General features: G+C 38.4%; 4 protein-coding genes and 3 pseudogenes across 6 annotated transcripts; 2 read left to right on the top strand and 5 right to left on the bottom strand.

Moving 5' to 3' along the window:
- Positions 1 to 4,004: 4,004 nt before the first annotated feature.
- On the bottom strand, positions 4,005 to 8,115 carry LOC18010102 (probable disease resistance protein At1g59620). The gene is made up of 5 exons (XM_024159902.1): positions 8,002 to 8,115; positions 6,895 to 7,769; positions 6,602 to 6,748; positions 4,702 to 6,425; positions 4,005 to 4,429 (listed from the first exon to the last, which is right to left on the bottom strand). The coding sequence occupies exons 1-4, from the start codon at positions 8,094 to 8,096 to the stop codon at positions 4,726 to 4,728; spliced, it is 2,817 nt and encodes a 938-aa protein (XP_024015670.1). The 5' UTR covers positions 8,097 to 8,115; the 3' UTR covers positions 4,005 to 4,429; positions 4,702 to 4,725.
- A 20,411-nt stretch (positions 8,116 to 28,526) lies between these two features.
- On the top strand, positions 28,527 to 29,208 carry LOC18010236 (annotated as a pseudogene).
- Positions 29,209 to 33,812: 4,604 nt separating this feature from the next.
- LOC112088147 lies at positions 33,813 to 34,544 on the top strand. The gene has a single exon (XM_024158391.1). The coding sequence runs from the start codon at positions 33,813 to 33,815 to the stop codon at positions 34,542 to 34,544; it is 732 nt and encodes a 243-aa protein (XP_024014159.1).
- A 4,311-nt stretch (positions 34,545 to 38,855) lies between these two features.
- Positions 38,856 to 66,077, bottom strand: LOC112089588 (annotated as a pseudogene).
- Positions 66,078 to 70,767: 4,690 nt separating this feature from the next.
- On the bottom strand, positions 70,768 to 112,032 carry LOC112088150 (annotated as a pseudogene).
- Positions 89,516 to 102,138, bottom strand: LOC112089552. 3 transcript variants are annotated; one of them, XM_024160374.1, is made up of 12 exons: positions 102,108 to 102,138; positions 101,673 to 101,732; positions 101,514 to 101,581; positions 101,250 to 101,415; positions 91,472 to 92,224; positions 91,279 to 91,371; positions 91,129 to 91,191; positions 90,923 to 90,982; positions 90,750 to 90,827; positions 90,450 to 90,661; positions 90,297 to 90,381; positions 89,516 to 90,211 (listed from the first exon to the last, which is right to left on the bottom strand). In XM_024160374.1, the coding sequence occupies exons 5-12, from the start codon at positions 92,126 to 92,128 to the stop codon at positions 89,576 to 89,578; spliced, it is 1,884 nt and encodes a 627-aa protein (XP_024016142.1). In that variant the 5' UTR covers positions 92,129 to 92,224; positions 101,250 to 101,415; positions 101,514 to 101,581; positions 101,673 to 101,732; positions 102,108 to 102,138; the 3' UTR covers positions 89,516 to 89,575. The 3 variants fall into 3 exon arrangements, with proteins under 3 accessions (XP_024016142.1, XP_024016143.1, XP_024016141.1); XM_024160375.1 differs by lacking the exon at positions 102,108 to 102,138 and adding an exon at positions 101,930 to 102,031; XM_024160373.1 differs by lacking the exons at positions 101,250 to 101,415; positions 101,514 to 101,581; positions 101,673 to 101,732; positions 102,108 to 102,138 and adding an exon at positions 92,517 to 95,091.
- Positions 112,033 to 113,616: 1,584 nt separating the features above from the next.
- LOC18010199 (dynamin-2B) lies at positions 113,617 to 121,588 on the bottom strand. The gene is made up of 22 exons (XM_006392211.2): positions 121,214 to 121,588; positions 120,638 to 120,688; positions 120,405 to 120,525; positions 120,181 to 120,273; positions 119,791 to 119,852; positions 119,498 to 119,615; positions 119,018 to 119,354; positions 118,237 to 118,384; positions 117,818 to 117,919; positions 117,608 to 117,727; positions 117,243 to 117,326; positions 117,031 to 117,158; positions 116,598 to 116,682; positions 116,356 to 116,512; positions 115,924 to 116,000; positions 115,710 to 115,766; positions 115,280 to 115,424; positions 115,046 to 115,185; positions 114,586 to 114,699; positions 114,423 to 114,490; positions 114,162 to 114,331; positions 113,617 to 114,073 (listed from the first exon to the last, which is right to left on the bottom strand). Exons 1-22 carry the CDS (start codon positions 121,352 to 121,354, stop codon positions 113,841 to 113,843), a joined length of 2,751 nt encoding a protein of 916 aa, XP_006392273.1. The 5' UTR covers positions 121,355 to 121,588; the 3' UTR covers positions 113,617 to 113,840.
- Between the last annotated feature and the right edge of the window lie 411 nt (positions 121,589 to 121,999).

Below are 121,999 nucleotides of genomic sequence, written 5' to 3' on the forward strand. Positions count from 1 at the left end.
AACCAAAACCCAACTTTTATTAAGTAATAATAGATAAGTAACAAGAGTAAAACTCCCAAAGAGAATTATGTTCTCTCCCTCGGCCTAACCCGATAAACCCTCTAAAATTCTTTCTCTAGCTTGGATGATTCTTACAATAAACTTAACCCCTATATATATCATAAAACCCTAAACACCGTATCAAAACAATGTTAATACTCGAATAGAAATCATGTGTCCGATAAAACGTGTCAACTAATTTGTTTTTTTTAAATAGAAAATATATTCGTATTTCTCTGGATAGATTTGGGAAAGTAATATTTTACCTTGTATATAGTCTGAAATTGCTAAGAGCCCCATCACCAAACTTTCTTCCTAAATGCAACATAAGCTCTTTTAACTTCGTACAGTTAGTAATCTCCAGATATTGAAGAGGGGCATGAAGCCTTCTTCCACTATCCATTCTTCTAACTCATCTAATTGAAAAAACAAAGGCTCCTGCAATTGAGGAAGTTTTACTTCTCCCTAGAAAATGTCATAATAACTATGTCAATTCTTTTTTAAAAGAAATCCTTTTTGAAAGCAAACAGATAACATAGATTACTCTTTTCTGGATGGGTTTTGTACTTGATATTTAGATTTGGGGAAATAATAATATTTTACCTGGTACTGAGAGCCTCATCAACAATGGAAGCTTAAAGAAGGAAAGTGTCGGACTTTGTAATAATCTTGTCCTCCTTCCAACAACCTCTCCTCCCATTCCTTTGGATATTGTTGTTTAATTATAATTGACTAATTGATTTTGTGTGTTGATGTTGTTGGTGCCACCACACTGTCCACACATGCTACATTTTGCTTTTCTTCAGAAAACATATGGATTCCATTGTAACTTTTAGTAGGATTCACATTATATCTATGTGATTCTTAGCTACCTCAGTCTGTAGTTCTTAAAAGGAATTTTTGATGTTAAGTGTGTTTAGATCCGTTTTATTTACCTGATTCGAATGGAATCAAGGGAAATAACGATCTGCAATCCAAGAGACTCGTCGGGATTGGATGCGGTAAAACATTGAGGGAGGATTCAAAACAGATCTTCACAGAATCCCAATCAAATACGATGGGAAGGAATTCAATTACGGGAGAAAACAAATCAAGATTTAAACCCACAGAGATTAATGCAGGGAAGGTCGTACAAATATTAGCTTTCCCAAAAGTGATATCGGTATATCTAGATGGTGAGTCACAATTTCAAAAAAAAGATCTTCTTAGTATCAGAAAATTAAGAGAGACGAGAGGCTATATAAAGAAGCAAAGAGAGGTAGTCTTCTCCACCAAACACAGAATCATCAACCTTTACTCATATTATCTCTCTTTATCGAGATCTCTCTACGGTATCAAAAAATGGCTCAGAGCAATTTGGTGAGGCAGGATGCAACAGGAAAGAAGGTTGAGGTCTCTTTGAAGAGAATGAAGATTACTGTTCCACACTTTGACAACTCGGGGCTTATAGAAGAATACTCCAAGACTTTGATTGGTCGGTGTATGAACCCACCAATGCAAGATATGAAGATGCTTCTATACATGTTGCCACGAATTTGGAAGGTGGAGGAGAGGGTAGCTAGTGCGGATCTGGGACTTGGGAGATTTCAGTTTGATTTTGAAAGTGAAGAAGACATTAAGGAGGTCGTGAAGATGGAGCCTTTCCACTTCGACTTCTAGATGCTCTCGATTGTTCGGTGGACACCAATTGTCAATCCGTCGTATTCTTCAACGATCATGTTTTGGGTATGAGTCATCGGTGTACCACTTCACTTCTGGGCTGACCCGACGTTCCGAACCATCGGGAAAGCTCTAGGAGACGTCAAGGAGGTGAATTTGGACGATGGCAAAGTCCAAGTCGTGATTAACCATTTGCGGCCTCTATGCTTTGAAACAGTGGTTGAGTTTCATGGCGGAGAAGAAACTATGGTCTTTTTGATGTATGAGAAACTCTTTGGCTATTGTAGAATCTGCTACAGCCTCTGTCATGATCAGAAGATCTGCCCAAACCGAGCAGAGTATACGGAACGGAAGGTGCAAGAAGATCACTACGATGACTCCACACACAACTCAGGTGCTGTTACTTACAAAGCTGCGGTCAACTACGGTTCTAACGGGGCTAACGGAAACAATGGAAAACATGAAATGGGAAAGGTGAACTCCAATCACTTTCATGGCGGACAAAACAGAGGTAAAGGGAAGCTTTTTGGTCAAAAAGAGGAGGTGAAACAATCCCATATGGGAGAGAGTTACCGTTACCAAAGGAAGAACAGACCGTCGGTATGGTGAAGGTTCGTCTAGAAGTGGGAGACCAACAACCTATGCTCCTCCAAAGGATCTACAATACCGGGTAACAACAACGACGGCTGGTGTATCCAAGATCAGGAATGCAGAGATTGATGAGGAATTTCAAAACAATAAAACTGGTGGAAGTTTGGAGGATACTGCCGCAGATATGGCAGCAAAAGGGAAAGACGGTTCTTAATACAGGAAAACAGGTGAAGAAAAGCCTAGTTTTTGACGATGAAGGATTAACAGCTCCGGACGCACAAGAGGCGAAAGAGAAGGTTCATGAGGAATTGATGAGCACCATGGAGGAAAACAATTTGGAAAATAAAGAAAATATGGATCATGATTGGGATGATTTATGAGCTAATGATGACTCTCGAATGGATTTTGAGATTGAAGGTACGATGGTGGAGAATTTTCAAGAGGATGCAACAGGAAAAAGTGAATTGGTGGAGCAAGGTGCTACTCTATTCGAACCAGGGGAACTGCAGTTGGAATCAGATGCGGTGAAGGACTTATTGGAACAGGAAGAAGGTGAAATCCTGGTGAATTATGGGGAAACCGATGCTGAACGTGACGGAACGAATATCATTGGTGTGGGTTCTGAGACAAATAACGGTGAGATGGGGACAATAATGGCCACTGTAATGGAAGGAACGGTTGGAAATGAAGGGAACAAACCTGCAAATAGGAAGAAGATAATAAAAGGCTCATCTTTCGTTGGAGGCACTAGAAAAAGAGGATGGTTCAAGTTCTGATTTCTCCCCGTAAGAAGCAGTCTGGCAAGGGTTCATCAAACCCAAAACTGGGACTGACTGGAACAAAACCTGCATAATAAATGAGGATACTTAGTTGGAATTGGCAAGGTATTGGCAGCCGATGGACAATAAGCTATCTTCGGGAGATTTGGAAAAACTATAGATCAGAGTTTTTATTACTTCAAAAACTAAAAATGAATTTTTTTTATGCAACAATTTCAGATTCATTTCGGTTATAATAAAATGTACACGGTTGAACCATACGGGGCAAGTGGTGGACTTGCTTTATTTTATGATAATTATTTTGATGTCACTATTTTATTTTCAAATAATAAAATAATTGATGTTGAAGCAAAAATTCTTGGAAAAAGAGTATTTTTATCTTTTATTTATAGGAATCCGGTTCTAAAATTGCGGGATCAAGTTTGGGAACGTTTAACAAGGATAAGCATCACTCGTACAGAACCTTGGATAATAATTGGGGATTTGAATGAGATAACTGGGAATCATGAGAAACAAAGTTGCCTTTTAAGACATGCATCTAGTTTCGTGTCTTTTCATACGATGATACAGGATTGCGGTTTTCTAGAGTTTCCTTGCGTAGAAAATACAATGTCTTGGAAGGAAAGACGAAATGCAAAGATGGTTGGCAAATGAGAATTGGCATGACTTATTTACACAATCCTTTGTCGAATATTTAGCAATGATTGGGTCGGACCACCAACGAATTGTCGCAACAATTGCGGATAAAATTCCTCGCAAGAGGGCACAATTTAGAATTGACAAGAGATGGATAGGACAAGACGGTTTGAGGGATACTATTACTAAAGGTTGGGAAGTAAAGTATGGATTCATCTTAGTGGGATTCATAGCAAGATAGAAAATGATAATCAAATTGGTCCATCTTAGTGGGATTCATAGCAAGATAGAAAATGATAATCGCTTCTTTAATAACTTCCACAGAAACAAGATAAAATGAACAGAGATTGTTACTATCAGCGCCAACAAACAATCACTTGGTATATGACACTGATAGCACTAAGCCAAGAACGAACCTTACATCTCATTCTGATCAAATCCAATACATTGGAAAACGATATGAGACCTGATAGAAGTGTAGAGCTGATTCAGCATCTTTCTTTGATTTCTCCACTTGACAGAGAATAATAATTGTTGAAGCCACATGTTCAAGTAGTGTGATCGTGTAATAAAATGCGAGATGGACATGGGAAATTAGTGTTTTCACCTTTGGAACATTGGCACCTAGGCTGGTGAGTACAGTTTCGATGTAACCATGTACGTCTTAATTAGGACATCCACTGCAATTCCTCTTCCGGATCAACCGGTATTGTACCCATATTATCCTTGAAAAAACAAAAACAGGAAAGCAGATAACCAAAGCAGAACCATAATTTACAACCAAAGCTATCTTCAACGTTTAGTATAGCAAAATCTTAACTCTATTCAAGTACGACCCACAAAAACAATCAGTTTTTACTTTTTACTTGTTCTACTAAACTTTTTCTTACAAAGAGAAAACAAATTCCATTTACATTCTCAATTTGTTTTACATAATCCCTTTTCTTTATAAAATTTTTTCCCACATTATTGGACATGTGAAAGAATATAATATTACCTGTTTGCCTATTATTGGAGAGTCTTAGACAATATTCAAACGAGGAATGTGTTGGATTTTGTAGTATTCTTCTCCTCCTCTTGACAATTTCTTCCAAAATTCCAATGTATGTGTGTTCATATCCAGCTCTTCCAAGGAAGTGATGAACCTCAGCCCATCAGGAAGCTCTGTTAACTTTCGACAATTTAGAATAGTCAGAGAATGAAGAAGTTGCATGGAGCCTTCTTTTACTATCCACTCGTGCCACTCATATAATGTAGATAATATTAGCTTCTTCAATTGAGGAAACCCACCGGCCGAGCAAACCATTCTGCTTCCACAAAAAGATTTATTCAATAAACTGACATCATATAAGTGAAGAAGCTTCTCTAGAATTGGCATCGGATCCTCCTCTAGACAACAACCACTTAGAGTTATGCTTGTAAGGTGAGAAGGGAAGCGTTGCGCATCAGGTAACCTTCGCATATATATACTTAACTTGAGCTGTTTGAGATTCTTGCAATCCAAAAAGAAACCTTCATCATTCGTGGGAGCATACAACTTATAATCATCATATATCGTAAGATTTTCCAAGTGTTTCAATTCACTTAGAGATGAAGATAGAGTTTCCATAGTACACCCCTTGCCGTTGAATAAGATAGAGAGGACTTTGAGCCGTGTCATACCTTGGAAATCCTTCACACTCCCATGCTCTGTTGAGAAATTCTCCAACGTCTCCAGGTTGACTAGATTACCCAATTCCATCTTTACTTTATCATGTATCTTCACCGGAAGAAAAAGGTTTGTCAATTCTCGCATCTCTTTCAAGAAATTGGGCATGTAGATTGAATATCTCTTATGTACACATAGGTTTAAATAGAGCAGCAGCTTCAGTTTCCGCATAGAAGAAGGTAGATGAGTTATATGCGCCATATATAAACTCAAATATTTCAAGTGAATGAGATTCCCAATGCTCGAAGGTAACTTCCCGCCTTCAAACTGGACTCTAGAGAGATCTAAAACCCTCATCAACTTAAGCCTTGTAAAGCATAAATCTGGTGCCATCCAATCTGTTCTCTTGTCTTTCAAGATAACCAAGAGAGATCTAAGTTTTGGATTATTCATCTCCCTTTCCACATTAAATGTCCTATCAAGCTGATGTAAGGCGAGTCTGCGAGATTTACAAGAAGATTCAGAATTCGCAGTTGAGGTGCCGTTAATAATTTGTAGGAAGTTCTCTTCGTTGGCTTTAAGAAGACAAACTTCTCTCATCATGTCATGCAAGTGACATTTTTCATATCTCAAAGTCCTACCATCTCTTTCGGACACAACCATATTTCTTTTAACTAACTCTTCTATGTAGCCATCCGCAACATCTCGAATGCTTGTTCTTTCATAAGATTCTGCGTTTAGTATTCCTTCCGCAGCCCAGTAGTAAGACAATTTCTCCACATCTACGAGATAATCTTCTGGAAAATGGGCGAGGTAGAGGAAGCAATGCTTCAAACAACTAGGCAACTCTTCAAAGCTCAAAGATAATACATAATAAACCAAACTGTTATTGTCGCCATTTAAAGTAGTCCCTCCAACAATATGAGATCCAATATGCTCATATATCCTTTTCCACTGATGCAATGTGTATTGCGCAGCTAACAAACCTCCTAACACTTTTACCGCCAATGGTAGTCCTCCACAACGTTTTATCATCTTCTTACCCATCTCTTCCATTTCATCAACCTTCAAGTCTGTACAACGTTATCAAAGTATATATACATCCTGTCAAGGTATGGTTCAATAACAAGAATGTTCAAATGGATTATTTCTTAAAGATATTAATGTCAATTTATTTAAGGATAAAAACATCATTGTTTATGATTCACTTCAAAAATAAAATCCTCATAGATTGTCCTTGAAAACGTACCGTTGGTATCTTTTCTAGGAAATGCTATCCGTCGAAAAATTTTCCAACATTCTTCGAGAGTTAGACAATCTGGTTTAAAAGTGAAACATTTTGGATGTGCTCGTAATGCCACACCCTCGTTGCGAGTAGTAAGTAGTACCTTCCAACCTACAAAAAAGTATACTTTTTTTTACATAACTCCAAACGGTGAACCATATATTGCCTCGTTGTGACCTTTCTTTTCTTTTTTGTTTTCACCCAAACGGTGGATATTAAAAACAGAATTATCAAATGTATGTACCATAAGATGTCACCTTTTGCCTGTGGAAACATTGGTTTTATTATGTCCCAATCTCCTTCTCTCCATATATCATCAAGGACGATCAAAGTCTTTTGTGTTCCCAACAGTCGAACGAGTTCTTCTTGGACTTCATCTTCTGTCATTTCTAACACTTTATACTCTGGCCTGAGTTTCCGCAAGATCGTCTGCCACACATACTCCCTTGTAAACTGTTGAGAAACACATACCCACGCCAATCCTGCAAAATTATTTTTTACTGTCTCATGATTAAACACCTGTCTTGCGAGGGTGGTTTTACCGATACCACCCATCCCCGTTATAGAAACCACTTGGCTGCTATCTTCCTCTGCTAAATAGCCAACCAATTGCTCAACATTCTTCTCCAGCCCCACAAGATGGTCTCCATTATCACTTGAAAACGTTTGTCGCATTTCCCTTTCTCTCTTATATAGGGACTGCGTATACCTTTCATTGACAATGACTTGTTGTACGCCAAGACTCAGCATATCACGAATCACCTTTGAGATCCTCTTACTTATGGCTTTCATATCGAAAGCAAGCCCCCTGCGTTTCACAATATCATAAGAAAATCTCTGCACACTGTTCCTAATGCTACTTGTTTTTCCTAGTTCTTCCTTTAGAAGAAAGATTTCAACTATATCTTCGGCGTCATAAACAATTTCCTTGATCTCTTTCACAGTGTTTCTCACCATTGCACTTGTCTGTTTTTTGGCTTCTGCATCTTCCAAAAAGCACCTTAACATATTCAGATCAGTTTTTAATTCATTAAATTGCTCCTGAACTCCCTGAAATCGCTCAGATTCTCGGACAAGGAGGTTCCAGAGCTTCTCAACTCCAACTGACAAAAGTGTCTCAGCCATAAATCTCCTGCTTAACCAAGATATCAAAGTAGTAGTCAATAATCACTAGAATATGATTCATGAGTTCATACTTCAGATAATATATTTTGCACAACTAATTGTATAAATATACTATTTTGGGGGGATTTAAACCACAGATCTGTCGACAAAAAAAACCACAAATCTTTGTACAGAGACATGAACAACACTGAGATAAGAAAAAAACTGCAAATTACAAAAGATTAAAGCAAAATAGTCACCTCCTAGAAAAAGCTTTCGTCCAACTGATCTGTATAAAGAAATAGACGACGGGAATTTTTAAGTGTTTGGTTAGAAGAACTCGGCAAAAATCCATTATAAGAGTTGACTTTTCAAATGTGAATCCTTTGGCTAGAAAGTCTTGAAAGGCAATCTATATTGTATCTAATTGCTGCTACTTGTCACATGTCATTTTTCATGGGCTTAAATTTCATGGGCTTAAATTTCAATTAAATTGTTCCACTCTGTAACACTGTCATAAAAAGAAGAAAAGGACGACATGAAGCAAAACCAGAGATTAAACAATCGTCAATCACTTGGTGATAGGATGCTAAAACAAGTTAGCTACCATAACTCGACGAGATTAAACATTAAAGTTCGTTCCACTTCACTTCCAAATTGTCAAAACAATCAATAATTCAGAATATTGTGAAACAAAAATACAATTATCAATCAGTAAAAAAAAACTTAGTCATCAAACACGCGCTAAAGCTCCAAAATCTATACCACTTATTCCCTGGAGCCTCTAGCTCTGCATGTAAGAAAGGTATTTGAGAGTTAAGAGGAGTTTACCAAACCAAGATCGTCTAAAAACGCACTCTATGAACTAAACAGAAATTGAGCTATTTTAATTTCTATCATCAAACTTGCAAAGAATACGTAAATGACTAATGAATAAGTAAGTCTTTGCTACAAACTTCAACGAGATCAATAAATATGTCATCTCTTAGCAATCTCTGCCATTTCTTCTTCAACCTTATTCCAAGGTATGAGTCATGACTAACATTTACGTTATGTACATTACCTAGCTAGTATAGTCTTATTATATGACTTTCCTGAAAGGATTATACATTGTACTGGAGATAGTAAATGGAATATTCTAAGACTAACAAGATATATGACCATATTGATACCTTATTGATCCTAAATCTTACTCCCATAAGCTCTCCTACGAAAGGTTTATCCATCAAAATGGTAAACATTCTTTGGATGATGGATATGAATGTAAACAAGCACATTTGATTGCCAAAACCAAGTAATACCTCCAAACCTGCAAAATAGTTTCTTGCTTGATGATTCTAAACATAAAGAACATAGACAATTTTTGACCAAACATGAGACACCCCAAAACCTGAAAACCCCTATTGAATAACCTGACTTGTACTCCACGCCAAAATGAACTTTTAAACAACACCCGGAAGCGATCCTACCTGCCCACTTGATTTATATGAAGAATTAAACATAACTTTATATATGTCTACTTAACCTAAGATTAGACAAACAAAAATCATAAATATTTCAAAAGTTCACAGAAACCTAATGATATATTCATAAATTGCATCATTTAGTGTACATATTTTAGTCCAAATCATGTCTTATCTCATGCATTTTAGGTCTTTAGGCATTGTTTTAGGACTTAGAAGAATGCATTAGGTCCAAGAGAGTTTTGCATGGTTTGGAGTGTTAAACAGGTGCTTTTGGAGCCAATTTGGAGTGGAGGATGTGATTCAGATGAAGAAATGGAGTTGGAATGATCAAAAATGGTGAAAAGGAGCAATTTTGGGTTTCTCGGCAAAATGGTGTACTGAAGGTCGAAGGTTCTAGGCCAAAATCCTTCCCGCGGGTAGAACTCTCGGCCAAAAACACGTGCCGCGGTTAAGTTTCTCGGCCAAAAATCTCGAGTGCAGATACATCTCGGAAATCACGTTACCGGAAGGTCTTGCCGTCAGATTCAGCTGTCGGAGTCTTCTTAGAAGTTGGAGATAATTGAGTCAAGAGTTCATAACAGTTAGAATCAAAGCATTTGGACAACGGAGCTGAAAGATATGGTAATCGGAAGACAGACCTCTTTCGCATCCATTCCGGAGCAATCCGATACTCCTGAATGATCGCCTGTCCGAGGAACCTTACGGTCCGATTCAGCTGTCGGGGGCTTCATCAAAGTTGGAGACGATTGGATAATGGTTCCATATCAAGTGGAATAATGGAATTCGGACGCGTGAGCAGAAAGTTAAGCTCGTCGGAAGAAACCCCTGTCTCGCTGCCGTTTTGGACCGACCCGATGAGCTCCGAAGAATGCGAAGGACGGCGCACTTCCAGGCCGATTCAGTTTACAAGGCCTTCATGAGAATCAGAGATATTTGAGTCCTCGTTCCAGAACGTCCGAGATCATTCAATTCGGATCTATGAGCAAGAAGTTAACATTTCCGGAATGGACACATGTCTAGACGCCTCTCTCTGATCGTGTAAATGCACTGCAAAGATGAGCCCTCCAGGAAGCCTTCCACTTCCCAAGTTCCGATAGTTTCTTCACTAAGTATTGAGCTGAATGAGTTATCTTTCTCATGGAACTGGTTTTAGGTCATTTGGAGTTATGAGCTGAAAGTTACACTGAACAGAAGAGAAGCTGGTCAATTCGGGTTTTAAGAGATGCGACTGTAAGCTAAGTGTTGTGTCCTACCTCGGCGTGAATACCTCGGCATGTATGCCGAGGAGGCATGTTTACGAAGCCTTGAGACTATACCTCGAGGTAGGACTTCGGTCTTTCAACACCAAGACTCCCTTGATCACCAAAATGATCCCAAAACGACTAAGTGTTGAAGCAGACCTTGGTGTGAACCCTTCAGCATGCTATGCCGAGCTCCTATGTTATACAAACCTCGGGTACCAGGCCCCTCGGCATGTATGCCGAGGTCCTCATCTCTCCAACCCAGATTACAAACAAATCCTCTTCACGTTTCAAAGCTTTAACAGGATCAAATGCCAAGTCTCATGTATGTTCTTCAAGTGTTCATCAAAGTTTCAACCCAGCACATGACCCCCTGGTGTATGGCCCTCGGTGTGAGACTTCTTCAGATGGCGAGGGCTGGCTCCAGCAACCCAGAAAGGGCGGGTCAGTACCCAGTTTTTCCTGGGATGACCCGGCCCACACCCTTTTATATAAATAGTTTTTAGAGACTAAAACCCTAGTTATCTATTATCTTATCCTTTATCTTAGTTTCTCTTTGGTTTCTCTTTCCTTATCTGTGTAAAACCGACGTGATTAAGAGATATCTAAGAGATTTCATTATCTTAAAGCTGTTTCTTATCATTTCATCATCTGATCTCAACTTCTAATCATGATTAACATCACCTCTTGCAAAGGAAATGGTGTGTTAATCATGATTAGTGAGTAGTTATCTTTTAAGCTTCTAGGTGTGTAGATTAGGGTGCTTAGATGATCGGTTTATGATGTTTAGGTCTTTTCCTTAGTTAGCTGCTCTTAATGCTAGATCTTTGCACATCACTCTGATCTAGACCTTAGTCATTTCTCCACCCACAAGGTGTTTGATGAAATGTCTGAATAAGCTAAGCTAAGGGTTTATGCCTTTTTCATCATGGAAATGATTTGTTAAATGCATGAATGACATATTAGGACTGTTTCTTAATGCTCACTGATTCATATTTCACAAATGATGATTTGGTTTGAAAGTGGATTAGTGTAGAGATTAATGCCTTCATGAGAGGATTAGTCTAGATTTGAGTTCTAAGTTAATTGGTTTTGAGATCATGTGATTGCTTGTTGCTGCTTTCTGTGTAAGATTCAGTCTCTTTGAAATAGAAACCGTTTGGTCATTATTAGACTTGATACTTTATGCTTGTTGATTGCTTGATCTTGCTTAAGGTGAATTAATCTTGATTAAGTGATTTACAAAGAGATTATTGTCATGGGAATGAATTAATCTGCTTTTGAAGTCTAGACTAAAGAGTAACTTGCATTGCATTATTGTTCTTAGCATCATGAATAAATCTCTAAAGCACCCTAATCAATGATCACATCTAGAGGTTTAGCTTTCTCTTTGTTTTGAATCTGAGTCTTTGTTTTGTTGTCTTGTTGCTTGTTCTTAAATTACTGCTTGTTTTTGTTTGTTTTATGTTTTAGATCACCTTGTTACCAACTCATCTGCTTGTTAGACTTGAATTAAGATAGCTCCTCATAGTTCTAGTGTTTAGAATCTCTCCATTTGGATTGATACCTCAAGTGCTACAATGACATGAGTAGTTGAGGAATTGATCAAAGATTGAAAAATTCCTGCTATCACCTAATACACAAGTTCCCACTCACGAGAACGTCACACTGTTTAAATCTGGTGACTCGTCAGCCACAAATCTCACAAGCCTGTCAGCCCATGTACTTGCCATACTTCCTCTGTTTATGGTCTAGCCATGGTCCCACTTCGAAAAACATCCTTCGTGAAGACCAGCAAGAAATCCATCCATAGGCAGGGATCAATCATGTGCTTTAACGCGCCTAGACTAACACCAATCAAGAATACATACAACAATTCTCAAATAATCGTTCATTTTCGCTTTAATTATCAATCAATCTCTAATTATAGGTTCAGCACACACATATACAACTATGTCTAAGAAAACCTATAGATCCACAAGTCCCGCCTCACCTTTGCCACTTGATGATGAATAACGAATATGGTTCACCTTCGGCCAGATTTGACATTCAACAGAAAAACGATTATAAATTTCTTGTTAAAGCTTGGAATGAGTATCAAAAGATTGATATGGAAAGCTGGATTAAAGATTTTCACGATGGTATAAAGATCGTCTTCTGAAACTTCCTAGATTGCCAAAAAAACGCTTCACAAATCGGCTTCTCGCAGATCAAACCTTTGTAAATATGGCTCAAGAAAACACTCATAACTTTTAGAATAAAACTCCCAATTATTATCCGTTTGCGTCTATAGCTAGATATAAGGGTCTAGAATTACCTGACCAAGTTTCGTACCTATATAATCTGGTTTGACCATCCGATTATCTCTCACGCCAGCATATGTTGGATCAGCCTTCTAGGTTACTGCAATATCTTCTTCTTCAAGGTGTTTTGATGGTGGCTGCTTAAATGTGACTCCAGCGGGGCTTCGCTGCTCTGATCTCTTTGTTCCTTCTTTGCCATGAACTCACTTTATATATAGTGTAAAAGATGAGGCTTCCTAGGTATAGGGTTTCCATGCAAATGTTCTCTTTTGCCATTAATGAGATTTTAAGGATGTCACAAACTCTCCCACTTGAAATGAAATTCGTCCTCGAATTCGGAGTTGCCTCTCCCCCACTTGGTTATCGACCCCACCTTCGCATCCTTCAAAATTATTTCACCTTGACATCTCAACGGATATCTTGCACAGTAGATCTCCATACCTCTCTTGGATTCCATTCCATTTTATCAATGCTGAAGTCTTCAACTAATGAACTCGGACTTGGCCCATTCTTTTATCCTACAAGAAATTTAAAAATAATAAGGAAAACAAAATTTCAAAACATTTGAAAATCGAAGTTCAAAAATCCTTTTTTCTAATTCATAATTAATTATGAATCAGAAAAGAAGTCTATTTTTTATATAACCGATTCAAAATTTGAACAAGTCCCAAAACGCCTCCCGGGTCAGAACCGGTTTGGCTAACCTGCCATGATACCAAATTGAGACACCCCAAAACGGGGGAAACCCTATTGAATAACTTGACTTGTACTTCATACCAAAATGATGTTTTAAACAACACCCGAAAGGGAAAAAAAGGGATGAGCATTTTGAAGATACTCAGTGAGAACGATCTTACCTGCCCACTTGATCTATACGAAGAATTAAACATAACTTTATATATTTCTATTTAACCTAATATTAGACAAACAACAATCATTAATAATTCACAAGTGCATAGAAACCTAGCTACAAGTTCCCACTCACGAGAACGTCACACTGTTTAAATCTGGTGACTCGTCAGCCACAAATCTCACAGGCCTGTCAGCCCCTATACTGGCCATACTTCCTCTGTGTATGGTATAGTCATGATCCCACTTCGCGAAACGTCCTTCGTGAATACCAGAAAGAAATCCGTCCATAGGCAGGGATCAATCATGCGTTTTAACGCACCTAGACTAACACCAATCAACAATACATACAACAGTTCTCAAAGAATCATTCATGTTCGCTTTAATTATCAATCAATCTCTAATTCTAGGTTCAGCACACACAAATATAACTATGTCTAATACAACCTATAAATCCACAAGTCCAACCTCACCTTTGCCACTTGATGATGAATAACGAATATGGTTCACCTTCGGCCAGATTTGACATCCAACAGAAAAACAATCATAACTTTCGTTTTACAGCTTGGAATGGCTATCGAAAGATTGATATGGAAAGCTGGATTAAAGATCTTCACGATGGTATAAAGATCGTCTTCTGAAACTTCCTAGATCGCCGGAAAAACGCTTCACAAGTTGGCTGCTCGCGGATCAAACCTTTGCAAATATGGCTCGAGAAAATGCTCATAACTTTTAGAATAAAACTCCAAATAATTATCCGTTTGCGGCTATAGCTAGATATGTGGGTTCAGAATTAGCTTACCAAGTTTCGTACCGATATAATTTGGTTTGACCATCCGATTATCTCTCACGCCAGAACATCTTGGATCAGCTTTCAAGGTTGCTGCAATAGCTTCTTCTTCGAGGTGTTTTAATGGTGGCTGCTTAAATGTGAATCCAGCAGGGCTTCACTGCTCTGATCTCTTTGTTCCTTCTCTGCCACGAACTCACTTTATATATAGGGTAAAAGATGAGGCTTCTTAGGTTTAGGAATTCCAAGCAAATGTCCTCTTTTACCATTAATGAGATTCTTGGGATGTCACAAACTCCCACTTGAAATGAAATTCATCCTCGAATTTGGAGTTGCCTCTCATCCACTTGGTTATCGACCTCACCTTCACGTCCTTCAAAATTATTTCACCTTGACATCTCAACGGATATGTTGCACAGTAGATCTCCATACATCTTTTGGATTCCATTCCATTTTACCAATGTTGAAGTCTTCAACTAATGAACTTGGACTTGGCCCATTCTTTGATCCCAAAAGAAATTTGAAAATAATAAGGAAAACAAAATTTCAAAACATTTGAAAATCGAAAAATAAAATTAAATTCAAAAACCTTTTTTTCTAATTCATAATTTTGAATCAGAAAAGAACTCCATTTTTTTTTATAACCGATTCAAAATTTGAACAAGTCCCAAAACGCCTCTCAGGTCACAACCGGTTTGGCTAACCTGCTCTGATACCAAATTGAGACACCCCAATACCGGGGAAACCCTATTGAATAACTTGACTTGTACTCCACACTAAAATGATCTTTTTAAAAACACATAAAAGGGAAAAAAGGGATGAGCATTTTGAAGATACTTAGTGAGAACGATCTTACCTGCCCACTTGATCTATACAAAAAATTAAACATAATTTTATATATGTCTACTTAACCTAATATTATACAAACAACAATCATAAATATTTCATAAGTACATCGAAACCTAGCTACAAGTTCTCACTTACGAGAACGTCACACTATTTAAATCTGCTGACTTGCAGCCACAAATCTCACAGGCCCGTTAGCCCATGTACTGGCCATACTTTCTCTGTGTATGGTCCAACCATGGTCCTACTTTCCTTCGTGAAAACCAGCAAGCAATCTGTCCATAGGCCGGGATCAATCATGCGCTCTAACACGCCTAGATTAACACCAAGCAACAATACATACAACAGTTCTCAAAAAATTATTCATGTTCATTTTAATTATCAACCAATCTCTAGTTCTAGTTTCAGCACACACATATACAACTATGTCTAAGAAAACCTATAGATCCACAAGTCCCGCCTCAAATTTGCCACTTGATAATAAATAACGAATATAGTTCACCTTCGGCCAGATTTGACATCCAACAGAAAAACGATCATAACTTTCTTTTTACAGCTTGGAATGGGTATCGAAAGATTGATATGGATAGCTGGATTAAAGATCTTCACAATGGTATAAAGATCGTTTTCTGAAACTTCCAAGATCGCCGGAAAAACGCTACACAAGTTGGCTGTTCGGGGATCAAACCTTCGCAAATATGGCTTGCGAAAACACTCATAACTTTTAGAATACAACTCCATATAATTATCTGTTTGCGGCTATAGCTAGATATGAGGATCTAGAATCACCTTACCAATTTTCGTACAGATATAATCTGGTTTGACTATCCGATTATCTCTCACGCCAGAACATATCGGACCAGCCTTCTAGGTTGCTGCAATAGCTTCTTCTTTGAGGTGTTTTGATGGTGGCTGCTTAAATGTGACTCCAGCAGGGCTTCACTGCTCTGATCTCTCTGTTCTTCTCTGCCACGAACTCACTTTATATATAGGGTAAAAGATGAAGCTTCCTAGGTTTAGGGTTTCCAAGCAAATATCCTCTTTTGCCTTTAATGAGATTTTTGGGATGTCACAAAACAGGTGTCTTGTTTTCTCTCTTCTGTTTTAGACACTAGTGAAACATCAAGAAAATTACTATAAGAGATCACCAATTTTCTTTGTGCGTGGAAACAAAAGCTTTTTGAGATTCTAGTGTGATGCTGCGTATAAATCGTCTAGAACAAACAAAATTTTACTAGTTTTCAATAAGTGAGCATGTTTAGCTTCTGCCCTGTCCGAACTTTCACAAGCAAACATAAAAAACTGATATGTCTTAGTTTTTTAGTTAATTTTCCTATTATCATTAGTATTTTTATTTCTTTAATTTCTTTTTCGAAATTGCTGTATTTAGGGTTTTATGATATATATAGGAGTTAAGTCTATTGTAAGAATCATCCAAGTTAGAGAAAGCGCTTTAAAGGGTTTATCTGGTTAGGCCGAGGGGAGAGAACATAGTTCTCTTTGGGAGTTTTACTCTTGTTACTTATCTATTATTATCTTAATAAAAGTTGGGTTTTGGTTAATCGATTCTGTCTCTAACAATTGGTCTGACCTAAAGATGAACACCTAAAGAAGGATGAAAATTGAAGAACTCTTGGAGAAGTTAGAAAAGAATCATGAGATTCTGTCTACTAAAATCGATGGTTTAAACTCTAAGATGGATTACCTGCAGGAAATTCTTCAGAAATTGGTTTCTTCCACTCAGCAGAGTATTATCACACGCACACCATCAAGGTTGGGTTTTGGTTAATCGATTCTATCTCTAACAAATGATGGATGATATATATCATTATTAAGATGGAACACATATATTAAGATAATAAAGAGCTCTGAAGACTGTAGTGGGTTCTCCCAAAGATATCTTTAGGTCGCTGGTTCAATTCCGGCAGGTCAGACCAATTGTTAGAGATAGAATCGATTAACCAAAATCCAACCTTTATTAAGATAATAATAGATAAGTAACAAGAGTAAAACTCCCAAAGAGAACTATGTTCTCTCCCTCGTTCTAACCCGATAAACCATCCAAAGCTCTTTCCCTAGCTTGGATGATTCTTACAATATACTTAACCCCTATATATATCATAAACCCCTAAAATCCATATCAAAATAATGTTAATACTCAAATAGAAATCATGTATCCGATAAAACGTGTCAACTAATTCCTTTTTTTAAAAAATAGAAAATATATTCCTATTTTTCTAGATATTTAGATTTGGGAAAGTAATATTTTACCTTGTATATAGTCTGAAATTGCTAAGAGCCCCATCACCAAATTTTCTTCCTAAATGCAACATAAGCTCTTTTAACTTCTTACAGTTAGTAATCTCCAGATATTGAAGAGGGGCATGGAGCCTTCTTCCACTATCCAGTCTTCTAACTCATCTAATTGAAAAAACAAAGGCTCCTGCGATTGAGGAAGTTTTACTTCTCCCTAGAAAATGTCATAATAACTATGTGAATTCTTTTTTAAAATAAATCATTTTTGAAAACAAACAGATAACATAGATTATTCTTTTCTGGATGGGTTTTGTACTTGATATTTAGATTTGGGAAAATAATAATATTTTACCTGGTACTGAGAGCCTCATCAACCATGGAAGCTAAAAGAAGGAAAGTGTTGACTTTGTAATAATCTTGTCCTCCTTCCAACAATCTCTCCTCCCATTCCTTTGGATATTGTTGTTTAACTATCATTGACTAATTGATTTTGTGTGTTGATGTTGTTGGTGCGACCACACTGTCCACACATGCTACATTTTGCTTTTCTTCAGAAAACATATGGATTCCACTGTAACATTAGTAGGAATTAAGTTAATATTTGATGAAGATTCACATTATATCTATGTGATTCTTAGTCTATCTCAGTCTGTAGTTCTTAAAAGGAATTTTTGATATTAAGTGTGTTTTTTTATTTACCTAATTAACCACCATATATATATATATATGTGTGTGTGTGTGTGTGAATTGTATATATACGAAACACTTAGATATTGTAAAATCCTAAATAAGAACTTGTTTTTATGTATAGCAGCATATGACAGATTCTACAGTGAGTATCAGCTTTAGTTCTATACAGCTATTAAGAGAGAGGAGTCAGAAAAATTGATCAATCTTGTCATAAACTATATGATTAGCATAAACTGGATGGTGAAATTGTGCTGAAGTGAGAGTAAAATCGAAATACCATACTCAAAACTGAAAAAAAAACGAGTTTATGCAGCTGCACCGATGAATCAAGTGAAAGTAATGTGTATTTCAATATATCACAAATGAATGTACAGCAGCAGATTTATACACGGGAGAGAAGGATCTAGGAGACCTATTTACAGAAAGTCTATAAATCAGGGAAATCAAATATTGACTCATAAATGAGTATGAAGACTGTATCTCTAATACGCCCCCTCAAGATGGAGGGCTGATGACACTCCGATCTTGTCCCTTAAGTCGTTGTAACGAGCGCGAGATAAAGGCTTCATCAGTGCATCTGCTAGCTGGTCTTTCGTATTGACATGTGCTACTAGTAGAGCTCCTATTTGAATGTGTCCCCGAACAAAGTGGTAATCAAGGGCTATGTGTTTCATTCTTGAATGAAACACTGGATTTGCACACAGAAATGTAGCTCCCACGTTATCGCAGTAGACAACTGGTTGTGTGGGGAGAGCAAGGCCTAGTTCTGTGATGAGATTACATATCCAAATGAGTTCTGAGACGGTGTTGGCAACTGCTCGATATTCAGCTTCTGTCGAGGAACGGGCGACACCGCGTTGTTTCTTTGCTGACCAGGAGATGGGGTTGCTGCCAAGATATATGATGTATCCATTGGTGGAGACATAGTCGTCAGTATCGCCGGCCCAATCTGCATCCGAATACGCATGAAGAGAGAGGTTTGTTGAGGCCGAAAGAAAGATCCCATGTGTCGGTGTTCCCGCTAAGTATCGTAGTACCCGTTTAGCTGCTTGCCAGTGATCGGTGGTAGGTTGATGCATGAATTGCGACAACCGATTGACGGCATATGCAATGTCGAGACGTGTGAATACCATATATTGCAAACTGCCAACCAGAGTCCGAAATTCTTTGGGATCTGAGAGTGGCGAACCTGACTGAATGGTAAGTTTCGGAGAGGAGGCCTTGGGGGTAGTCACTGGCTTGGCGTTCGTCATATCGTACCGATGTAAGAGATCCAGTATGTATTTGCGTTGAGATAAGTGGAGGCCCTTTGGTGTTCTGTGTGCCTCAATACCAAGGAAGTAGTTGAGATCCTCCGGGTCTTTTACAGAAAACCGATCAGCAAGGAGATGGAGGATTTTCTGAATTCCAGTTTTGCAGCTTCCTGTCACTAAAATGTCATCGACGTATACGAGAAGATAGATAAAGTCTTTATTAAGCTTGAGAACGAACAGAGAAGTATCAGCAAGTGAGTTCGTGAAACCCAGGCTGAGGAGAAAGTTGCATAACTCTGTGTACCACGCCCGAGGGGCCTGTTTCAGTCCATAAATGGCTTTGTTCAACCGGCAAACATGTGTTGGATGATTGGTATCAATGAATCCTGGGGGCTGCTCCATATAGACTTCGTCCGTCAATGTGCCTTGCAGAAATGCATTGTTGACATCAAGTTGTTGGATTGGCCAGTTCCTTGTGACGGCGACATCATGAATGAGGCGGATGGTGGTTGACTTCATAACCGGGCTGAATGTTTCGGTGTAATCCTGTCCATACTCTTGGTTATAACCTTTTGCCACTAATCGGGCTTTGCACCTGTGAAGAGAGCCGTTAGGAAGAAATTTGTTCTTATATATCCACTTACAGCCAATGACGTTGAAGTGAGGCTGAAGTGGGACCAAGTCAAATGTCTGATTTCAAACAAAGGCGGTGTATTCCTCGGACATTGCTCCTCTCCATCGTTTGTCTTTTAACGCCTGTGTGACGGTCATGGGTTCGGCTGGGATAATGGCAGATAGGACGACAGAGTAGTTGTATTTGGGATTGGGTTTTGTAATTTGGTTTTTCCGGCGAGTTGCCATGGGATGGCGATTGACAGGTTCGGTATTTGGTTGAGGAGAGGAAGAAGGGGTTGTAATTGGAGTAGTTTGATGGGTCGGATGTTGGGCTTGGTGTTGGTTTGTGGGAGGGAATTTTGTTTGGGCCTGAGTTGATGTTGGGCTTTGAGTAGATTGGATTTCAGTGTGGGCTGTTGGTTGGTTGGTTTGAGTGGTTGAGGCAGATGGGCTTGTATGACCCGCATTTTATTGTTCCGGTGATGGTGATGTCGCGGGTACAGTCGCTGTCGCCGTTGGTGAAGTATCCGAGCTCGTGGGTCCCGTCGGAGTGGTATGTATGAGTGGAGGTGTTGAAATTGTGGTATTCGGAGGTGGGATTTGTGGGTTGTATGGGAGTATCGAGACTTCTGGTTGATTTGGGATGGTGGTGGGGCTTATGTGAGTGGTAGGGATTGTTTCCTTCGACCGTTGAAATATGAAGATGGTCTCGTCAAACCGAACATGCCGTGACACATAGATTCGTCCAGAATTTGGCTCGAGGCAGAGGTATGCACTCTGTGTTGGTGAGTAACCGATGAACACGCATGGGGTGGATCGATCTTCAAGTTTGTGTGTCTTGTAGGGCCTGAGCCACGGGAAGCAGAGACATCCATAGGTGCGTAGCTTCGTGTAATTGGGAGGAATACCAAACAATTTTTTGAACAGTGTCTCCATATCGAGAACTGGTGATGGAAGGCGGTTGATGAGATAAGCCGCTGTAGAAAAGGCATAAGACCAGTATGTTTTGGGCATGCTGGCATGAGTGAGCATCGTTAATCCAGTTTCGACGACATGTCTGTGCTTCCTCTCTGACACACCGTTGTGTTCGGGTGTGTGTGGTGGAGTGATAAGGTGAGAAATGCCAGACGCGGAGAGGAAAGAACGGAGAGCTATAAACTCTCCTCCATTGTCGCTGTATAGAGTTCCAATTCTGGTGTTGAAGTGATTTTCAACGAGAGCTTTGAAGGTGACAAAGACTTCACGTACTTGAGATTTTAGCTTCAGCGGATAGAGCCAGGTGTATCGGCTATAGTGATCAACAAGTACAAGGTAATATTTGTAGTTGTCGATCGAAGTGATTGGTGAGCTCCATAAGTCTGTGTAAATGTATTCCAATGGTCGAGAGGAAACAATAGTATTTTGGGAAAAAGGAAGTTTATGTGTTTTATTGATGGCTGATAACACCGTATTTTGACCACTTATATGGATCGTTTCGAAATACTTTTTCTATGTTTTTAATTGCTTTTAAGTACTTTTATTACGTTTTTCTAGTATTTGTAGTTCCAAGACTCTTTTCAGGTAACTTAGGGAAAAGCTTAACAAAATGGATAGAAAACTAGATTTCAGCTCAGAGTCAAACCGTCAGAAGTTCACCCCTGATTAAAGGCCTCCTCACCGTCTGATCCAGCTCAAATTTGGAGACCTTAAAGATGGAAGTATCAGCTTTCCAGTGCACTTTACAGCTTGGCAATCCAACGGTTCAATCAAAAGCTACGCGAAGAGCAAGATGTCCTGTAAACCAGCCAGCAAGCACTTCCACCCGCGGCCAAACACCAATTTCCCGCGGTCAGGAGCATCCCGACCGCGGCAAACCACTCATTCCCCACGGTCAGAGCCCTCCCGACCGCGGCCATCAACCTCCGATCCCAAAAAGCCCATTTCTGAAGCCCACATTTGGAGAAACCCTAAGTGACGTCCAGAGAGGTCTTAAACACTATAAATACATGTCTTAGGAGCCCTAATCGATAACAACCTCAGACCACCGAATTATTACTTTATATTTTTATTGTTTTTGCTTTAGCTTTTAGGGAGAGAGAGATTTGTTCTCTTGAACCCTTGTTCTTTCTTTTTCAATTTCGGTTTCTATTCTACTTATTAATACTATGTTTTTGATTTCGTTCATTATGTCTGAGTAGTTTTATTGTTGGGATTAAGAGATTTTCGATGGGGATTTATATGTTCGATGAGGATTCCATGAGCTTTTGAGCCGAATCTTAGAACTTTTTCTTCTGAATTCGTTTTTACTGCATGAGAGTAGCGTCATGAACTACAATCTGATCCAGATGCTTGGTGACACGAAAGTGTTCATCAGGTATCAGATCTAGTTTGGGAGAGCAAAACAAACATAGGAGTGGAAACCTACCTATGGGCGATTTGTGAATTAGGACGAGTCTTAAACATAATGCATCTCTTCTCTTCCAGGGCCAGAGTGGAAACCTACTGGTCAGGGTTGAGAGAGATAGTTGTCTATGATCACAACAATGGCTTATTCATACGTCCGTGACTCCAGTTCGAAAAGTTTAAGCTAAGATCTTATCAATTTTACTCTCTAGCAATGTTTTGAATCGTTCGTACCCCTGAGAAAACTTCCCTGAACCCCAACGCCTTCTTTCTCATTGATTTACACCGATATTTTTTCAAGCTTTAGTTCAATATTGTCTTTCCTTTTTAGTTCATTTTCATTTAAGCAATTAGATATCCGTTTTTTACATTTTTAGTCATTTTCGTTAAGTTTAGTTATTACGTCATTTAATTCTCGTATTCTCTTTTAATATTTCGTTTTTTCATTTTAAACACACTACCAAACCCCCACAAAACCGTTTTGGTTCTAGACTTCCTTACTTAATACTTATTTCAAAGGCTTTTTGCAGGAAAAGATCCTCCTTCCCTGTGGATTTGATCCCTAAGTACTACAATCGATCAGCTGTGCACTTGCGGCTATTGATTTCAATTAGGGTAAAACTTGACAACCCTCGACACAACCACATCAAGTCACCACACCCATCAATGGCACAATCTGAACATAGAGAGTTTTTGGTTACAGATTGAGAGTAAGGTAGGGAACAATGGGAAACAGCAGTTTTGAGGTTTGAAAAAGACGGATGACCTAGGCGGTAGTGCCAATCAGTCATGGTTGGTTTCGAGGTAGTTGATGCAAAGAAGGATTTGAGGGTGGTGGGTGAGGCTGGCCACTCATAGAGCTCATCCTTGGTCTTGCCATGGATTAATGGGACCCCCGAGCTGAGATCCTTCACCTGAAAATGAGCAGGAAAGAATTCAACAGATACTTTGTTAGTATTGCATAGGCGATATACTGATATAAGGTTCTTGTGAATATTAGGTACACAAAGAACACTGTTGAGATTCAAGTTACGAGATGAGGAGGGGAGAGAGAGGGAACCCGTGTGTGTGATGGACAGGCCTGATCCATCACCAATAAGAACTGAGTCATCGCCACTGTAAGGATGGTGTAGAGCCAGGTTATTGAGATCGCTTGTCATGTGATGAGTCGCCCCACTATCCATGAGTCAGGCGTTTGATGGGTGTGACGGAGCAGCGGCAAGGTTGGCCCTTGGTTGCCAGGGTCGAAAGGGTGAGGGAAGCAAGGCACTCTGGTTTCCAGATTGATGTTGCTGAAGCTGAGAGCATCTTTTGGCACTATGACCAAACACGCCACACAACTGACATTTGCCTTGATATCCTTTTGTGGCACGGTTATCAGGCCGCGGTTGGTATTGTTGTGTGTTACTGGAGCGCCAATTCTGATTGGTGTTGTTTTTGGTGTGCTTCCCTTGATACTGGCGAGTGTTGGATGTCGCGACATTGGCAGTGGCAGAGACGACCGTGGACACAGTTGTGGAAGCAGCCAATAACTTGGCTTCTTTGGTGAGAAGTTTTTCATGAACTTCAGTGATCGATGGTGAGGCATCTCTTCCCTCGATCTGTTCAACAACGGAGCGGTAATCTTCAGAGAGTCCGTCGAGAATGTATTGGATCTGGTCTTCATGCTCGATGGGTTTGCCGAGAAGAGAGAGTTGATCGAACCGAGTGACTAGATTTTGCAGGTACTCGTCGATGGATTTTTCACCTTTGGAGATATACTTGAGTTGGTGTCGAAGTTGTTGAGTATGTCCTCTGCTTGGATTGGCGTACGTCTTATTGAGTGTGGTCCACATCTCAGCCGCCGTCTTTGACTTCGAGACAAGGGGTTGAATGGTCGGAGATAGAGTACCAAGGAGGCCGCTGAAGACCAGTTTGTCTTGACGCTTCCATTTGGTATATGCAGGATTTGCAGAGGACTGACCATTGGTGACGAGAGTTTCGGTTGGTTTAGGTGTGGAGCCGTCAACGTAACCGGCAAGTTCGTAGCCGTCGAGTAAGGCATGGTCTTGGAGACTCCATGTCATGTAGTTTGTGGTGGTGAGTTTGATGATGTTGGACATGTTAATGTTGAGGATTGCTTGAGTGGCGTCAACGGCTTCAGCAGTGGTGGTCATGGCTGAGAATCGGCTGAGAGATATTAAGAGCAGAGAGGATGAATAAGAGAAGGAATGAAGAGAAGAGGGAGGCGGAGGCAGTCAGGAGAAAAAAAGATCAAGGTATCGCACAATGCTCTGATACCATGAAAGTAATGTGTATTTCAATATATCACAAATGAATGTACAGCAGCAGATTTATACACGGGAGAGAAGGATCTAGGAGACCTATTTACAGAAAGTCTATAAATCAGGGAAATCAAATATTGACTCATAAATGAGTATGAAGACTGTATCTCTAATATCAAGTGTTTGTTTATGATCATCAAAAGATAGAAGATACAAAAACTTTCCAGAAACAGAAACAAACCACTGTGCTATCTACATTTCTGATACAATATATTTTTGTTCTTCGACATGATACTCGAACCGAATATCGTATGTCTGATTAATTTATACAACAAAGGGCAAGAGTGCAGAGAGTTTATTTATTTGTTTGATACGTTAATGCCCAAGTTGACCAGCTTACCGTTTTCACATATATGACCGTTGGGTAGAAGAGCCCTCTGTGTCTGTATAAATAGTCGTCTTCTTGTTCTTGGTAGTTTTTGAAGAATCAAGAACTGTTCTTACAACAAAATCGACAAAGCTCTCATAAAGATGGTGTTTCAGGCGACAATGTATCATGTATAGAGAGACAGCCTAAACAGCACCGCCACCGCAATATATATCACCACCAGAGCCACCTCCTCACCACCAATACAAGACTATTCGACCCCACATCACAGAACTGTTCTAGACCGGTAGCTTGCAACATTGTTTTCGATGGTTGCTGTGTTTTGTTTTCTGTTTTGCTCTGTTTTTGATTTGTTTTTCAATCATTACAAACATCACCAGCTTTAAGCTTTACCGAACTATATTTTGATCATATTTAACATTTTAATAACAACAGAAATGCTTCAAATCTTCTCGAGATAAGTTTGGTTTTTATAGGTGTTGGCTGTCACAAATATTACTTCATTATTGAATCCTTTGTTTATTGTTTGTCTGTTTGATTTTGATGCTGGAGGTTTTAATTAAAAGGATAAACATTTTAAGTTAGTGTATGGATTTTACTTCGACGCAAATTGAAATGAAATGGCAGAAAGATACATACACAGCATGTGAGTTCTAAATATTGAGGAGACATACATGCAGAACAATTGGAAACATCAATATGAAGCAAGTCAAATATACACATGGAGAATTATGAGAGAAAGTAAAGTAAATGTTTTTGTATCAGATTTAGTTAGTGTTTGGATTTTTTTCTTGCTTAGGGGAGGTGCCATCTCATGGGCCTCTAAGAAACAAACTTGTATTACAAGTTCAACTATGGAGTCAGAATTCGTAGCATTAGCAGCAGCTGGTAGAGAAGCGGAATTGTAAGAAACTTAGTCTACAAGATCACCTATTTCTATCCATTGTGATAATCAGGCTACTTTGGCTATAGCTTATAGCCAAGTGTATAATGGTAAGTCGTGACACCTGGGCGTTAGACATAGAGCGGTACGTGAGTTGATCACTCATGGGATAATTACCATTGGATTTGGTCAGTCTCAACAAAATCTAGTGGATCACTTGACCAAAAGATTACCTAGGGACTTGGTGACCAATTCGGCTAAAGGGATGAGATTAAAGTCCATTTAAAATCTTTAATGATGGGATACCCAATTCCCCTTTAATACAAATTTAGAGGCGGAATTCAATGTAGAAAGCCTACATTCAAAGATTGAAACACTAGTTTATATCATTCCAAAGTAAGTGCTTAGACCTGCAAGAAAGGATTAGGATGAAGTTCTCTTCTTAATAGATAATTGATAAATTGCATGTGCATGTGCAAGATTAAAAGTATCTATCTACATGAGTGTGAAGTGTTGCCGCTTCAAGAAGCTAGGACTTGGCTTTGTATACGCTCATAAATGGATAGGGACACATGGCTAATAATAAATGGATAGGGACACATGGCTAAGTATAAGCACTTAGAGTAGTGTAGAAATTCGTGTGTGTATTATCTTCATGTGATCAAAATGAGTTGAAAGGATTCAATCCATAGGATATCCTGATTCTCGGGCATTTGGAATGTGTAATATCACTAAAATGAAAATTCAATCGTCACGACATTTTCATTTATGCATTAATTTGGTATATGTGTTGTTTATTTAGTGAATCTATTATTACACTTAAATGGAGGGAGGAATGTTGGAGATTTAAGTGTTACAATTGTTTTTAGTAAACCATTGCAACTCTTGAGAATATGGTTATTCTCCAAACATTGCAACTCTTGAGAATATGGTTATTCTCCAAACATTACAACTCTTGAGAATATGGTTATTCTCCTAAGATTGCAACTTTTGAGTTTTATGGTTATTTTAAACCATTGCAACTGTTGGGATTATGGTTATTGTGAACCATTGCAACTATTCCTTGGATCCCTAGAAACTCTATAAAAGGTTGAGAAATCTTTGGAGAGAAAGAAAAGAAAGTTTTTTTTTCAAACTACCACCAAAAAACAACATAATATCAAAGCACAAAAAAACTCTTTATGTATATCTTCTATCTTAGCCTAGAACAAGAGAGAAACTTTGATTGTCTTAACCTACAAGGGATTTTGTGTAACCCAAGGCTTTGATTAGGGTGGAAATACTCTTTAAAGAAAATGCTTCGTACACGATTCAATCATTTTCCAAGTTCACAGTTTATCAAATTCAGGGTTCAACCACAACAATGCCTACACGGAGCTATCTTCAACGTTTAGATATGACAAAACTTAACCCTTTAAAAGTACGAATCACAGATACATCAGTTTTACTTGAAAAGGAAAAAAAAAAGAACCAACGCAAACTTCAATAAGTTGCGAAGCTCTGTTTAAACAGAATGCTCTGTCTCACCTTTGAAAGCAAAAGAATACAAGATCCAACTAGCATCATTATCGCGGTTTCACTCAGACATAGACATCAAGTCTCACTCAGACATTTCATCATCGAACATCTTGTCCGCATTATCCACTTCCTTAAGAAACACATCAATCATAATATATACTCACTCTATGCACTCAGACAATCAATGAATCGTAATGTAAGATAATGAAATTAAAGAAAAAATTTAACAGTCAAAGAAATAAACAGTGAATAACTCAATAATTGAGGCATAACTAACTCAACTTAAGATAATTTACTACTAAAAGCATCATTATCGCGGTTTCCTACCACGGTTTCCTACTCAATTAATTTAAAAAATTGAACCAAAAATAATGAACAGCAGAAAAATCGGCTCTTAAGAAACACATCAATCATAATATATACTCACTCTATGCATTCAGACAATCAATGAATCGTAATGTAAGATAATGAAATTTTTTCTTTCTTCTCTTCGCATTCTCGTATTCGTCGACCAGATTTCTTTCGACGATTCTTCTCCTCCGACGACAAAGAACAAATCTCTTCTCCTCCAAAATCTCCGTGACATGCATGTCACATACTAAGCTTGCTTAGATTATTAACTGAATACAATAAAATAAAAAATAGAACTGGAAATCAATTTCACGGATTTAACAAACGCAATTAATAACGCAACAACAAGATCTTTGTGTCTAATGATCCTCTTCCTAATTGTTATGGTTGAAATATTTGTTCAGACACATTTACCATCGATTATAAAAAAGGAAATATTGGACTGGGATTTGTTTTGACTAGCATTGGTGAAATTTCTTGGGACCTAAGAAACTTCCTTTTTCTTTATTTTCAACTCTTTCTCTAATTTCGGATTCAGACTCAGTGCATCTCTCTCTATCTCTTTCCATATTTTATTTTCTAAGAGTTGAGATCAAAACCCTAATTGCCTCTTTCCAAAATCCAACCCATACGAAAGAAAAATCAACAGTGAAAAAAAACTAAACACCTGACGAAGAATCGAAGATAATGATGACGAACATTGTGACTGCAATGGAGACCCCTTCTCTTCACCGTTTGGGGCTGAATAAGACAAAAGATCAGAGATCTAGGCCTCATCAAGTGTGCGAGATTAAACAAAGTTTAAACTAGACTGGTCATTTCAAGTCTTTTGCATTGAAGCCTATACATTCGAAGAAGAAGCAATCTGCTCTACCAATTCAAGTCTGGTCATTTCAAGTCTTTCTGAAAACCCTAAGTCTCATCTGGCTCATGAAGTGGGAGAGATTAAGAAAAATCTGAACAAGCCTGACGTTTTCTGCAAGTCTGTTCCAGCAACATCGAAGAAGAAGCATCCGCCTCTGAAAGTAACTCAAAACGCTCCGTCCTTGAGGAAGAACGCAACAGAGACATTGGAGCTCTTCGAAATAGCAAAGAAATCTGCAGATGTAGCCAATGCAAAGGGACTTCTCTTGGCCAAAGAAGAGACTTCAATATGCATTAACACGCTCTCTTTCTCATCAGTTTCCCCATCAGCTCAACAGCTCCAGAAACAAGGCAGATCATGGAGAGGCTTTCGTATCTTACAACGCACAAAGACCACAAAATCTGCAATTTGGCATCAGCACTTCTTCATCATTGGAGGCAGAGCATCAGAGATCAACAACTCACAAAGACGCCTGTTAAACTCAAGGAAAAGAAATTAGGCTTATGACTTGACAACAACGTTGATTGCTTGGTTATTCTTATTATAATTTTAGTGTAGTGACCACTCAAAACCTAAACAGTGAGGAATGTTTTCACTTTGTGTTTTGATGTCAAGTTCGTCTTTTATACTTCTGTTTATGCATGTACCAATGAAATTGGAGGTCCTAATTAATTCGGATGATGTTTCTCAAAAACAAACCAATGAGCTATCTACATCTCTGATACAATATCAATATCAATATCAAGAAGGCTCTATGTCGATGATCGAATAAATTCATGAGTATGTTCACTCAAAGCAGCAAACATACATAAAATTCTGCAATTAACAAAATTCACCGCTTCATCGGCCTTGGTATTCTTTCTGCGGCTCAGTAATAGGACAATCTCTCCACATTTATTGCATAATGTTCTGAAAAATGAGCAAAGTAGAGGAAGCAATGCCTCAAATAAATAGGCAGCTCTTCATAGCTCATATGTAAAACATGGTAAACAGAACTCATACTTCTATCGTTGAAGCTAGTCCCTCCAACGATGTGAAATCTAATATTCTCATATATCCTTTCCCACTCGCATGTTGTGTATTGCACAGCTAACAACCCGCCTAACACCTTAATGGCCAACGGTAGACCTCCACAATGTTTGATATATCATCTCTTTACCCATTTCTTCCTTTTTTTTAGCAACCTTATATTCTACATAACATCATCAAGATATGGTGAAATTAAACGAATGTCCACAAGAATTAGACGTATTGGAGTTGTGATCATCCTAAGTACGAAGCCCTTGATTATGATCAACATGATAAAAAAAATAATTAAACTGCTTACCCGTAATGTTTTCTCTAGGAAACGCTATGCTCTGAAAAATTGCCCAACCCTCTTCGAAACTTAGACAATCTGGTTTAAATGTGAAACATTTTGGATCTGCTCGTAATGCAACACCCTTGTTGCGAGGCGTAGTTGGTACCTTCCAACCAAAACAAAATATCTCTTTAACTCTTTTTATATGACTACATAACACATAGGAATATAACGATTTAGGATAATTATATTTGCCTTCTCCAATTATTTTTCTCTTTATGTTTTACCCAAAGGATAAGAAAAAGAAAATTATAAGACCATCATCATCAATGGTAGAATTCGGATGAGGTTCTTAATAAAAAAAATTATGAAAATTATTTTATTTTAAGAAGGGTTTATTTTCTTGAATAAAATATAAAATATACTGCATTGAATAAATTTGAAATATACAAGAAATTTTTGAAGTAGCTTCTTTAAAATTAAAGATAAGAAGAAATTTTTTAATTTAAAAAAAAAGTAAAACAAAAGTAAAAAAAATGTAAAAAAAAGTAAAAAACAAATAAAAAACGGCGAATTAGACATCGACACGTGGCTAAAAACCTTCACTAACAACCTACTCTTAATGTTTTTAATAAGAACCGGTTATTAACAAAAAAAAAGAATTTTTTATTTAATTGTAATCCTTTTTACCTTAAAAACCCCACGAAATACTCTACATTAGTCATGCCCTAAAATGAATGTACCATAAGATGTCACCTTTTCCCTTTCGTTCCCAATCTTCTTCTCTCCATATATCATCAAGGACAATGAACACCTTTTGCGTTTCCAATACTTTAAGTATCTTTTCTAGAAGTTCATCTTTTGTCATCTCTAACAATGTTTCTCAATGTTGCATTTGTCTATTTCTTGGCATCTGCATCTTCCAGAAAGCACCTTAACATACTCAGATCACGTTTTAATTCGTCAAATTGCTCATCAACTCCCTGAAATCTCTCAGATTCTCGGACAAGGAGGTCCCAAAGCTTCACAACTCCAAATGACAGAAGTGTCTCAGCCATAAATCTCCTGCTTAACCAAGATATGAAAGTAGTAGTCAATAATCACTAGAATAGGATTCATGAGTTCATAACTCAGATAATATATTTTGCAATAATTTATTGTATAAATATACTGTTTTGGGGGGAGTTAAACCACAGATCTCTGTACAGAGACATGAACAAAACTGAGATAAGAAAAGAACTGAAAAATACAAAATATTAAAGCTAATGACCATTATTAAAGTCAACACTTACGAACACAAAAACAGATCAGTTGTCTAACAGTGTTGCTGAAAAATAAAACTGGTTTAAATCTACCGTCTAATGAAATAAAAGATAGGAAAATGATCTAAAAAATTTTCACATAAACAGAGCAAATGGCTTGTTCTTGAACAACAGAAAATGAAAGAAAAAATAATGCAGATAGTAAAGAGAAAATTGATAACTTGCAAAATTACAAACTGCCTTACCTCTCAGATGCAGTTTCTGGTCGTCGACCTTTGGAAGAAAGGATATTATTGTTCTTAGCTATGAACATCAACTTAATAAATGACTCACATAAATGAAAAATTCAAATAAAATCATTTTACAAAATAACAATAAACAAAACTGAAAAGTGCTGCATGCACGTTATCCATTTGGGTCAACTGAAGACAGAAAATTTTGTTACTGAATTTTTCCTTTGTTGATCTATCTATGCCTTTTGTGCCTACTATGTGTTTAATAACTAGACTAACCTTACTTGGTTTTATTCATATGGTGAATAGTCTAAAATAGTATAAAATAACGAACTAATTTCAAACGAAGTATCGTTCTATAATTTCAAACGGGTACCGTTCTATATAGTTTTTTCATAATTAAGATAATATATTTTGCAAAATTTATAGTATAAATATACTATTTGAGGGGGGGGGGGGATTAAACCACATATCTTTCTACAGAGACATGAAAAAAGTGAATCATAGTCACCTCCTGGGAAAAGCTTTCTGAGATATTTTGAGTTTTGTGTTGATTTCGTAACTGATGAAATTTGTGGGAGTAATATGATGTGTGATGATAATTTTTGTTTTGATTGTGTTTTGTTTTGTTGTCCAAGATCGTGCTAATGGTTGGTAAAAATTATGGTGGATAGAAATGGATATGTTGGAAAGTCTGCCTTATATAACTGGTTTGTTTATTTAGAGAGATCCCCTATATGTACAGATAGAAGAGATGTTTATGGTTCGTTGTATAATTTAAATTAATTTTGAGATATATATGTTACTGTAGATTATTCAATTGTGTTGCTGTTATTCAGATTGATTCGGAGGATATTGCTTCTCCACTCACAAGTAGAAGAAAATCAAACATGTGATGAAGTGAAAAACTGAAGATTTTTGGTGTTATATTTGTTTCAAGCTTGTCAAACAAATGTTTTAGTTTTTTTTGTTAGTTTGTGATGGTCAAACAAGTACATGTTTTAGTTTTCAATTCGTTTTTGGTTTGTAATAGTGAAAGGGTCTTCTTCCAACAAAGGCATGTGATCGTGTCGGAAGTCGTTGGTGATAATTACGTTTTATTACTTTGGTAAGATGTACTCTTATTAAATATAAAAACATAGATTTCATATTGCATCTGGGTGATAAGATTAGATTAGACTACAATCTGAAACTTCTTAGTAAAGTTTTTAAAACCAATTATCTACGTAGCCATAAACGGTTCAGGATAGGAGATGTTTACTCTGATGCATGATGTGAAACAAATAAATTAACCTTATTACACAAAAATAAAATAACAAGCATTTTACAGAAATAATAAGATTGGATGCTAAAAAGAAAAGAAACAAAACATTTTCTTTCCAAAAGAAAAAAAAAATATGACCAAAATGAGACGAAACTCAAAGATATGTGTCTCTATCAATATCTATCTACAAACACGCAAGTACATCATTCATCATATAAGCATATCATAATCGTTCCTTTTTTATAACTAGTAATGAAACAAGAAAACAGTAGTCCCAGAAATGAGGACCAATCCAAACAAAAAAGAATGTGTTAGATAGTAATTATCCATTTGAATTGTTTAATACTTGAAGTTTACTTTTACCGATATGAGTAAATCGGTAACTTTGTTACTATAAATATGTACTTCATGTTAAGGAGAGTGATCGATCAATTGAAGATAATCAAAAACTTCTTCTTCTCATTCCACTAAGCTCTCTCTCATATTATATAATATATTTAAAACGTTATCAGCACGAACGTCTCTTGATCCGCTCTTATACCTAAAGAGGTAAGATTTAAATTTATGTTTATTTCAAATTTTACGTATTATTTTTGGAATGATAGGCTCTGCCTTTCCCGAACCATTAATTAAATTTATATTAAAGTTTACGGGATGATAGGTTCTGCCTTTCCCGAACCGATCGTTGAGATAGACTATGCCTTCACGATCATATGATCATATGGTAGACTATATCTCCTCAGATCATATATATGGAGTAGAAGGTTAAACCTCCTCCTTCATATTATGTTTATGGAGTAAAAGGCTCTGCCTCCTCAAAATTATATGGTAGGCTATACCTCCTCAAAAATTATGGTAGGCTCTGCCTCCTCAAAATATGGTAGACTCTGCCTCCTCAAATTATATGGAAGGCTCTGCCTGTTGTATTATTTTAAATTTCATGTTTTTATTATGTGTGAGAATTAATTTTTTCTATCATGTTTTTTTGAAAAACAAATTTTTAAACCGAACGTTTGCTAAATTTATTTTTAATAAAATTATATACAGTTATAATGTCGAATTTGGCAAACCTCGAAATCCCTGCCCTTGATATGTCTGGGAAAAATTATATGTCATGGGCAGTAGGTGCAAAAATGCATCTAAGAGGAAACAGGCTTCTCGATACCATCGATAAGTCGGAAACGACATCGGATGAGTTAAAGGCGAAAGCCATGATATTTTTCCTCCACGACATCGATAATAGTTTAAAAGAGGAATACATCACGAAAGAAGATCCTGCAGATCTTTGGCAATCTCTCAAAGATAAGTTTGATCACCAGAAATATGTGATCTTACCAAAAGCCAAACATGAGTGGTTGAACCTCCGGTTTCAGGATTACAAAAGTGTTGGTGAATACAATTCCACTATGTTCGGAATTACTTCTAGGATGATGTTATGTGGACATGAGGTAAGTGATTTCAACATGATCGAAAAAACTCTCCAAACATTTCATCCTGGAAATGTAATCCTGCAACAACAATACCGGGCAAAAGGTTACACCACTTACTCGGAGTTGATGCAAATCCTCCTTGTAGCTGAACAAAATAATCAGCTCGTGATGTTGAACTATCAAACTCGTCCAACTGGATCATCGCCATTCCCAAAAGCGAATGTTGCGTCATCCAGTCAAAATAATAAAACCGTTACCGCGGTCGTGGACGAGGTCGTGGACGAGGAAGACAAAATGATGTTGGTCGGGAAGCAGGAAAGCAAAAGGAAGCTGCTTGTTACAGATGCGGCATGAAAAATCATTAGGCAAAAACATGTCGTACACCAAGACATTTAGCCGATCTGTATCGAGCATCACAAGGTGCCAAAGAAAAGGATAAAGGAAATAATTTTGAAACCAGTTTCATCTCTGATGAAGCTGGAACTTCCTTTGATGGCATAAGTGAATATACTCATCTTGATATCGCTGATTTCCTAGTTGATCCAGAAGAATCAACGGAAACAAAGCGATTAAGATCGACGTAATGTAAAGTCTTCTCAAAGAAGACAAGAAAAACCCTATGTAATTTTAAATAAGAATGTAATATGCTTTTATTAACAAGACAAGGTTTTTCTTAATAGAAATAATTTTTAAAATCATGTTTTGATTTATTAATGCATTTTCTTGCATATTTGATTCAGATTATGTCATCATTTGAGATTCAGGATGGAGATACATGTCTAGCCGATAGTGCTACGACACATACTATACTTAAAGATAAAAAGTATTTCTCCTGTCTCAAAATAAAAGACTCCGCCGGAAGCGTGGGTACCATATCTGGAAATGCAAATATTATAATTGGTTTCGGAAGAGCTAATTTTTCAATGCCAAGGGGGACAAATTTTGAAATAAATGATGCATTACATTCCCCCGAATCCAGTAGAAACTTGCTAAGTTTTAAAGATATCCGAGGAAATGGATATCATATAGCAAGTACAAATAAGAATGGCATTGAATATCTTTGCATTATATCTGAGAGGAAACACGTATTGGAAGAATTACCAATGATGTCTCTGGGTTATATTGCACAAAAATAAATATGACTAAATCCTATGTTACAGTAAACCCGGGGTTTACTAGTACATTTAGAGTATGGCATGAAAGACTTGGCCATCCTGGATCAGTCATGATGCGAAGGATTGTACAAAATTCGAATGGCCACCCATTGAAAAACCAAAAGATTTTTCAATCGGGAGAGTTTTCATGTCAGGCATGTTCTCAAGGAAAACTCATAACTAGGCCCTCACCAGTCAAAGTTGGGAATGAATCTCCTGTATTCTTAGAGAGAATACATGGTGATATATGTGGGCCGATTCACCCACCGTGCGGGCCATTTAGTTATTTCATGGTATTAATTGACGCATCTACCAGATGGTCACATGTGTGTTTATTGACCACAAGAAATATGGCTTTCGCAAAATTCATTGCCCAAATAATCAGGTTGAAAGCGCAATTCTCTGATTATGCCATAAAGAAAGTCAGGCTTGACAACGCTGGTGAATTCACTTCAGCAGCTTTTAATGACTATTGTATGTCATTAGGAATCGATGTTGAACATCCGGTTCCACATGTTCATACACAAAATAGCATGGCTGAGTCTTTAATAAAACGGTTGCAATTGATAGCAAGACCGTTAATATTGAGAACAAAACTCCCAATTACTGTATGGGGACATGCTATATTGCATGCTGGGGCATTGGTTTAGATGAGGCCAAGTGCATATAATGAATATTCCCCAATACAGTTAACATCTGGCAAGGAGCCAAATGTATCCCATCTCCGTATATTTGGATGTGCGGTCTATGTCCCAATAGCCCCACCGCAAAGAACAAAAATAGGGCCACAAAGGAGATTGGGAATATATATCGGTTATACGTCACCAAGTATAATTAGATATCTTGAACCGGTAACTGGAGATATGTTTACGGCACGTTTTGCCGATTGCCACTTTGATGAAAATGAATTCCCAGCATTGGGGGGAGGATAAAGAGAATCACCAAAAGATATCACATGGTGTACACAAACTTTGGCTTATCTCGATCCCACTACCCATCAACGCGAAATGGAAGTTCAGAAAATCATACATTTACAAAGGTTGGCAAACCAGTTACCTGATGCGTTCACAAATACGAGAAGAGTGACAAAATCATATATCCCCGCTGCTAATGCTCCATCAAAAATAAATGTTCCGGAACTAGTTATTGATGGGAATAAAGCAAATGAACCGCGGGCTCAATTAAAGCGCGGGAGACCGATGGGCTCGAAGGATAAAAATCCTCGAAAGAAAAAGAAATTGGGAGACAATGTTCCAGAAGAACCAAATAAAGGAAAATGTCTTGAAGACATTGGTTAAAAAGTTCGAGAAGAACCACATAGAGATATATGTCCTGAAGACATACATGAAGAGGTTCCAGAAGAACCAGTAAAAGAAGTTCGTCCAGAAGACGAACATGATACTGAAAAGTGTGAGATTTCCATTAACTTCGCCCAAAGTGGGACATTATGGGCTAGAAACGAGATAAATGATATAAATGGAATATTCTCCTTTTCGGTATCCAAAGAAATTGAAAATGAAAACGATGATCCAGACCCAAGGTCCGTGTCAGAATGCCAGAAAAGACCTGACTGGGAGAAATGGCAAATGGCCATGAGAAATGAATTAATCTCCCTGAATAAAAGAAATGTCTTTGGACCTAACTAAAGATGTAATGCCAGTCGGGTGCAAATGGGTCTTTGTGAGAAAAGGAAATGAGAAAAACGAGGTCACACGATATAAAGCCCGACTTGTGGCACAAGGTTTTTCTCAAAGACCGGGAATTGATTATGAAGATACATATTCCCCGGTCATGGATGCAATCACATTCAGGTACTTAATGAGCCTAACAGCATCTAAAAATCTAGACATATACCTTATGGATGTTGTGACTGCATATCTATATAGATCACTTGATAGTGAAATATACATGAAAATTCCAGAGGGAGTAAAGATCCCAGAAGGATCAAAGATGTCTGAAGCATCTAAAGACATATGTTCGGTCAAATTACAGCGATCACTTTACGGATTAAAACAGTCTGGACGCATGTGGTATAATCGCTTAAGTGAATATTTGTTGAGTAAAGGATACATCAACAATGCGATATGCCCTTGCGTATTTATTAAGAAATCCTCGTCTGGATTTGTGATCATTGCTGTATATATTGATGACCTGAACATAATTGGAACTCAAAAGGAGATTGATGATGCAAGAACTCACATGAAAGAAGAGTTCGAAATAAAAGATCTTGGAAAGACAAAATTTTGTCTAGGGCTCCAGATTGAGCATTTCCAAGACGGAATATTTGTGCATCAATCAAATTACAAGGTGTTAAAACGCTTTAAAATGGATAAAGCAACTCCTTTGAGTACTCCAATGGTCAATAGATCACTTGATATTAACAAGGATCCATTTCGACCTTGTGAAGATAGCGAAAATGTATTAGGTCCTGAAGTACCTTATATGAGCGCTATCAGTGGGCTTATGTATCTTGCAAATTGTACTCGACCAGATATAGCTTTTGCTACTAATCTACTTGCAAGATACAGCTCATCTCCTACGCGTAGACATTGGAATGGGATAAAACATATTTTTTGTTATCTCCAAGGTACGATTGATCTGGGTTTATTTTATCATAGAAACCCCAAAGTTGGTCTAGTTGGTTTTGCAGATGCAGGATATTTATCAGATCCGCTTAAAGCTCGATCGCAAACTGGATATGTTTTCACAATTGGTGGAACGGCGATCTCATGTCGTTCTCAAAAACAGACTTTGGTCGCCACTTCTTCAAATTATGCGGAAATCATTGCTCTTCATGAAGCATGTAGAGAATGCATATGGCTCAGATCCATGACTCAACATATACAAGGTGCAAGTGGAATAGTCATCGATACGGAACCAACAAAAATATTTGAAGATAATGCTGCATGTGTCACTCAACTAAAAGAAGGCTATATTAAGAGTGACAGAACGAAATATATTCCTCCAAGGTTTTTCTCTTATACGCAAGAGCTCGAGAAGAATCAAGAAGTCGATATCCAATATATTTTATGTGAAAATGCGGCGGACCTCTTTACAAAGGCGCTTCCTACTACAGTATTCAGAAAGCATATTCAAAATATCGCAATGCGTCATTTGCGAGATTTATGAAGAGAACGTTATTCCATCATTTTAGAGGAAGATTACGTTACTATACTCTTTTTCCCTTGTCATGGTTTTTATCCTATTGGGTTTTTTCATAATAAGGTTTTTAACAAGGTAGTACGTAATACATTAACGATGATGGATAATTAAAAGAAAGTGTTAGATAGTAATTATCCATTTGAATTGTTTAATAATTACTTCTACTTGAAGTTTACTTTTACCGACATGAGTAAGTCGGTAACTTTGTTACTATAAATATGTACTTCACGTTAAGGAGAGTGATCGATCAATTGAAGATAATCAAAAACTTCTTCTTCTCATTCCACTAAGCTCTCTCTCATATTATTATAATTCTCCAATAACAACCCTGAAAATCAAACAGGCTCTTCTAATACCTGTAAGATGATCCTGGCGGTGCCGATGGGAGCCAGTTTGGCGTGGTACGACAGTTGCTACCACCAGAACCAGAGGAATCCTCACCATTCTAAGATGGATCATTGTACTGCCGGCTATGACCACCAGATCCATACCTCCTCAACGAGTCCCCTCCACTAGCAGCAGCGTTAAACGCGTTCATCCAATCCTCACTAGAAGATCCTCCATTGGTTCTTGCGCTGCTGTGAGGATCTGGTTCATGATTTAGGTCGGTTCTATCGAATCTAGCTGGTTTGGTGTTAACCAGGTCTGAGTTAAGGTGGGCTTAGGTCCAAGTATCAGAGTCGCAGACTTGGAGAGCTATTGGGCTTCGGTGATTTGGTGTTGGCCCAGACTCATTAGACGAGGTCGTTTTAAGGTGAAAGAGGAAGCTCAACAAACTCTAACGTTCGAGTCTTCTTCTTCCTTTTGACTTTCTATGATCTTATCTGTTGTAACAAACTCTTCAAGAATTCTCTGTACAAGCTCAGATAGTGGATTATGCAGGTTCCGTTTCTGAAGAGTGATGTACCCAAGGTTTCTGGGGAACTCTATACTTGCCTCGTGTTGATCTAGTTTTTCTGCATTCACAAAGAGTGAGAGAGAGAGTACGAGAAGTGAAAGTGATTAGATCAAAGAGAGTTGCTATCATATCGGTAACGAGTGGTATCAGAGCGTTAGGTTTGGACACACTCAAGTCTCAAGGATACAAAGGCGACTCGAGGATCAAATCGGAGTTTCAAGGATCGAAGGAGGAGACGTTCGCGAGCTTCACTGACCAACAGTGAAGAAAAAGGTGATCTCATCGTGAGATTGAAATCTACGAGTTCAAACCAAGAACTCAGGGAAGTTTCTCAAAACCTTTTCTTCGTAGTTATCCCAACTATTGTTCTAAAGCCCATCGAAATCTTATACTGTGGAATCTATCTTGAATCGGTATTGCGTATCTGAAATATTGATTGCGAGAGATATTTTGCTTGGATCTGTTGCTGGTTTGGTCTGTTCTTGTATTGTAAACTTTTTTTGCAGGTGATACTTGGTCAATTCTTAAATCAACCATGGAACCAACACAGGGAAGATTCAAAATAGAGAAATTCGATGGTAAATGGGATTTCGGTATATGGAAATACAGAATGCTAGGACAACTAGAAATTTAAGGTTTGGGATCGGGGTTAGAAGAGCACTCTAAGTCAGCAATGGTTACGGATGAACAGGGAACTGTTGTTAACCCGAAAGTTGATCCGAAAGCAGCTGAGAAGGATCTGCGGGTGAGAAATCTTTTGGGAACTTGTTTGACGGATCAGATTCTGAGAAAGATAATGCATGAGTCTACAACTTTAGGCATGTGAAAGGATTTGGAAGCAGACTATCAGACTAAGTCATTACCAAATCGGATTTATCTTAAGCAAAGTTTTGCCAGTTTCAAGATGGATGAGAGCAAGTCTAAGGAAGAATATGACGACAAATTCTTGAAGCTGATTCAGGGCCTCTGAAGCTTTAAGATCACCATAAGTGATGATGATCAAGCAATACAACTTCTAACAAGCCTTCCCACAGCATATGAACCATTGGTTCATACTCTCAAATATGGAACGGGAAAGCAGTTCTTAACAGTTAAGGACGTAGTTGCTTTGGCTTATGAAAAAGAAGCTGTGCTAAGACAGAAGGGTCAGTTAACAAGGTCAAAGGGAAATGAAGAAGGGCTATATGTTGATTCAAAGAGGAAAGCAGAACCGAAGCAAGATCACAAGAACAGCAACAAGCAGAATAAGGGTAAAGGGAAAAAGAAGTCCAAAGGGAAAAGCAAGTTTGGACCCAAAGCCTGCTGGATTTGTGGTGATGAGAATCACTGGAAGAAAGATTGTCCCAAACGGAACAAGAACCCAAATTCCGCTAACCTTGCCACAAATCTGCAAGAACCGATAGCTTTGATGGCCAGTTTACATGACTCGAAGGATGAATGGGTTTAAGACTCAGGTTGCACATTCCACATCACTCCGAGAAGGAGTTACTATCATACTTTGTGGAATGTGAAGGAAGTAAGGTGCTTATGGGTAACAATACGCACTATATGGTTAAAGGTATGGGAAATGTAAAGAATTCAGATGGTACTGTTATTACGTTAAGCAAGGTGAGATACATGCCTCAGATGGGAAGAAATCTTATCTCGTATGGTCAACTAGAACAGTCAGGGTGTAAGTACTCAAGTGGAGACTTTGAGGTGGTATTCTACAAAGGGGATCAGAAGGTGTTAACGGGGCAGTATGAGCAAGGTCTATACTATCTTCAAGGAAGAATCAGGAGGCCAGAGACAAATATTGTTAAAGCCACAAAAGACTTAACAAAGAAATGGCATTCAAGATTGGCTCATATAGGACAGTCGTCTATGGATACTTTAGTGAGAAAGGGCTATCTGAAGAAGGAATAGGTATCGAAGTTGGGATTCTGTGAAGCATTTACGATGGGTAAATCCCACAAGCAAAGCTTCCCGAAGATCAAACCCACTACAAAGGAGATTCTGGACTATGTTCACTCGGATCTGTGGGGCTCATCGACAGTTACACCGATTCTATCTGGGAACTAATACTTCATGACGTTCATAGATGATTTCTCCAAGAAAGTCTGGATCTACTTTCTTAAGACAAAGAATGAGGCCTTTCAAAAGTTTGCTGATTGGAAGACTCTGGTAGAAAACCAAACAGGAAAGAAGCTAAAGTGTTTAAGGACCGACAATGGACTAAATTCTGCAATAGGCAGTTTGATGAGTTGTGCAGAGAAACCGGGGTTAAAAGACACAAGACTTGTCCCTACACGCTACAGCAAAATGGTATCTCCGAGAGAATGAACTGAACTATAATGGATAGAGTAAGAAGCATGCTCCAAGAGATGGGTTTAAAGGGCGAGTTTTTGGCTGAGGCAGCATCTACTGCAGTCTACATCATCAACATATCTCCAGCGGCGTCTATTGGGTTTGAGGTTCTGGAAGTGTTGTGGACTGGTGAAAAGCCGGAGTATGGTCACCTAAAATGTTTTGGCTGTATGGCGTATGTTCATACAGTGCAGGAGAAGATCAGTCCAAGAGCTCGCATAGGCATATTTGTTGGATATGTTCAGGGAACAAAAGGATATCGAGTTTGGTTACTAGAAGAACAAAAGATTACCATCAGTAAAGACGTGGTATTCCATGAAGAGAGGTTATTCAAAGATTTGAACTTAGAAAAGGGAAATCAGATGGAGCAAGAAGCTACTCATGTAGTGAGAGTCTCATCTTCGGAAAATAAATCGGCTGGAGAATCAACAGATGTTGTAACTTCAGGGGAGGTTTCAAATCAAAATGGAGCTGATCCAGACTATGAAGTGACAGGGTAAGAGTCAGGTACATCAGAAGATGATGATAACAATGGTTCTGAAGATACAGGAGCTGTTACTGCAGGAAATCTAGACAACTATGTGTTGGCTAGAGATCGGGTGAGAAAGGAAATAAAACCACCATCTAGATACGAAGGAGCTAACTTCGTGGTGTATGCTTTGACTGCATCAGACACAGTAAATATGAGTGATTTATGGGATTCAGCTATGGACGAGGAGATGGACTCGTTAAGCATAAATCACACTTGGGATTTTTCTGACAAACCAGAGAAACAGAAGGTTATAGGTTGCAAATGGATTTACAAGCTGAAACCAGGTATACCAGGAGTGGAGAAGCCTAGATACAAAGCAATACATATTGCAAAGGGCTATGCACAAGTCGAAGGTATAGATTACAATTAGGTTTTTGCTCCGTTTATGAAGCATGTCTCGATCAGGCTCATTTTGTCAATGGTGTCTCATCAAGACATGGAACTTGAGCAGCTTGACATAAAGACGGTTTTCCTACATGGTGTGCTGCAGGAGAAAATCTATATGAGTCAACCGGAGGGCTATGTTCAGAAAGGATTTGAGGACAGAGTCTGTTCGTTGAAGAAGTCGCTCTATGGTTTAAAACAGTCACCGAGAGAATGGAACTACAGGTTTGACACATTAATGATCAAGAATAAGTACAAGAAGAGTGAGTATGATCTATGTGTGTATCTTAGGGGCTCAACAGTTGAAGACATGGTCTATTTTCTGCTATATGTGGACGACATGTTAATAGCATCAAATGATGGAAGTGTTGTAAACAAACTAAAAGATTCTCTCAGCAAAGAGTTTGAGATGAAGGACTTGGGGCCAGCAAGAAGGATACTAGGGATGGTTATATTCAGAAACATATCCAAAGGAGTTTTGGTCTTATCTCAGAAAGGGTACTTGAATCAAGTGTTGAAGACGTTTGAAATGTGGGATTGTAAGCCATTGTCTACTCCAATGGGTCCACAGTTCAAACTCCAAAGTCTTACAGAGTAAGTGATGTTGGATCAAGCTGGTGAGATGGATCAGATTCCATACGCAAGCGCAGTTGGTAGTCTGATGTACACCATGGTGGGATCGAGACCTGATCTAGCTTACTCAGTGGGTTTGGTGAGCCAGTTCATGGGAAATCCAGGTAAAAGTCACTGGAGAGCAGTTCAGTGGATAATGAGGTACATCAAGGAGGCTCCAAATCTGTGTTTAACTTTCACAAAAAGGTCAGATTTCAAAGTTATAGGCTACTGCAACTCAAATTAGGCAGGGGACTTAGACAGATGCAGATCCATTTCCGGGTATGTTTTTACGGTTAGTGGAAATACTGCGAGTTGGAGATCGTGTTTGTAGAAGGTTGTTGCCTTTGTCAACCACCGAGGCAGAGTACATGTCATTGTCAGAGGCAGTTAAGGAGGCGTTGTGGCTAAAGGGAATTTGCGAGGAAATGGGTTTCATCCAGGGAGCTGTTGAGGTTCATTGTGACTTGCAAAGTACGATTTCTTTGGTGAAGAATCACATGTTTAGTCAGAGGACAAAGCATGTTGCGACAAAATATCACTTCATCAGTGATATTATTGCTCAAGGTGATGTAAGTGTTTTGAAGATTCATACATCGAAGAACCCAGCAGATATGTTAACCAAAATTCTGCCTGGTAGTTCTTTCGGAAGGTGTTTGGAAGCTCTGAATGTCACCGCCTGATCTTGGCGGTGAGTGCGTCATTTCCAGGAGGTCTGGAGATGACGAGAGTTCAAGTCCGGTGGAGACTTGAAGGTGATTCTGGTAATGCAGATTCAAGTTCATTCTATCTCTGGTGACCAGGAGATTGCAAAGTATGAGGTTTAGGTTTGAATGAAACTCGCGGTAAGATACAAATTGTCGAGGAAGTGAAGATTTGTACTGCCAGGAACGAAATTTTCTCAAGATTCGACCGTTAAAGACCAAAGGAAATCAGAACCAAGGTGTAGATTTGTGAGGATCTGGTTCGTGATTTAGGTCGGTTCGATCAAATCTAGCTGGTTTGGTGTTAACCAGGTTTGAGTTAAGGTGGGCTTAGGTCCAAGTATCAGAGTCGCAGACTTGGAGAGCTATTGGGCTTCAATGATTTGGTGTTGGCCCAGACTCATTAGACGAGGTCGTTTTAAGGAAAAAGAGGTAGCTCAACAAATTCTAACGTTCGAGTCTTCTTCTTCCTTTTGACTTTCTCTGATATTATCTGTTGTAACAAACTTTTCAAGAATTCTCTGTACATGAATTATCCAGGTTCCGTTCCTGAAGAGAGATGTACCCAAAGATTTTGGGGAACTCTATACTTGCCTCGTGTTGATCTAGTTTTTCCGCAAACACAAAGAGTGAGAGAGAGAGGAGGAGAAGTGAGAGCGATTAGATCAAAGAGAGTTGCGATCGTATCGGTAACAACTGTTTTCTGCAAATAACGCAACAAGAAAATGAAATCGGTTTTGCTTCTTACATATTATCACAATATCGACAGGGTAGATGTGTGTGTATACATACCAGTGCCACTGTCAGACCAGCTTGAAGCAGCAGCTGCTCAGTTATCGTGAATGCTAAGCTGTCTAGTGAGCTTTGAAAGAAGAGAGGACTGTTTCTGGTCAAGGTGTATTTGTCTTTTCACGTTCTGATCCTCTTGAATCAACGATTCAATCTTCTCAGTACCTATCGCACTGCAGATTAATCCAAGAGAGAGAGAGAGAGACAAATAAGCACCACGCCAGAGCCGTATTAATTAAATGAGTAACAAATATACATTAGAAAATGGATATGAGACCTGATAAAACTGTATAACTGATTCAGCATGTCTTCCTTTGATTTCTCCACTTGACAAAGAACAACGGCCTGTTGAAGCCACCACGAGGGTTAAGTAATAAAAAAGCTTGAATGAGATGGGAAACTAAAGAAACATTTACAAGAATGCTAAACAGTTTACCTTTGGAACTTTTGTTGCTAAGCTGTTGAGACATCCACCGCAATTCCTAACCATTTTATTCTAAAAAGAAAAAGAAAAGACAAGCAGACGATCAAAAGCAAAACCGTCAATTACCATGGAAACTAAACTGCATTACATGCATAAACAGAGCTATCTTCAACGTTTAGAAATAACAAATCTTAACCCTTTAAAAGTATGAGTACAAAGACAACAGTTTAACTTTTTGATCATTTAACAGCGAGTTTTTTAAATCATACTTTCTCCAATGGCCGTTTCAAGCCATATAGGAAATTCATAGTAAAGACTTTATCATCATGATATTAATATTAGATTAAGATCAGGTACGCAGGTTTAACTTTAAAGGAGAGTGGAAAAAATTACTGAACGAGCAGATAGTTTACTGTAAATGACTTTTAAATAAACGAAATGACTTACACTTTTTGCGCAGTATAAGAAGATAGTTTACTAGAGTGACTTCAATTAGTTGGGATGCTATGTTTAAACAGAATGCTTTGTTTCACCTTTGAAAGCAAAAGAATATAAAGATCCAACTTGCTTTGCAGCCAAAATAGAAGAAAAGAAGATAGACATTAAGTCTCCCTCAGACATTTCATTGAACATCTTGTCTGCATAATCCACTTCCTCAAGAACACATCAATCATAGTATATGTAATGTAATATAATGAAATTAAAGATAAAATTTTAACAGTCAAAGAAATTAAAGATACTCTATCAATCAATTATACTCTATGCACTCATACAATCGTAATGTAAGATAATGAAATTAAAGACAAATTTTTAACAGTAAAAGAAATACACAGCAAATAACTCAATAATTGAGGCATAACTAACTCCACTTAAGATGATTTACTACTAAGTTTGCTTAGATTATTAACGCAGTTAATGAAGCAACAACAAGATCTTTTGTGTGAGAAATAACCTGAAACACTCTTTTGAAGAATTATTTATTCAGATGTATATCTCTTCATTCTCTCGTACCCCTCGCAGGTCTCTCACTTTTTAATGAGTTTGGAAATGTCGAAGTACTTTTTGTAATTTTCTATGGAAGAAAATTAGAAATAGAAATTCAGCCAATGATAATTAAGCATTGATGAACCAATGAAAAGCGGTTTACTAAATTTCAACCAATAAGATATAAGCACAACTAGCCAATCAGGAGGGTGAAGACGAATATTAGGCGCCAAAAATTTATCCAATCAGGAAGAGATCAGGAACAGGGTTTTGTGGACCATCTTTGACCAGCTTCCTCTCCCAGCGATCCCGACAGAGAGAACGAGAGATCGTCGAGTCCTTCTTGACATTTTGCTGCACTGATCCGACATTGAAAGCTAATCGAGGTAATTGACATTTCTGTGGTTGAATTATATTACCTCGTTTTGATTTTGGGAAGTCGTTGCCATAGAACCACTATTGGGGATTAAATTCGATTATTGAATAGGGAATTGTAGACTATGGAAATGGCGATTGGTTGCTAATCGGATGGGTATTTAGTGGATTGTAGGTTTAGATGTTATACAGCAGTAAATGGGAGTTAGATTAGAGTATTTTCTGGGAGTGAGACGATGAGAGAGAGTAACAATTGGTATCACTTGCTTACAACTGGAAACAAGTGGAAACATGGTATCACTTGCGTACAACTGGAAAATCCAATTTTTATGCAGTTGATTATGGTGTATGTGTTCAGGTGATAATGATTACAAACTTTGAGAGGGTAAGTTCAATTGATATCAATTACGGGGGGTTGCGTTTAAGTAATGGTGGATTAAATAATGGTGTATTTGCTATTTACACAGGCAACTGTTCAGCAGAACAACATCAACAGAATGTCCCGGTGATAGAGGAAGCTGATGATGATAATGTTGACGAGAGAAAAGATGGTGATGATGTAACACGTGACAATGGAGAAAGTGGTGATGATGTATCACGTGACAATGGAGTAGATGATGATAAAGCAAAGTTGGATAACGAGGAGGGAGAATACAGACGGTTTGATTTTGATGATGGTCCCCGTGCTGAAGTAGAAACACAACATTTTGAATGGGATGATGGTATGAATCTGAGATAGGGCAACGATTTGCATGTAAACAAGATTTGATAGATTTATTGTATAGAGCTTCACATCAGAATTGTTTTGGTCTGAATATAAAAGAATTCAGATAAGAAGCGATACGTGGTGAAATGCGGTGAAACAGGGTGTAATTGGTATTTACGAGCTTGGAAGAATGCGAATACACCCTGTTTTTCTGATATAGTATACCGGAAGATGCATAGTTGTTCTCGGGCCAGTGCGAGTACAAACAGCAAACAAAGGAAAGGAACACCAGGATTAGTAGCATCTATTGTTAAGGAAACGTATCCAGGTCGATTAGATACACCAACTCCTCACGATGTCATGGTTATGGTTAAAGATAATGCTTCTATGAGTGTGTCATATTCTACCGCATGGAGAGGAATACAGAAAGCTAAATCTCTGATTCGTGGTTATTCTGAAGACAGCTATAGAGATCTGTACTCGTATTTGTACATGCTAGAGCAGGTGAATCCAGGTACAAAACACAATGTGTTACTGGACGGACAACGAAGATTCAAGTTCTTATTTGTCACTTTGGGAGCTTGCATTGACGGGTTTGCAGCAATGAGGAAAGTGGTAATTGTTGATGCAACTTTTTTGAAAGCCGGAATGGGTTGTCAGCTAGTCTTTTCTGCTTGTCAGGATGGTAATCGTCACCATTATCCGATTGCTTTTGGAGTAATTGATGCAGAAAAAAATGACAGTTATGGCTGGTTTTTCAGGGAGTTGAAAACTGTTATACCCGATAGTTCTGAATTGGTTATTGTTTTTGACAGAAATGTAAGCCTCATCAATGCAGTAGCTGAGGTTTACCCGGAGCTAAACATGCGTATTGCATCTGGCATCTGAGCCAGAATGTGAAATTGCAAGTTTCAAGGGATAGAGAAATAGTTGCAGAGACATTCATGGAGTGCCCAAGACAGTATACAAAGGTCGAGTTTCTTGATCATTATACGAGGATGGCATTAAAGTATCTAGAAAGGGGTGTAGAAATATGGAAATGGGCCAGGTGCTATTTTCCAGGAGATAGGTACAACCTAGAGACTAGTAACGTTGTGGAGTCCTTGAATAGTATATCTAAGGATGCAAGGAGGCTATGCTTATTACCTATGGTGGATAAGATTGTTGCGAAGTTGTGTGAGTGGTTTAACAAGCATAAGAACGAGGCTGCTTCTACGCCACCAGGACGTAAACTGGTGGCTTTTGTTGAGAATATATTTCACAGTAGATGTGTTGAAGGGAATAGGCTAAGTGTCACCGAGTTAAACATCAGTCAGATTGAATACAGTGTAATCGGAAGCGATGGGATGAATTACATGTTGAACTTGAAAAGTAAAACTTGCTCGTGCAAGTGGTTTGATATAGACAAGTATCCTTGTGTGCATGCCTTAGTCGCACTTGAGAATTACATGAAGCGGCCAGACAGAGAAGAGGATATATACGTAGAGGACTTGTGTTCAAAGTATTATTTAACCGAGCAGTGGCCTTTTGCTTATAACAGAACCATCTATCCAGTCTCACACAAGTCACACTGGGTTGTTCCCGATGATATAAAGAAATTTAGTGCTTTCCCCCGGAACATGAGAAAAAAAGGGGGGCAAAACAGCAGAAAAGGCATCCATCCGTTGGAGAGCGTCGACCGGAGTCTGAGAAAGTGAAGATGAGTAATAAGCGTCGCCCTGAATCTTTTGGAATTTATTCCTATTTTACTGCAGGTCAAAATACTGGAGCTGAAAATGCTGCAGATGCCTCTGAAAGTACTGCAGGTGCCTCTGAAAGTACTGCAGGTGATAACGTGGTTTAGTTACTCTGAACTCCTATAATTGGAGATGTGATGTTTTACTCGGGATTACTTGGTACAACTACAGTCGACTATTGTTTTCCTATAATTTGGAAATGCCCACTGTACTCCTCGGGATTACTCTGAACTCCTATAATTTGGAAATGTGATGTTTTACGATTTTTGAAAAAAAAAAGAAACAAAGAAATAAAAAAATGCAACAAAGAAATACAAATGACGTGTCGTTTCGTTTTCCAACAGCGACTGCAAGAGTTTTTAAGGAGTTGTGCCTTCTTTTATTTAACATAGACCCAAGAAGTATCAGAAACACATTTCATCTCCTATGGCAAAGCAAGTAGGGATTTATGATTTGCCCATCGAGATGAAAACCAAAATACTAAAGAAGATAATCAGTAATTGCATACGAGATTACTGTTCTGCTAAAGTGGCCCCTAAGGATTTTAACGAAATCTCCAAGGATCCAATCTTCTTATGGAGCATGGATCTGTTAAGCGTGCCCACACTTTGGGTCTTTGATATGGCATGGATGAGAATGTTGAAGGACAGATGTTTGGTAGCAAGTAATCCAACGACTTTATTTGAAAGAGGTCTTTCAATTATTTTCTGTGACCGTAATATCGAGGCAGGGATGGCTATGATTAAGGAATCAGCAGAAGCGGGATGCTCTATGGTTAAATACTGCCATAAAATGCTTGTCCTCATCATGTCCAGATGCGAAGTGAGCTTAACATCTGTGACAGATATTACCCGGGCGGAGGCAGTACAAATGCTTCAAACAATGGAACATTCAAGCTTGAGGGGTTTCAACGCTAACCCTCTACAAGTGTTTGAAGAAAATGTTACTTTGGTTTTTCACAAAGCTTGTAACTTGCACTGCGGAAACATGGACTTACCCCACAGTTGTCTTGTTATATACGGATCCATGGAGGAACCTACCAATATGTGCGATACTTGCTACTGGACAATGCAGACGGCAAAATTCAGTCAAATTATTACGAGGTTCGCAAAGGAGTGGCCAAATGATACTATCACTGTTCTTCGCGAATGAGTGGCATATCTATTGTTCTCTCTTTCAAATCGATGTTCTCAGAAGTTCAATAGAAAATCGAAGTGTTTGTTGTTACTTAGACTATTTATTTTCTATTAGACAATTTGTAAATAATGCTAAAAAATAAAATAAAATGATGTGTTGCTTTTAAGTGTATCAACAATGTAAATGTTTAGTTTTGGTCAGGAAAACTTGGTATAACTACGATCTAGTTATAATGTTTAGTATGGACATTTGTTGTTCTGTCGAACACAAATAATTGTGAGCTGGGAGGAGAAGCAAGAGCGAAAAAGTTGTGAAAAAAAAGAAAAGTGAAAGTAGTACTTTAAGGTCAGAGAATGCCGTGTAAAAGTTAAAACCCGATGGAATGTTCGTCAGAAGAAGAGAAAAGTGATCATGTGTCAGGTAAAATATTATTATAATAATAGAAAATAAGATTAAAAGAGACCCGTTTCCAGATGACATCGTTTTGAAGAAGTTAACCAACCATTAACCACCAATAGACCAATTTAAACGATTTCATAATTTGGAGATGGCAAAATACGACCACGATAATAATCAGTATTTTAAAATATGGTCGTTTTCATGCTAACACTTATCAGGGATTAGTAAACAAGGTTTTAATTACTAAAAATAATGAAGAAATAATACGAATCTCACCACACCCGACACTTAAGTGTCAATCTCCTTCTATAGTCACATTGTCAAGCTTAGGCCATCAATGATTAAAAGAATACGTATCATTCTTTTCGAGTTGATGAACAAGTTGATAATTTGATTTTATAACCAATTATGAAACGTATAACCAGAATATATTCTTTCCAATTCAGTATTACTGCGAATGCAGTATATCCAACAAAAGTACAACTATGTGGACAATGAGTATAACTGGAAAATAAGGCACAACTACTTTTTAAATTCCCAGTTACAATAAACGACATGTGTCCATAATAAAATAAATTATGTCAGCCACACGTGAGTTATGACAGGTGTTCTTTACCTGAACACATGTCTATGTGTCAGGTATAATACTATTATAATAATAGAAAATAAGATTAAAGGAGACCCGTTTCCAGGTGACGTCGTTTTGAAGAGGTTAAACAACCCTTAACCACCAATAGACCAATTTAAACCGATTTTATAATTTGGAGATGGCAAAATACCACCATGATAATAATTAGTATTTTAAAATATGGTCGTTTTCATGCTAAAACTTATCAAGGACTAGTAAACAGGCTTTCAAAATACTAAAAATAATGAAGAAATAATACGAATCTCACCACACCCAACACTTAAGTGTCAATCTCCTTCTATAGTCACATTGTCAAGCTTAGGCCATCAATGATGGAAAGAATACGTATCATATTTTTCCTCAAATTTTGTTTGATGAATAAGTTGATAATTTGATTTTATAACCAATAATGAATCGTATAACCGGAATATATTCTTTCAAATTTAGTATTACTGTGAATATGGTATATCCACCAAAAGTACAACTATATGGGCGATGTGCATATCTGGAAAACAAGGCACAACTACGTTTTAAATTCCCAGTTACAATTAATGACATGAGTTTTCACTTGAACACGTGTTTTATTGGGTGGAACAAATAGACTCCACTACAATTATTTATTATTTTCCGGGTTTATCCACGAAACTAAAATTTGTTTTTCCCCCCAAAACATACATTTCCAATTTTGAGTTCCCCCCCCCCCAAAACAGACATTTCCAAATTTGAATTTCCCCTCAACATCAAAATTCAATAAAATATCTGGGTTTAAGCACTAAACAACCAAAACACAAAACACTCAGTTTTTTTGCAAAATAATAATTTTTTGCGAGAATGCCAAGTCTCGGCTCGTCGTCCGACTCGGAAATTTCAAGTGGGAGCCCTCCACCCGAATTGTACGAAGATTCTCAAATTCCGCGATTCTGTTATTGTCATCGTAAACTAATCATCAAAACTTCCCACACCATTTTGGATCCAGGTAGAAGATTCTTCGCTTGCAATAAGGAATATGTAAGGCAAGTTCAGCTGTTGATTGCTTTTAATTTCGTACCAAAAATATTTATACTGTTTGTGTCTTGTAGAATCCCGGATGTCATCTCTTCAAGTGGTGTGCTGAGGCGATGCTAGAAGAGATTGCAGATGTTCGGCATGATTTGACCGAGATGCAAGGCTGGAGTGGTTGGACTAGAACCATGGACCAGATTCACTCAACGGAGATCTCCCAGCTACAGGAATCGGTAAACAACCTGAAGGAGGAAATGGTTGAGGCAATGAGGTCTAATGCTCTCCTTTATGAGGTGATTTGTGACTGGGTTTTGAAGGAAATGGATAGGGAATTAGAACAGATGCGACGAACTAAGATATTTAAGGAAATTAAGGACATGGTTGTTCTATCTGTTCTTGCTGTGGCCTCGGTTTCTTTAACTATCTACCTGTTCAAGTAGTTATGATTCATGGTTCTACTCAAGACTTACTCAATTTTCCGAAAAACATGTGGTTTCACCAAATGATACTGAGTATTACATATTTTTGATTTCGGAAAAACATGTGGTCACACCAAATGATACCGAGTATTACATATTTTTGATTTTTGGGAAAACATGTTGTTACACCAAATGATACCGAGTATTACATATTTTCAATTTTTGAGAAAACAGGTGGTTACACCAAATGATAATTTGTATTACATATTTTCGATTTTCAGGAAACATGTGGTTACACCAAATGATACCGAGTATTACATATTTTTGATTTTCGGGAAAACATGTGGTTACACCAAATGATACCGAGTATTACATATTTTCGATATTCGGAAAAACATGTGGTTACACCAAATGATACCTAGTATTACATATTTTATGTATCGGCTGAGATAATATAGTGGATAGAATAATAATTTTTTTGTAAATAAATATATTACAGACATAATTTTTTAATAATAAAATATTGTACAACGGAAAATAGTAAAACATACAATTCATTATTTTATTCTGAACATGCCATGAACTCGGTCATCAAGCGGACCTTCTTCTTGAACCTCTCTGGTTCCAAAACGTACATGCGTGCGACGTCTGCGAGGTAGTTGTCCTCTTCCTCCACCTTAGGGTGAAGCAGCATGTCATAGAGCGTTTGGAGGAGTTCCTTCACCATCGTTCCAACCCTCCAGGTAGCGGTGACGAGTAGCGGATGGAAGACGCGGGGTTTGTCGATGTTGGGGTACAGAATCGGCGTCTTCCACGACACCATTGGTGGCCTGAAAGGGTACTCCGGTGGGAAACGGATAGAGATGAAAAAGATGCCCCCTTCGAATGGACTACTAGGGGGGCCCAACAGCGTTGCTTGTCATTCGTAAATGTCTTCCGCCACTGGCCCTGCACTGAATCCACTCGCCGGAAACCGCAGCAACTCCCTCAGATGAGTCATGATCCACGCCTTTAGGGGCCATTTTGAAGTGATAAAGAGAGAAACGATAGCACTAAATAGAGAGAAGAGGATTTAGAAGATAGATATGAGTGAGAGAGAGAGAGCGAGTTATAATTATAGAAAGAGAAAGGAAAACCCTAGGGTGCGACTCATATAATAAATACCCTTCAACCGTTCAGTCTTATCATGCGGAGAAGTTAAAAGTCACATCTTAATCTCCCCTAATAAACCCGAAAATATTTATTTACTTAATGTATTGATAAAAATCAAATACAGTGTTGATAGTTGTACCTGTCTTGCGGCAGTTAATGAAAGCATTAAAAGCCGTAAGACTGGTACAACTACCAACACTAATGCAACGATTAAACATGCGGCGTAATTATCTTTTAGACAGTTATTATTATATATTTATTTATTCACTTTTACAGAGATAAATAAATGCGTCGTTCTCTCTTTCCTCGTTTTTCGTCCATGCAACGCGTCTATACAATAAATAAATCCTCTCACGTGAGTAAATTCTGAGTAGACAAATATCCAGAGAACATTGTCTATACACTAAAAATATTTAACAATGTTTAGTAGTCAAGTAGTCTTCCCCAAAAAACTTGAAATTCGTGAAAAGTGAACACTATTGCCTACTCTATAAATAGACACTTGAGATATTGTACTTCTAGAATTTTCAAGTAGTCTCATCGTTTCTAACAATACATAAACAAAATGGAGAAATTAGATATAAAAAAATATGATGAGAATGGTCTGCTAATCATCAACCCACCACATTTGATAATGAGATTTGGTGTGGTGGAACCTAAGTCGCCACCTTCGCCAACCGATTCTGAGATCGAGCAAGCAGAGCTGTGGGAACAATTTCATCTCCTCATCAAATCAAATGATCAAGTCAAGCAAAATCTTCCAAAGGTAATATATTCTCTCTGTTTAATGGTTTATAAATATGTCTTGATCATGAGTGAAAATTTATATATATTTTTTTCTTGAGGAAAAAGACAAAGACATCTCAGTCGATAAAACTCCCCACACACGTAGTACAAAACCAGAACACGAATTAATTCTGAATCTGGAGATAGGATTGAAGTGCATACATTGCGGATTCGTGGAAAGAGAAATTCGAAGCATGGACACATCTGAATGGGTAAGTAATTAGTCATTTTTTTGGTTATAACAAATCTCAAATAAGTTGAAATCTATATGACTGGATTATAATCAGTTGATTTTGTTTGGGTTTTTAAATTTAATTTGTAGACATAACTCATGATTAATTAATAATATTGAATACAAATTTAGGCTATATGATTTTTTAAACATAAATGAGATTTTCTACATTTCTATTCCAAGGAAGAGATGAAGAAGATAAAGAGGAAGAGGTCTGGAATGTCATCGAAATTCACATGAAGCCTCTTTTTTTTATGAACAATTCATATATGTAATCCTTTTTTTTTTCTAAGAACCTTGATGTTTAATTTTATGACATTTTATAATTTATCTTTGGAGAAATTATTTATGGTTGGTTGAAAATTTTCATCAGAAAAATTGACGATAACTTGATAATATGTAATATGCCAACATTTTAGTAATCCAGACAAATGTTCAAATATCGCAGTATATGAGTAAAAAATCATACGTATATTTTCAATAACGCATTAATGAGAGTAGCAGTTATTCCTCTCTCTCATATGGTCGCGTTTACTCGACGTGACTACTCACTTCCTTCATTTTCTATTATTTAGGTTCGCAAAGAAGTTCTGAAATCCATTCTACTTCTTCATTACTTTCCCAAATCACTTTTTCCTTCCTCCTCTCTCTTAGGGTTCAGATTTTCTTTTTATATTACAAAATCCATCATTTTCTCTTAGGGTTTCAGAACTTTCACAAAACTCGGCCTCGACCACTTTCATATATAAATCCATGGCACAGTACTCCTACCTACTAGCCCTACCAGACGAACTACTGGAAAAGGTTCTAGCAAAGTCGGCTAACACAATTGGTGACCTAATACGGATTCGCTCGATTTGTCATAGGTTCAACGACTGCACCAGAGGTCCTGGCTTCTACGCTGAAGTTGATCTCTTTAATATGGATCATCCAGTGGATCAAAATGTCCATCTCATCATTGATGTCTTCAGAGAGTTCTATGATTCACGAAATCCAGGCATGCTTTTCATGCGAGGTATGCAACTCTTTTTTCATCGACACGATTTTGGAGGGATTCTACTGATCAAGGATGCGGCGGATAGAGTTTACACGCGTGCAGTATATGTCTACATGATGTTCATGAAACTTGTTATGGAACATCCCGAGGATGATGAGTACCTCATCAAACTAAGCCGGAAAACAATAAGGAAGTGCACCCGCGACCTTGTTGAAGAAGTATATCTTGGTTGGCTAATATGGTTGCCAGAGATGTTCGATGAAAGCCACCATCGCTTTTTACCGCGCCCCAATACTCTTATCCACTGTCCGTGCGGTACAATTAACCGATGAGAGCGTTGGTGAAATGATGAGTATAAACCACGAAACATCTGCGACTACTGCTTCTTAACTCGCGAATGCGGAAGGTTCTTCCTATATGTGTACCGGGTAGTTAGGGTTTTTCCTGATATGGTCAACTGGTGAATGTGTCTGGTGTTTTATGTCTTATGTTTTTTGTTTTTTGTACTTCCTTATGTTCTGGATTCTGTATGTGCACAATTCGTAATGTTTTGTACTCCCTTATGTTATGTACAAACATTATTCTAATAATTTTAACCCGAACTGTTTAGGCCTAGTATTCCACATATATAAGTGGTTACACCAAATAATACTAAGATGGTTACACCTAATAAAACTAGGCTATACCATTTATACGTGGTTTCACCAATAATACCAAGTTTTCCCAATATTTGGTTTTCAATAATCCAAAATCAATAATAAAAATAGAAGTACACACCATAATACAGTTTAATCCAAATACAAATACATATATCAAATGTCATAGGAGACTTAACGTATCTGCCTTGTGTTTGGCCCTAGTTTCGATTGCTCTTGTTTCCGTTTACCTGCACCCACTTATGCGTTCACAACGTCAGCACCGTCTGGTTCTACCTACACATACCAAGTAATACAACATAGTGTTACCACGAAATATTAAGTATTACCAAAACAATGGATAGTACGGAGATCGGGCTACAAGCTGCTCCACCTCTTTCAGCTTCGGCTCATTCATCTCCGCCTCTTTCTGCTCTGCCTCCTTCTGCTCCGCCTCCTTCTGCTTGGCCTCCTTCTGCTCCGCTTCCTTCTGCTCCAGCTCCTTCTGCTCCGGCTCCTTCTGCTTCTTCTTCGGCTTCTGCTTCAGCTATTTTTTCTTCGGCTGTTTCTGTTTCCCGCTTTCTCAGTTGTCACCAGACTTTCAAGTTTCTCTCCACCTTGTTCATGTTCATCTTCTACATCATTTTCGAAAAACTTCTCCTCCCTCATCTCCTGGTCCTTCGCTTTTTATTCTTGTCTCTTTTACATATTGTTCTACAGAGCAGAGTCTTGTATCAAAGCCATCCATTCGGACACTGATTCGGAGAAACTGAGCGTACATACTCTTCTGCAAGCTCTGAAGCTGTTCCACCAATCCAAGAGGCGCCACCTTCTCCGTCCCCACATTATTCTCAGCCGCTGCAGGATGGTTTACCCACTCCTTATTATCTCGGACATCAACATCGATCTTGCATATCTCTTTCCAGAATATCGGCTTCTTTTCCTCAACTAAACGCCTCGTCCAATTTTCAGGAACGATATCACCGATATCTTCCTCTTCATTCCTCTCCATGACTCCAGCAAGCATAACTACTTCATCCTCGGATGTTTGCAATATACTCTCGATGACCCTAGTGTTACCCAGTGTTTCATAGAGTTTCGACAAAAGGAAATCTTTTAGGGTGAATGGTTGGAACTTCTGCCTGCACATCCGGGGACAATCACTCTCTGCTCCTCTAACATCTTCTCTGTATTTGTTCTTCAGACATGGGATGGCCTCAAAGGCTAGCAACTACACATAAACCCAACAAATTACATTTAAGCTCATAGTATTACATAGTTACAAATTCTTTATAATGTGACATACCTCCAAGAGAGTAACAAAGCTTGGAAATGTCCAGGCATCTGTTTCGACGACCCCATTGAAATGCCTCATTGTATGCTCAATCTCCTTCATATTTACATCGAATGAATACCTACCCCAAGGAAACCTTTTACAAGCCTCGAGATCATCCACAATCATCAGGAATAAGGGGTCAACAGATGGTGCTCCCTTGCCGGTTTTCGTTTTCCCACTAATTATAGAGGATAAGAAGTAGACGACACACATCTTCAACCGATCAGGATTAACTAGCTCTCGCATTGACTTTAGCTTTTTCTCAACAGCAGCAAGGGAGGGGACGGTTTCCTGAAAATATCTATTCTTAAACGAAAAACTTCCTATGCTCTCTTAGTCCTCTAGGTACGGGAGACAGTTTAATCCACACAAAATGGCATGCTCTCTAAGGGAATAGCGAATTGGTACGCCATTCACTACAACCAAGCTTCCCTCTTCTTATTTGTGTTTGCTGTCCGAAGAAGAAGCAACCACATTCCCATCATCTTGTATGTTGTGTCCTCATGCATGGCCCTATGCATATGCCAAAAGTGCTTGAACTGTAGGTGTTCTGTAAACCATAACAGCTCATGGGGTTCAAGGTCTAGAGACTCCAATTTCGAAACAGCTTTGTGGATATAACATCTTGTTCCCAGCTTTATTGCATTATGATACTCACTGGGCTTGACAAAAATTCTCAAGGGTGGCAATGACTGGTTCTCCTCCTCCTCAACCTCAGCCTCAGTTCCCCTCCACAACACTATCTGATTATTACCCGTCTCTGGTTCGGAAACTCCTTCTACCATTTTCTCCTGCGACGATTCGGAATCTGAGTACAATTCTGGTGTAGCATGTCTAAACACTCTTTCGTTTCCTAAATCCATGACTCCTATTTTGTAATTACCAACCGAATAGAGAACATATAAATCATATTTTAGATTCTACACAAAACCGAGTTTAAATCTACAAAGTAATCTAGATAGAAATTAGAAATCAGAGGACGAAGACGAACGAACCTGATTTAGCGAGGCGTTGATTCAAGACAGGCAGCAGCAAATCACTCGTAGTTGTCCCAGAAAATACTATACGAAGACGACGACGAGAGGACAATTTCGAAATTTGAAGTTTTTTTAAAAAAAATTAGGGTTTGACTTACCACAATTTTGACCGAAACCCGATTTCTTCGGATTCAACCCGATATGACAGACTGGGTGTGGATCTTCGTGGTTGTGTTAGTAAATATGAAACTTTAGTAAGGACCTCCAAGTATTTGACCGCTTTTCTCCCTTTTTCTTGCTTTAAAATAAATCGAAAACAAATTAAATATTATGAGGAGGAGATTTGAGAATTTCTTTAATGTGGAAGGAGTACGCGAGATTATTCCTCTTTTTGTGTCTAATGATCCTCTTCCTGATTTTGTTAACGTTGAAATAATTGTTTGGACGGTGCAAGCAGCAATTGCGACGGTGGTAGACCAGAGGCTCCTGTGACCATGGATCCTCCTCTGAAGACGTGCAGCTCATTGTGGCAATGGATCCTTATGGTGGTGACGGTGGTCGACGTGAGCTCTCTCTTCCTTTCTCTCTTCTATTCTTCTTCTCTTCTCTCTCTCTTTTCTTCTCTTCTCTCTTTTTTTTTCTATTACGGCTGCATTGTTTTTCTTTTCGTTTCTTATTAGTTTCACTAGGTTTGGTTTAGATATTTTGGTTTAGAGAGAAATTAAAATATGGATTTGGGTTTAATGAGTGTTAAAAAGAATTGGGTTAGTGTTTAGGATTTTTTTAAAAAAAAATTTAAAAAAACAAAATTGGGCCAAAATCTGATGTTTGGGATGTCATAAACTCCCCCATTTGAAATGAATTCGTCCTCGAATTGAAGGATTGCTTCTCCCCCACTTGATTATCGACTATACATTGGAGTGTCGTGCAGGTTACTTTTATTGTGACATCCCAACGCTTCTGTTGCGTGACTCTGATAATTTGACTTTTTCTGGTTTCTTTTTCCGCTGCACAAAGGTCTTGACATCTTGAAAGAACACTTGGATCTCATCTTCAACCTAGAGAATAAAAGAAGACTGACTTAGTCAAGTTCGTTGCTTCCCTACTCTCTAACCCTTAAAAGAAATTTTTTTTTGTGTAATACGAAATTCAAAACTTTATTTTTCCTTGAAATCCGAAATTTAATTTTTTAAAAAAATTAAGAAATTTGAAATCAGAAATTAAATTCTCTTTTTTATTAAAAACCGATTAAAAATTATAACAAGTCCCAAAACGGCTCCCGGGTCAGATCCGGTTTGGCTAACCTTACGCTCTGATACCAAATTGAGACATTCTAATCTCGCAAATATAACCTAACTTAAATTACACTCATTTAACAGCTTTTAAAAAGAATAACAAACCTATTAAATATTTATTTATTATCAAAAATCCTTTATTAAAAATACATAAATCGAGAACTCGAAAAGCCTTAAACATTTGAAGAAAACTAAAGAAAATATAATTAGGATTCTTATTAAAATAATTACAGAATTGCGCCCATGACTCCCGGATATAAAACCACAACGACCGCCATAAGTACTACACTTTGGTCTCACCTGAAAAATAAGAAAATGGTGAGTATTCGGTAAATAATATTCAATGAGGGTGTGCTCTTGGAACACACACGATTCTTTGACATATTATTTGAAATAGCAATAATGTATATACATAATATAAGCATCAAACTCAAACAACAATCAACCTAGGATAACTAATTATATTATATAATATATATGATCCTAATATTTCTAAAAAAATACAATAATTCAATCATTCAAAACAATCAACCTAAAGAGTCTACTTCACATTTCCAAAGAACTTCCGTCAATGGTACTCATTCTCTGTCACCACCCGTTCTGGGCTTGTCAAGTTATCGGTGCCACCACCCTCAACAGAGCTTGACTATGGTTCGTCAGCCCTTTCTCGATCACTACAACTTCACAATATTCAGTCATTCACTGTAGGCCGTCAAACAATTTATCGATCACTACAACTTCACAATATTCAGTTCTTCGTTGTAGGCCGTCAGTAACCAAATAATTACTATTCCAACTAGCAACTAAATGTCTTACAATCCTATTATCATATTTCAATATTACTCATTATGCATCATCATCAATAAACAATCAACAACCAATATCAATCACCTTTTATCAAATACCAATTATCAATCATGTTTAATACTTACACTAAGCATACACACATTACTAAATCAACTAATATATCTTAGAAATCCACAAACTTGTCCTCACCTTAATTTAAAAGAACTTGGAATAGCGCTTGGAGAATATAGCGGCCAAAAGCGGTTGCAGCTGGAGAGCACCTCTTCTTAAGAACACTTCAGAGCCGCCTCGGAAACACGCTCATAACTCGATAACCAACCGTTGAAATCTCAATCCCACCGTTGAAACTAAAGACCTATGTACTGTGAAGCCCTCCACCAGAATTCAGTTTGATCGGACTTAAAACGAGTCGTCCACAGTTCTTTGAATTTGCTGCGTCGGAGCAGATTTCTGGGTTGCAAAATGACGCAGATGATTCTTGCGCAGGAAGAAAGCTTCGTTGTGGCCTGACCGTAACTGCAATGGCGATGCCGTTTTCTCCTACGGCTTTGTTGCAATGAGATATTTCCAGAAGCACCTAGACCACGGTTTAACTCTCTCTGAAGCAACGGGAATCTTCCTCACAAAACCCCACCTCGGAACTGTGTCTTCTCCCTCAACTCTCTTCTTCTCCAGCATCTCGGTGCAAGCAGCAATTGCGACGGTGGTAGACCAGAGGCTCCTGTTACCATGGATCCTCCTCTGAAGACGTGCAGCTCATTGTGGCAATGGATCCTTATGGTGGCCACGGTGGTCAAGTGAGCTCTCTCTTCCTTTCTCTCTTCTATTCTTCTTCTCTTCTCTCTCTTTTCTTCTCTTCTCTTCTCTTTTCTTCTCTCTCTTTTTTTTTTCTATTACGGCTACGCTGTTTTTCTTTTCGTTTCTTTTAAGTTTCACTAGGTTTGGTTTTAGATATTTTGGTTTAGAGAAAAATTAATATATGGATTTGGGCTTAATGAGTATTAAAAAGAATTGGGTTAGAATTTAGGATTTTAAAAAAAAAGTTTAAAAAAAAATTGGGCCAAAATCTGATGTTTGGAATGTCACATTACCACTCAAAACCTAAACAGTAAGGAATGTTTTCATTTTGTGTTTTTGATGTCATGTTTGTCTTTTTTTTCTTCTGTTTATGCATGTATCAATGAAATTGGAGGTGCTAATTCGGATGATGTTTCTCAAAAACAAACCAATGAGCTATCTACAGCTCTGATACAATATCAATATCAATATCAAGAAGGCTCTATGTCAATGATCGAATAAATTCATGAGTATGTTCACTCAAAGCAGCAAACATACATAAAATTCTGCAATTAACAAAATTCACCGCTTCATCGTAACGGCCTCGGTATTCTTTCTGCGGTCTAGTAATAGGACAATATCTCCACATTTATTGCATAATCTTCTGGAAATTAGCAATTTAGAGGAATGAATGCCTCAAATAAATAAGCAGCTCTTCATAGCTCATATGCAAAACATGGTAAACAGAACTCATATTTCTATCGTTGAAGCTAGTCCCTCCAACAATGTGAGATCTAATACTCTCATTTATCATTTCCCACTCACATATTGTGTATTGCGCAGTTAACAACCCGCCTAACACCTTAATGGCCAACGGTAGACCTCCACAGTGTTTGATATATTATCTCTTTACCCATTTCTTCCTTTTTTGCGAGACTTAATTAGTACCTTCCAACCAAAACAAAATATATATATTCTTTTTTATATGACTCCATAACACAGGAACATAACGATTTAGGATAATTATATTTTTTTCCTCCAATCATTTGTGTTTTATCCAAAGGATAACAAAAAGAGAATTATAAGACCATCATCAATGGGAGAACCCCTCATGAGATTCTCAACCAATTTTTTTTATACATTTTATCTAAGAACCCCATAACTTTATTTATTTGTTTTTTCTTCATTAATGGTAGAATTCTGATGAGGTTCTTAATAATGAATGACTCACATAAATGTTAAATTCAAATAAAATCATTCTACAAAATAACTTAACAAAACCGAAAGGTGCAGCATGCACGTTATCCAGTTAGATCAACTGAAGACAGACAAATTTGGTTTCTGAATTTTTCCTTCGTTGATCTATCTAGGCCTTTTGTGTCTACTATGTGTTTAATAACTAGACTAACCTTACTTGGTTTTATTCACAATAATTATGGTGAATAGTCTAAAATAGTACAAAATGATGAATTATTTCAAACGGAGTACCGTTCTATAATTTCAAACGGTACCATTCTATATAATCTTTCATAATTAAGATAATATATTTTGCAAAATTTATAATATAAATATACTATTTTGGGGGGATTTAAACCACAGATCTTTCTACAGAGACATGAAAAAATTGAAGTATAGTCACCTCCTGGAAAAAGCTTTCGGCCAACTGTTTTTTTAGTGTTCGGTTCGAGTTATTCAGATTTTCGGGTTTTTGGATTTAACATTTAAAACCTATTTCGATATTTTAAAAGTTAAGTTCAGGTTTTCTTTGGTTCTATTCAGGTTTGGTTCGGTTTCAGATATCCGAAAAATCATAAAATTAAAATAAAATTGCTTACATTTAAATAAATTTGATTAAATTTGATCAAAACTTAACAAATATAACTAAAAACTTTCATATATTTATATTATTTTGGATTTCTCAATCATTCTAGTAAAAAATAACTCATATCTAATTTGATAATTATAATTTTAGATTATCAAGTTTAAATAGAATTAATATTTAGTGTATATAAACATAATTCGTTCTGATATTTTATCAGTTTTGGTTGGGGTTCGGTTTTTTTTCGGATCGGGCTCGATTTGATATTTTGGATTCGGATATTATGCTCAGCGCTACTGAAAAGAACTTCTTCTTCCCTTCTTCTTCAGCATTGTTTTTATAATCTCTTCGATTTTCTTCAATTCAATGTTTCTTAATTCTTCTTCTCTAAATCAATTAAATCTATTTCTCTCTTCTTCAATTTAACTTAAGCTATCCCAAAAATTCCTTCATCGATTTGGTCTCTCTTCCTAGGCGATTAACACTCAAGAAATCTAAGTCAATTTTTCTAACTCATGTATTAATTTTCGATTGAAACTCAAAAATTTCACACTTGGATAGATAATATTCTTCTCAATTTCTAATATCGCATTTTAATTTCACCGTTCTTCACAAGCAAATTTAGAGAGATGATTCTGTTTTTTTTTTTTGCTTTGTGTGATAATTAGGTTTTATTACTTTGGTAAGATGTACTCTTATTAAATTAGGTTTTATTACTTTGGTAAGATGTATTCTTACCAAAATGAAACGAAACTCAAAGATGTGTATCTATCAATATCTATCTACAAAACACGCAAGTACATCATTCATCATATAAGCATACCATAATCGTTTCTTTTTTATAACTAGTAAAGAAACAAGAAAACACTAGTCCCAGAAATGAGGACCAATCCAAACAAAAAGAATGTGTTTTTTATAATTCTCCGATAACAATCCTGAAAATCAAACAGGTTCTTCTAATACCTGTTAGATGATCCTGGAGGTGCCGGTGGGAGCCGGTTTGGCGTGGTACGACGGTTGCTACCACCAGAACCAGAAGAATCCTCACCGTTCTGAGCTGGATCACTGTACCGACGGCTATGACCACCAGATCCATACCTCCTCAACGAGTCCCCTCCACTAGCAGCAGCGTTAAACGCGTTCATCCAATCCTCACCGGAAGATCCTCCATTGGTTCTTGGGCTGCTTTAAGTAATATGATAGTAATAAAAAAGCTCGATGGTTATGGGAAAGTAGAGAAGATTTACAAGAATTAGTTTACCTTTGGAACATTTGCTGCTAAGCTGTTGAGAACAGCTTCAACGTAACCCCGTACTTCTTGGGACATCCAACGCAATTCCTCTTCTGGGTCAGCCGGTTTCCTAACCATTTTATCCTAAAAAAAAAAAAGACAAGCAGACGACCAACGCAAAACAGTCATTATCCTAAACAGAGCTATCTTCAACGTTTAGATATAACAAAACTTAACCCTCTAAAAGTACGAACCACAGATACGTCAGTATTACTTTTTACTCATTAAACAGCGAGTTTTTGAAATCATACTTTCTCCAATGGGCGTTTCAAGCCATACAGGAGATTCATAGTAAAGACTTCATCATCATGATATTGATATTAGATTAAGATCAGGTACGCAGGTTTAACTTTAAAGGAGAGTGGAAAAAATTACTGAACGAGCAGATAGTTTACTGTAAATGACATTTAAATAAACGAAATGACTTACAAGTGATCCTTCAGAAAGACTTTGTCGCATGGAAGCGCCACCCACTTGGCCTCCTCGGGCTTGGATGACCTTTTGCAGCTTATTAATCCATTCATTCTTATCGACCATGCTCTCGGCCTTGAGAACCAGCGCATTGTGAGCTGCAGCATACAAGCTTTTTAGAAGTTGCTCATATCAGAGAGCATAGAGAGGCTCATCGGTCAAACAGCTAATTTTGATAATCGCTTGACATACCTTTAAGTACAGTCTTATATGGAACCCTGCATGTTATCTTATCTTTTGAATCAGGTCCATTTGATTTCTTATCTTTCGAGCTCTTTGATTTCTCTCCTTCATCATCAGAAATCTCTTCGATACTGCATTCCTGAGCAGCAGATCAACAGAGCTTCATGAGACAAAACAATTGAGTATTGTGTACCTCAATAAAACTGCAAATGCTAAATGTTATTTATGGAGCATCCCGGTTTTCTCATCAGCAGTAATGGTAATATAACATTTTGCAGAGTAGGATTCACAATTACGAGTAATCATCACTCTGCTGAAAGGACCAGGTGGAAGAGCAACGTAAATATGAAACCCTAAACTACTCTTTTAGTTGCAGTTACATCTTCGACCATCGAAAAGTAAGTATTGCAAGAGAATGATACCTCCAAAGTTACAGTGCCGCGGAAGTTCCTTTCTTCTTGCTTTTCCGTATAACCAAGCTAAAGAAAGGTAAACGCAAAGGCAAATTTCTTCAATAACAATTATAACAAGATGTTCTAGAAAAAAAAAAGAGAACAAAGTGATAATGCACTCCTAGCATTACAGTTACAATTAAAGTGCATACAGCTTTCTCTTTTGCCTTGTGATAAACGCTAACATTTCCAGTTTTTTCATTCAGAACAAACCATCGCCTACTCCACCCATTTGTCTTTGCACTTTTCTTCATTAAGTACCCTGCACAACAGATTAAGAATTAAGTTTTAGTTGGTTTTTATAACAAACTAAAACCATGAAAGCTCATCCATCCTACACTTGTTCAAGGCTAAAGTGGCAAACAATAAAAAACAAGAACGAAAAAATGGATAGGAAGAAAAGCTTGGAAGTTTATTTCTTATCAACAAGTAATATCAAGAAAAGCTGATCCTACACCAGTTCAAAGCTCAACTGACAGAAAAGAAATAGAATAGAAGTAATCACACGATTGAACTGACAGACAAGCTTAACAGCAGTAAAATCAATCTGTCAAACTCTCATCTAAATTTTTTACTTGCTCATAAAATTTGAGGCAGGAAAAAAGGTAGATAACCACCCTTTTTACATTGTTCAACTCAAAATATGTATCCAATGGAAGCTGCTTGATACGGTTGGGGAAGTTGCCTTCAAAACTTGCAACAACTTTCCAACCACTTCCCTGAACCAAAATTTTTGTTGGAAAGATAAATCAACCGAGCTCCAAAAGAGGTTTCAGCACATGAAAGGCACAACCACAAGACATGTCAAACAAAAATTAGTGGGACATATAGCATACACATCCAATTTCAGTTTCATTAAATTCCAGATTATATAAGGCAATCTTTGTGAATCTTTTTATCCTCTACATTAAATTGTACCACATTTATTCCATTACAAGTAGAAAAATGAAAGGGCTGATTGGTGATATTTTACTTGGGAAAATTCTTGGGTTCACCCCTTTCATTTAAACCAATTAGAATCTGCCATGTAATATTATCTTTAAAGAAAAATAAAAAATTAAAATTAAAAGATTAAATATTCAATCAAATATTTTGATAATATATATATAATAAATAATATATATAAAGATTAGAATTTAGGGTTTAGTTTTTATTTTAATTTTTAAAGGTTTAATAGATTATGATTTAGAGTATAAAAATTAGAATTTAGGATTTAAAAATTAGAATTTAGAGATTAAGGTTTAAAATTCCGAAAATAAAATAAATAATTATATAAATATATATATATATATTAAATATATATATATAATTTAATATTATGCTTGAGTTCACTATTTTCAATTTAGGTTTTAGTTTTTCTTTATTTAAAATTCCAAAAATAAAACAAATAATTATGTAAAAATATTTTTTTATTAAAACTAATTCTACATAAATTTCAATATTATGCTTGGTTTCACTATTTCTAAATTAGAATTTAGTTTTATTCCATTAAAAAAATAATTTAATATTATGTTTGGGTTCACTATTTTCAATTTAGGGTTTAGTTTTTTTTATTTTTAAATTTCGAAAATAAAACAAATAATTATGTAAAATATATTTTTATTAAAAATAATTCTACATAAACTTTAATATTATGTTTGAGTTCAATATTTCCAAATTAGGCTTTAGTTTTTCTTATTTAAAAAAATATATTTAAAATGTGCTATTTTGGTAAGTTACTTTAAGTGATTTTATTATATGGCAGATTTTCATTGGCTAAATGAGAGGGGGTGAATGAATGAATTCACCCCTAGGTTTGAACCCAATAATTGTTCTTTTACTTGGCAACGGGGATGGTTTGCTCTTATTTAAAAATGAAAGTATTGTTCAGCTTATATACTCACTTAACCACCAGCCAAGTGGAGAAGAAATTACGTTACGATAATACATTAGAAAACGGATATGAGACCTGATAGAACTGTATACCTGATTCAGCATGTCTTCCTTTGATTTCTCCACTTGACAAAGCACAACGGCCTGTTGAAGCCACCACGAGTGTTAAGTAATAAAAAAACTTGAAGGAAATGGGAAACTAAAGAAAGATTTACAAGAATGCTAAATAGTTTACCTTTGGAACATTTGCTGCTAAGCTGTTGAGTCATCCACCGCAATTCCTAACCATTTTATCCTAAAAAGAAAAAGAAAACACAAGCAGACGATCAAAAGCAAAACCGTCAATTAGCATGGAAACTAAATTGCATTACATGCCTAAACAGAGCTATCTTCAACGTTTAGAAATAAAAATATTAACCCTCTAAAAGTATGAGCACAAAGACAACAGTTTAACTTTTTGATCATTTAACAGCGAGTTTTTGAAATCATACTTTTTCCAATGGCCGTTTCAAGCCATATAGGAAATTCATAGTAAAGATTTTATCATCATCATATTGATACTAGATTAAGATCAGGTACGCAGGTATAACTTTAAAGGAGAGTGAAAAAATTAGAGTCAATTAGCTGAATAAACCAAATGGGAATAGAAATTAGCAGAATGACTATGGACCCACCTAAAACAAAACATATTATGCCCATGATTAGCAGTAAAGACTATATTGCCCCGCTGATATTTTCCCCCAACTTGCAAAAAAGCGTCTGACATCTTTCACTGTGTATTTATAGGGTGGCTATGAGATTTTGTAGAGTAAGAAATCACAGCCACATAAATTTTTTTCCCCTAAACGTGATATATACATTATAGTAACAAGTTACATATTTTGTTATAGATTAACAGTTATTATATCATATATAAACATATAAATTTAGATATAACATTATGTTTTACATGATAAATATAATGTTAGATTGATAACAATAATGAGTTATGTAGATGATTAAAGATATTATTAATATACTCAGCACATTACATATAAATTAACATCTAACATTATAATTTACTAGGTAAACAATATGTTAGATTGATAACAATAATGAATTATATAGATGATTAAAGATGTTATTAATATACTTAGCACGTTACATATAAATTAACGTCTAACCTTATAATTAACTAGGTAAAAAATATGTTAGATTGATAACATTAATGAATTATCTAGATTGTTACAGGTGTTACTTTGGTAATTAGTGCACTATAAATACATATAACACTCTATATGTATTGTTAGCAGTCTAACAATGGAATTATAAGAGTAATTCAGATGGATACACACTATTATATACGTTACCATCAATCTAATAGGATCATTGTTTGTTCTAGCAATTGAATACGAAGTTGTTTTTACTTACAAAGAAATCAAATCAATGTTAATTTTTATTGAAAATTCAGATCAAAGGTGAAATTTTATCCAGCTTTGATCATATCCAATTAACTTTAGATCTGTTTTTCCAATAAGCAGATATTGTGATGGTGATTTCATATTGTTGGAAAATATTTTTTTGAGCATACAATCTTAAAGATGAATGTAAAAAAAAAATTATAAGAGAAACTAAATAGAGAGATGAACGATAGAGAAGATAAAAGTGAAAAAATTTACATAAGAGGTATGAAAAAACACAGATGAAGGAAAGAGAAAAGAGAAAGAGAAAAGAGAAAGAGAAACAAGAAAGAGAAAGAAGAAAGAGAAAGAGATATGATAGACATGAGATGAGGAGTGTAGGGGTGTATTGGTATTAAAAAAAATTGAACAGTTACTCAAATAGTATATGGTCATTCTTGCAAATACTAGTCTAAAATTGGTCATTTGTTATAATTATTCAAAAAATTACCGAATAATAAAGATAATTTACTTGAAATGACTTTTGAATAAACAAAATAACTTACACATTTTGCGCAGAATAAGAAGATAGTTTCCTAGAGTGACTTCAATTAGTTGGGATGCTATGTTTAAACAGAATGCTAGAGTGACTTCAATTAGTTGGGATGCTATGTTTAAACAGAATGCTCTGTTTCACCTTTGAAAGCAAAAGAATATAAAGATCCAACTTGCTTTGCAGCCAAAATAGAAGAAAACAAGATAGACATCAAGTCTCACTCAGACATTCATCGAACATCTTGTCTGCATAATCCACTTCCTCAAGAAACACATCAATCATAGTATATGTAATGTAAGATAATGATATTAAAGATAAAATTTTAACAGTCAAAGAAATTAAAGATACTCTATCAATCAATCATACTCTATGCACTCATACAATCGAGGACTCGTAATGTAAGATAATGAAATTAAAGATAAAATTTGAACAGTCAAAGAAATACACAGGGAATAACTCAATAATTGAAGCATAACTAACTTAACTTAAGATAATTTACTACTAAGTTTGCTTAGATTATTAACCCAACTAATGAAGCAACAACAAGATCTTTTGTGTCTAAAGATCTTCTTCCTGATTTTGTTAACGTTGAAATATTTGTTTGGACACATCTACCCTCAAGCGTTTGGTAAAATTTCTTGGGACCTAAGAAACTTCCCTTTTTCCTTATTCTCAACTCTCTCTATATAATTTTGGATTCAGACTCAGTGAGTGCCTCTCTCTCTCACATTCTCACACGCACTTTGTTTTCTATGAGTTGAGATCAAATCCCTAATCACCTCTTTCCAATATCCAACCCATACCCAACGAAGAATCACACAGAAAAAACCTAAACACCTGACGTAGATAACAATGATGAATATTGCGACTGCAATGGAGACCTCTTCTCTTCACCGTTTGGGACTGAATAAGACAAAATATCAGAGATCTATGCATCATCAAGTGTGTGAGATTAAACAAAGTTTAAACAAGACTGGTGATTACAAGTCTTTTGCATCAAAGCTTATACAGTCGAAGAAGAAACAATCCGCTCTACCAATGAAACTTTCTGAAAACCCTAAGTCTCATCTGGCTCATGAAGCAGGAGAGATTAAGCAAAATTTGAATAAGCCAAACATTTTCTGCAAGTTTGTTCTAAGCATGCACCTCTGAAAGTAACTCAAAACACTCTAGCCTTGAGGAAGGACCCAACAGAAACATTGGAGCTCTTCGAAATAGCAAAGAGATCTGCAGATGTTAGCCAACGCAAAGGGACTTCTCTTGGCCAAAGAAGAGACTTCAATATGCGTTGACACTCTCGCTTTGCTCATCAGTTTCCCCATCAGCTCAACAGCTCCTGAAACAAGGCGGATCTTGGAGAGGCTTTCGTATCTTACAACGCACAAAGACCACAAAATCTGCAATTTGGCATCAGCACTTCTTCATCATTGGAGGCAGAGCATCAGAGATCAACAACTCACAAAGATGCCTGTTAAACTCAAGGAAAAGAAATTAGGCTTATGACTTGACAACAACGTTGATTGCTTGGTTATTCTTATTATAATTTTAGTGTAGTTACCACTCAAAACCTAAACAGTGAGGAATGTTTTCACTTTGTGTTTTTGATGTCAAGTTTGTCTTTTTTTTCTTCTGTTTATGCATGTATCAATGAAATTGGAGGTCCTAATCAATTTGGATGATGTTTCTCAAAAACAAACCAATGAGCTATCTACATCTCTGATACAATATCAATATCAATTTCAAGAAGGCTCTATGTCGATGATCGAATAAATTCATGAGTATGTTCACTCAAAGCAACAAACATACATAAAATTCTGCAATTAACAAAATTCACCGCTTCATCGGCCTTGGTATTCTTTCTGCGGCTCAGTAATAGGACAATCTCTCCACATTTATTGCATAATGTTCTGGAAAATGAGCAAAGTAGAGGAAGCAATGCCTCAAAAAATAGGCAGCTCTTCATAGCTCATATGCAAAACATGGTAAACAGAACTCATACATCTATCGTTGAAGCTAGTCCGTCCAACGATGTGAGATCTAATATTCTCATATATCCTTTCCCACTCGCATATTGTGTATTGCGCAGCTAACAACCCTCCTAACACCTTAATGGCCAACGGTAGACCTCCACAATGTTTGATATATCATCTCTTTACCCATCTCTTCCTTTTTTTTAGCAACCTTATATTCTACATAACATCATCAAGATATGGTGAAATTAAACGAATGTCCACAAATTAGACGTATTGGAGTTGGACATATATTATTATAAAACAAAAAAGGCAGAATTGTGATCATTCTAAGTACGAAGCCCTTGATTATGATCAACATGATAAAAAAAAATAATTAAACTGCTTACCCGTAGTGTTTTCTCTAGGAAACGCTATGCTCTGAAAAATTGCCCAACCCTCTTCGAAACTTAGACAATCTGGTTTAAATGTGAAACATTTTGGATCTGCTCGTAATGCAACCCCTTGTTGCGAGAATTAGTTGGTACCTTCAAACCAAAAAAAAATATATCTCTTTTTATATGACTACATAACACATAGGAATATAACGATTTAGGATAATTATATTTGCCTCCTCCAATCATTTTTCTCTTTATGTTTTCTCCAAAGGATAAAAAAAAGAAAATTATAAGACCATCATCAATGGTAGAATTCTGATGGGGTTCTTAATAAAAAAAATTATGAAAATTATTTTATTTTAAGAAAGGTTTATTTTCTTGAATAAAATATAAATATATTGCATTGAATAAATTTGAAACATACAAGAAAATTTTGAAATAGCTTCTTTAAAATTAAAGTTAAGAAGATTTTTTTTAAGTTAAAAAAAAAAGTAAAACAAAAGTAAAAAAAATGTAAAAAAAAAGTAAAAAAAAAGTGAAAAAACGGCGAATCAGACATTAACACATGGCTAAAAACCTCCACTAACAACCTACTCTTAAAGTTTTTAATAAGAACTGGTTCTTAACAAAAAAAAGAATTTTTCATTTAATTGTTATCCCTTTTACCTTAAAACCCCCACGAAGAACTCCACATTAATCATGCTCTAAAAAAATGTATCATAAGATGTCACCTCTTCCCTTTCGTTCCCAATCTTCTTCTCTCCATATATCATCAAGGACAATGAACACCTTTTACGTTTCCAATACTTTAAATACCTTTTCTAGAAGTTCATCTTCTGTCATCTCTAACAATGTTTCTCACCGTTGCACTTGTCTGTTTCTTGGCATCTGCATATTCCAAAATGCACCTTAACATACTCAGATCACGTTTTAATTCGTCAAATTGCTCATCAACTCCCTGAAATCGCTCAGATTCTCGGACAAGGAGGTCCCAGAGCTTCACAACTCCAAATGACAGAAGTGTCTCAGCCATAAATCTCCTGCTTAACCAAGATATGAAAGTAGTAGTCAATAATCACTAGAATAGGATTCATGAGTTCATAACTCAGATAATATATTTTGCAATAATTTATTGTGTAAATATATTATTTTTGGGGGATTTAAACCACAGATCTCTGTACAGAGACATGAACAAAACTGAGATAAGAAAAGAACTAAAAAATACAAAAGATTAAAGCTAATGACCCATTATTAAAGTCAACACTTATGGACACAAAAGCAGATCAGTTGTCTAACAGTGTTGCCGAAAAATAAACTGGTTTAAATCTTCCGTCTAATGAAATAAAAGATAGGAAAATGATCTAAAAAAATTCACATAATTAAACAGAGCAAATGGCTTGTTCTTGAACAACAGAAAATGAAAGAAAAAATAGAGCAAATAGTAAAGAAAAAATTGATAACTGACTTACCTCTCAGATGCAGTTTCGGGTTGTCGACCTTTGGAAGAAAGGATATGATTGTTCTTAGCTATGAACATCAACTTAATAAATGACTCACATAAATGAAAAATTCAAATAAAATCATTTTACAAAATAACAATAAACAAAACCGAAAGGTGCTGCATGGACGTTATCCATTTGGGTCAACTGAAGACAGAAAATTTTATTACTGAATTTTTCCTTGGTTGATCTATCTAGGCCTTTTGTGCCTACTATGTGTTTAATAACTAGACTAACTTTATTTGGTTTCATTCGTAATAATTATGATGAATAGTTTAAAATAGTACAGAATGACGAACTAATTTCAAACGAAGTACGGTTCTATAATTTCAAACGGGTACCGTTTCTATATAGTCTTTTCATAATTAAGATAATATATTTTGCAATATTTTATAGTATAAATATACTATTTTGGGGGGGGGGGGGATTAAACCACATATCTTTCTACAGAGACATGAAAAAAGTGAAGCATAGTCACCTCCTGGAAAAGGCATTCTGAGATATTTTGAGTTTTGTGTTGATTTCGTAATTGATGAAACTTGTGGAAGTAATATGATGTGTGATGATAATTTTTTTTTTGATTGTGTTTTGTTTTGTTGTCCAAGATCGTGCTAATGGTTGGTAAAAATCATGGTGGATAGAAATGGATATGTTGGAAAGTCTGCCTTATATAACTGGTTTGTTTATTTAGAGAGATCCCCTATATGTACAGATAGAAGAGATGTTTATGGTTCGTTGTATAATTTAAATTAATTTTGAGATAGATATGTTACTGTAGATTATTCAATGGTGTTGCTGTTATTCAGATTGATTTGGAGGATATTGCTTCTCCACTCACAAGTAGAAGAAAATCAAGCATGTGATGAAGTGAAAAACTGAAGATTTTTGGTGTTATATTTGTTTTCAGCTTGTCAATCAAATGTTTTAGTTTTTTTTAGTTTGTGATGGTCAAACAAGTACATGTTTTAGTTTTCAATTGGTTTTGGTTTGTAAAAGTGAAAGGGTCTTCTTCCAACAAAGGCATGTGATCGTGTGTCGGAAGTCGTTGGTGATAATTACTGTTGATATGTGAATATCGACAAGGGGTAAAACAGTACTTTAGATCGGTAAATTCGGTTTTTATTAGATTAAATCAGGCAAATACAACTGAGTTCGGTAGTTAAGTAATTAACAACGAACTAATACTTAACGAAACTAAGAGCCTTGCGTAATGAGTTCTCAGTTCTTAAGTCTTCTCTGGAATATCTCGTGTTCTCTGGTGTCGATTCGTCTCCCTTTATATATATCCTCTAAGTCGGTCTTCAAGCACGTCTTAAGCGATATGGGACCGAGAGGACTTTCCTTTTCTCTCGGTTCCTTTCCTTTTCTCATGTTCGTTTCCTTTTTCAAATAGGAAGCTTTCCTATTTTTGACCGAACTTAGGGAGCTTCTCCGTTCCTTCGAGAAGCTTCTCGCCGACCTCGGCTTAATGGGCTGCATTCGGCCCAAAACTTCATTCATCCCAGTCTTCCCGGTACATTCCTTCGTAAACCGAGTTTTTATTACGCCAATCTCAGTTTGTACCGGAGAAAACCGGGTTGCGGTTTTCACCTCCAACAGTTAGCCCCCCCTCAGTTCGATGAAAGGGCATGACTTTTTAGTCGAACTCATTTGATTCAAAGTGGGTTACAAACCGAGCTCGGTAACCGCAGCCGATTCGTATTCCAGACGTTTCGCACCCTGTTTTCAATGAAGCGCACGAAAATCGAGGAACCCACGATTCCCACTGTTTATAAGGGAAAAACTTCTTCTCGCATTCATTATTCTCGTTCAAGCATATATAAGGTACGCTGCTCTCCCTTCTCTCTATATTTTGTTTCTCTCTCTAGTTTTCATTTGTAGTTTTTCTCTCGTTTCTTCAACTCTCGCCGCCGCGAATCCTTGATTTTTCCGATCTATCTTCAAGTTTTCCGTTCGATCTTCAAGTTCTCCAGTCAATCTTCAATCTTTTCCGGTTGATCTTAAAACTGTTCTTCATACTTCTTAGATCTCCTTCGAGTCTACTTTTCCGAGCTCAAAATGTCTTCCAGTTCTTCCATTAACTCTTCTTCCAATCAAAACCTTCCGGAGGATCGGTGCGAACCCTCGGAGCCGAGCTCTTCCTCTTCGAATCCGCATCAATTGAATTCATCTCAAGAAGAGAGCAATCACCCACAGTTAGTTCGTAAGAACTCCAAGTCGGTGGAAGCTAGCAGCAGCCGTGCTAGACCTAGAGTTGAGGCCAACGAGCACCTGACTACAAATACTCGTGAAACGGAGGCTCGGACCGGGCCGAACGCTGGTGATAATGATCATGAGATCAAGGAGATCGAAGAGGCCGAGGAAGAAAATCAGGAGGAGGACGCCACTGAAGCTGAGGTTGCCGAGGACAACCTTGAAGCAGTGAACCATGCTTCGCCGCCACTTCCGAGGCGGAAAGTAGTTCGTCCCAGCAACGTGCCATCTTCCTCTGTCTCTCCGGGTGCTGTTCGTGCCGTGCTCGAAGAAAGCGGACTCTCGGACCGAGTCGTCTTCATAATTCCAGAAGCCGGAGATCGGCCGTGGGACGTCCCCGAGGGTTTCCTCTGCGTTTACCTGACGTACTTTACGCAGTGCGGACTCTCCTTCCCAATTCCTTCTCGCCTGCTCGGCTACTACAATCGTCGTGGTGTTGTTCTCACGCAGGTGATGCCGGCTTCGATAACGAACTACGTAGGGTTCGTATCTCTTTGCGACGAGCTCGGCGAGATTCCAACCAGTCGGCTTTTCGAGGACCTCTTCTCGGTGAACATCCACAAATCCAAGGAGTAGTTCTTCGCCGCGAATGCTAAGCCGAAGAAGAATATAGTCACGGGGCCTAAACCCAGTAAATTCAATGACTGGGAATCCCTATACTTCTTCCTTGAGATGAACGATCTCACAGTCAGTAACTCTGACATCCCGACTCAATCGGAGTGGAAGATTCCGATCGGTAGATCTAGACGAGCTCGTACTTTGTTATCCATTGGTTTTATTTCTTGCTAACTTTCTGTCGATTTAATTTTGCAGGTCGTCATCTCCCAAGTCTTCTTCTCAATTCCGGGCTTACCTCTGAGTTCGAAGAAGCCTTCAGTGAAGCCGGTAAACGTCGTTGGCCCGAAGTTTGGGAACAAATCCTTCAGCGCCGAGCTAAGAAAGCAGGTTCGATTATTGAATTCAGTTTTACTTGTTTTATTCTGAATTTAATCCGAATTCCTCCTTGACATATTTTCATTGCAGGTTCTGTTCGAGAACCGAAACCGCGAAAGCCAAAAACTCGAGCTAGCAAGCCTCGAGCCGCTCCCAGACGCAAAGCACCGAAGTCGCGAGCTCAACGTACCCGAGCTGCTAGGATGCTCTCTCTAGACGAGATCCCCACTCTCTTTGATGAAGAGGAGCCAAACATTGCAGAACCGACTCCTATCCCTGCTACCGAAGGCACCTATGAGCAGCCGGAGGAGATGCCGCCTGCTGCGAACTCACCTGACCAAACCGGTCAGAAGAAACTGAAGAAGAAGAAGTCTTCAAAGAAGGCTAAGAGAACTGAAGATTCTTCTTGGGTGCAAGACGTACCCGCTGAGCTCGATCCACCGGCGGCTGTGGCGTCGGACCTCGCTCTTTCTCAAGACCAAGCTGAAGCTTCTCACTCCCGCAAGAGACAAGCTAGGGATCATGCCGAGGGTTCTCCAGAGCCAGAGCCAGCGAAAAGGGCTAAACTTCGCTTTGATTATGACAAAGAGACTCCTTTCGAGGAAAACGTTGACGCCTGTGCTGAGCTCTACCATAAAATTTCCTCTCAGGTTCCGAGTCTCCCAACATGTACAAAGGTATCGCCCGTACAACTGCTGTGATAATCTCTTGATTCTGTTTCTTTATTCAATTATTTTCTTAAGTGCGAGTTCTGATTCGATTCTCTTTTTCGCAGCTCGCCAGCCAGACCAACAATTTGGTCGCCGCGTACGAGGTAGCTTTATTCGACAAGCAGGTGAGGGTCGCGGAGCTGGAGGAAAGAATCGCTAAGGCTGAGGAACGTCTCGCCACCGAGCTCCAGATTAACGACACCCTCCACTCTACGGTCGATCTGCTGAAGCAGGAGAGCACGGAGTTGAAGGCGGTGAGAGCCGAGCTGACCGAGGCTCAAAGCATGCTGGTTAAAGAGTTTGAGAACGACCGAGAACGATTGCGGGGCTTGGTTGCACATTGGAAAGGCCGGGCAAGGAGTGTTCACGCTACGGCTTGCGCACGTTTGGAAAAGGTTATCCGTAGTCTGGATGACGCGGACCGAGCTCGTAAGCCGTACCTGGTGGTCAACCAACTTACCGGAGTTCTCGGCTTCATCAAACAGCTCAAGAAAAAAGGCTTGTACGAGGTCCCGCCGGAGATGGTTGCTGACATCGAGGCGAAGCATGCCAAGGCGCTGGAAGACTTTTGTTCGGTTGACGCTTGTGTTCTTACCGAAGAAGACAAACGGATGTCTCCATTCCCTGAAGAGGATGACGCGCCGGTCGTAAACGTGACCCAAAGTGCTCAGGATCCAGTGGTAGGCGAACAATTCGGCTCGAATGAAGATATGCTCAATGCTGATCAAGCTGCTACTTCGAAGACCGCTTAATCTCTCTCTTTTTTCTTTTTAATCAAACTCAACTGCCCTTTCATGGGTTATTTTATGTAATATTTTGTTTATTTCTGAACCTTCGGTGGGTTTTTAAACTCATTTGCCCCTTGGGAGGCTTTTAATTATATGCTTGTTTCTCTTCTTCTTTCTTGTCTTGATGACTTAGAAAAATCTTTCAAGTAGTAGATCGGCATCTAATTTGAACTTTGACCTTATTTCATCGGTAATGATTTTGTGACTAGTACTTAAGTACTAGATCGGTGCATAGTAGATGATATTTGAACATAATTTCATCTTTTGATAGCGAATTGCGATAATTCGGCTTACGTTTTGCGAGTGTTGTGAACTCGGCTTAAAGTGCGAATCTGAGGAGTTCGGCTTATTGTGCGAGCGTTTGAGCTCGGCCTGGGGAACCCAAGTGAATCGTTTCATACTGGAAGAGTGAATTAAATCGAACTCCTGTGAACGCACGAAACGAGTTCAAGGTTTTTCTAAGTCGAACCTAAGTATGCGAGATGTGCTCAGCTTATTGTTCTTGGTGACTTAGAAATTTAATTGCGGGACTGGCCCCGGCTTTTGATATGTGGTTTTACCACGGCACCATGTGGGTGATTACGAGACGGATCTCGGCTTTTTAAGTTTGCATTCATGTGGAATGCTATCGAACAACTGGCCAGGAAGTCGATGTAAGAACGAGGAGTTCGGTATCTTGTGATTTCCGAACTAGGACTTAATAAAACTTTATTGATGTTATAGCTGGACTCGGTAACGAGCTGCCTACGTACCCTTTAAAGGGATCAAGTCATTCGTAGTTCTAAGTACAAAAGTGTTTTTTGCTGACTAAGTAGTTCGAAGGCTTTTTTTTTTTTTTTTTAAAGCTCGTGACGAACTAGTAATAGTATCGTTTGAGATGCATTGAGTTCCAAGATCGCGGGATCGGAGTTCCATCTAACTTCATGAGTTGATAAACGCCGGGCTTAACAACCTTCATCACTTGGTATGGTCCTTCCCAGTTTGCGCCAAGTTTTCCTGCGTTCTTCTCTTCTGTGTTTTGATAGACTTTGCGAAGTACGAGATCACCATCTTCAAAGTGACGGCCTTTAACCTTTTTGTTGTAGTAGCGAGCTGCCAGTTGCTGGTAGTTTTGTATCCGGAGCAATGCTCGTTCGCGATGTTCTTCGATTAAGTCGAGTGCGTCAATCATCATGTCGTTATTCGCGTCGGGTTGCTGGGTAAGCATAGTTTGGCGAATACTTAGGACGTTGAGTTCGGCTGGACACATAGCTTCTGTGCCATATGCAAGGAAAAATGGTGACTGACTGGTCGAACGTCGTGGTGTAGTTCGGTGAGACCACAAGACGCCATCAAGTTCGTCCGCCCAAGTTCCCTTAGCGGTATCGAGTCGTTTCTTCAGTCCATCAATAATGGTCTTGTTTGTGGCTTCGGCTTGTCTGTTTCCTTGCGGGTATCGCGGGGTAGAGAAACTTAGTCGGATTTTCCACTTGGCGCAAAAATCTGTGAAGATTATTAAAGTGAACTGGGTTCCATTGTCCGTAACGATCTCGTATGGGACTCCGTGTCGGCAGATTATAAACTTCCAGACGAACTTCTTGACGTCGATTTCATGAATCTCGGGATATGCTTCAGCTTCGACCCACTTGTTAAAGTAGTCCGTGACGACTAGAACGTACTGTTTCTGAGTCGTAAATCGGCGAAAAGGACCGATAATATCCATTGCCCAGCGCATGAAAGGATATGGTGCGGTCGAGGTCATCAAGAGCTCGGTAGGAAGATTGATCATCGGGCCATGACATTGGCATTTCTCGCAGCGTGCTGTATACTTCTCGCAGTCAGAGAGCATAATAGGCGAGTAATAGCCAGCTTTTTTAATCTTAAACGCCAAAGACCGAGCTCCGGAGTGATTTCCTCCTTCTCCTTCATGAACCTTCTGCATTATTTCCATGATGTCGTTACCGTGAACACAAGTCAAGAGTACACCGGACGCATCCCATCTGAGAAGAGTACCCTTAATGACCACGTATCGAGCTGCACGAGCCTTAAGGCGCCGAGCTGCCCATTTATCAGCGGGAACTGTTTCGTCTCCGATGTATCCCACGATTTCTAAGGTCCAATCTTCGGGTTCGTCTTCACCTTCGGCTTCGATATCGATTGGAACATGTTGGCCTTCGGATTCGTCTTCGGGATCGGATCCGTTATCATTGAGCTCGTCCGTGTCATTGTTGGGATCGGGAATAACCTCTTTGTGTTTCGTCTTCCGGGTGAGGGGTGGAGCAAGATTGGGTTGGGCTTCGTAATCACGTCGTCGTGTAATGATGTTGCAGTTTGGAGCAGGTTCGATACTTGGTCGCTCGATTGCTGCGATTGGGATAGTTCGCCGAAGATCGGGATCAGAATTAGTCGCGAGAGTGGCTAAGGCGTCGGCGGTAGCATTCTCATCACGAGGTATCTTCGTAAGCTCGAAGGTTGAGAACTCTGAAGCAACATCCTTGAGGACTTTGAGGTATGCGTCCATGCGGTCATTCTTGGCCTCGTATTCACCATGAAACTGGTTAGCCACGAGTTGAGAATCGCAGTAGGCATGTACGTGCTCGGCGCCGATACCTTTGGCAAGTCGTAGTCCAGCAATCAATGCTTCGTACTCGGCTTCGTTATTGGATGCCGGGAAGCCAAGTCAAAATGACTGCTCGATAACCTCTCCTTAGGGGGATTTGAGACGAATTCTGACTCCGGATCCTTTGTGGGAGGAGGAGCCGTCGGCTTGGAGAATCCAGGGTTGTATGACCGGATTAGTTTCGACGAGCTCAGGTGAGAGTTCAACCAAGAAATCTGCCAGGACTTGAGACTTCGTTGCCGTTCTTCCTCGGTATTCAATGTCGTATTCGCTGAGTTCGATGGCCCACTTGGCGAATCGTCCGGATTGACTTGGGGTATGGAGGAAGGTACGAAGAGGGTGATCGGTTAGGACCACGATCGCGTGAGATTAAGTGCTGCGATACATCCGGTGAATCGCTGAACTTCGCGTTTGGTTGTCGGAGATGAGAGCTCGAGTATAGCTGCAATCTATTTTGGATTAGCTTCAATGCCTCGCCGTGTAACTATATATCCGAGGAACTCTCCAGATGTCACGCCGAACGTACACTTAGTGGGATTGAGCTTCATACCATACTGATCCAAAATGTCGAAGCATGTGCGAAGATGGCCGACGTGATCGGAAGCGACGAGTGACTTTACGAGCATGTCATCGATATAAACTTCCATAGTTCGCCCAAGCTGGCTCGCGAACATCCGGTTTACTAATCGTTGGTATGTTGCTCCAGCATTCTTTAGTCCAAAGGGCATGACCTTATAGCAGTATATGCCGCGGCCTGTGATGAACGATGTCTTTTCCCGATCTTGCGGATGCATAAGAATCTGATTATATCCGGAGAATGCGTCCATAAATGAGAGTAGCTCGTTCCCGGCAGTTGCTTCCACGAGGCGGTCGATATAAGGCAAAAGGAAGCTATCTTTTGGACATGCCTTATTGAGATCAGTAAAGTCGACGCAGATCCTCCATTTACCATTCTTCTTCTTGACGACTACGGGGTTTGCTAACCAATCAGGATATTTTACTTCGGTGATGGATCCTGCTTTGAGCAACCGCTCGACTTCGTCATTGACGGCTTGTGCCTTCTCTGGTCCGAGCTTTCGGCTCTGCTTGATTGGCTTATACGTCGGATCGATATTGAGCTCATGACACGCGATCTGTGGGTCGATCCCGGGCATATCTTCTACCGACCAAGCGAAGGTTGACGAATGCTGTTTCAGAAAGTGAATGAGTGGCTCACGTATGACTGGATCGAGTTCGGCGCCGATTCCGACTTGACGTTCTGGCCTTAGCTCGTCGATACAAACTTGAACGATTGACTCCTGCTTAGGTTTTGTCTGCTGGACGACGAGCTTGTCCGTTGGTCCGAACGAACTAACGACGCAAGCTTGGTTGGCCGAATGAAGTCTGCACTCGTTTATGTAACATGATCGAGCGACGGCTTGATTTCCTCGGAGTGTGTAAACACCATAGGGAGTTGGGAACTTCAGGCATTGATGGTATGTCGAGGCCACCGCCTTCATTGCGTGTAACCAAGGCGTACCGAGAATAGCGTTGTAGATCGCCGGTTTATCGAGGATGAGGAACTGGATAATCTTTGCGACTCCACCGAGGTAGATCGGGATGTTGACCATACCGACCGTCATGCAGCGTTCTCCATCGAATCCTGTAAGTGGCTCGATAAAAGGCTCAATCCTATCGGAAAATAAATCAAGCTGATCAAGTGCTTCCTTGAAGATGATGTTGACCGAACTGCCTGTATCGACCAGAATGCGGCTAACTTCGACGTCGTCAAGAAGTAGTTCGACGACGAGGGCGTAGGTTCGACCCCTACCTGGTGCGCCAATTGTTGATATGTGAATATCGACAATGGGTAAAACAGTACTTTAGATCGGTAAACTCGGTTTTTATTAGATCAAATCAGGCAAATACAACTGAGTTCGGTAGTTAAGTAATTAACAACGAACTAAGACTTAACGAAACTAAGAGCCTTGCGTAATGAGTTCTCAGTTCTTAAGTCTTCTCTGGAATATCTCGTGTTCTCTGGTGTCGATTCGTCTCCCTTTACATATATCCTCTAAGTCGGTCTTCAAGCACTTCTTAAGCGATATGGGACCGAGAGGACTTTCCTTTTCTCTCGGTTCGTTTCCTTTTCTCATGTTCGTTTCCTTTTTCAAATAGGAAGCTTTCCTATTTTTGACCAAACTCGAGGAGCTTCTCTGTTCCTTCGAGAAGCTTCTCGCCGACCTCGGCTTAATGGGCTGCATTCGGCCCAAGACTTCATTCATCCCAGTCTTCCCGGTACATTCCTTCGTAAACCAAACTTATATTACGCCGATCTCGGTTTGTACCGGAGAAAACCGGGATGCGGTTTTCACCTCCAACAATTACGTTTTATTACTTTGGTAAGATGTACTCTTATTAAATATATAAAAAATAGATTTCATATTGCATCTGGGTGATAAGATTAGATTAGACTACAAAATGTGAAGCTTCTTAGTAAAGTCTTTAAAACCAATTATCTACTTAGCCATAAACGGTTCAGGATAGGAGATGTTTACTCTGATGCATGATGTGAAACAAAAAAATTAAGCTTACTACACAAAAATAAAATAACAAGCATTTTACACAAATAATAAGATTGGATGCTAAAAATAAAAGAAACAAAACATTTTCTTTTCAAATGAAAAAAAAAGCATTTGACCAAAATGATACGAAACTCAAAGATATGTGTCTCTATCAATATCTATCTACAAACACGCAAGTACATCATTCATCATATAAGCATATTCCTTTTTTATAACTAGTAATGAAACAAGAAAACAGTAGTCCCAGAAATTAGGACCAATCCAAACAAAAAAGAATGTGCTTTATAATTCGAGTGAAGCGGGTACGTAGTAATCGAAGCTCGAGAAATTAACGAAATGATAAAGGATATTCGAAAATTGGATTATTAAAAGAAGTGTTGGGCTTTGTAGCCCATTTTACCCCTATCATATCTCTTGTTTGGCGGAGAGAGAGTTCGCAGAGAGCATTAAATGAAGCTGTCTGTTATTATGAGCAAAAGGAATATCTGTCCTTACACAAATCTTTATCCTATCTCCCGCCGCCTGAGCATACAATCACAACCGTTGGAATAAAAACTTAGAGATTAGAGAAGTAAACTGATAATATCTTTTACCAGAGTTATCGGGGAAATGAAGTTACGCGACACTTTTTACTCCTATTTAATGACGGTTATTTGCTGCCACCGCAACTGAGAAGGGAACGAAGGTTGAGGAAAAAAACAGAAAGCAGTAAATTCGCTTCTTAGCATTTACTCAGGTCGGCGAGTGAAGATCGGCGGTAATAACTTCAGCTGCTACGTAACGACAACGACAGTTACTACCGGTAACATATATAAACCCGAAAGATATCATAATTGTCGCTGTTTGTGATGCTAAGTCGTGTGGAAGTTAACTTTTTTATCTTGCTGTTTTATCATGATAATTTGAAGGTATGACGATGGAGGTGAGAGTTAACCGTGGGTTCTGGGTGAAGGATTCCGAGGGCAGATGGGATCATATACCCGACGTCCAACGCTTTAACTACTCAGTAACCGTGAAAGAGAGAGACAATTTCCGAAGAATAGAGCAGGCAGTGAAATTTGAGCTGCGCTTGAATCCTGGTGACGAGGTGGAGCTGACGTACCAATGGCCACAGTGGATGCTGGGGCCTGAATGGAGAAAAGCACAGCCAATCAACGTGGTCGACGATGATGACGTTGAACTATTTCTAGCCATTAGAGCTGACATCGAGGAGGTGTTCTTGCGGGCTAGGATAATACCAGCTGGAACAGAGCGGAACGTAAATTCATACTCCGTCACCGCATTAGGGAAACAACCGCCGGAACGCGGCAACAGCTCTAAGGGGGGACCTCAAATGACGAATCGGCTGACTGATCTTAATAAATGGCCGTTGCATGTTTTCCAGACAGGCGGAACAGGTTGGGTTTGTTGTTGTATGTTAAAGTTATGTAAGGATAATTTTGTTATAATGTGTCCTAGTGTGTAATATCAGGTAACAGCGTTGGTGGTATCGAAATGCGGGATATAAATCCGATTGGAGCAAACCGCCAGAGGGAAGAGAACCGGAAGAGTGGACTTGAAGGGAACAGAGGTGGTGGTCCTTATGATACACTCCGAACTATCCCAGGTGAGAAAAAACCGGGTTATTCGTAAACTACTTAAGTATGTGGTTTTGAAGAAGTTTGATACTTGTAAGAGGGTAATATATGTTGGACGACAACTAGATGGTTAAATTGTAAGATAATATTTTCTGCAGTTAACAACATTGCAGAGACAACCGGGAGTGCTGTATCCTCGCCTAACTCTGTTTTCGGTAACAAACATTGATACTAATTATGTCTTTTGTGGAAGACGTATTATGTGCTGTCTGCAAAGTTAACTTGTATTATTGGGTAACAGGGTTACCTTGTAGCACCCGGAGGGCCAGTGTGGAAACGCCTGCGGAGTTGGCGGAGCTGTGGCGATATTTCTGTTCAGGGGCGAGTAGTAACCCTGCCGCAGCAACCACGTCCACACACCGGGCTTATATTCCGAGTCAGTCGACGTTGATGATACGTGATATTGGAGAGCAAGAGAAGAGGAGTAAAGAATCTGCACCAGAATATCATCATGTCCGTTCAGGGACTGTTGACAACAACTTACAGTTGACATTAGCTGGAGCATTCGTTGGGAGCAAGTTACCGCAAACTAAAAACGCCATAGTAGTTGGACTTTCATCATCTTCCTCCAACTCCGGTAACATGTCGACTTCAAGCAATGAGAGCGCTGACTATGTAATTGGGCCCAACACTGCTATCTCGTTAATAGGTATAGCAAAAGATAATACATTCGTAAACTACGATACAATATATGGTTTAAAGTGGAACGATAACTGTGCGGGTCTGTGTATAGGTGATAATATGGAACCCCGAGTAATTGCTGATGAAACAAACTTACCTGGGAGCTCAAATAATCCACTCACCGGGATACCAGTGTATTTCCCTAGTGAGGGGTTGCGTGACAAAGGGAAATCCATCGCAGGCGGTGAGATTGTTCCTACGGCATCATGCAGGCCTGTGATCCGAGTTGACGGAAATCCTGTAATGACTGAAGAGCCAAGGGTGATGCCAACGATGCATGAACGCGACGCACCCCCATATTTTGACGACCCGATTGGCGAAGGTATATAGCTTCTGAAACAAATATCCAGAAATACGGTTACCGTAATAATCACTTATGGATGTTAGCGTGCTAATATGGCTACGTGTGATATAGATGAGCTGGAACGAGCACTACATGATGTGAATTACAAGGGAGATGACATCTTCGTCGGTCGCATTTTCAAAAACAAAGAAGATTGTCAAAGGAAGCTGGCTATCCACGCAATTAACCATAAATTCCATTTTCGGTACGCCAGATCCTGCCCCAATGTTATCATTGTAGTCTGCGTGGGTGACAATTGCCCCTGGCGTGTTTACGCTATGAAAATGGAGGAAAGTAGCCGGTACGAGGTTCGTTCTGCAAAACAAGAGCACACATGCAGCATGGATGCACGCGGGAACTTTCATCGCCAAGCTTCCACTGCAGTAATTGGTGAACTGATGCGCTCTAAATATGGAGTAGAAGGAAGGGGACCACGCGCATTTGAACTGCGGCGTCTGTGCAGACAGGAATTTAGCCTCCACATCAGCTATTGGAAAGCGTGGAGAGCTAGGGAGATTGCGATGGACAAAGCCTTGGGTTCAGCTATGGGGAGCTATGCTTTGGTTCCAACTTATTTCAAGTTACTGAAACAAGCAAACCCAAACTCTGTTACGGGTCTAAAAACAGAGGTAGATAACACTGGTGTGGAGCGCTTTAAATATCTATTTTTCTCGTTGGATGCCAGTGCGAGGGGGTACCAATACATGCGCAAAGTCGTCGTCATAGACGGCACACATCTCCGTAATCGTTATGGAGGTTGTCTAGTTGCCGCGAGTTGTCAGGACGGGAATTTTCAGATATTCCCAATAGGGTTTGCGATAGTTAATAGCGAAAATGACGAGGCATGGGAATGGTTTTTAGAGAAACTTACTGAGATAGTGCCAGACGAACCAGAGTTGGTGTTCGTCTCAGACCGCCACTCGTCAATTTACTCTGCCATTCGCAAGGTACGATATTCAACCACAAATAATCTGAAGTGTAACATGTTCTCATAGATAATGTAGTTGACTGCGAACACAAAAGTTTATAGATTTTTTTCTGCAAACCCGAAAGTTAATAATACTTTAGTTAGCGTGTTAATTGTTGACTACAACATTGTTATCAGCTAGTATATAATGCAGTTGTCTGCTAATCTGAGTTAACTGCTATCCATGTTTTGTTGCTTGTCTCTAGGTTTACCCGATGTCTTCTCACGCTGCCTGCATAGTTCATTTACAACGAAATGTGGTCGCCCACTTTAAATCTGATACATTGAGCTACATGACCTCCCAAGCAGCACGAGCTTATCGCCTAAGTGAGTTTGACAAGTTATTCAGCAAGATTCGGGCGATCGATGGAGAGTGCGCTGATTACCTAGAAGACGTTGGATTCGAACATTGGACACGATCCCACTTCGTGGGGGAACGATACAACGTCATGATGAGTAACATCTCGGAATCCCTCAACAAAGTGCTAACAATGGCCCGCGATTTCCCCGTCATTTCCATCCTAGAATCAATCCGTACAACACTGGTAACGTGGTTTGCACTCAGACGTGAAGCAGCTAACTCAGACACAGATGTAATCAACCCAAAGGTTAAGGAGATGGTGATTAAAAATTTCAACAGATCGTCTGGGTATTTTGTTATGAAAATCGGCGATGGAATATATGAGGTCCGTGATGCGACGGACGTCTCTTACGCTGTTCATCTGTGGGAACAATCGTGTACCTGCAGAGAGTTTCAGTTACTTGCCATTCCATGCGAACATGCTGTCGCGGCTGCTATTCGGGAGGGGGTCCGAGTTGAAACTCTGGTTGGCGTCCATTACACTGTTGAGTATCGCAAGAAGGCATACGAGGGCCTATTCATGCCTGTTCCAGACATGGACACTTTGGAACGTGTAGCTGGTGAAGATGGGGCTGTCAAGATGGGTCCGCCTAAGGTTCGCAGACCTCCAGGACGCCCGAAAAAAAGTCGCATCTTCTCGAAAGGGGAGTTCAAGGTAAAGAGTGGTAATACCATTTTCAGTTACATACTTGAGGATTTTGTTTACCAGCAGTGTGACCATCCTTCCCATTGCAGCGTGTGAACAGGCGCAGATGCACCCGATGCCGTGGTCTAGGACATAATCGATCAAGCTGTAAAGGTCCAATACCGGTAAGAATGAGTTATTTATAAGTTCGTTGGATCAACGTCTTTAAATACCAATAAACTTCAAATGTAGGAACCTTGAAGAGGGGATTGGTCTGGACGGAGGAAAGCAAAAGGAAACCGTGTGAGATAAATAATGTCGTTGTTAGCTAAGTTTGTTTCCGTGATCTCATTTTGTTGTATTATAAAGACGATCACTTTTGTTTCGGCGGTACGTCTGAACTAGGTTTGAACCAGACCCTCGTCGCATTTGTATTTGCATTTGGGTCCAGTTGCGAACAGAGTTTAGCTCCATGTCGTTAGTTTTGGGTAAGGATAGTGAACCACTGTGAAAACCATGTAATGTATCCCTACTTGTGTAATATATGAATGTTAGGATGTATTTGTGTTACCACTAATTTCGTTAGCACGAGACCTATTCGTATCTAGCTAGTAATGATAACTAAATATAGCATCTAATCAAGTTATCAGATAGATATGTTGGACAACAACTAGATGGTTAACTTTGTTGGTGGGTAATATATGTTTGATTTAACATATAACTACTTTATCAGATAGAACAGGTCCCGCTACTAACCACGTTATTGGACAAAAACAACTTAGAGGATCGAGTGTTGTTGTTGTACTTGAACACAGAGAACTGTGGATGTAGTGTTATTGCAGTAAGTTAGGAGAGTTGAAAAAATCGACACCATCGAACATCAAGGACAGGATAAAATCCAATTTACGAGGAAACAGAAAGGAAATGTTGTGTAGAGATAGGTTAACATATCTACTTAGTTATGATAATTAATATAGCATACAACCAAGTTATCAGATATATATGTTGGACAACAACTAGATGGTTAACTTTGTTGGTGGGTAATATATGTTTGATTTAACATACAACTACTTAATCAGATAGAACAGGTACCGCCACAAACCACGCTATTGGACAAAAAAAACTTAGGGGATCAAGTGTTATTGTTGTAGTTGAACACAGAGAACTGTGGATGTAGTGTTTTTGCTAGATTGTTTATCATAGGATTGATGGGTTGAGAAAATCGACACCATCGAACATCAAGGACAAGATAAAATTCAATCAACGAGGAAACAGAAAGGAAATGGTGTGTAGAAATGGGTTAACATATCTACTTGGTAATGATAATTAATATAGCATACAACCAAGTTATCAGATATATATGTTGGACGACAACTAGATGGTTAACTTGTAAGAGGGTAATATATGTTTGATTTTACATACAACTACTTTACCAGATAGACCTGGTACCGCCACTAACAAATTTGTTGGACAAAAAAAACATAGGGGATCGAGTGTTGTTAGAGGTACTTAGAAGAACCAAGTATAAATTAGCATCGAACAACAAACACAGCGGATAACAGAATTTTTGAGAAAACACAAATAAAGTTCAACAAAGCTAACACCGCCGAGAGTAGAAAAGGAGAACAAGAAACATAACATAGTCTGATAACAGAGTTTCCCAGAGCAAATCAAATAGAGTACTGTTTGACCAATGCTGTTATGAACCTCTTAAGCTCCGTCTCGAACGAACTCAAGTAAAAAGCCCTTGCAGCTTCGACGCCACCGAGTGCATGAGACTGAAGAAGGAAGACAGAGCACATGCCAGCGTCGGGGGTGGATGAAATTTGAGGAAGCCCAGTTATACGTTCGATGGTGAATGGAGTTAGGTTGATCTGGCTCATCTCTGGGTTGTGTGAAACCTGTTGGAAAAGGTAAGGAAGCATTGTTGCAATAGGTTGAAGATCGCTCACGAGTCTATGGTCCGGCTTGAGACTGACGTTGCAATCCAGCACTCCGATCTTCTTTTCAACCAAATCCACCGCAAGGGACACCCAATGGCGCTGGTCAAAGTTGAAGGGTAGGTATATGATATCTGCTTCGGCATAGAGTTCCACCCGATCTGGCTCATCCTTCCCAGTTAAAAGATCCACAACAGCTCTGTTGAAACGAAATTCTTCCCAGTTTTCGCACTTAGAGAACCTAGGATAGAGTTTGGTGAGCTGCGACACAAACTTGGAGTCCAGAATATCAACTCTTAGTCCGACGCCATCTTCAACATCCTTACGCAGCATGTGCCGTGAAAATTTTAGTACAGCATCCATAACCTGAAAAATAATTTACACGATAATTAAGTTAACTCAATAAGGATAGTGACAACACTGCGTTTAGCCTGCCGTTTGAGATACTTACCTTAGCTGGTGGGCTTTTCTTCCTTTCAAGCAAATCCGCTAACTCCCTTGCGGATAAAGATATACAATTCCCTAGGCTAATTGCCCTGCAGATCAATGAACATATAAGTATACGCGTGTGGACACCATACCCAAATCAGGTTGCATGATCTACCTTTTTACGCTGTTGATAGCGTTTTGGACCTTTTCGTCTAGTCTCCGCATCTTATCCAAGTCTGACTCCTTCTCATGGCCTATGCGTGTCTTCAATCGTTTACCACACTCAAAACGCTCATCTAGCCGAGAAGATATCATCCTAGGACGTTTGCTTTTCCTTGTGACCTCATTGTGGTTAGCGTCAGGGTTGTTAACAATGTTTTCATCACCCTAGATAGAAGATACAAAATTTAACACATAATTCAGCCCTCGTACTGGTTTGCGATATATAACCTATATCCAGATGATTGTAACTTACGCCAGGTGCGTCGGCGACGTTTATCTGTGAACGAGTTATAGCCTCCGGGCAATCATCATCAGGGATTGGAGATGCAACCTACTCGGGTTCAAAAAAAAATACATATAATGGTTGCATGTACAAAATGACTGCAATTTAAAACACGTAAACACTAGAATGATCACAGTACGAACCGGGACATGTTGGCCCAATGGATTAGCTTGGTGAGCAACATTGGAATGGACATCTTCTTCCTGCGAATCAGGTCGGGCATATAAAAAAAGAAATTTTGTTAACAAAATGCGAGTGTATCTGAGGGTTCGTGATAACCATTGTTAATAGAAAATGAGGGTTGTTAGGTAATGATATTAGCCATGAAAAGTTCAAAATAAGTACATACCACTACAGGGGCTGGGGTAGACCGATTGGTAGGCTCGTTTTCATCGACGACTTCCATTTGGTCCTGGTCCGAGTGAAAAAATTCGTGGGAATAACACATCACATATACAGTTGCAGGGTAACCATGATTATTTGTAAATAAGCTGATTACCTTATCGCCTTCATACTTCTCGCCAGGTAAGTTAGAGCCATCCCCCATAGGTGTTTTGGACCGGTTTAGCGGCTGAGAGTCAATGGCTTCCCCCTGCTTACAACCAGAAGGGGAAAATTTTGAGCGAAAAATGGTATATACCAAAATGTATTTCGGGTTATCTGCACCCTGACATATCTATTAACTATATTACCTCTATAGTTCTCCTCTCTGTCGGCTCACCTCCATAGGTTGAATCCCCCGATTTTTGGTGATCGACGACTGGAGAGGATGGTTGCTCAGGTAAGACGGACGTGCCTCCATTTTCGTCGTTATTGACCGCATAGTAGGCTATAATATCCTCCGTAGACAGCCGTTCGTTCTGATTGCCAATAGAAACACCGAATTCGGCGTCGCCACCTTCTGCAGCAGACTGGTTGCTCGCATTGTCTTCGTCCCCGTTGCCGGTGGTTTGGCTACTTTCGGAGACAGTACCATCTGCAGAGGAATTATCGACGGAAACCGACCTCGTTGGGATATCCTCGTGGTTAACAGCGGTTTTCGTTATCAGTTTTTTCAACGCAGCAATGACAACCTTGTTGTTCTTCGATAGCATGTCTGCAAATTTTTCCTCCAAGGCGATTTCGTAACTTGACAACTTGGCCTCTATTATATTCCCAATGCGAGTTTCGTCAAAGATAGTTGTGCTTGGACCAGCGCCTCTACCCTTATTCTTCGCGCTCCTTCCGCCAACGCCTTTACCGGATTTGCCTTTTCTTGACTTTGACTTTGGTGGAATTACAGCTGGTTTGCACCCACCCAAAAACATCTCGCCCTTGAACTGAAAACCTTCGTCAATGAGTTTCAACATCTCATCAACCTTCGGATCGATAGGATCGTCCGCCCAGCTAAGGTCCTCTTCCTCATCGAATACTAGATCCAGACGAATGACGGAGTGGACAGTGTCCTGCAACGAATTAAGATCGGGGTTACCTCTATAGTCAGCTAAGTACCCATGAGGAGGAAAGCGACGTTATCGGTTAACTCTGTTGTACATGACTAACAATCCGATAACTAAATTACACGAAAATTAAGTAGACAGATATTCTTATTACCATCTACCTAAACGTCGTCAGTTGTCTGTTAACTTTGTTTATATGACAAATTAAGTGCTGCTAACTCTATTAACCTCTAAAAAGATAGTTAATCCATTTCCTATGTAATTAACTGTTAACTATGTTAACGAAGTTCATTTGTACCTTTTCCGCTTCGTCGATGTCTCGTGCGTGACTTAACTTTAATTGGAGGACCTGTCGCTGTTGGGGGAGGAAGTCATCTTCATCATCCACTTCGGCGGAGACAGACTGGTTCAGACTATCTGCAAGCGATGGGACAGCTTCCAAAACAACAAACTGAAGAGCTGCAAACAGACCTTGGATCGCTACATTCGCGTTCACTAGCTTCGATGGTTCCCTCTCTTTAATGGAAGATATCATCATGTCAAATGAAAGCCGACCCCATGGGTACTCAACAAATGAGACCAGATCCTCCGTCATTTCTGCATGTTCCTTTACCACTTTTACTCGTGGGTAATGAATAGTTGGTAGGAGAATTCCGTCAACGAGGACAAGACACGCCATTTTTATGCGGACTTGTTTATCCAGATCTCGCCGGCGTTTGAGAATCGCGATAACTCTCTCGATAGTAACATCGTCCTTTCCATCAAAGAGTTTGGCGTAATTTGGGTATGTCGAAGACTTTCGTTTTCTCGCTTCGGTCAAAGGCAGCCTCCCGCAGTTCAAACCAGTAACGATTTTGAATTCGCGGAGAGAGAATCTAATCGGACGTCCCGCAAAAACGAACCAAATCTCGTTCTTCCGATCAACTTCGAGTTGTCGCGAGAGTAAAAACAACCCAAACGTACCTGACCAAGCCGGTTTGGAAGGTATCTCAAGTAGCATCCCCAGAGGGGACTCCCGGATAAAGTCGATTTCCGATTCATTAAGCGCCGCTACGAGATCTGAAATGATGCTAAATTTTTGGTAAGTTATCACTCGCTGACCCCAGGGCTCATCTCCAGCCGATATGATTCGCTTCGGGAGATTTAACTCACTCATGGCGGAAATAGGTTTGAAAAGAGGATTGATAGAGAAATTTCTACACTTCGACGGTTCTCGAGAATGAAAAAGGATGGAACCCCCACGAAAATAGAGAAAATAGGGAAGGGCAGACGATGAGGAGTCCGATAAACGGAATAATGGTCTGTTAACCCTATTCTTCGATATTTTTTTTTTCGTGGGTATAACGAAGGAGTCTAAATCTATTCAAATGATATCCTTGTCGGTTCTGACACACGCTAGCATGTAGGACAAATTGAAAGCGCTTGAAGTTCGTAGGGGTTACTCGGTCTTTTTGCCCTGTACGAGTGTGTGGGGTCGAGTCCTAAAAGGTACCTCTTAATTCCACGAACTTCACATACCCTTTATTGCAATTTCTCTTATAATTCTCCAATAACAACCCTTAAAATCAAATAGGCTCTCCTAATACCTGTAAGATGATCCTGGTGGTGCCGATGGGAGCAGGTTTGGCGTGGTACGACAGTTGCTACCAGCAGAACCAGAGGAATCCTCACCGTTCTGAGATGGATCATTGTACTGTCGGCTATGACCACCAGATCCATACCTCCTCAACGAGTCCCCTCCACTAGCAGCAGCGTTAAACGCGTTCATCCAATCCTCACCGGAAGATCCTCCATTGGTTCTTGGGCTGCTGTGAGGATCTGGTTCGTGATTTAGGTCAGTTCGATCAAATCTAGCTGGTTTGGTGTTAACCAGGTCTGAGTTAAGGTGGGCTTAGGTCCAAGTATCAGAGTCGCAGACTTAGAGAGCTATTGGGCTTCGGTGATTTGGTGTTGGCCCATACTCATTAGACGAGGTCGTTTTAAGGAGAAAGAGGAAGCTCAACAAACGCTACCGTTCGAGTCTTCTTCTTCTTTTTGACTTTCTGTGATCTTATCTGTTGTAACAAACTCTTCAAGAATTCTCTGTACAAGCTCAGATAGTGGATTATCCAGGTTCCGTTTCTGAAGAGAGATGTACCCAAAGTTTCTGGGGAACTATATACTTGCCTCGTGTTGATCTAGTTTTTCTGCAAACACAAAGAGTGAGAGAGAGAGAGTACGAGAAGAGAAAGTGATTAGATCAAAGAGAGTTGTGATCATATCGGTAACAAGTGGTATCAGAGCGTTAGGTTTGGACACACTCAAGGATAGAAAGGCGATTCAAGGATCAAATCGGAGTTTCAAGGATCGAAGGAGGAGACGTTCGCGAGCTTCACTGACCAACAGTGAAGAAAAAGGCGATCTCGTCGTGAGATTGAAATCTACAAGTTCAAACCAAGAACTCAGGGAAGTTTCTCAAAACCTTTCCTTCGTAGTTATCCCAACTATTGTTCTAAAGCCCATCGGAATCTTATACCGTGGAATCTATCTTGAATCGGTATTGCGTATCTAAAATATTGATTGCGAGAGATATTGTGCTTGGATTTGGTGCTGGTTTGGTCTGTTCTTGTATTGTAAACTTGTTTTGCAGGTGATACTTGGTCAGTTATTAAATAAACCATGGAACCAACACAGGGAAAATTCAAAATAGAGAAATTCGATGGTAAAGGGGATTTCAGTATGTGGAAATACAGAATGTTGAGACAACTAGAAATTCAAGGTTTGGGATCGGGGTTAGAAGAGCACTCTAAGTCAGCAATGGTTACGGATGAACAGGGAACTGTTGTTGAACCGAAAGTTGATCCGAAAGCAGCTGAGAAGGATCTGTGGGTGAAAAATCTTTTGGGAACTTTGACGGATCAGATTCTGAGAAAGATAATGCATGAGTCTACAACTTTAGGCATGTGAAAGGCTTTGGAAGCAGACTATCAGACTAAGTCATTACCAAATCGGATTTATCTTAAGAAAAGTTTTGCCAGTTTCAAGATGGATGAGAGCAAGTCTATGGAAGAATATGTCGACAAATTCTTGAAGCTGATTCAGGACCTCTCAAGCTTAAAGATCACCATAAGTGATGAGGATCAAGCAATACAACTTCTAACAAGCCTTCCACCAGCATATGAACCATTGGTTCATACTCTCAAATATGGAACGGGAAAGCAGTCCTTAACAGTTAAGGACGTAGTTGCTTCGGCTTATGAAATAGAAGCTGAGCTAAGACAGAAGGGTCAGTTAACAAAGTCAAAGGGAAATGCAGAAGGGCTATATGTTGATTCAAAGAGGAAAGCAGAACTGAAGCAAGATCACAAGAACAGCAACAAGCAAATAAGGGTAAAGGGAAAAAGAAGTCCAAAGGGAAGAGCAAGTTTGGACCCAAAGCCTGCTGGATTTGTGGTGATGAGAATCACTGGAAGAAAGATTGTCCAAAACGGAACAAGAACCCAAATTCAGCTAACCTTGCCACAAATCTGCAAGAACCAATAGCTTTGACGGCCAGTTAACATGACTCGAAGGATGAATGGGTTTAAGACTCAGGTTGCACATTCCACATCACTCCGAAAAAGAGTTACTATCATACTTTGTGGAATGTGAAGGAAGTAACTTATGGGTAACAATACGCACTATATGGTGAAAGGTATGGGAAATGTAACGATAGAGAATCCAGATGGTACTGTTGTTACGTTAAGCAAGATCAGATACATGCATGAGATGGGAAGAAATCTTATCTCGTATGGTGATAACACCGTATTTTGACCACTTTTATGGATCATTTTGAAATACTTTTTCTATGTTTTTAATTGCTTTTAAGTACTTTTGTTACGTTTTTCTAGTATTTGTAGTTCTAAGACTCTTTTCAGGTAACTTAGGGAAAAGCTTAACAAAATGGATAGAAGACCAGATTTTAGCTCATAGTCAAACCGTCAGAAGTTCACCCCCGATTGAAGGCCTTCTCACCGTCTGATCCAGCTCAAATTAGGAGATCTTAAAGATGGAAGTATCAGCTTTCCAGCACACTTTACAGCTTGGCAATCCAACGGTTCAATCAAAAGATACGCGAAGAGCAAGATGTCCCGTAAACCAGCCAGCAAGCGTTTCCACCCGCGGCCAACAGGCCATTCCCCGCGGTCACAACCATCCCGACTGCGGCCAGCCACCCATTCCCCACGGTCACGCACTTCCCGACCGCGGCCAGCTAACTCCAAGTTTGAAGGCCCATTTCTGAAGCCCGTATCATTTTCCCAGCCTCAATTCCGGAACCCTAGACACCAGAGAGTATTGGAAACTATAAATACATATCATTTAGGTCGTTTTTAGGGAGAGAAGAAGAAAAACGAAATACTTTACAGAAATTTTACTTTAAGCTTTGATTTTAGGTTTTAGGGAGAGAGAGAGATCTATCTCTTGAACCCTTGTTCTTTCTTTTTCAATTTTGGTTTTTGTTCTACTTTTTAATACTATGTTTTTGATTTCGTTTATCATGCCTGAGTAGTTTTATTGTTGGGTCTAAGGGATTTTTGATGGGGATATATATGTTTGGTGAGGATTCCATTGGCTATTGAGCCGAATCTTAGATTTTTTTCTTCTGAATTCGTTTTTAAAGCATGAGAGTAGCGTCATGAACTACAATCTGATCCAGATGCTTGGTGACACAAAAGTGTTCATCCGATGTCAGATCTAGTTTGGGAGAGCAAAACAAACATAGGAGTGTAAACCTACCTATGGGCGATTTGTGAATGCTGATGAGTCTTAAACATAATGCATCTCTTCTTTTCCAGGTCCAGAGTGAAAACCTACTGGTCAGGGTTGAGAGAGATAGTTGTCTATGATCATGACAGTGGCGTATTCATACGTCTGTGACTCCAGTTCGAAAAGTTTAAGTTAACATCTTATCAAATTTACTCTCTAGCAATGTTTTGAATCGTTCATACCCATGAGAAAACTTTCCTGAACCCCAGCGCTTTCTTTCTTATAGATTCACACCGATTTTTATTCAAGCTTTAGTCTAGTATCTTTACTCTTTCAATAGATTTTCATTTAAGCAATTAGGTTTAGCCGTTTTTCCGTTTTTACTCGTTTTCATTAATTTTAGTTATTAGGTCATTTTAATTCCCATATTTTCTCTTTAAATTTCGTTTTTACGTTTTAAACACACCACCAAAACCCTCACAAAACTCGCCTGGTTCTAGACTTCCTTACTTTATATTTCTTTCGAAGGCTTTTGCAGGAAAGATCCTCCTTCTCTGTGGATTCGATCTCTAAGTACTACAATCGATCAGCTGTGCACTTGCGGCTATTGAATTCATTTAGGGTAAAAATTGACACCCTCACACACGACCACATCATATGGTCAACTAGAACAGTCAGGGTGTAAGTACTCCAGTGGAGACTTTGAGGTGGTATTCTACAAAGAGGATCAGAAGGTGTTAACGGGGAAGTATGAGCAAGGTCTATGCTATCTTCAAGGAAGAATCAGGAGGCCAGAGACAAATATTGCTAAAGCCACAGAAGACTTAACAAAGAAATGGCATTCAAGATTGGCTCATATGGGACAGTCGTCTATGGATACTTTAGTGAGAAAGGGCTATCTGAAGATGGAACAGGTATCGAAGTTGGGATTCTTTGAAGCATGTACGATGGGTAAATCCCACTAGAAAAGCTTCCCGAAGACCAAACACACCACAAAGGAGATTCTGGACTATGTTCACTCGGATCTGTGGGGCTCATCGACAGTTACACCGAGTCTAACTGGGAACTAATACTTCATGACGTTCATAGATGATTTCTCCAAGAAAGTTGGGATCTACTTTCTTAAGACAAAGAATGAGGCCTTTCAAAAGTTTTCTGATTGGAAGACTCTGGTAGAAAACCAAACAGGAAAGAAGCTAAAGTGTTTAAGGACCGACAATGGACTAAATTCTGCAATAGGAAGTTTGATGAGTTGTGCAAAGAAACCGGGGTTAAAAGACACAAGACTTGTCCCTACACACCACAGCAAAATGGTATCTCCGAGAGAATGAACTGAACTATAATGGATAGAGTAAGAAGCATGCTCTAGGAGACGGGTTTAAAGGGCGAGTTTTTGGCTGAGGCAGCATCTACTGCAGTCTACATCATCAACAGATCTTCAGCGGCGTCTATTGGGTTTGAGGTTCTGGAAGTGTTGTGGACTGGTGGAAAGCCGGAGTATGGTCACCTAAAATGTTTTGGCTGTATGGCGTATGTTCATACAGTGCCGGAAAAGATCAGTCCAAGAGCTCGCAGAGGCATATTTGTTGGATATGTTCAGGGAACAAAAGGATATCGAGTTTGGTTACTAGAACAAAAAAAGATTACCATCAGTAAAGACGTGGTATTCCATGAAGAGAGGTTATTCAAAGATTTGAACTTAGAAAAGGGAAATTAGATGGAGCAAGAAGCTACTCATGTAGTGAGAGTCTCATCTTCGGGAAATAAATCGGCTGGAGAATTAACAGATGTTGTAACTACAGGGTAGGGTTCAAATCAAGGTGGAGCTGATCCAGACTATGAAGTGACAGGGGAAGAGTCAGGTACATCTGAAGATGATGATGACAATGGTTCTGAAGATACAGGAGCTGTTACTGCAGGAAATCTAGACAACTATGTGTTGGCTAGAGATCGGGTGAGAAAGGCAATAAAACCACCATCTAGATACGAAGGAGCTAACTTCGTGGTGTATGCTTTGACTGCATCAGACACAGTAAATATGAGTGATTTATGGGATTCAGCTATGGACGAGGAGATGGACTCGTTAAGCATAAATCACACTTGGGATTTTTCTGACAAACCAGAGAAACAGAAGGTTATAGATTGCAAATGGATTTACAAGCTGAAACCAGGTATACCAGGAGTGGAGAAGCCTAGATACAAAGCAAGACTTGTTGCAAAGAGCTATGCACAAGTCGACGGTATAGATTACAATGAGGTTTTTGCTCCGGTTCTGAAACATGTCTCGATCAGGCTCATTTTGTCAATGGTGTCTCATCAAGACATGGAACTCGAGCAGCTTTGACGTAAAGACGGTTTTCCTACGTGGTGTGCTGCAGGAGAAAATCTATATGAGTCAACCGGAGGGCTATGTTCAGAAAGGATTTAAGGACAAAGACTGTTTGTTAAAGAAGTCGCTTTATGGTTTAAAACAGTCACCGAGAGAATGGAACTACAGGTTTGACACATTAATGATCAAGAATAAGTACAAGAAGAGTGAGTATGATCTATGTGTGTATCTTAGGGGCTCAACAGTTGAAGACATGGTCTATTTGCTGCTATATGTGGACGACTAAAAGATTCTCTCATCAAAGAGTTTGAGATGAAGGACTTGGGGACAGCAAGAAGGATACTAGGGATGGATATATTCAGAGACAGATCCAAAGTATTTTTGGTCTTATCTCAGAAAGGGTACTTGAATCAAGTGTTGAAGACGTTTGGAATGTGGGATTGTAAGCCATTTTCTACTCCAATGGGTCCTCAGTTCAAACTCCAAAGTCTTACAGAGAAAGAGATGTTGGATCAAGCTGGTGAGATGGATCAGATTCCATACGCAAGCGCAGTTGGTAGTCTAATGTACGCCATGGTGGGATCGAGACCTGATCTAGCTTACTCAGTGGGTTTGGTGAGCCGGTTCATGGGAAATCCAGGTAAAAGTCACTGGAGAGCAGTTCAGTGGATAATGAGGTACATCAAGGAGGCTCCAAAACTGTCTTTAACTTTCACAAAAGGGTCAGATTTCAAAGTTATAGGCTACTGCAACTCAGATTATGCAAGGGACTTAGACAGATGCAGATCCATTTCTGGGTATGTTTTTACAGTTGGTGGAAATACTGCAAGTTGGAGATCGTGTTTGTAGAAGGTTGTTGCTTTTGTCAACCACCGAGGCAGAGTACATGTCATTGTCAGAGGCAGTTAAGGAGGCGTTGTGGCTAAAGGGAATTTGCGAGGAAATGGGTTTCATCCAGGGAGCTGTTGAGGTTCATTGTGACTCGCAAAGTGCGATTTCTCTGGCGAAGAATCACATGTTTAGTCAGAGGACAAAGCACGTTGCGACAAAATATCACTTCATCAGAGATATTATTGCTCAAGGTGATGTAAGTGTGATGAAGATTCATACATCGAAGAACCCAGCAGATATGTTAACCAAAGTTCTGCCTGGTAGTTCTTTCGGAAGGTGTTTGGAAGCTCTGAATGTCACCGCCTGATCTTGGCGGTGAGTGCGTCATTTCCAGGAGGTCAAGAGATGACGAGAGCTCAAGTCCGGTGGAGCTTTGAAGGTGATTCTGGTAATGCAGATTCAAGTTCATTCTATCTCTGGTGACCAGGAGATTGCAAAGTGTGAGGTTCAGGTTTGAATGAAACTCACGGTAAGGTACGAATTGTCGAGGAAGTGAAGATTTGTACTGCCAGGAACGAAATTTTCTCAAGATTCGACCGTAAGAGACCAGAGGAAATCAGAACCAAGGTGGAGATTTGTGAGAATCTGGTTCGTGATTTAGGTCGGTTCGATCGAATCTAGCTGGTTTGGTGTTAACCAGGTTTGAGTTAAGGTGGGCTTAGGTCCAAGTATCAGAGTCGCAGACTTGGAGAGCTATTGGGCTTCAATGATTTGGTGTTGGCCCAGACTCATTAGACGAGGTCGTTTTGAGGAAAGAGAGGAAGCTCAACAAACTCTAATGTTCGAGTCTTCTTCTTCCTTTTGACTTTCTCTGATCTTATATGTTGTAACAAACTCTTCAAGAATTCTCTGTACATGGATTATCCAGGTTCCGTTCCTGAAGAGAGATGTACCCAAAGATTTTGGGGAACTCTATACTTGCCTCGTGTTGAGCTAGTTTTTCCGCAAACACAAAGAGTGAAAGAGAGAGGAGGAGAAGTGAGAGCGATTAGATCAAAGAGAGTTGCGATCGTATCGGTAACAACTGCTTTCTGCAAATAACGCAACAAGAAAATGAAATCGGTTTTGATGTGTGTGTATACATACCAGTGCCACTGTCAGACCAGCTTGAAGCAGCAGCTGCTCGGTTATCGTGAATGCTAAGCTGTCTAGTGAGCTTTGAAAGAAGAGAGGACTGTTTCTGGTCAAGGTCTATTTGTCTTTTCACGTTCTGATCCTCTTGAATCAACGATTCAATCCTCTCATTACCTAACTGCAGATTAATCCAAGAGAGAGAGATAGACAAATAAGCACCACGCCAGAGCCGTATTAAATGAGTAACAAATATACATTAGAAAAAGGATATGAGACCTGATAAAACTGTATAACTGATTCAGCATGTCTTCCTTTGATTTCTCCACTTGACAAAGAACAACGGCCTGTTGAAGCCACCACGAGGATTAAGTAATAAAAAAGCTTGAATGAGATGGGAAACTAAAGAAAGATTTACAAGAATGCTAAATAGTTTACCTTTGGAACTTTTGTTGCTAAGCTGTTGAGACATCCACCGCAATTCCTAACCATTTTATCCTAAAAAGAAAAAGAAAAGACAAGCAGACTATCAATAGCAAAACCGTCAATTACCATGGAAACTAAATTGCATTACATGCCTAAACAGAGCTATCTTCAACGTTTAGAAATAACAAATCTTAACCCTTTAAAAGTATGAGCACAAAGACAACAGTTTAACTTTTTGATCATTTAACAGCGAGTTTTTGAAATCATACTTTCTCCAATAGCCGTTTCAAGCCATATAGGAAATTCATAGTAAAGACTTTATCAGCATCATATTGATACTAGATTAAGATCAGGTACGCAGGTACAACTTTAAAGGAGAGTGAAAAAAATACCGAATGATAAAGATAATTTACGTTAAATGACTTTTAAATAAACGAAATGACTTACACATTTTGCGCAGAATAAGAAGGTAGTTTCCTAGAGTGACTAGTTAGGATGCTATGTTTAAACAGAATGCTCTGTTTCACCTTTGAAAGCAAAAGAATACAAAGATCCAACTTGCTTTGCAGCCAAAATAGAAGAAAACAAGATAGACATCAAGTCTCACTCAGACATTCATCGAACATCTTGTCTGCATAATCCACTTCCTCAAGAAACACATCAATCATATTATATGTAATGTAAGATAATGATATTAAAGATGAAATTTTAACAGTCAAAGAAATTAAAGATACTCTAGCAATCAATCATACTCTATGCACTCATACAATCGAGGACTCGTAATTTAAGATAATGAAATTAAAGATATAATCAGTTGATGTTGTTTGGGTTTTTAAATTTTAATTGTAGACATAACTCATGATTAAGTAATAATATTGAATACAAATTTAGGCTATATGATTTTTTAAACATAAATGAGATTTTTTACATTTCTTTTCCAATGAAGAGATGAAGAAGATAAAGAGGAAGAGGTCTGGAATGTCATCGAAATTCACATGAAGTCTCTTTTTTTTTTATGAACAATTCATATATGTAATCTTTTTTTTTCTAAGAACCTTGATGTTTAATTTATCTTTGGAGAAATTATTTATGGTTGGTTGAAAATTTTCATCAGAAAAATTGACGATAACTTGATGATATATAACATGCCAACATTTTAGTAATCCAGACAAATGTTCGAATATTGCAGTATATGAGTAAAAAATCATACGTATATTTTCAATAACGCATTCATGAGAATAGCAGTTATTCCTCTCTCTCTCATACGGTCGCGTTTACTCGACGTGACTATTCACTTCCTTCATTTTCTATTATTTAAGTTCACAAAGAAGTTCCGAAATCCATTCTACTTCTTCGTTACTTTCCCAAATCCATCACTTTTTCCTTCCTCCTCTCTCTTAGGGTTCAGATTTTCTTTTTATATTACAAAATCCATCATTTTCTCTTAGGGTTTCAGAACTTTCACAAAACTCGGCCTCGACCACTTTCATATATAAATCCATGGCAGAGTACTCCTACCTACTAGCCTTACCAGACGAACTACTGGAAAAGGTTCTAGCAAAGTCGGCTAACACAATTGGTGACCTAATACGGAGTCGCTCGATTTGTCATAGGTTCAACGACTGCACCGGAGGTCCTGGCTTCTACGCTGAAGTTGATCCCTTTAATATGGGTCATCCAGTGGATCAAAATGTCCATCTCATCATTGATGTCTTCAGAGAGTTCTATGATTCATGAAATCCAGGCATGCTTTTCATGCGAGGTATGCAACTCTTTTTTCATCGACACGATTTTGGAGGGATTCTACTGATCAAGGATGCGGCGGATAGAGGGTACATGCGTGCAGTATATGTATACAAGATGTTCATGAAACTTGTTATGAAACATCACGAGGGTGATGAGTACTTCATCAAACTAAGCCGGGAAACAATAAGGAAGTGCACCCGCGACCTTGTTGAAGAAGTATATCTTGGTTGGCTAATATGGTTGCCAGAGATGTTCGATGAAAGCCACCGTCGCTTTTTACCGCGTCTCAATACTCTTATCCACTGTCCGTGCGGTACAATTAACCGATGAGAGCGTTGGTGAAATGATGAGTATAAACCAAGAAACATCTGCGACTACTGCTTCTTAACTCGCGAATGTGGAAGGTTCTTCCTATATGTGTACCGGGTAGTTAGGTTTTTCCTGATATGGTCAACTAGTGAATGTGTCTGGTGTTTTATGTCTTATGTTTTTTGTTTTTTGTACTTCCTTATGTTCTGGATTCTGTATGTGCACAATTCGTAATGTTTTGTACTCCCTTATGTTGTGTACAAACATTATTCTAATAATTTTAACTCGAACTGTTTAGGCCTAGTATTCCACATATATAAGTGGTTATACCAAATAATACTAAGATGGTTACACCTAATAAAACTAGGTTATACCATTTATATGTGGTTTCACCAATAATACCAAGTTTTCCCGATATTTGGTTTTCAATAATCTTAAATCAATAATAAAAATAGAAGTACACACCCTAATACAGTTTAATCCAAATACAAATACATATATCAAATGTCATATGAGACTTAACGTCTCTGTCTTGTGTTTGGCCCTAGTTTCGATTGCTCTTGTTTTCGTTTACCTGCACCCACTTATGTGTTCACAACGTCAGCACCGTCTGGTTCTACCTACACATACTAAGTAATACAATATAGTGTTACCACGAAATATTAAGTATTACCAAAACAATGGATATTACTCTTTAAACTTAAATACCTCTTTACTTCTAAGCAGGTACGGAGATCGGGCTACAAGCTGCTCCGCCTCTTTCAGCTCCGGCTCATTCATCTCCGTCTCTTTCTGCTCTGCCTCCTTCTGCTCCGCCTCCTTCTGCTTGGCCTCCTTCTGCTCCGCCTCCTTCTGCTTGGCCTCCTTCTGCTCCGGCTCCTTCTGCTTCTTCTTCGGCTTCTGCTTCGGCTATTTCTTCTTCGGCTGTTTCTGTTTCCTCTCTTTCTCAGTTGTCACCAGACTTTCAAGTTTCTCTCCACCTTGTTCATGTTCATGTTCTACATCATTTCGAAAAACTTCTCCTCCCTCATCTCCTGGTCCTTCGCTTTCTATTCTTGTCTCTTTTACATATTGTTCTACAGAGCAGAGTCTTGTATCAAAGCCATCCATTCGGACACTGATTCGGAGAAACTGAGCGTACATACTCTTCTGTAAGCTCTGAAGCTGTTCCACCAATCCAAGAGGCGCCACCTTCTCCGTCCCCACATTATTCTTAGCCGCTGCAGGATGGTTTACCCATTCCTTATTATCTCGGGCATCAACATCGATCTTGCATATCTCTTTCCAGAATATCGGCTTCTTTTCCTCAACTAAACGCCTCGTCCAATTTTCAGGAACGATATCACTGAGATCTTCCTCTTCATTCCTCTCCATGACTCCAGCAAGCATAATTACCTCATCCTCGGATGGTTGCAATATACTCTCGATGACCCTAGTGTTACCCAGTGTTTCATAGAGTTTCGACAAAGGGAAACCTTTTAGGGTGAATGGTTGGAACTTCTGCCTGCACATCTGGGGACAATCACTCTCTGCTCCTCTAACATCTTCTTTGTATTTGTTCTTCAGGCATGGGATGGCCTCAAAGGCTAGCAACTACACATAAACCCAACAAATTACATTTAAACTCATAGTATTACATAGTTACAAATTCTTTATAATGTGACATACCTCCAAGAGAGTAACAAAGCTTGGAAATGTCCAGGCATCTGTTTCGACGACCCCATTGAAATGCCTCATTGTATGCTCAATCTCCTTCATATTTACATCGAATGAATACCTAACCCAAGGAAACCTTTTACAAGCCTCGAGATCATCCACAATCCTCAGGAATAAGGGGTCAACAGATGGTGCTCCCTTACCGGTTTTTGTTTTCCCACTAATTATAGAGGATAAGAAGTAGACGACACACATCTTCAACCGATCAGGATTAACTAGCCCTTGCATTGAATTTAGCTTTTTCTCAACAGCAGCAAGGGAGAGGACGGTTTCCTGAAAATATCTATTCTTAAACGAAGAACTTCCTATGCTCTCTTAGTCCTCTGGATACGGGAGACAGTTTAATCCACACAAAATGGCATGCTCTCTAAGGGAATAGCGAATTGGTACGCCATTCACTAAAAACCAAGCTTCCCTCTTCTTATTTGTGTTTGCTGTCCGAAGAAGAAGCAACCACATTCCCATCATCTTGTATGTTGTGTCCTCATGCATGGCCCTATGCATATGCCAAAAGTGCTTGAACTGTAGGTGTTCTGTAAACCATAACAGCTCATGGGGTTCAAGGTCTAGAGACTCCAATTTCGCAACAGCTTTGTGGATATAACATCTTGTTCCCAGCTTTATTGCATTATGATACTCACTGGGCTTGAAGAAAATTCTCACGAGTGGCAATGGCTGGTTCTCCTCCTCAACCTCAGCCTCAGTTCCCCTCCACAAAACTATCTGATTATTACCCGTCTCTGATTCGACAACTCCTTCTACCATTTTCTCCTGCGACGATTCGGAATCTGAGTACAATTCTGGTCTAGCATATCTAAACACTCTTTCGTTTCCTAAATCCATGACTCCTATTTTGTAATTACCAACCTAATAGAGAACATATAAATCGAATTTTGGTTTCTACACAAAACCAAGTTTAAATCTACAAAGTAATCTAGATAGAAATTAGAAATCAGAGGACAAAGACGAACGAACCTGATTTAGCGAGGCGTTGATTCAAGACAGGCAGCAGCAAATCACTCGTAGTTGTCCCAGAAAATACTATACGAAGACGACGACGAGAGGACGATTTTGAAATTTGAATTTTTTTAAAAAAAATTTAGGGTTTGACTTACCACAATTTTGACCGAAAACCCGAGTTCTTCGGATTCAACCCGATATAACAGACTGGGTGTGGATCTTCGTGGTTGGGTTAGTAAATATAAAACTTTAGTAAGGACCTCCAAGTATTTGACCGCTTTTCTCCATTTTTCTTGCTTTAAAAAAAAATCAAAAACAAATTAAATATTATGAGGAGGAGATTTGAGAATTTCTTTAATGCAGAAGGAGTACGCGAGATTATTCCTCCTTTTGTGTCTAATGATCCTCTTCCTGATTTTGTTAACGTTGAAATAATTGTTTGGACGGTGCAAGCAGCAATTGCGACGGTGGTTGACCAGAGGCTCCTGTGACCATGGATCCTCCTCTGAAGACGTGCAGCTCATTGTGGCAATGGATCCTTATGGTGGCGACGGTGGTCGACGTGAGCTCTCTCTTCCTTTCTCTCTTCTATTCTTCTTCTCTTCTCTCTCTCTTTTCTTCTCTTCTCTCTCTTTTTTTTTCTATTACGGCTGCATTGTCTTTCTTTTTGTTTCTTATTAGTTTCACTAGGTTTGGTTTAGATTTTTTGGTTTAGAGAGAAATTAAAATATGGATTTGGGTTTAATGAGTGTTAAAAAGAATTGGGTTAGTGTTTAGGATTTAAAAAAAAAAAATTTTAAAAAATTGGGCTAAAATCTGATGTTTGGGATGTCACAAACTCCCCCATTTGAAATGAATCCGTCCTGGAATTGAAGGATTGCTTCTCCCCCACTTGATTATCGACTATACATTGGAGTGTCGTGCAGATTACCTTTATTGTGACATCCCAACGCTTCTATTGCGCGACTCTGATAATTTGACTTTTTCTGGTTTCCTTTTCCGTTGCACAAAGGTCTTGACGTCTTGAAAGAACACTTGGATCTCATCTTCAACCTAGAGAATAAAAGAAGACTGACTCAGTCAAGGTCGTTGCTTCCCTACTCTCTAACCCTTAAAAGAAATTTTTTTTTGTGCAATACGAAATTCAAAACTTTATTTTTTCTTGAAATCCAAAATTTAATTTTTTTTTTAAATTAAGAAATTTGAAATCAGAAATTAAATTCTCTTTTTTATTAAAAACCGATTAAAAATTCTAACAAATCCCAAAATGGCTCCCGGGTCAGATCCGGTTTGGCTAACCTTACGCTCTAATAACAAATTGAGACATTCTAATCTCGCAAATATAACCTAACTTAAATTACACTTATTTAACAGCTTTTAAAAAGAATAACGAACCTATTAAATATTTATTTATTATCAAAAATCCTTTATTAAAAATACATAAATCGAGAACTCGAAAAGTCTTAAAAATTTGAAGAAAACTAAAGAAAATATAATTAGAATTCTTATTAAAATAATTACAGAATTGCGCTCATGACTCCCGGATATAAAACCACAACGACCGCCACAAGTACTACACTTTAGTTTGACCTGAAAAATAAGAAAAAGGTGAGTATTCGGTAAATAATATTCAGTGAGGATGTGCTCTTGGAACACACAAGATTCTTTGACATATTATTTGAAATAGCAATAATATATATACATAATATAAGCATCAAATTCAAGCAACAATCAACCTAGGATAACTAATTATATTATATAATATATATGATCCTAATATTTCTAAAGAAATACAATAATTCAATCATTCAAAACAATCAACCTAAAGAGTCTACTTTACATTCCCAAAGAACTTTCGTCAATGGTACTCATTCTCTGTCACCACCCGTTCTGGGCTTCACAAGTTATCGGTGCCAACACCCTCAACAGGGCTTGACTATGGTTCGTCAGCCATTTCTCGATCACTACAACTTCACAATATTCAGTCATTCACTGTAGACCGTCAAACAATTTATCGATCACTACAACTTCACAATATTTAGTTCTTCGTTGTAGGCCGTCAGTAACCAAATAAGTACTATTCCAACTAGCAACTAAATGTCTTACAATCCTATTATCATATTCCAATATTACTCATTATGCATCATCATCAATAAACAATCAACAACCAATATCAATCACCTTTTATCAAATACCAATTATCAATCATGTCTAATACTTACACTAAGCATACACACATTACTAAATCAACTAATATATCTTAGAAATCCACAAACTTGTCCTCACCTTAATTTAAAAGAACCTAGAATAGCGCTTGGAGAATATAGCTGCCAAAAGCGGTTGCAGCTGGAGAGCACCTCTTCTTAAGAACACTTCAGAGCCGCCTCGGAAACACGCTCATAACTCGATAACTAACCGTTGAAATCTCAATCCCACCGTTGAAACTAAAGATCTATGTACTGTGAAGCCCTCCACCAAAATTCAGCTTGATCAGACTTAAAACGAGTCGTCCACAGTTCTTTGAATTTGCTGCGTCGGAGCAAATTTCTCGGTTGCAAGATGACGCAGATGATTCTTGCGCAGGAAGAAAGCTTCGTTGTGGCCTGACCGTAACTGCAATGGCGATACCGTTTTCTCCTACGGCTTTGTTGCAATGAGAGATTTCCAGAAGCACCTAGATCACGGTTTAACTCTCTCTGAAGCAACGGGAATCTTCCTCACAAAACCCCACCTCGGAACTGTGTCTTCTCCCTCAACTCTCTTCTTCTCCAGCATCTCGGTGCAAGCAGCAATTGCGACAGTGGTAGACCAGAGGCTCCTGTGACCATGGATCCTCCTCTGAAGACGTGCAACTCATTGTGGCAATAGATCTCCTTATGGTGGCGACGGTGGTCGATGTGAGCTCTCTCTTCCTTTCTCTCTTCTATTCTTCTTCTCTTCTCTCTCTTTTCTTCTCTTCTCTTCTCTTCTCTCTCTTTTTTTTTTCTATTACGGCTACGCTGTTTTTCTTTTCGTTTCTTTTAAGTTTCACTAGGTTTGGTTTTAGACATTTTGGTTTAGAGAAAAATTAATATATGGATTTGGGCTTAATGAGTATTAAAAAGAATTGGGTTAGAATTTAGGATTTAAAAAAAAAGTTTTAAAAAAAATTGGGCCAAAATCTGATGTTTGGAATGTCACATTACCACTCAAAATCTAAACAGTAAGAAATGTTTTCACTTTGTGTTTTTGATGTCATGTTTGTCTTTTTTTTTCTTCTGTCTTTTTTTTTCTTCTGTTTATTCATGTATCAATGAAATTGGAGGTGCTAATTCGGATGATGTTTCTCAAAAACAAACCAATGAGCTATCTACAGCTCTGATACAATATCAATATCAATATCAAGAAGGCTCTATGTCAATGATCGAATAAATTCATGAGTATGTTCACTCAAAGCAGCAAACATACATAAAATTCTGCAATTAACAAAATTCACCGCTTCATCGTAACGGCCTCGGTATTCTTTCTGCGGTCCAGTAATAGGACAATATCTCCACATTTATTGCATACTCTTCTGGAAATGAGCAATTTAGAGGAAGGAATGCCTCAAATAAATAAGCAGCTCTTCATAGCTCATATGCAAAACATGGTAAACAGAACTCATATTTCTATCGTTGAAGCTAGTCCCTCCAACAATATGAGATCTAATATTCTCATTTATCATTTCCCACTCACATATTGTGTATTGCGCAGTTAACAACCCGCCTAACACCTTAATGGCCAACGGTAGACCTCCACAGTGTTTGATATATCATCTCTTTACCCATCTCTTTCTTTTTTGCGAGACTTAATTAGTACCTTCCAACCAAAACAAAATATATATATTTTTATATGACTCCATAACACATAGGAACATAACGATTTAGGATAATTATATTTTCCTCTTCCGATCATTTTTCTCTTTGTGTTTTACCCAAAGGAAAAGAAAAAGAGAGTTATAAGACCATCATCAATGGGAGAACCCCTCATGGGATTCTTAACCAATTTTTTTTAATACATTTTATCTAAGAACCCCATAACTTTATTAATTTGTTTTTTCTTCATTAATGGTAGAATTCTGATAAGGTTCTTAATAAAAAAGATTATGAAAATTATTTTATTTTAAGAAGAGTTTATTTTGTTGAATAAAATATAAAATATATTGCATTGAATGAAATTTGAAACATACAAGAAAATTTTGAAACAGCTTCTTTATAATTAAAATTAAGAAGAAGGTTTTTCAAAATTAAATTTTAAAAGTAAAAAAAAAAGTAAAACAAAAGTAAAAAAAAGTAAAAAAAGGTCAAAAAAAAGTAAAAAAAAAAGTGAAAACAAAAAACCGGTGAATTACTAAGAACTAACTTTTAAAGTTCTTAACAAAAACAAAGAGATTTTTCATTTAATTTTAATCTCTTTTACTTTAAAAACCCACTAAGAATCTCCCTATTAATCATGCTCTAAAATGAATGTATCATAAGAGGTCACATTTTCCTTGTGAAAACATTGGTTTTATTTGTTCCCAATCTTCTCCTCTCCATATATCATCAAGGACAATGAACACCTTTTGCGTTTCAAATACTTTAAGTACCTTTTCTAGAAGTTCATCTTCTATCATCTCTAACAACTATATTCTGGCATGAGTTTTCGCAAGATCGTCTGCAACACATACTTTCTTGTAAACTGTTGAGAGATGCATACCCATACGAGTCCGGCAAAATGACTTTTTACTGTCTCATGATTAAAAACTAGTCTTGCGAGGGTGGTTTTACCAGTACCACCCATCCCGGTTATAGAAACCACTTGACTTTGATCTTCCTCCATCAAATAACCAATCAATTTTGTAACGTTTTTCTCCAAACCCATGAGATTGGTTTCATTGTCGTAACAAAACGTTGGTTGCAGTTCCTTTTTCCTTTCTTGTAGAGACTGCATATCCCCGTCATTGACAGTGACACGTTGTTCACCTTAGTGATTCTCTTACGTAGGCTTCCATCTCCTTAGCAATTCCCCTGCGTTCGGAAAATCTTCTCAAACGCTTCCTGATATTTCCAAGTTCTCCTTTTAGAAGAAAGGTCTCAATGATATCTTCGGCGTCGTAAGCAATTTTTTTTATCTCTTTCACAATGTTTCTCACCGTTGCACTTGTCTGTTTCTTGGCATCTGCATCTTCCAAGGAGCACCTTATTATATTTTGAAATAATTTGTTGTATAAAGATACTATTTTTGGGGGATTTAAACCACAGATCTCTGTACAAAGACATGAACAAAACTGAGATAAGAAAAGAACTGCAAAATACAAAAGATTAAAGCTAATGACCCATTATTAAAGTCAACACTTACGGACACAAAAACAGATCAGTTGTCTAACAGTATTGCTGGAAAATAAAACTGGTTTAAATCTTCCGTCTAATGAAATAAAAGATAGGAAAATTATCTAAAAAATTTTCACATAAACAGAGCAAATGGCTTGTTCTTGAACAACAGCAAATAAAAGAAAAAATAGAACAGATAGTAAAGAGAAAATCGATAACTTGCAAAATTACAAACTGACTTACCTCTCGGATGCAGTTTCGGGTTGTCGACCTTTGGAAGAAAGGATATGATTATTCTTAGCTATGAACATCAACTTAATGAATGACTAACATAAATGTTAAATTCAAATAAAATCATTCTACAAAATAACTTAACAAAAACCGAAAGGTGCAGCATGCACGTTATCCAGTTGGATCAACTGAAGACAGACAAATTTGGTTTCTGAATTTTTCCTTCGCTGATCTATCTAGGCCTTTTGTGTCTACTATGTGTTTAATAACTAGACTAACCTTACTTGGTTTTATTCATAATAATTATGGTGAATAGTCTAAAATAGTACAAAATGACGAACTATTTCAAATGGAGTACCGTTCTATAATTTCAAACGGGTACCATTCTATATAATCTTTCATAATTAAGATAATATATTTTGCAAAATTTATAGTATAAATATACTATTTTGGGGGGATTTAAACCACAGATTTTTCTACAGAGACATGAAAAAATTGAAGTATAGTCACCTCCTGGAAAAAGCTTTCGGCCAACTGTTTTTTTAGTGTTCGGTTCGAGTTATTCAGATTTTCGGGTTTTTGGATTTAACATTTAAAACCTATTTCGATATTTTAAAAGTTTGGTTCAGATTTTGTTTGGTTCTATTCAGGTTTGGTTCGGTTTCAGATATCCGAAAAATCATAAAAATAAAATAAAATTGCTTACATTTAAATAAATTTGATTAAATTTGATCAAAACTTAACAAATATAACTAAAAACTTTCATATATTTATATTATTTTGGATTTCTCAATCATTCTAGTAAAAAATAACTTATATCTGATTTGATAATTATAATTTTATTATCAAGTTTAAATAGAATTAATATTTAGTGTATATAAGCATAATTCGTTCTGATATTTTATCAGTTTTGGTTGAGGTTCGGTTTTTTTTCGGATCGGACTCGATTTGATATTTCGGATTCGGATATTATGCTCAGCGCTACTGAAAAGAACTTCTTCTTCCCTTCTTCTTCAGCATTGTTTTTATAATCTCTTCGATTTTCTTCAATTCAATGTTTCTCAATTCCTCTTCTCTAAATCAATTAAATCTATTTCTCTCTTCTTCAATTTAACTTAAGCTATCCCAAAAATTCCTTCATCGATTTGGTCTCTCTTCCTAGACGATTAACACTCAAAAAATCCAAGTCAATTTTTCTAACTCATGTATTAATTTTCGATTGAAACTCAAAAATTTCACACTTGGATAGATAATATTCTTCTCAATTTTTAATATCGCATTTCAATTTCACCGTTCTTCACAAGCAAATTTAGAGAGATGATTCTGTTTTTTTTGCTTTGTGTGATAATTAGGTTTTATTACTTTGGTAAGATGTACTCTTATTAAATATATAAAATTTATAAAAAAATAGTTTTCATATTGCATTTGTGTGATAAGATTAGATTACACTGTGAAGCTTCTTAGTAAAATCTTTAAACCAATTATCTACTTAGCCATAAAGGGTTCAGGATAGAAGATTTTACTCTGATGCATGATGTGAAACAAATAAACTAAGCTTACTACATAAAAATAAAATAACAAGCGTTTTACACAAATAATAAGATTGGATGCTAAAAAGAAAAGAAACAAAACATTTTCTTTCAAAAAAATTTTAAAAAAAAGCATATGACCAAAATGAAACGAAACTCAAAGATGTGTATCTATCAATATCTATCTACAAAACACGCAAGTACATCATTCATCATATAAGCATACCATAATCGTTTCTTTTTTATAACTAGTAAAGAAACAAGAAAACACTAGTCCCAGAAATGAGGACCAATCCAAACAAAAAGAATGTGTTTTTTATAATTCTCCGATAACAATCCTGAAAATCAAACAGGTTCTTCTAATACCTGTTAGATGATCCTGGAGGTGCCGGTGGGAGCCGGTTTGGCGTGGTACGACGGTTGCTACCACCAGAACCAGAAGAATCCTCACCGTTCTGAGCTGGATCACTGTACCGACGGCTATGACCACCAGATCCATACCTCCTCAACGAGTCCCCTCCACTAGCAGCAGCGTTAAACGCGTTCATCCAATCCTCACCGGAAGATCCTCCATTGGTTCTTGGGCTGCTTTCTGCAAATAATACAACGCAACGAACATGAGTTTTTCTGGTTACATATTAGCACAAAATACTGTATGGGTAGTGTATACATATACATACCAGTGCCACTGTCAGACCAGCTTGAAGCAGCAGCTGCTCGGTTGTCGTGAATGCTAAGCTGTCTTGTGAGCTTTGAAAGAAGAGAGGACTGTTTCTGGTAACGGTCTCTTCGTCTTTTCACGTTCTGATCCTCTTGAATCAACGATTCAATCCTCTCGTTACCTATCGCACTGCAGATTAAACCAAGAGAGAGAGGCCAATAAGCACCAAACCATAGTTGTATTAAGTTGTAATAATTACATTAGAAAACGGATATGAAACCTGATAGAACTGTATAGCTGATTCAGCATGTCTTCCTTTGATTTCTCCACTTGACAAAGAACAACGGCCTGTCGAAGTCACCACGGGTTTTAAGTAATATGATAGTAATAAAAAAGCTCGATGGTTATGGGAAATTAGAGAAGATTTACAAGAATTAGTTTACCTTTGGAACATTTGCTGCTAAGCTGTTGAGAACAGCTTCAACGTAACCCCGTACTTCTTGGGACATCCAACGCAATTCCTCTTCTGGGTCAGCCGGTTTCCTAACCATTTTATCCTAAAAAAAAAAAAAGACAAGCAGACGACCAACGCAAAACAGTCATTATCCTAAACAGAGCTATCTTCAACGTTTAGATATAACAAAACTTAACCCTCTAAAAGTACGAACCACAGATACGTCAGTATTACTTTTTACTCATTAAACAGCGAGTTTTTGAAATCATACTTTCTCCAATGGGCGTTTCAAGCCATACAGGAGATTCATAGTAAAGACTTTATCATCATGATATTGATACTAGATTAAGATCAGGTACGCAGGTTTAACTTTAAAGGAGAGTGGAAAAAATTACTGAACGACCAGATAGTTTACTGTAAATGACTTTTAAATAAACGAAATGACTTACAAGTGATCCTTCAGAAAGACTTTGTCGCATGGAAGCGCCACCCACTTGGCCTCCTCGGGCTTGGATGACCTTTTGCAGCTTATTAATCCATTCATTCTTATCGACCATGCTCTCGGCCTTGAGAACCAGCGCATTGTGAGCTGCAGCATACAAGCTTTTTAGAAGTTGCTCATATCAGAGAGCATAGAGAGGCTCATCGGTCAAACAGCTAATTTTGATAATCGCTTGACATACCTTTAAGTACAGTCTTATATGGAACCCTGCATGTTATCTTAAATACAAGGCCTGGTCCTTTTGAATCAGGTCCATTTGATTTCTTATCTTTCGAGCTCTTTGATTTTTCTCCTTCATCATCAGAAATCTCTTCGATACTGCATTCCTGAGCAGCAGATCAACAGAGCTTCATGAGACAAAACAATTGAGTATTGTGTACCTCAATAAAACTGCAAAAGGCTAAATGTTATTTTTGGAGCATCCCGGTTTTCTAATCAGCAGTAATGGTAATAAAACATTTTGCAGAGTAGGATTCACAATTACGAGTAATCATCACTCTGCTGAAAGGACCAGGTGGAAGAGCAACGTAAATATGAAACCCTATTACTACTCTTTTAGTTGCAATTACATCTTCGACAATAGAAAAGTAAGTATTACTAGAGAATGATACCTCTAAAGTTACAGTGCCGCGGAAGTTCCTTTCTTCTTGCTTTTTCGTATAACCAAGCTGAAGAAAGGTAAATGCAAAGGAAGATCACTTCAATAACAATTATAAAAAAATCATTTAGAAAAAAGAGAACAAAGTGGTAATGCACTCCTAGCATTACAGTTACAATTAAAGTGCATACAGCTCTCTTTTGCAAATATTTGTGATAAACGCTAACCTTTCCAGTTTTTTCATTCAGAACAAACCATCGCCTACTCCACCCATTTGTCTTTGCACTTTTCTTCATTAAGTACCCTGCACAACAGATTAAGATTTAAGTTTTAGCCGGTTTTATAACAAACTAAAACCATGAAAGCTCATCCATCCTACACTTGTTCAAGGCTAAAGCGGCAGACAATTAAAAACGAAAAATTGGATAGGAAGAAAAGCTTGGAAGTTTATTTCTTATCAACAAGTAATATCAAGAAAAGCTGATCCTACACCAGTTCAAAGCTCAACTGACAGAAAAGAAATAGATAGAAGAAATCACACGATTAAACTGGCAGATAAGCTTAACAGCAGTAAAAGCATGCAATGCAAGGAAAAGGGATCGAGAGCAAAATGAATTTCGTTAGACAGCAACTGTGCAGAGAAATATTAGAATAAATACCTGCTGTTATCTCTCCCTCAGGTCCAGCGGTCTTCAGACCAGAGACCTCTGGCGTTTCTTTATCTTTATCTTTATCTTTATCTTGCGGAATAAATTTGTCTCTCAATGATTTCAAGCTACCACCTGTCGATGGCCCATCTGGCTGAGGACTAGTTGCCTAATTTACAAGTAGAAACAAGAATTGTTAAATTATGTACTTTCATATAGGGAAAAGTAGAAAGCACCATCCAGTAAGTGAATACCCGGCTTAAGAGAGACTGCTCTGCATCTTGTCCCTTTTTGGAGGAACGGCCTTTTAGCTCTTCCTCACGACGCTGCCTTTCCATTCTAATGAAGATGGTCAACCGTACGACCAAAGAGCGAAACAATAGTTAAAATCGTACAAGAAAGCCAATAGAAATTGTGTAACATGTAGCTTTTATATATCAGGACTTGAGCGACAAATGGTGAGCCATGTGACTATTAAGAAAGGTTGACTTTGTCACTGTATTGAACGCATGCAGAAACACAGATGTTCAATTCACAGCAAAGATACAAAAGCCGGATATCTACAACAGTATTTTAATCCGACATATTTAGAACCGACATACATTCAAAGATAGACATAAGTTTGAGTATGATAAAGCCACTCCAAATGACAGAACCAAAAAGCAAAGAAAGGCAAGTTGATGTTACCTTCTTTGCACGAGGCGGATGAAGTGCTGGGGTGGTACAAAAGCACGCTCCATATCAACTAGTGCAACTACCATCTTTTTAGCTTCACTCTTGAAATTATCAAGTGCGGCACTTGCTATAGCTACAACCTGGGTAATGATTATTTTAAGAAAAGGAAAAGCTGTTATGAAGATGAAAAATACTACTGAATGAGCAGTGAAAAGCACTATTACCTCTCTCTTAAAAGGAGGATATCTTCCAAGACCAGGTGTGGCATTAGCGGAAGCTGAAACGATGTCAACAAGCACCCGGTGAACCTAATCAAAAGTTCACACCATATTAGCTTAGCAACAAATGTAAGGCAACCAGGTATGAAAATCTTCAGAATAAAAGTGGAATGTAACAGTATTTACAGAATTGAGTAGGACTTTAATAAATCAAGATCAGGAAAATCAAAATATCATAGTGAAATATGTTGAACAGACCATGCGTAACAAGTCATGGCCAATGTTTTGCAAGTTAGTAAATTTCATAATTTCAATCTTACGCAGCTCAAATTACAACACCTAATAACCCATAAACACTAACATGGACGCACCTCATCAACGCATAGTTTTGCTGGGTCTTTAGCCAACTCAAGAACAATCTTTATTAACGATCTCAACCCTTTCTCCGGAGATATAAGATAAGGTTGATAACCATCTGCCTCTAACACGATCTGAAACGATTAGAAATCAATCTGTCAAACTCTCATCTAAAGTTTTTACTTGCTCGTAAAATTTGAGGCAGGAAAAAGGTAGATACCCACCCTTTTTACATTGTTCAAGTCAAAATATCTATCCAATGGAAGCTGCTTGATACAGTTGGGGAAGTTGCCTTCAAAACTTGCAACAACTTTCCAACCACTTCCCTGAACCAAAATTTTGTTAGAAAGATAAATTCACCGAGCTCCAAAAGAGGTTTCAGCACATGAAAGGCACAACCACAAGACATGTCAAACAAAAATTAGTGGGACATATAGCATACACATCCAATTTCAGTTTCATTAAATTCAAGATTATATAAGGCAATCTTTCTGAATCTTTTTATCCTCTACATTAAATTGGTACCATATTTATTCCATTACAAGTAGAAAAATGAAAAGGCTGATTGGTGATATTTTACTTGGCAACGGGGATGGTTTGCTCTTATTTAAAAATGAAAGTATTGTTCAGCTTATATACTCACTTCACCACCAGCCAAGTGGAGAAGAAATTTGTCCTCAAACTCACGGCAAAGCTCCAAAGCTATAGCCCTTGTACCTTCAGCACTGCTAACGAGTTGTTCACCAAGCCTTGCTAATTCGTCCTGCACTATTTGAGACTTACCCTGGAGTCTGTAGATGTAAGAAAGGAATTTGAGTGTTCAGGTTTTTCATAAGAATCGTGTCTCTGAATAATCATCCAGAAAACTAAAACAAAAGACAGCAATCGATAATTGGAGACTAAGAAACATATCGGCTTAACAAAGGATGAGCATCAACTAGTGACCTTGCAAACGAGAGATCTTATGTTCAGAACTCAGTAATGATGGCGGACAAAACTGGTACATATCCAATCTCAGATGACTATTTTCTTTCGTGCAAACTATATTGAAGATTCTGCCATTCGATTTATTCCAATTCTTTAATCATCGTTCCTTTCCATTGCAAATTCAGCATAACAGTTTATTTTATAGACGTAGGTAGATTTTTTTCTATTAAATCCGTTAAAGATACTAATCTTGTTTTCCTTTCGCGAAACTAAGCTACCACCTGCTCCCTATATGCTGCTTGAAAAAGACACAACTACATATCCCGAGAAGTGTGCTAATGAGGAAGGGAGCTTCAAATTCTAGGTAACTAAGCCTAAAGATTGAGAAAATTGTAAGTCTTCCTAAACTATAAGTATAGAAAATAGGCAACACACACAATCCATTCAGAATTTGCAAATATAACATATTAGAGCAAACATATGGAGAGAGGAAATACCCAGACAAGATATTTGGTAGCCTGAGCTTCATTCTGCTACGAATCTGGCTAGCAAGGGTGTCCACCAGGGCAATTCTGCCAAGTTTACTTTGTGGAGCACCAGTCAAAATAGATTTAAGACTTTCACTCTCAGCACGCCAAGCAGTTTCTAAAGAGTTCTCACTGCCTCCAGACTGCGCTGATGCAATTGAGACAGATTGACCAATAAGTGCAACCCATGGAATATCAGTTGTTTTTGGAGGTCCCTGGTTTGAAAGAAGAGCCTGAACTGCAGCCAGGGCTTTTGGGTTCTCTGCTGCCTGGTCAATTTTGCTTATAATTCCTACAGTCCTAGTGCCTATAAACAGGGAAAGATGTCAATATTTTTGTATTGTATACAAGAAAAATAAATCCAATGCTTTAATCCAGTGATAGTAAGGTGACCAGGTAACTGGGAAATCTAATTAAGGGTCTCTATAGTGAAAGTGTTAGTGTACTCACTGTCTGGATCATACTCCTTTGCGGTTTTCAGGGCTCGAGATGACGAAATTTCAGATGCCTGGCTAGCAGGTACAATAACCAGCAGTATGGCATCATTGTGCTGTGTATGTTCACCAATCTTGCCAAGAGAGTAAAGAAACAAATTACAAGATGACAAGGAAAAGCCCATTCAGCCAGAAAATCTAATATACAAATACTGAAAATCTCCATGGTTAACAGCTAGATTAGGGGCATGACAAAGGCATCATACAGTTCATTGTCTTACAAAGGCATCATAAAGTCCATTTTCTTACCATTGAATCATCCACAATCCTCTGGTCCAGTCCAGGCAAATCAATCAGTTTAAGAGGTGGAGCTGCAATTTAAAGGGCGCAAATAAGAAATATGTCGTGATTGTTACAGGTAACTGTAAGAAAACAATTGATATGTGATTATTCATATTAAGTTTGTGCTTCATTTAGATATGATCTAATACTCAACTTAGCTTCAGATTCTTAGAAAAAAAAAATGAAGCTACTAATGTGCACTACGCTTAGTTAGTGGTGGCAAGACATTACAGCTGAACCTTTCACTGATGTCATGGACATATTCAGATACCCAACTTACAATTGATTATATGGATGTTAAAATGACCAATAAATAGCACTTCACAATTATGACTGTGCAAGTAACAAAGGCCTTACCTGTGCTTGTGCGAAGTTTTAAATAAATTTCGTCTCGACCCCTCCCTGTGGCTCCTTTGCTAAGCCGATCCTGCAGAGAGTGTCTAAGGGCACCTATCATAGACCCAATGCAAAACAAACGGAAAAGGTTACAAAAAATATTTCTCTAATGCATTGTATCTTACATGCAGAAAAAGCTTCCCAAATCATTGCCAAATTACATATGTGCACACAGGGAACCTTACTTGCAGAAACTTGTTGAGATTTACTGTCAATTTGCAAGATTATCGCCTTGCTGCTCAGAGATTCCTCCCTACTCAGGTCAATGATTATAGGAGCCCGTGTAGCACCATTCTCACCAGTCGGCTGCCCATAGTACATTGTAGCAAACGGATACAACAGAAGGTGATAAACTTTAAATAATGTATCACCCAATAGTGATGTAAACAAACTCCCAAACACTCAATATACAACTTACCAGAACTGGATGTCCAATTAGGCTATTCAAAACTGCAGACTTCCCAGCTCCCTGTTCCAGCAAGCAAATTGAGATAGCGTAGGTATAACATTAGAAAATACATGTTCCAAATACATGCGCAGAACAATCTATTCAACCATTTTCCAATAGAGAAGTGTTTTACGCAAGAGAAAGTTCTATTGATAAACAAATTCGCACAGTTGGGAAGAACTCGATCTGACAAGCAAAGGAAATACGTTTTTTCTTTCTGGAATACACTTTCTGCGGATTATCTCTGCCTGGTTTTAATTGAGTTCTTATAATTTCAAATATCAGACACATCAATCTTATCTCCTAAAACAATACCTCCCAGGTTTTAGTCTCACAGAATCAAACAATTCCTTATATAGAGAAACTCAACAAAACAAGCTACGAACGAAGAATGCATTCCTACCAAACTCCTAAGCAACCTCATCGAGATCCACAAGATCCACGATATGGAATTCATCATCTACACTCGATCACAGCATAAAACTGACACACAAATGTCCCTACAACCACGTCGAGGAGAACAAAAAGGAGCAAGAGGAAACCCACCACATTCCCTAGGGCAACGACGTTGAGAAAAGTGGTCGGTCGTCTAGAAGAAGAGCTCTCCTCTGGATCTTCGTCAGCGAGCAGCGCCGCCGCTTGTCTCATCGAATCCGAAAGCTGAGACAACTCATCGATCGCCTCCATCGTGACTAGCGCCGAATCAAGGTCGAAAAATCGGATTCCAAAAGTACGAGATCTGGACGAAGAAAGGGAGCCACTAGATCCGAGGAGAACCGATATCGATAAGCGATGGATTTTCCGGCGATATGTAATTGACCGGAATTTCGAATTCGGTCGCGACGGTGCTAAGCTAAGATTCGTTTGGGTGTGTGTTTCTTCGTCGGGAGAGAGATTGAGCGTAGACGAGTCATATAACACCGAAACACGTAATAATTAATTAACAAAGATTTTTCAAATTTCAACAATAAGCTGATTTTTTACAAATGTGTAATAAGTAATTTAACCGAAAGTTTTTGACTTATCATCCAAATTCAAAAACAAACTTCTAAAAAAACTAATCTCTCCATTTCACAAAGAGTATCGTTCACACAAATTAAGAAATAAGATAAAATGTCTCTTATACCCTTATTAATTTGCAGAAAATAACTATTGGAATTATATTTATAACTAATTTTCTGAATTTATTTTTGAGGTTAAAAATGATATTTTATGTCAAAATTTACATTGGAATTCTAAAACGATATTCTTTTTGAAACAAAAAAAAAATGTCAGAACGACACTTTTTGTGAAACGGAGAAAATAACATTTAGTGATGTATTTATTGAGGAT

The sequence above is a fragment of the Eutrema salsugineum genome, unplaced genomic scaffold (genome assembly GCF_000478725.1).
Source record: "Eutrema salsugineum unplaced genomic scaffold, Eutsalg1_0 scaffold_8, whole genome shotgun sequence".
NCBI classification, from domain to species: Eukaryota; Viridiplantae; Streptophyta; class Magnoliopsida; order Brassicales; family Brassicaceae; genus Eutrema; species Eutrema salsugineum.

What these genes read in the sequence shown, in the direction of transcription:
- LOC18010102 (XM_024159902.1), bottom strand. Translation starts at nt 8,096, where the DNA reads ATGGATTTTTGCCGAGTTCTTCTAACCAAACACTTAAAAATTCCCGTC. An exon ending in AATGTTTCCACAGGCAAAAG is followed by an intron (nt 6,749 to 6,894) that starts GTGACATCTTAT and finishes ACTTTTTTGTAG; the next exon opens with GTTGGAAGGTACTACTTACT. An exon ending in TCCTAGAAAAGATACCAACG is followed by an intron (nt 6,426 to 6,601) that starts GTACGTTTTCAA and finishes AACGTTGTACAG; the next exon opens with ACTTGAAGGTTGATGAAATG.
- LOC112088147 (XM_024158391.1), top strand. Translation starts at nt 33,813, where the DNA reads ATGTCGAATTTGGCAAACCTCGAAATCCCTGCCCTTGATATGTCTGGG.
- LOC112089552 (XM_024160373.1), bottom strand. Translation starts at nt 93,374, where the DNA reads ATGAGTGAGTTAAATCTCCCGAAGCGAATCATATCGGCTGGAGATGAG. An exon ending in ACGTCGCCGACGCACCTGGC is followed by an intron (nt 90,662 to 90,749) that starts GTAAGTTACAAT and finishes TCTTCTATCTAG; the next exon opens with GGTGATGAAAACATTGTTAA. An exon ending in AGAAAAGCCCACCAGCTAAG is followed by an intron (nt 90,212 to 90,296) that starts GTAAGTATCTCA and finishes ATTATTTTTCAG; the next exon opens with GTTATGGATGCTGTACTAAA.
- LOC18010199 (XM_006392211.2), bottom strand. Translation starts at nt 121,354, where the DNA reads ATGGAGGCGATCGATGAGTTGTCTCAGCTTTCGGATTCGATGAGACAA. An exon ending in ATCTCAACAAGTTTCTGCAA is followed by an intron (nt 120,274 to 120,404) that starts GTAAGGTTCCCT and finishes GGTCTATGATAG; the next exon opens with GTGCCCTTAGACACTCTCTG. An exon ending in TAGCAGCAAATGTTCCAAAG is followed by an intron (nt 114,491 to 114,585) that starts GTAAACTAATTC and finishes TGACTTCGACAG; the next exon opens with GCCGTTGTTCTTTGTCAAGT.